This window comes from Musca domestica, unplaced genomic scaffold, assembly GCF_030504385.1.
Source record: "Musca domestica strain aabys unplaced genomic scaffold, Musca_domestica.polishedcontigs.V.1.1 8, whole genome shotgun sequence".
Taxonomy (NCBI): Eukaryota; Metazoa; Arthropoda; class Insecta; order Diptera; family Muscidae; genus Musca; species Musca domestica.
The window spans coordinates 3,601,670-3,742,289 of record NW_026712409.1 but is presented as its reverse complement, the minus strand read 5'-3'; the positions used below and the strand labels follow the sequence as shown (position 1 = coordinate 3,742,289).

At 35.4% G+C, this 140,620-nt stretch overlaps 7 protein-coding genes across 22 annotated transcripts; 5 read left to right on the top strand and 2 right to left on the bottom strand.

Annotated features, from left to right (window-relative positions):
• Positions 1-22,314: 22,314 nt before the first annotated feature.
• Positions 22,315-52,561, top strand: LOC101892180 (aldehyde dehydrogenase, dimeric NADP-preferring). 8 transcript variants are annotated; one of them, XM_059131160.1, is made up of 11 exons: positions 22,315-22,426; positions 24,004-24,078; positions 32,722-32,759; positions 33,022-33,080; positions 45,491-45,893; positions 45,958-46,352; positions 46,415-46,612; positions 48,059-48,174; positions 51,318-51,453; positions 51,522-51,672; positions 51,745-52,098. In XM_059131160.1, exons 1-11 carry the CDS (start codon positions 22,348-22,350, stop codon positions 51,763-51,765), a joined length of 1,671 nt encoding a protein of 556 aa, XP_058987143.1. In that variant the 5' UTR covers positions 22,315-22,347; the 3' UTR covers positions 51,766-52,098. The 8 variants fall into 8 exon arrangements, with proteins under 8 accessions (XP_058987143.1, XP_058987142.1, XP_058987145.1 ...); XM_059131159.1 differs by lacking the exon at positions 48,059-48,174 and adding an exon at positions 48,504-48,619 and having other exon boundaries at positions 22,316-22,426; XM_059131162.1 differs by lacking the exons at positions 48,059-48,174; positions 51,745-52,098 and adding exons at positions 48,901-49,016; positions 52,283-52,561 and having other exon boundaries at positions 22,317-22,426.
• Positions 52,562-55,052: 2,491 nt separating this feature from the next.
• LOC101892456 (NSFL1 cofactor p47) lies at positions 55,053-56,791 on the top strand. Its single transcript, XM_005187332.4, has 6 exons — positions 55,053-55,227; positions 55,314-55,480; positions 55,546-55,968; positions 56,028-56,159; positions 56,222-56,431; positions 56,495-56,791. Exons 1-6 carry the CDS (start codon positions 55,126-55,128, stop codon positions 56,625-56,627), a joined length of 1,167 nt encoding a protein of 388 aa, XP_005187389.1. The 5' UTR covers positions 55,053-55,125; the 3' UTR covers positions 56,628-56,791.
• Positions 56,792-56,832: 41 nt separating this feature from the next.
• Positions 56,833-60,030, bottom strand: LOC101892631 (uncharacterized). 2 transcript variants are annotated; one of them, XM_011295805.3, is made up of 2 exons: positions 59,944-60,030; positions 56,833-58,368 (listed from the first exon to the last, which is right to left on the bottom strand). In XM_011295805.3, the coding sequence occupies exon 2, from the start codon at positions 58,357-58,359 to the stop codon at positions 57,076-57,078; it is 1,284 nt and encodes a 427-aa protein (XP_011294107.1). In that variant the 5' UTR covers positions 58,360-58,368; positions 59,944-60,030; the 3' UTR covers positions 56,833-57,075. The 2 variants fall into 2 exon arrangements, with proteins under 2 accessions (XP_011294107.1, XP_011294108.1); XM_011295806.3 differs by lacking the exon at positions 59,944-60,030 and adding an exon at positions 59,428-59,446.
• A 4,594-nt stretch (positions 60,031-64,624) lies between these two features.
• LOC101892806 (beta-alanine transporter) lies at positions 64,625-66,916 on the top strand. 2 transcript variants are annotated; one of them, XM_005187335.4, is made up of 4 exons: positions 64,625-64,933; positions 65,044-65,333; positions 65,452-65,710; positions 65,771-66,916. In XM_005187335.4, the coding sequence occupies exons 1-4, from the start codon at positions 64,924-64,926 to the stop codon at positions 66,853-66,855; spliced, it is 1,644 nt and encodes a 547-aa protein (XP_005187392.1). In that variant the 5' UTR covers positions 64,625-64,923; the 3' UTR covers positions 66,856-66,916. The 2 variants fall into 2 exon arrangements, with proteins under 2 accessions (XP_005187392.1, XP_005187391.1); XM_005187334.4 differs by having other exon boundaries at positions 64,626-64,933; positions 65,027-65,333.
• Positions 66,917-68,205: 1,289 nt separating this feature from the next.
• LOC101893093 (protein lifeguard 1) lies at positions 68,206-77,741 on the bottom strand. 6 transcript variants are annotated; one of them, XM_020038142.2, is made up of 6 exons: positions 77,567-77,741; positions 76,386-76,527; positions 75,230-75,271; positions 71,956-72,266; positions 71,640-71,888; positions 68,206-69,523 (listed from the first exon to the last, which is right to left on the bottom strand). In XM_020038142.2, the coding sequence occupies exons 2-6, from the start codon at positions 76,414-76,416 to the stop codon at positions 69,164-69,166; spliced, it is 993 nt and encodes a 330-aa protein (XP_019893701.1). In that variant the 5' UTR covers positions 76,417-76,527; positions 77,567-77,741; the 3' UTR covers positions 68,206-69,163. The 6 variants fall into 6 exon arrangements, with proteins under 6 accessions (XP_019893701.1, XP_019893703.1, XP_005187394.1 ...); XM_020038144.2 differs by having other exon boundaries at positions 76,386-76,529; positions 77,570-77,741; XM_005187337.4 differs by lacking the exon at positions 75,230-75,271.
• Positions 77,742-79,124: 1,383 nt separating this feature from the next.
• LOC101893490 (aspartate--tRNA ligase, cytoplasmic) lies at positions 79,125-82,535 on the top strand. 2 transcript variants are annotated; one of them, XM_005187339.4, is made up of 6 exons: positions 79,125-79,264; positions 80,030-80,167; positions 80,231-80,553; positions 80,626-81,032; positions 81,107-81,724; positions 81,959-82,535. In XM_005187339.4, exons 1-6 carry the CDS (start codon positions 79,163-79,165, stop codon positions 82,120-82,122), a joined length of 1,752 nt encoding a protein of 583 aa, XP_005187396.2. In that variant the 5' UTR covers positions 79,125-79,162; the 3' UTR covers positions 82,123-82,535. The 2 variants fall into 2 exon arrangements, with proteins under 2 accessions (XP_005187396.2, XP_005187397.1); XM_005187340.4 differs by having other exon boundaries at positions 79,192-79,321.
• Positions 82,536-87,422: 4,887 nt separating this feature from the next.
• LOC101893769 (protein vestigial) lies at positions 87,423-133,952 on the top strand. The gene is made up of 8 exons (XM_005187341.4): positions 87,423-88,136; positions 91,397-92,576; positions 109,201-109,681; positions 114,333-114,590; positions 130,321-130,412; positions 130,479-130,666; positions 131,214-131,287; positions 133,047-133,952. Exons 2-8 carry the CDS (start codon positions 92,481-92,483, stop codon positions 133,094-133,096), a joined length of 1,239 nt encoding a protein of 412 aa, XP_005187398.1. The 5' UTR covers positions 87,423-88,136; positions 91,397-92,480; the 3' UTR covers positions 133,097-133,952.
• The last annotated feature ends 6,668 nt before the right edge of the window (positions 133,953-140,620 follow it).

Here is a 140,620-nt window from a genome sequence, read left to right as displayed (position 1 = left end):
CAATTTAACTAAAATCATCCAAAAGATTTTGTGACAAAACTCCGCAAAACATATAAAATATGTGGTGAATTTTTATGGCCAAATTCGGTATTTTCATGATTTGCCGGAATTATTTCAAATTTCATATTTAAAGTTCGTATCGGTACTACAGCCTATGACAAAAATTTTTGTATGCAGGTGCAAATCTTTTTATAGCCCCCATATAACGGCACCTCCCGATTTTCGGTATTTTGATGATATCATCAACATTATTCACCAGAATCGTTTCAAAATTCGTATTAGAAGATCTAAATGGGTACTACAGTCTATGACAAAAATTTGTGTATGCAAGTCCACGTCTTCATATAGGCCCCATATAACGGTACCTCCCGATTTTCGGTATTTTGATGATTTCAGCAACATTATTCACCGGAATCATTTCAAATTTCGTATTGGAAGATCTTAATGGATACTACAGCCTATGACTGGAGATTGTCTGTGCAGGTCCACGTTTTCGTATAGCCCCCATATAACGGTACCTCCCGATATTCAGTATTTTGATGATTTTAGATACATTATTCAAAGATCGGCCCGGCCAAACTCATAGCTATTTTACCTTTTCTTTTTAAAATCGGATATTTTCTGAAAGAAATTATAAATCAACCGGAAACTTAACATTTGAAAAAAAACTGATGGCACAAAAATTCAATCAGATATATGTACGGGCATGCACGTACCATATTCTTCAATCGAATTAAATTCTTTATTTTTTGTCCTCAGCCATATGACTACATCATTTGATAGGTCAAAACGTTTTATACCCCCTGGCTCATAAAACGCGAAATGAACATCCGATTACTTCAAACTCGACATATCCCAAATATCTGTGAACACAAGTTCTGTTGTGAAGATGGGGTATATCGGTCCGTTCCCTCTGGTACTTTCCCCACAAAGGGTCATTATTTTTGAATAGTTTTAACTTTAAAAAATGTATCCGTTTACTTTCAAATTTGGCACATTTCAATATTTCTACCCACATAAGTTCTGGTGTGAAGATTATAGATATAGACCCACCCCTTCTGGTACCACCCCCCACAAAGGATCTCAATTTTCAATACTTATATATCATCGAAACAAGTTAGCGATTCTTTTTAAACTTGGCATGTCTAATTAGAATAATCATAACTTAAGTCAAAATATAATGGCTGGGGGTATACATCTGTCAAAGTCGTCTTATACTTTGTGGCATATTTTTATGGATTTCACGGTTTCAAGAAACATTTTTTTTATATATTTATCGGCTTGTTACATAGTATTTTTAATTTATTTATACTTTTATCATGCTCAGGTATAAAGTAAATATACTAAAATTATTTTTTTATTATTTTAATGTACTCACAAAGAGAATAAATTTATTTTGTTAATACATAACAATGATATATAATTCCACTTAATTTTTGAAAATATTTTCTTTCCTTATGTTTGTGTTTTTGCCATATATATTTTATTTTTTAAATATAATAAACATTATTACAATTTAGTTCTTAATTTTGTTTGCCAAAGGCTATAAATCAAAAAGAAATTTTTAAAAAATTATTTTTTTTATTATTAATATTAAATTTGAAAAGGTAATAATAATATTATTGCTATTTTTGTTGTAAGTTTTATTTAGAAAAAGAAGAAAAAAAATCGTGAGAAAACACAAGAAGAGCTTGTTTTAAACTAATTGCCATAAAATGCTCATTCCCCACCACCACCAACACCCCCCTTAAAACAAAGAAACAAAAATCCCTTCTAAACAAAATGAAAAAAGAAAAATTGCGCATAAAAACTTAACTTGATTACTTTTCTGTAGATATAAGTTGAAAACACAAGATTATACACACAATACATATATACATATAAACTAAATTTAAAAAGTCGATGAAAATATAGAAGAGAGAATGAAACACAACCCAAATCTAATCAATGGATCTTAAAAGAAATTTTTTTAACTAAAATACCTTAATGAAATTCTTCATACATTATATGTATATCAAAATACAATTTTGAATAAAAAAAAATAACAAAAAAAAAAAACGACAAAGAACATGCAAACACTGCTTAGTTATTTAAGTTTAATTAAATACCCCCTACCCCTCTCGTATTATACATATACAAAAAAAATATTTTAAATTTATTTTCCTTTACAATTATATTAAATATAATAAAAAAACAAACTCTCCATTAAAAAAACATTCATATTATAGTTAAATTCTAGCAAAAACATAAAAAAACTTAAAGTGAATACCAACAGCAACAACAAACAAATAATTAATCATAAACATTTTTGAGTACAAAACTTTAAAGTACAAATTAACAATTTAAGTTGAAAAACAAGCAAAGCAAAAACAAAAACTATTTCAAAAATCCCACAACAACAACAAGAAATTACATAACATACAAAGAAACATTCTCATATATAAAAAAACACTCCGACAAACCAATTTACAATTATCCATTTCATTTTTTTGGGCTTTTTTGTTGTTATAATAACATCTTAAAATGTAAGTCTAATTAAATTGAGATTTTTTCCAAAAAAAAAAAAAAAAAAAAAAAAAAAAATAAATAAATAAAATGAAATTAAAATAATATAATCTTAGTAAAATTCTAAACTACTTAAAGACTATGTTGAAAAAGAAATAAAAACAAAACAAAAACTTATATACATTATAATTATATACATTAATAAAAAGAATTAAAAAAGAGAAACAAATAAAAATACTATGACAACAACAGACCCTTAATCAGGTGTTAAAAATCTTATTAGAGGTTCTTATTGAAAATAAAGTAAACTCAAAAAACTTAAGCTTAATTGAATTATATTGTAAGACAACTTAAAGAAACAAACTCCCCTACCCCCCAAAAACAACAACAACATTTATATGATATTTATGCAAACTATAAATCCCTTTGGAATGACATACTACTTTGTGCTAAACCCCCCCAACCCAACTATGTAATACATAACAATTTTTATATACATACGTACATGCATACATAACTAGTACATTCATTTGATCATCCATCTATTCATACATTTGCAAGTCATCTTGTTTATTTTTTACATAAATATATATTATACATACCAACAAAGAAAATAAGCAACCAATCATCAAGAAACTAGAAAATGCATTAATTCATTCATTAAAAAAAAAGAATACAAGACACAAACTAAATGTCTACAGTAAGGTTTAAACAAACAAAAAATTAATAATTAATTAATAGAATTAACATTAACATAGTTGAAAAATTAATTATTAATCATCATCATACATGCATGCATGCATACATACATACTTATTGCAAAAACAGGCCTGCCACACATACATACATGCATTTTCTTTCATTTTCCATTTCCAATGCATTTCAATATTTCCCTATTGATTACTTAGTATGTATGTGTATTTTTTGTATAACACCCATAGAAGAAGAATAAAGATAGTCGCATCAACACAGCTGCTGGGACAATGAACTGTCAAACCGATTTTGAAAAATGAAAATTTTAAATGAATGGCAAAAGAATACTTACGTCTTTTAAGAAAAAAATATAAAAATCTATTTATTTTTGACAAAATATTTTAAAAATTTTGACATATCAATGTCGCCAAGCTTTGATGTATCTACCTGTATTCTTCTACCATGATAACACCATTTGTATCTACATTTAGCCTCTTCTCACACTGCAATGAGTGACAGACAGAAATTCCATGGTAAAACACCCACAAAAATGTGCTAGAGAATCTGTAACATCATCTTATTACACACATCTATATACATACATACCTATATATATTTATATTTTATAAAACTAACAATGAAAATCATCATTCATAATAATATTAATAAAATAAAACAAAAAAAAAATCATAATTTTATAAATGTTTAATAAATAAATTATACACATATAGTATAAAGAAAATTGATGTTTTATTTTAAACCAGTAAAGACAGTCCTACAGTCAGGCGGGGCCGACTTTATGATTGACTATACCACTTTGCTAATTTAGTAGAGCTCCACATAACAATTAAAAGTTTTCATGGGGGAATTCAATCATACACGCTATGATTATAATTATAATTTATTTTGATATATTTCCCTAAATATCGTTGTTACGGAGTGCATATTATGGCTGTGGGTAACAAATACAACAAATCGGATGAACAATATATATGGGAGCTATAGCTATATCTGAACCAATCTTCACCAAATTTGGCATACTAGCTGCGGTCGTATGTGCCAAATTCCATCCTATTTTGGCAAATATTAGTCATTTGGTGCACAATAAAATGTAAATCGGACGAAGTTATATATGGCAGCTATATCCAAATCTGAACCGATCTCGATACAATTTAGCAAAGGTATTTCTGAGCTGCATTTGATATATTTCCCCAAATATTGTTCTTACAGAGAGAGAGAGCATATTTTGGCTGCGGAGGACAAAAATAACAAATCGGATGAACAATATATATGGGAGCTATAGCCATATCTGAACCGATTTCGATAAAATTTAGCATACTTATTTTCAGGCCTAATTTGGTTGTATGTGCCATACTATTCGGGCTGATATTACACGTTTGGTGCACAATAAAAAGCAAATCGGACGAAGATATATATGGGAGCTATATCTAAATTTTTACCGATTATCTCCAATTTCAATAGGGTTCGTTCTTGAGCCAAACAAATTATTTGTGCAAAATTTCATCTTAATCATATAATAAATGCGACCTACATTTTGTTCAAAAGAATACATCGACAGACGGACTGACATGCATAAATCTACTCAGAAAGTGATTCTATGGATATCCTCCAAAGTAACTATGGGTCTACCTCGCTTCCTTCTCCATGTTACAAACAAATGCACAAAGACATAATACCCTTACCACCTAGTGGTGTAGGGTATGAAAAGGTTTGGTGGAATGCCAAAGCTATAATGGCAGGGAATCTATCGAGGTAATAATTATTAAGGACTGAGACTGAAAACTTCGGCAAGTGTACGAAAATTATTAAATTTCTAATAGAAGAGTGAAAGAGACTTATATTTTTTTCCAGAACCTGTAAAAACCTACTATTTTTGCAATATTTTCTTCGATGTCATAAAGGGAAAATCGATTATCGTAGTAAAAAGTTTTACCTTCTTGCAGTTCTGGAACAGAGTATTAATGAATATTTGAAATCTAGTAAATCACATTTTTATACCCTCAACCACATGCCTGCAAGGGTATAATGCTTCTACGAAATAACGGTTTTAGACTCTAGGTCTCGTTATACCCTCAGCCATATGGCTAGAGAGGGTATATAACATTTGATTATGGCTAGTTATACCCTCAGCCATATGGCTAGAGGGGGAATATATGATTTGATACGGCCAAAACGTGCCTCATAGAAATAACGGTTTTAGACCCTTTGGACCTCTATTTGGACCAAATCCTTTTCAGGACCTTTGAAGTCAATCTAGCGATATCCATTCGCCAGTCCGCCCAGTCTAGCTGGTGCACACAACAACTCTCCAAGGGAGTATCCGATTTGATCTAAACTTGGTACATAGTAATATTATTATCAAACTTACATCGAGTTGGGAGATGGGCAATATCGGTCAACACCTTCTGATACCTCCCCCACAAAATGTCAAAATTTTCAAAGAAAACAATTTACAGCACAGAAAGAGAAAGCATACTTCGATTTTGCTCCAATTTTGCGAATCCTAATATTTGCATCAGTGCTAGGTCAGTGTGAAAATGGACAATATCGATCCACTCCATCCAGTACCTCCCCCCCAAAGGGTCAACATTTTGAATATTTTTAACTCTTATAAAATGTGATTTAAGAGTCCGATTGTCTTTAAATTACACACACCACAATAATTTTATTATTATATCCGATTCCATTCGGATTTGGCACATCTCAATATTTCTATAAAAACAAGATATGTTATAAAGATAGTATATATCGGACCATTCCTTCTGGTACCTCCCCCACAAAGGGTCAAAACTTTGATTAACCACAACGATCATGAAATCGAAAATAAGCATACGACTCTCTTCAAATTACACACATCCCATTATTTTTACTAAAACATGCTCTGCTGCAAAGATGGGACATATCGGTCCACTCCTTTTGGAACTTCCCCCAAAGAAATCGAAATAAGCATCCAATTCTCTTCAAATTTCACACATACAAACATTTTTGCTAATACAATATCTGTTGTAAAGATTATATACATCTGCCAATCAATTCTGCTACCTTGCTTGCTATATCTAAATGTTTCTCTTAACCAGAAATCTGAAAATAATATGTTATTTATCGAAATTTATGATTCCTCATAAAAGTGGATATAAATGTTCGATTTCCTTTAAATTTTGCCCATACCAATATATTTATCTGTATTAGATGAAGTATGAAAATGGAATACTTCGGTTCGCTATATCTCTTACCTCACGCATATTTCCACAGTTTCCAAAAATTTGCACACATATCATATAAATGTCAAACTTAAATCGGGTTCGGAAAAGGGTAATATCGGCCCGCTTCCTCTGGTGCCTCCCCTTCAATAAAAACATTTTATTTCATAGAAAGAGAATTGATCATCCGTCTTGGTTTAAATTTTACAAATCCCAAAGATTGCATCAGTGCTAACTCTGGTACGAAAATGGACAATATCAGCCCACTCCCTCATACTGGGCTGATTGAAAATAATCACAACCCATCTACTATAACAAAGCCGTGCATCGCTTTAATACAACTCTTTATTTAGCTTCTTGAGGGTTGTGTCTAATGTTTTGTGTGTTTCTAATGTAAATAAAATAAAATGAATGCAGCGCAGCGCAGCGTACACTTGATAGCGAGTCGTCATTTGTGTGTCAATAGTGACCGGCCCTGGCGGCCAGTGACAAGACTTAAAAAGAAAAACGCTTATTGCAATTGCAATGCAAATGATGAGCATTAATATAAAATACTTTTGAGAAGGAATGCCATTAACTGAATGCTTTTAAAAAGTAGTGCTATTTTAAATAATTTATGGTCATATAATTAAAGAAAAACATGTAAATGTGGCGATAAGTTCAGTAGGTCTGAGCGGTATTAATTATATTGTTGTGAGGTGTTCTGAAGTGCTTACAAATGGATAGTATTGTAAAAAAATAAAAAATATTAAATTTTATTTTCTATACCCTTTACCAAAGAATTGATGGTATCATTGGCTTGTCTTTACGTTTTTAACTCATCGAAATAATCATTTTTAATCCAACATAGTAAAATTCGAGATAGGATTTGGCAGGAACCATGATACAAAAACACATTGGCAATAATTTTCTTAAGAGCATCTCCTTGGGTAAGCTTAAATTAGAAATCGGTTCAAATAAATATTAAAAACTATTCAACTATTATAGTGACTCCAAGAGCATCCACATTTCAGATTTCTCTTAAATTATCTTTTGTGCTCTAAATCTACAACCCTATATTTAAACTAACATACAAACATGTTGGGTATTATTCGCTCTCTTATACCAATAAGATGTTGTAGCAGCTACATGGTAAAGAGAACACACATCATATCGAGTGATAATTTATTTAAATTAATTCAGTGGCAGTATTTGATCTCCATCCATGTATATGGATGTACATACATACATTCATATACATATGTGTTAAACGTTGTATGGGTGTATATATATATTTGCAATTAATAAAATTGTTTACATTTACTTAAAGAATGCAAGTATTATTAACACAATAATCAAGTATGAGGGGTAGGTTGGTAGCTGCCTGGCTGTGGCACAATGTAAATATTTGTTTATTTCAATTTTTTTTATGTCGGCACAGTGCTTTGGAACGGTAACGGAAAATAGTCTGGCTTAAGTACATTACTGTCCTTTGAAAAAAAAGCAATATTTACTAAGGGGCGTGTAAAGATTGAGTTGCTAATAACAGGTCTGCCTGAGAGTGATTCAAGAGAGAGAGAGGGAGACAATTCTGACAGTTTTTTACTAATTTTGTGTAAATTAATTAGATGGCCAAAATTACAAGAAAATCTAACATTTATATCCAATTTTATGCAAAATCATAAATTTCGTATTCATCTCAGGTTTCTGGTTGAGAGAAATATTTAAATACGACAAGTTGTAAAGATTCGCTGACCTATGTCGCAATTTATGACAGATATAACTATTGAAAATTGTTACCCTTTATGGGTGAGGTACCAGAAGGGATTGGCATATATGTATCATCTTCACAACAGATCTGGTGTTAGCAAAAATGTTTGTGTGTGTGAAATTTGAAGAGAGTTGAATGCTCATTTCGCTTTCTTTGAGCGTTTTGTTTTTCAAAATCTTGATCCCTATGGGGGGTAGGTAGCAAAAGAAGTGGTCCGATCTCTACAATCTTTATAAGAGATCTTGTGTTGATGGAAATATTGAGATGTACCAAGTCTTGAATGGAATCGGGTCCTAATTTCGCTTTTTATGAGCTTCATGGATATTCAAAATTTTGAGCCTTTGTGGGGGGATGTACCAGAAGGAGTTGACCGATATATCCCATCTTTACAACAGATCTTTTGTTAGTGGAAATAATGGCATGTGTGAAATGTAAAGAGGGCATGATGCTTTCTTCGGATTTTATGATGGTTTTGGTTATACAAATTTGTTACCCTTGGTGGGGAAGGTACCAGAAGAAAAGTTTCGATCTCCACCGTCTTTATAACAGATCTTGTGTTGAAGGAAATATTGGGATGTGCCAAAAGAAGAATGGAACTGGATGTTAATTTATCGTTTTATGAGCTTCATGGATGTTCAAAATGTTGATCCCTTTGACCCACTACCAGAAGGTGTGGTCCGATATATTCCATCTTCACACCAAGGCCTTGGGTTACTAAAAATATTGTAATGTGTGTAATTTGAAGACAATCGAACTCATACATCACATTTTATAAGAGTTATAATTATTCAAAATTATGACCAATTGTGGGGGAAGTACCTAATGGAGTGGATCGATATTGTCCATTTCCGTACCTGACCTAGCACTGATGCAAATATTAGGATTTGCGAAGTTGGAGCGAAATCGGATTATCCTTTCTCTTTCTATGCAGTAAATTATTTCCTTTGAAAATTTTGACATTTTGTAGGGGAGGTACTAGGGAGGAACTCGATCCAAGTTTGACAAAAATATTACGACGTACCAAGTTCAGATGAAATCGGATACTCCGAGAGTTATTGTGTGCACCACCCAGCCATACAGACGGATGGACGGCCAACGCTAGATCGACTCCAAATCTCCTGAAACGGATTTAGTCCAAAGAGACCTAGACGCGTCGCAGTGACCGAAAAATGGCTCGTGAACTGAACATATTGCAATATTCCATTCAGCAAATATTGAAAAATGAGCTCGGGGTAAAGCCATTGAAATTCCAAAAAGTGCAAGAACTTACACCGCAACAGAAAGAACCTAGACTCAAAAGAGCTAAAGAGTTGCCGGAAGTGGTGAACTGCCGAATTTGGTTTTCTCCGTCTCCGATGAGAAAACATTCTTTGTCCAGCAGTTTGTAAACAATGATCGTGTTTACTTGTCAAAGAGGTCAGCTGAAAATGTCCACCTTCGGCTGGCCACCAGAACTCAAGCACCGGCCACGGTAATGGTGTGGTCCGCCATAACGTCCGATGGTCGCTCTCCGCTCTTATTAATCGACCGTGGCATCAGAATAAATGCCGAATATTATCGCGAACATTTTCTGGAGGGTGTATTAAAGCCTTGGACACGCAAAAATTTTGGCCGCATACCTTGGACATTCCAACAGGACTCAGCACGCGCCACCAAAGAATGGTTGAAAAATGAGGTTCCTCGCTTCATTTCCAGCGCACAATGACTACCAAAATCTCCAGATATCAATCCGTTGGACTATTATGTCTGGAGTATTTTGGAAAGCAAGGTTGGGACTAGAAAATACCAAAGCAAGCGCTTCGCCGGAAATGGGCCAAAATACCGCAGAGCAACATTTGATGGTTTCATTGGCCTTTTGAAGGCCATATTTCGTGCCAAAGGTGATCAATTCGAACAAATATAAACTTATTCTAACATTTGATGCTATTTCCGAAATTTTTTTCCTTTTGTCAATAAAATTTAAAAAACAGATGTAAAAATTATGCAATTTGATTTTGTTGCAGTTTTTTATTATCTCACCCTGTATGCCCTCTGCAGCCACATGGCTAAGGGTATAAAAATATTGGCGAATGTGTAATTAATTTCCCCACAAATGTGCAATAATTTCGTGTGTAATATGCAGTGGTGGTAACACTGGATTGGACCGATGCTGATTGTTTACTTTTAACGGCTTTCTTACGAGAAAGAAAAATAAGTGACTGGACAATTCCTGCAGGAAAATAAGAAGGCAGATCTAAAAATAATAAAAAAAGGTTTTGTTTAGCGTCTGTCTCGAAATGTTGTGAGTCCGGTTTTTATAACAAAACTATAACTCTTTTTCAAATTTTATTTTTTTTTTGTGGGGGAGATACCGGAAGAGTAGTGACCCATTTCGCATTTATTCATTTTGATTTTTATTCAAGTTTTTTTTTTTTCACTGTGAGAATAAATTATGTTATTATGTTCGCCACACTGTGCGTCGTGTCCATTGTTTAGTGTGCCCGCACGCATTATGCATATAGTGTTGCTGTTAATGAAATGATACTAATCGAAACGAAGCCAAGTGGGAGAGAAGCTCACAATGTCTGCTCACTGAGCGGCTACTAGCCAGCAGCGTCTTCGACGAATATATCGGTCTGGAACATTGGCTGGCTAAAAAGTTAAAACATTTGTGTTTTCTGTTTGCCTTTGTTATAAACATCGGACGCTCACAACATTCCGAGACAGACGCTAAACGAAAACCTTTTCCATTATTATTGTTATTAGTTCAAATCGGGCTATCGCCTGGAAAGCAGCAATATCAACAGTCGCAGCAGCAGCAGCAGTAACAATAGCCGGGCAACAATATCCAACGGACTACCATAATTAGCAACAGAAACCAGTTCTCAGTTAAATATTCAAACAAAATATTCAAACATTGATTGATAACAATGCTAGCTATTAGAAGAAGCTAGTCGTAATATTAGAACCCAAACAAATCATTGAAGATAAACAAATTCACTTTACGACAATCGCCGAGTAAAAAGTGTAAAAATAGTTCAACTTCAGCTCTTTAATCGCAATCAGAAAAATCTTATCGGAAAATAAAATTTATAAGGTATGAAGGAAATGACCAAAATGCCAACTATTTCAAGTGTTTTCAAATTCCCACAAATTTGCAAGTTGTTGGCTACCATGCCAACGATTAAAGCCGGATGGTGATAATCAATAAAGTGAAGCAAAAACAAAAAAAAGATGTTATAAAAGAAGAATCGCCAAACATTAGTGAAATTTCAACAAAGTTTCAGCGGCCAAAAGCTATTATTAAACGGATTATATAATAATAAAAAAAAACGAATTATCCAGACCATTCAAAAAAAAAAGATTGAAAAAAAAATCAAGTGCGTGAAAGAGGCCATTACCACATTTAAGGTGGTATCTTATGCGGAATGACAAGCATACGGACGACGAATACAGATTATGGTGTAGTATTCAAAACGAAATCATACGTGACGTAGTTGTGGCCCACTGCCGAATGAAACATTGAAAAGAAAAGTGAATTCCAAATCACATTTATTTTTTTTTAAACAACTAAATAGCAATCAAACTGTCACACACAACTAGTTGTTGTTGTTGGTTGCTGGTGGTGATGGTGGAAGAAAAAAAAAATAAATAAAAACATAAACAAACCGTTTGGACACACTTTGTACAGTGGCCCACAGCTGTTGAGAGAGTGTTTACATTTTTGTAATGTGTGGCATATTTGAGTGTAGGAGTAAAAGTGGCGCTTTTTAAAAATTACTCTCCCTTGAAGTTTGATTTGCCATTTTGAATAAAGGAACAATTAGAGTGTAATAAATGATACAAAAAAAAAATAAAGAAACGAGAAAATCCAGAAAAAAAATCAATATTCTAATTCGAATGTAAAAGACATTTCTTAAAAATTCTGTTTACCCACTGTCCCGATTGTTCTTTGATCTAATTTTCGCCAGACTAAAATGTGTATTTATATAAAATGTGTTGTATTGTTCTATTTAATTTTCAAAATGCATATTAATTTATTATTTAGTATAGCTATGTGAACAATGCATTGAATGACACGATGTTCTGTTCTTGTGTTTTGTTTTCTTCTTCAAAAGGTGAATTAATACGTTTTACTTTAATTAGCTGAAATTCAGCTAAACTTTTATATCAGCCATATGGCTAGAGAGGGTATATATCATTTGATACGGTCAAAACGTGCCTCATCGAAATAAGGGTTTTAGACCCCAGGTCTCTTTGGATCAAATTAGTTTCAGGACATTTCTAGTCGATCTAGAGATGTCCGTCCGTCCTTCCGTCTGTCTGTCTGTCTGTCCGGCTGGTTGGCGCCCAGGATAACTCTCGAAGGGAGAATTCGATTTGATCCTAACTTGGTACATTGTAATATTACTGTCGAACTTAGATCGAGTTCGGAGATGGGCAATATCGGTCCACTACTTCTGGTACCTCCCCCACAAAAGGTCGAAATTTTCAAAAAATTTATTTTTTGCACAGAAAGAGAAAGAATGCTTCGATTGTGCACCAACTTTGCGAATCCTAATACTTGCGTTAGTGCTACGTTAGGTGCGAAAATGAACAATATCGGTCCACTCCATCAAGTACCTCCCCCACAAAGGGTAACAATTTTGAATAATTTTAACTCATATAAAATGTGATGTAAGAATTCGATTGTCTTCAAATTTCACACATCCCAATATATTTATCAACCCAAGGTCTGGTGCTAAGATGGAATATATCGGTCTGATCCTTCTGGTACCTCTCCCACAAAGAGTCAAAATTGTGAATAATCTTGAAGATCATAAAACACGAAATTAAAATGCGATTTCATTTAGACTTGGTACATCTCAATATTTCCATGAAAGAAAGATCTGTTATAATGATGGTAGATATCGGACAATTCCCTTTTGTACCTCCCCCACAAAGACGCAAAGTTTTGAATAACAAAAACGATCATTTAATCCATAATAAGCATCCGGTTCTCTTCAAATTACACACATCCCAATATATTTATCAACCCAAGGTCTAGTGCTAAGATGGAATATATCGGTCCATTCCTTTTGGTACCTCCCCCACAAAGGAACAAAATTGTGAATATTCTTGAAGCTCCTTAAACACAAAATGAACATACGATTCCATTCAGACTTGACACATCTCAATATTTCCATCAACACAAGATCTGTTATAAAGATGGTGGGGATCGGACCAATTCTTCTTGTACCTCTCCCACAAAGGGTCAAAGTTTTGAATAACCAAAACGGTTATAAAATCCGAAATAAGCATCCGATTCTATTCATTTTCCACACATCACATTATTTTAATTAACATAATATCAGCTGTGAAGATGGAATATATCGGTACACTCCTTCTGGTACCTCCCCCACAAAGGGTCAACATTTTGAATATTCATGAAGCTCATAAAACACGAATTTAACATCAGATTCCATTCAGACTTGGTACATCTCAATATTTCCATCAACACAAGATCTGTTATAAAGATGGTAGAGATCGGACCATTCCTTCTGGTACCTTCCCCACAAAGGGTCAAAGCTTTGAATAACCAAAACGGTTATAAAATCCGAAATAAGCATCCGGTTCTTTTCAAATTACACACAAGACAATACTTTTATAACCTCAAGGTCTGGTACCTCCCCAACACAGGGTTCAAGATTTTGAAAAATAAAACGCTCAAAGAAAGCGAAATAAGCATCCAACTCTCTGCAAATTTCTCTATATATCTATATACGGCTATATCTGAATACGGTGAGATAAAATAAATCCAAAAAAGTCAAACGCCATAATTCTTACCAAATTTTAAATTACAAATTATCAAATTTTAGAATGAGTTTTGATTTGTTCGAATTGGTCACCTTTGGCACAAATTATGTCCCAACGGCCGTCACACGCTGTTCGAATGTTGCTCTGCAGTATTTTGGCCCAGGTATTTTTCCCGACGAAGCACTTGCTTGGGGTGATCGACACTTTAGTATTTTTTTGTGCCAACCTTGCTTTCCAAAACCTAATTTTGTAACCATTCTTGGGTGACGCGTGCTAATCACTGTTGGAATGCCCAAGGTCTGCGGCCAAAATGTTTCCGTGCCCAAGGCTTTAATACACCCTCCACAATATTTTAGCCATAATATTTGGCATTTATTCTAATGCCACGGTCAATTAATACGAGCAGAGAGCGACCATCGGCTGTTATGGCGGCCCACACCATCACCATGCCTTTCGCTTGATTTCTGGTGGCCAATTGAAGATGCACATTTTCAGCTGACCTCTTTGGCAAGTAAACACGATCATTTTGTTTGTTTACAAACTGCTGGACAATGAATGTTTTCTCATCGGAGAAAACCAAATTCAGCAGTTCACCACTTTCTTTCTGTTGCGGTGTAAGTTCTTGCACTTTTTGGAATTTCAATGGCTTTACCCCGAGCTCCATTCATTTTTCAATGCTTGCCGAATGGAATAGTCAGCTCACGAGCCATTTTTCGGCCACTGAGATGCGGGTTTCGATCAAGTCGCTTCTTTACTTTTCAAACCATTTCTGCTGATTTTGCTGTTTTCTTCCGTCCACTTCCTTGACGTCGGGCTACTCTGCCACTATGGTACGAGACACAAAAGATTTATTCACATTTAAATGCTGGAGTGATCTAACGATAGCCCCTTGCTGGTGGTTTTCCAGCCAAATATAAAGAAATCACACTATCACGCTTGAATTCCATCACGAATGACATTTTTTCTGGAAAATTCTCACCAAAATGCTTTGGTACGCTTGTAAACAATAGAGTGAGCTGTCACTGGAATAATTTTGACAGCTGTCGGACTAATGATTTTCAAAAGACACCAGTCTGAAGTTGGTTGCAGTGTTTTCATCTCACCCTGTATTTTTCTTAATCAGAAATCTGATATGAATATGTAATTTATCGGAATTTATGATTTCGCTTAAAATAAAAAATATACCAATATTTTTATCTGCATTAGATGAAGTATGAAAATGCAGTACTTCAATCCGCAATAAGTGTTACACCTCACGCATATTTCACATGTTACAAAAATTTCCACATATCTAATATATGCTCTGTTCCAGAACCTGCAAGATATGTCATAAATGGAAAATCGGTTATCAAAGTAAAAACTTTTACATTCTTGCAGTTCTGAAACAGGCAAATAAAGTAAAGGAAGTAGTCGATATAATCCAAATCTGGCACGTTTTAATATTTATATCGGTATTAGGTCAGATACGAGTTGGTTAGGGTCAACAGTTTGAATAATCATAACTCTAGACTGTGGGTATACATCTGTCTGCTTTATTTTTATCTTCTCTTTAATTTATCGATGTGTGCATTTGCTCTTGTTTACGGAGGCTCTCAAGAGTATATAACGTGTGTTTACAATTTGAATACAACACAACATTAATTGTTTTGAGCCACTGTCCACCAACATGCATTACAACACAATGACAGACAACAACGATCGATGGTTGATGTTAATGCGACGGCGACTACGGCGACACACACACACACACACACACGAGGAAATATGTATGTCACTAGAACAATGTCCATATGCATAGATGTGTGTGTGCGTGTCTATAATAGGGGGATCAATGTCCATTCTTAATTTCCAATGACAAAGGTCCAATGATCAGCAACTTAAAGGTTGAAATTAGAAAAAAAAACGCCCTTTGGCTAACATAGAACTGGAATTAGGGTACGGAATGATGGAGTTTTTCTAAATAGAAGTGGATTTGGAATCCTTCAACGACTTTATAAATTAAATTAAAAAATGATAATCTTAATACGTGAATCTACAGATTTGACTTATAAAATTTCGAATAAATTCTAATTAAAAAATTCGCAAAAATTAAGTTGTTTTGCCAAGCCCCGCAGCCTGACCGACAGAAAGTAAACAATCAAGATATCAGCTGCTAAAGCCGGTTCAGAAAACCGAGAACTGGCACAAAATTAAAAAATAACAATCTTTAAATGTTATATTAAAACAAATCATTAGAATAACAGGAATAAACAGAACAAATTCGAGTTCGATATTAAACAAACAACAAACACAACAACCAAAGTAGAATATTTTCAAGGTCACGAGCAAAGTAAAATTAAAGATTATAATTTATGGGTTTTGAATAAATTATCTTCGAAACGCGTCGTTATTTTTATTTGTATGTGTGTGTGCACACATCTTCATATGTGTATTCAACGATGTAATAATTGCGAAGATTCTTATCGTTTTTGAATATTTCCCATAATGCTAACAATTATAATGCGATTAGCCTTGTGACCTACAAAAATTTTCGGATTTATTTATAGAAAAGAGAAGAGCAAAAGCTACCTCATCTCCGCCCTTTCTCATAATCCAAAAAAGGGGAATAAAATATGTTAATTGACTTAGGGGTTTTACACATGGTCCTCATACCAATAATGAGCAATGCGTATTGGAGCCTAAAGGCGGGAAAAATGAAAAATATGGAAACGGTAAATACAGGGTGAGATAAAAAAACTGCAACCAACTTTAGACCGCTGTTATTCCAAAGCCACTCGTCCGACATCTGTTAAAATTATTCCTCTTTATATTGTTTACAAGCGTACAAGAGCATTTTGATCAGAATATTCCAGAAAAAAGTTATTCGTGATGGATTTCAAGCGTGATAGTGTGATTTCTTTTTTTTTAAATTTTCTAGGAAACCACAACCAAGTGGCTATCGTTAGAGCACTCCAGCATTTAAATGCGAATAAATCTTTTGTGTCTCGTACCATCGCTCGTACCGCACCGTGATACTGGCAGCGTAAGCCGACTTCAAGGAAGTGTACGGAAGAAAACAGCAACATCAGCAGAAATGGTTCGAAAAGTAAAGAAGCGACTTGGTCGAAACCCGCGTCGCAGTGGCCGAAAAATGGCACGTGAGCTGAACATATTGCAATATTCCATTCGGAAAATATTGAAAAATGAGATCGATGTAAAGCCATTGAAATTGCAAAAAGTGCAAGAACTTACACCGCAACAGAAAAAAAAAATAGACTCAAAAGAGCCAAAGAGTTGCTTCGCTTGGCCGAAAGTGGTGAACTACCGAATTTGGTTTTCACCGATGAGAAAACATTCGTTGTCCAGCAGTTTGTGAACAAACAAAATAATCGTATTTACTTGCCAAAGAGGTCAGCTGAAAATGTGCACCTCCGGTTGGGCACCAGAACTAAAGCGCCGGCCATAACATCCGATGTTCGCTCTCCGCTCGTATTAATCGACCGTGGCATCAGAATAAACGCCGAATATTATCGGGAAAATATTCTGGAGGGTGTATTAAAGCAGACCTTGAACATTCCAACAGGACTCAGCACCATCGCACTCAGCACGCGTCATCCCAAGAATGATTACAAAATGAGGTTTCTCGCTTCATTTCCAGCGCCCAATGACCACGAAAATCTCCGGATACCAAACCGTTGGACTATTGTCTCTAGAGTATTTTGGAAAGCAAGATTGGCACTAAAAAAGCAAGCTCTTCGCCGGGAATGGGCCAAAATAACGCAGAGCAACATTCGGGCAGTGTGCAACGGTTTCATTCGCCGTTTGAAGGCCATAATTCGTGCCAAAGGTGACCAATTCGAACAAATTTTAACTTATTCTAAAATTTGATGCCATTTCCGACATTGGTTTCATTCAATAAAATTTAAAAAAAAAATTATGGCGTTTGATTTTATTGCAGTTTTTTTATCTCACCCTGTAAGAGTGGGAGTCAAAATGCTCGAGACGTACTTTTACTTTCGTCCCTCTCTCGCATAAAAAACCCAATCTTTTTTGGCCGGCAAACTTAAAAACGTGTGAATTTTGATTTAAACTAGCAATGCATAAAGGGTGTCTCTAAACAAGGGCGCGGGAAGCGGAACTAATTTGTGAATAAAGGACAAAACGATTTAAAGCAAGTTATTTTTTTCTCGTCACAATTACCTTCCGCTATGGGAACCAACCAAGTGCAGTCCAGGTGATGAATGCAACCTGAATAAGTTCAAGGCAACATTTTTCAAGTTTGTTGCAACGTCCTTTGGGGAAACTTAGCCCGTGAAATATAACAGTTTATAATTGCTTTTAATTGTTTACAAACGATAAATACCTCAACAGTTTGCGTGCTTTTTAATGCAACGTGGAAAATTCAGGGTAATCCCTTCAATAAATTTCAATAACAAATGAATATAATATTTCTCGATCCACTCCTTCTAAAGGGTTGATTTTTAAGATATTATCTTTTTGACAACACTGGTTTAAACAGCTCACGCGGGTTTCGTGTTTCCTTTCACTGTCTAACATCTTCGGCTTGGTCTAAATTTTAACCATGAAACGGCTTACAAACGAACAAAGCTTGAAAATCATTGAATTTTATCATCGAAATTCGTGATCTCTTGAGGGAAAGAAAGCTCATCGCATACTTCTTTTAATATACCCTCAGTCACATGGCTAGAGAGGGTGTATAAATAATTGAATACAGCCAAAACGTGCTTCATCGAAATAACGGTTTTAGACCTTAGGTTCAAATCCGTTTCAGATAATTTGGAGTCGATCTAGCGATTACCGTCCGTCCATATGTCTGTCTGGCTGGTGCGAACAATAACATTCGAAGGGAGTATTCGATTTGATCCAACTTTGGTACATCGTAATATTATTGTCAAACATAGATCGAGTTCAGAGATGGGCAATATCCCACCCACTCCTTCTAATACCTCCCCCACAAAATGTCAACATTTTTAAAGAAAATAATTTACTGCAGAGAAAAAGAAAGGATAATCCAAATTTGCTCCAACTTTGCAAATCCTAATACTTACGTCAGTGCTACGACAGGTGAATGGACAATATCAAGTACCTCCCCCACAAAGGATCAACATTTTGAATAATTACAACTCTTATAAAATGCGAAGTAATAGTCCGATTGGCTTCAAATTTCACACATCCCAATAATTTTATTAACCCAAGGTCTGGTGTTAAGATGGAATATATCGGTCCACACCTTCTGGTACCTCCCCCACAATGGGTCAACATTTTGAATATTTATGAAGCTCATAAAACACGAAATTAACGTCCGATTTCATTCAGACTTGGCAAATCTCAATATTTCCATCAACACAAGACCTACTATAAAGATGGTAGAGATCGGACCATTCCTTCTGGTACCTCTCCCCAAAGGGATCAAAATTTTGAAGAATTAAAATGATCATCAAAACCGAAAAAAAAACATCCGGTTCTCTTTAAATTACACACATCACAATATTTTTATTAAACCAAGGTCCTATGTGAAGATGGAATATATCGGTTCACTCTATCAAGTACCTCCCCCACAAGGAGTCGAAGTTTTGAATATTCATGAAGCTCGTAAAACACGAAATTAACATGCGATTCCATTCAGACTTGGCAAATCTCAATATTTCCATCAACACAAGATCTGTTAAAAACATGGTGGAGATCGGAACATTCCTTCTGCTACCTCCCACACAAAGGGTCAAAGTTTTGAATAATCAAAACGATCATAAAATCCGAAATAAGCATCAGATTATCTTCAAATTACACACATCATAATATTTTTATTAACCCAGGGTTTGGTGTGAAGATGGGATATATCGGTCCACTCCTTCCGGTATCTCCCCCACAAAGGGTCATTTTTTGAATATTCACGAAGTTCATAAAACGCGAAATTAACATTCGATTCCATTCAGACTTGGCTCATCTCAATATTTCCATCAACACAGGATCTGTTATAAAAACGGTAGAGATCGGACCATTACTTCTGGTACCTGCCCCACAAAGGGTCAAAATTTTAAATTATCAAAACGATCATAAAATCCGAAATAAGCATCCGGTTCTCTTAAAATTATACACGTCACAATATTTTTATTAACCCAAGGTCGGTTGTGAAGATGGAATATATCAGTCAACCCCTTCTGCTACCTCCCCCACAAAGGTTAAACATTTTTGAATATTCATGAAGCTCATAAAATACGAAATTAACATCCGATTCCATTCAGACTTCGGACATCTCAATATTTCAATCAACACAAGGTCTGTTATAAAGATGGTAGAAATTGCACCATTTCTTCTGGTACCTCCCCCACATAGGGTTCAGGATTTTGAAAAATAAAACGCCCAAAGAAAGCGAAATAAGCATCCATCTCTCTTCAAATTTCACGCATCTAAATATTTTTGCTTTACGCAAGATCTGGTGTGAAGATGGATTATATCGGTCAACCCCTTCTGCTACCTCACCCACAAAGGGTCACAATTTCCAATACTTATATCTGTCATAACTTGCGAAACAAGTCGACGATTCCTTAGAACTTACCATATTTAAATGTTTCTCTTAACCAGAAATCTGAATACGAAATTTATCGATATCTATAATTTCGCATAAAATTGGATCTAAAAGTTCGATTCCTTCAAAGCAATATTTTTATCTGTATTAGATGAAATATGAAAATGGAATACTTCGGTCCGCTATATCGGTTTTCTTACGCATATTTTAACAGTTTCCACAAATTGGCACATATCTATTATAAAGTATGGGAAGTAGCCGATATAGTCCTAATATGGCACGTTGTAATATTTTTATCAGTCTTAGGTCAGTTACGAATTGGGCAATATTATCCAACTGCCTCGAAACCACCCCCATAAAGGGTCAACAGTTTAAATAATCATAACTTAAAGCTGGGGGTATACATCTGTCGGCAAAACCGACTGATATTATTTTACTTGTGCCACTCGATTTCACTCTTAGAGCAAACTCTCACTTCATTTTAAGGGATTCTGCTTCCACTCTAATTTTTTAAAATTTAGTGACTCGGGAGCCCTCACACACAAAACAGAAGTATGAAGAGTCAACTCCCAAAACTTAGAGCAATCCCGTTTGCGAGGCACTTTTACTCCCAAATGAAAATAAACAAGTCTGTGCTCTGACCACAATACACTTTTTTATTTTGTCTGCTTCAGGTATTGAACTCCCAGTTTTCTGATATTTACTTACAGCCCATGACAGAAAATTATCTGTGCAGGTCCACGTCTTCGTATAGCCCCCATATAACGGTACCTCCCGATATTTGGTATTTTAATGATTTTAGCGACATTATTTACCGGAAATCTTTCAAATTTGGTATTTGAGATTCGTAATGGATACTACTGCATATGACAGAAAATTATCTGTGCAGGTCCACATCTTCGCCCCCATATAACGGTACCTCTCAAAATTCGGTATTTTGATGATTTTAGCGTCATTATTTACCGGAATTGTTTAAAATTACGTACGATTTTAGCTACATTATTCACCGTTTATTTCAAGTTCCGAATTTGAATATGGTAATGGCTTATGACAAACAAGGCCTATGTAGGTCCACGTAGTATAGACCCCAATATAACAGCTATATTCGGTATTTTCAAAATTTTAATAGATTTTTTTAAGGATTTTATTTTTTGAAAATTTCCAAATTTGTACCAAATGGTGGGGGCTATTCAAAGTTCGGCCCGGCCGAACTTACTGCTTTTTAACTTGTTTTATATTTCCCTGTAATGGCTTATTCGGCCCATGTGGCGATCAAATGTTTGCTGGGCAGATGATATCTATCATTTCCCTTTTAAATACAGCAATAAAATTTGAATCCTCTAGACCACCCACATCGACAATTAAAACATATTTTTAAACACCTGTTGGCTATAGATAGCCACGTCTCTTTTTCCAATTTAACTATATGTTTTGTACTAACACTTTCCATTGTTGATAGTCATGGTTTCCTTCGTGCAGCCACTACTACTAGACAGACAGACAGAACGACCACCACCTTACCTTGGCCAGGCTAATTACATGCACCTGTTGTATAAACACATTTAATATTCCATTTACAAAAGGTTTATGAAATGACTTGATTCATACCTGGCTATATGTTTTTATAATTTTCTTGCATCGGTCAGTCGAAGGGAGGGCAACTTGCATTCAGTTCAACTCGAGCTTTACAGCAAGGCACACTCACATCTCACAACACATCCAGGCAGAGAGAGGGATAATTTTTTATATAAATTCGTCTTTATTTTGTTAGTTTGTTTTGAAGGTTAATGGCGTGTTAAAATACTAGTAACTACTTGTGTGTTTGTCTGTCTCTTTGTTTTTAATTGCAGTTAAAAAAATTGAATTAAGCCTGGACTATGGATCACAGAACTGAAGCGAACGGCACTGTGGCAGCGGATCACACCGTGGTTGAAATACCCACAACAAATGTTGATGGTGAGTTAAAATAAAAAATATACACATACATAGTTAAAAAAAAAAAAAAAACTAAATATGTAATTAAATTATCGTAACAATAATAATAATTGGAGTGTATCAATCGTCTGGGTTAACATTGAAGTCGGGAGTTTATATCATCAAAATATCCACCCCTCATTTGTTGAGCGAATGTTGTTGAATGGTGAAGGTAATTTTCCAAACATGTCATGGAAGGCTTTCGACTTTTTTGGAAAATGAAGTTTTCAGTTTTCAATTCATTTTTATACCCTCTGCCATAGTATGGCGCAGTTTGCATTCCGTTTGTAACACCTCGAAATATATATTTTAGACCCCACAAAGTATATATATATATATATATATATATATATATATATATATATATATATATATATATATATATATATATATATATATATATATATATATATATATATATATATATATATATATATATATATATATATATATTCCTAATCAGCATAAAATTCTATGTCGATTTAGCGATGTCCGTCCCTCCGTTCGTCCGTCTGTTGAAATCACTCTAGCTTCCGAACGAATTGAAGTAGATTGATAAAATTTTACTCAAATATATGTTATGTCTGCAGGACTTTTGATATTGAAAATGGGCCATGTAGGTCCACGTTTTGGTATAGCCCCCATATAATTTTACCTCCCGATATTCGGTATTTTGACGATTTTAGCGACATTATTCACCGGAATGGTTTCAAATTTGGTATTTGAAGTTCGTAATGGATGCTACAGCCTATGACAGGAGATTGTCTGTGCAGGTCCACGTCTTCGTATAGCCCCCATATAACGGTACCTCCCGATATTCGGTATTTTGATGATTTAAGCGACATTATTCAGCGGAATTGTTTCAAATTTAGTATTTGAAGTTCGTAATGGATGCTACAGCCTAAGACAGAAAATTGTCTTCGTATAGCCCCCATATAACGGTACCTCCGATATTCGGTATTTTAATGATTTTAGCTACATTATTACCGACGTTTTTTAAGTTTTGCATTTGAATATTGTAATGGCCTATGCAGGTCCATGTCGCCGTATAGACCCTAATATAACAGCTACTTTCGGTATTTTTAAGATTTTAACAGAATTTTTAACGGATTTTTTTTGAGAGTTGCCAAATTTGTTCCAAATGGTGGAGGGTATTCAAAGTTCGGCTCGGCCGAAATTACAGCTTTTTTACTTGTTATGTATACATATAGTTTTAACCCGATAAAATATTGGATGTCTAAATGTCATAAAATCGGTCGAAATGGTATTAGAAGTACGAATTTCAGAAAGAAAATAAACTTAAGGTGAGATTACATAAGCCGCTTGCCATGATGGCTAGGCATATTAATTACAAATTATAAAAAGAAATGAAGGCAGAATTTGACTGCGGCTCTGGCATCCCTTTATGATATGTCACAAAATATGTATGTCATGCGAAGACTTCAAGCTGCTTGTGTACCCACACCTTTAGAATTTCTGTACAATTTTTATACACCCCTGCAAATATTTCAATAAAAACTTCACTTTGAACTGATTGGAAAATTATTTGTTATTTTCAGAAAACAACGTACGGATCAGCAATAATAATGCATTCCAAAACGAACCCAGAGAAAAAATGGAAATTATTGATTTGGGTAAGACAATTATTTTTAGTTTTATATGGCTCTAAAATGTAAGATTTTTTATACACTATAGCATTAGATGGAGGATATAATAGCTTTCCGGGGACCTAGATAATAGCTTCCGGGGACCTAGATCAGCTCCAGGAACTCCATCATATGTATTGAAAATTGTCACCCTTTATGGGGGAGGTACCAGGAGCCGTGAACCGATACCTGTCAACTTCACACCAGATCTTGCGTTAGTAAAAATATTGGGATATGTGGAATTTAAAGAAAATCGTGTGCTTATTTCATACTCTAGTATTAAAAATTTTTAACTGTTGTGGGGGAGGTACCAGAATTAGTGATGTATCCCATGTCCACAAAAGATCTTTCGTTAACAGAAATATTGCGATGTGCCGATTTAAAAAAAATCGGACCTAGATCAGCTCCAGGAACTCCATCATATGTATTGAAAATTGTCACCCTTTATGGGGGAGGTACCAGGAGCCGTGAACCGATACCTGTCAACTTCACACCAGATCTTGCGTTAGTAAAAATATTGGGATATGTGGAATTTAAAGAAAATCGTGTGCTTATTTCATACTCTAGTATTAAAAATTTTTAACTGTTGTGGGGGAGGTACCAGAATTAGTGATGTATCCCATGTCCACAAAAGATCTTTCGTTAACAGAAATATTGCGATGTGCCGATTTAAAAAAAATCGGATGCTTATTTCGCGTTTTATGAGCTTCATGCTTATTCAAAAATTTGACCCTTTGCGGGGGAGGTACCAGAAGTAGTGATCCGTTATATCGATTCTTTATACCAGATATTGTGTTAGTGGCAATATTAAGATGTACGAAATTTGAAGACCATCGGACACATACTGGGTGAGGTAAAAAAACTTCAACAAAGTCAAACGCTAATTTTTTTTTTTCAATTTTATTAAATAAAAGCAAAAATATCGGAAATAGCATTAAATTTTAGAATAAGTTTAGATTTGATTTCGAATTGGTCACCTTGGCACGAATTATGGCCTTCAAACGGCCAATGAAACCGTCACACGCTGCCCGAATGTTGCTCTGTGGGATTTTGGCCCATTTCCGGCAAAGCGCTTGCTTGATCGACACTTTGGTATTTTTTAGTGCCAACCTTGCTTTCCAAAATACTCCAGACACAATAGTCCAACGGATTGGTATCCGGAGATTTTGGTGGCAATTGTGCGCTGGAAATGAAGCGAGGAACCTCATTTTGTAACCATTCTTGGGTGGCGCGTGCTGAGTGCGATGGTGATGAGTTCTGTTGGAATATCCAAGGTCTGCGGCCGAAATGTTTGCGTGCCCAAGGCTTTAATACACCGTCCAGAATATTTTCGCCAAAAATATTCGGCATTTATTATGATGCCACGGTCGATTAATACGAGCGGAGAGCGTCCATTGGCTGTTATGACGGCCCACACCATCACCATGGCGATGCTTGAGTTCTGGTGGTCAACCGAAGGTGCACATTTTCAGCTGACCTCTTTGGCAAGTAACCACGATCATTTTGTTTGTTTACAAATTGCTGGACAACGAATGTTTTCTCATCGGAGAAAACCAAATTCGGCAGTTCACCACTTTTGGCCAAGTGAAGCAACTCTTTAGCTCTGTTGAGTCTATTTTCTTTCTGTTGCGGTGTAGGTTCTTGCACTTTTTGGAATTTCAATGCCTTTACCCCGAGCTCATTTTTCAATATTTGCCGAATGGAATATTGCGATATGTTCAGCACACAAGCCATTTTTCGGCCACTGCAACGCGGTTTTCGATCAAGTCGCTTCTTTACTTTTCGAACCATTTCTGCTGATATTGCTGTTTTCTTCGGTCCAATTTCTTGACATCGGGCTACGCTACCATACCATTATCACGGTAACGAGCGATGGTACGAGACACTAAAGATTTTTTCACATTTGAATGCTGAAGTGCTCTAACGATGGTTTTCCAGCCAAATATAAAAAAATCACACTATCACGCTTGAATTGAATTTCATCACGAATAACTTTTTTGTCGGGAAAATTCTCACCAAAATGCTTTTGTAGGCTTGTAAACAATATAATGAACTGTCACTGGAATCATTTTAACAGCGGTCGGACGAGTGGCTTAGCTATGACAGCAGTCTGAAGTTGATTGCAGTTTTTTCATCTCACCCCGCAATTTGTACCTATTTTACTATATATCCGATTTCTTAGCTATCAGCATCACTTTAATGGTCAGAAGTGACTTTTTAATTTTTTTTGACATGGCTGGGAAAATATTCGCGGTTTAGTGGACATTTTCATATTTTCTTACATAAAAGTTAGGGTCTATTTACCCGCTAAATATTGACCGATGACCCAAATTGCTGGGCTTCTGTCCAGTCCTAAACTGTAATTCCATGTAAATTTTCGCATCGATTGGTACATAATTGTGGCCTATAGAGCAACTGCAAAATCAGGAAAATTGGTTTTCAACCCCTAAATATTTTGCAATTATTTCCAAAAACAATAGGGTTCTATTCTGACCCTTAACCCACCTTCATTTTCAATTTCGTGAGAATCGGGCCATAATTGCGACCTGTAGCTTGATTGCAAAATAACATGGACAGATGGACGGACATACACAGCTAGATCGACACAGCTCGGCGAGATAGAAGAAGATCCATATTTAGTTTCCTATGTCGGAAACCAATCAGACCTATAATACCCCCCACACATAGTTTTGTAGATTATAAATACATGACTTTCCTTGAAGTAATTCCACTGAAAAATTCGGCTTGTTGTGACATCTAGTCACTAGTTTCAATTTCCCTATATGACCCCGCATGAATTACTGACTCTCTAGTCCCAATGTCTCCATGTGTTCCCGTAAGAACAACTGTCTTACTTCCGACTTCCGAATGAAAGCTCATACCAAAAGTCCATTGGGAAATAAAATTGCTCGTCTACACTTTGTTAGCAGGACTGGCAGTCAAAGTCAAAAAAAGACACCTGTTATTCGCTACTGACATTTCCTACAGGGTACTTATATCTTCAAAATCTGATTTGAAACCACTGCTTGGTTATATTTCAAGTCTAATGTTTTTATTTACAATCGCAAAAAAATCCGGATTTTCTTAATCAGTTCTAAAGGTTAGAGCAAATATTTATACATTATTATATTTGCGGTATTGATTTCGGTGCATTGCGAGTTTTTTTATGAAATCCTAATTTTTCTGGAATATTTTTTTTAGAAACTGGATCTATTTTCTTCGCAACAACCTTTGGTATTTATTTCGATTTTAATGAAATACAAATAACATTTAATTAGCCCAAATTTATTTCTGCTTTAATTTCACTTTGAATGTGAATGTGTGGCCTGGCGGACTGTTGTTGTTATCGTAAGAATTTGCTGGTGGTGCTATAGCTTAGCTGCTTTCGTTTCATAGGTGTTACTTTGTCAAAAAATAAATTTTGTCAAAAGAAAACAACAACATCAACAACATTGAACTCTGCCTCCCAAGGGTCTTAGGCGAAGTAAGTCTGTAGTTTTGAGTGCTTGATTTGCTTTTTCAGATAACCCGGGTATTTTTAAACAGGGCGAACACAATAACAACAATAAAGATACAACTGCATGTACTTAAAATGATGTACAACTTCGGTAAATACACGAACATATGTATAATAGGGATGTCGATATGGAATCGAAAAATGGGGGGATGTTGGATAAAGTGAAATTAATTAGGGTATAGAAAGGGTATATATCATGTGATACGGCTAAAACGTTCCTCATCGAAATGACCCTTTAAAGTCAATCTAGCGATGACCGACCATCCGTCCGGCTATCTGTCTAGCTGGCTGGTGCGCATGATAACTCTCGAAGGGAGTATCCAAACTTGGTACATTATAATATTATTGTCAAGCTTAGATCGAGTTCGGAGATGGGCAATATCGATACCCTTTTTTGGTACCTCCCACACAAAATGTCAAAAATTTCAAAGAAACTAATTTACTGCACAAAAAGGGAAAGGATGATCCGATTTTGATCCACATTTGCGAATCCTAATATTTGCATCAGTGCTAAGTCAAGTGCGAAAATGGACAATATCGGTGTACTCCATCAAGTACCTCCCCCACGAAGGGTCAAAATTTTTTAATAATTACAACTCTTATAAAATGTGATGTAAGTGTCAGATTGTCTTCAAATTACAAACATTACAATTTTTTTATTAACCCAAGGTCTGGTGTGATGATGGAACATATCTGTTCACTCCTTCTGGCACCTCTCCCACAAAGGGTGTAAATTTTGAATATTTATGCAGCTTATAAAAGACGAAATTTAAATTCGATTCCAATCAAACTTGACACATCTCAATATTTCCACAAACACAAGATCTGTTATAAAGATGGTAGAGATCGGACTAGTCCTCCTGGTACCTCCCCCACAAAGGATCAACATTTTAAATAAACAAAATGATCATAAAATCCGAAATAAGCATCCGGTTCTCTTCAAATCACAATTCACATCGCAATATTTTTTTTAACACAATGTCTGGTGTGAAAATGGGATATATCGGTCCACTCCTTCTGGTACCTCCCCATATATGGTGTAAATTTTGAATATTTATGCAGCTCATAAAACACGAAAATAACATCCGATTCCATTCAGACTTGGCACTTCTCAATTTTTCCATTAACACAAGATCTGTTATAAAGATGGTAGAGGTCGGAGCATTCCTCCTGGTATCTACCCCACAAAGGATCAAAGTATAACCAAAACGATCATAAAATCCGAAATCAGCATCCGGCCCTCAATATATTTCACACAAACCATTATTTCTCCTAGCACAAGATCTGGTGTGAAATTGAGATATATCGGTCCACTCCTGCTGGTACCTTCCCCACAAAGGATCAAAATTTTGAATAAACAAAACGATCATAAAATCCGAAATTAGCATCCGGTCCTCTTCATATTTCACACAAAACCACTATTTCTACTAGCACAAGATTTGGTGTAAAATTTAGATATCTCGGTCCTCTCCTTCTGGTACCGCCCCCACAAAGGGTCAAAACTTTGAGTGTCCATGAAGCTCATAAAACGTGAAATTGACATCCGATTCCATTCAGACTTGGTACAACTCAATTTTTCCATTAACACAAGATCTATTATAAAGATAGTATAGATCGGACCATTTCTTCTGGTACCTCCCCCACATAGGATTCAAGATTTTTTAAAAACAAAAATCTCTTCTAGGATAAGTATCCAAGTCTCTCCAAATTTCATATATCCAAATACCAATATTTTTAACTGTATTAGTTGAAGTATGAAAATGGAATATATCGGTCCGCTATATCTGCTACCTCACGCATATTTCCACATTTTCTAAACATTTGCACATACCTCAGATAAAGTATAGGAAGAGTCGATATAGTTCAAATCTGGCATGTTGTAATATTTTTATAAGTTTTAGGTCAGATACGAATTGGTTAATATTGGCCAACTGTTTCGGAACCTCCCCCACAAAGTATTTATTTTACTTGGGGTGTTTTCTATCAAGTCCACTTTATTAGGTTCTTAACATTTAAAATAATCTCCCCCGATTGTTGGTCTTGCTTTCTCCCACAATTCCCCATTCGACATCCCTATCTCACATTTCGAATTTCTAGATGATAACAATACACTCACACAGCTCCATATTATTTCGTGTGCCGCGATTACTTATTTCCAGCCAACAATGTTCGCCGAATAGAACAGAGTTTCAATGAAATCCATTTCGAACATTAACATTTAGTTCAAGTTGAAACGTTCTAGAGAGCAAAGCAGGTTAGTTGTCGAGTGCTCCTCCTCCGGTGTTAACTACAGAAATTTATAGAAATTCTCCAAATTTATCGCTCGATGTGCATAGACACATAAAAAAGTGCACTTGAAGATACATTCAAACAAATTTAATTGTAATTGATATTAGTGAAAGTGTTTTGCCAGAAAAAAAAATTAAATAAATAAGAAAGTAAATAGAATATAAAAACTAGATCATTGCAAAACGATTGCTGGTAAATTGATAAGATACATATGTAGCGGCCAGAAAAAAAAGTAGCACAATACAGGCACAACCTTGTTATATATTGGAAGTGACGTCATAGTACATCATTATCATGTATTGCTTTATTTTTTGTGGAAATTTGAAGAAGTTGAAGTAGTCATTCGGACAAGCAATTATTTGGAGAAATGTATTGGGGAGGGAAGAGCGTTGAAGAGTTTCCTAGCTATATTTGGATTTATTATGGCAATAAAATTGTTTGCCTATTTTCAAAAATAATGGCAGCAAAGTTAATTGTCAGAGATTTACAGGGAAACTTATTTTTAGTAGAAATTTCAATAGCTTTTTCTAGAAATTTTACTATTACAAATATATAGGAAGCCTGTATCTCACAGTTCTCTTCTGCTATGACATTTTTTGTCTATTCATAAACCGATTAGATTTCTTGTTTTCGATTCGGTTTAAGGGTCTCTATATGGTTTGATTGATCCTCTTTATGAAACTGCATAATTCATTAATGCACTGTTTACACACCGCTCACTATTGACTTTCTACTCCTTTCAGCAGGAAAATATAGTCAATTTGTTTCGAATGTTACTAAAACATGAAAAAAAAAAATTATAAAAAATGTCCCGTCTTTATGTTTTATTTAAGATATTAAGCTCATGTCTAATACGGGGTGCGATAAAAAAAACCTGCAACAAAGTCAACCGCCATAATTTTCCTTGAATTCCTTCACGAATATCTTTTTTTTTTTTTGGAAAATTCCCACCAAAATGCGTTTGTACGCTTGTAAACAATATAATGAGCTGTCACTGGAATAAATTTAACAGCTGTCGGACGAGTGGCTTAGAAATGACAGCAGTCTGAAGTTGGTTGCAGTGTTTTTAATCTCACCCTGTTCATAGATAAAATAACCAGATCAACCTGAATTGTATATTTTTAAAATGCATGGAAAAGTTTTTAATGTCATCTGTAATAAAAACGCTTACAATTGGAAACTTTTCTACTAAAATATCCATACAAAAAAACAGGTATATACACAAACATACCATTACAATTGTTGATAAACTTTTCTACTAAAATATCCATACAAAAAAAAAAACAGGTATATACACAAACATACCATTTATCAACAATTGTTTAAGTTCTATTTTATTCTAATAACCAAACGTTGAACCCATTATCAAAGTTCATAAAAGTGAGATTATAAAATACAATTCATGCAGCGATATCAGAATATAAGGGTGTATTGAATGTTTTCACAAGTTTTTTTGTCGAATGAAGTTATTATCAATTCGGTAGCAAACTGTTTAACCATGGTTGATTAGGATGTCGATCAGGAACAGCAAATGACCACATGCAAGAGTTTATTTTTGAGAGTTCAATTTTGATAAGATTATCAATTTCTTATTACGAAAATTTAATCCATTTGTTACCGAGAGAATAAAAAAGAATTTTTAATGATAAACATGTTTATACTTGTTCTTCTCTGAAATGTAAATAAAACTATGATGATGAGTAATCTAATCTTAATTAACAAATATAAAAATATACATTATGTTATTAATTTGCCGGCAACGCCATCTGTCGTTTAACACAACAACGAATTATTTGCAGCAATGCTTTTTTTCTGATTTTGCATAACGGTTAGCACATTTTAACCACCCCACACAGTAACTAACTATTGTGAATGCCCCACCACACAGATGCCATACAATTTATACAACTGAGCAATGGATGATTTTGACATTTGCTGTTTTTCTCACTGACAAACGTCTCTCTCTCGTCTCTCGTTAAAACAGCTGATTTAACAACAACAACATCATCATCATCTTTATTGTGAAGAAAAAACTCAAAAACTCAATATTTTTTAATTCGACTTCCTCCTAATCTTGCCATAGTTGTCCAGTCATTCAGTCATTCGCTTTTAACCGTTCGCTCGTAAAGTTCGTAAGAGCGGAAACGTAACTCGCTCGCCAAAAACGCTCATACATACATACACACTAACGTCTTTTACCGACTATATAAATTTTTGTTTGGGGGCTTTATTTTGTTGATTTCAATCTGCGGTCGTCTCATTCATTAATGGTAATTTAACAAAGCAGTGTTCCGTGTTTAGTTCTGCCTCAAAGCGAGTAGCGTAGAAGAGCCGAGCCGAGTAGTGAGTGTTGTATATATCATTATATCATTGAAAAATAAAAGTGAATATTAACAACAACCAACGGAGTTTTTTTGTTGGTGGTGGACCGAACATCATAATCGGCAACGGCACAACTTGTTTTGGGAATTCATGTGGATATTTTCAATTTTTAGTGTTTTATATTTTTGGGATTGGAATGTACATAGCTAGCTACCTACAGCTACATATGTTGTTAAACACACAGTGATTTATTAATGCAAAAGAACAAGAACAAAATATTCTGATTGGAAAACGTACGTACGTTTTCATTTGTTGTTGAGTAACTAGTGCGCTTTTTTTACGGTGTCAACGAACAATCGATTAATTTGGGAATTCAAAACGTCCGTAGTTGACGACCTTAAGAATTACAACAAACAATAACAACGGAGAATACAACCGACAAACAAACAAACAAGTTGCCCCCCATTAACCTCTAACCTTTTTGTATTTGTGAAATATTTCAGATACTCAACCAGCGGACAATATGACAAATTACGACGATGTAAGTAACTATTTCTAACATAACCGACAAATACAGCAGCTCGCCTCATTTGTAGCTTATTTCTGGATTTCATGTATCCACCAAATAGGCTAAAGTCGTTACAACCACACACCATTTATTGCAATGTTTTCCTTTACTTTCCATCGTTTCATAACTCTACTTAACTCCAATGTATTTTTCCTCTTTTTTTGTCTTTTTATATGACTTACTCCCGTTGAAAACAACAATACAACAACAACAACATCAATACGACACACATCAGATATTGCAAAGATGCCGTACAGCTTTTGCCAATGGAAAAACACGAGATCTTAGCTTCAGGTAAGTGAACTATAAACCAGACTTTACAACCGGTGGTGGTGGTCGTGGTGTTGGTTACACCGGCAGACAAAACTTCAGCGACCACAACAAACCCACTTTTTGTTGAGCTACACTCTTGTTGTCCAATTTGGGAAGTATCATTTGTGTATATGTATGGGTATGCAGTTAGTATTCCAAGTAGCTGCAATGTACAGATTTGTTTTTTTGTTTTTTTTCTTTTCAACAATACATGCCATAAGAGAGCGAGCACTGGTCAGGCACGAAAACACACAAATAAACAGACAGACAGACATATTGTAGATACCGACCGATATTTAATAAATTCTGTCACGTTATAATTTTGTCTTAAAACGTCTCGAGTAGATGATTGCAAACATCACGACTGAACGAACGAACAATTGGCGGGGGAATTGACGGTCGTTTGAATCTATAAAAGAAGAAATACAATACAAACCTACATCAATGACAGCGAATTAATGAGAAGAAATTGGAGACTGTGTAATAGACACGAAAAAAGCTAAATAATGCACATAGTAGTTTTGGTAGTTTTTTGTTTGCTTCCGGGGTTTTTAGGTTTAGCTTTAGATCATATGTTTCGAACATATGATACTTGTAAACACTGCCCTTGTCGGGGAAGGCAATTTAGAGCTAGCTTTTAAAGCCGCACATGTGTATTGGAAGGGAAACTTGTATGAAATGAAAGCAATTTTAGATGAATCAGGGATCTTCATTAGGTGTGTCCGTTTACCCTAAAATGTGTAACAATTGTTGAAAATTGGTACTGGAATGCGTCTGTTAAAACAGAAGAGCGATGTGCGTCTGTTTAAACAAAAGAGCAATTTTGACAGTTCTTCCACTGAGAGTTTGCAAATTCTTTCTGGACAAATTTCTTCTTGCAATCACTTGCAACTCTTCTTCTCCTCCTTCTGGTGATTTATATTTGGAGAAGTAATTTAAAAACATCTTTTTAATGATTAATCTCCGTTTCTGACGAACAAATTATTTTGTTCTGACAATCCAGTTTTTGCTGGGATTCCATCTGTTTAATTTTTTTGGGGTTTTCTTGAAAAAGAGAATAAAACTACATTACTCTCTCAGAAAGAAGTTGCTGAACAATTCCTGCAGGAGAAGTAACTAGACACATCTACTATCTGGATATTATTATCTGGTATAATTTGAATCGAATAACCGAAAAATCAAACAAAATGCCGGTAAATGTGAGCGACTAAAGAGAGCAACATTGACAGTTAAGTTACTGAGAGTTTGCCAAATCTTACTAGAAACATTTACTCAGTAAGAGTTTTCCAGCATCAGTTGATTGAAAATGACAGCTGCTTTGTAATAATTACTAGTTTGGACTGCAAATTGCTGCTTGAACCGTTTTCTATAAAATCATGAGATGAAAAGTTTTCTCATTTTATTCCCTCCACCTTGAAAAGAAGGGTATATTAACTTTGTCATTCCGTTTGTAACATCCCTAAATATTCGTCGTAGACCCCATAAAGTATATATATTCATAATCAGCATAAAATTCTAAAATTCCGTCTGTATGTAGAAATCACAATACCGCCTACATTATTTGACGTAGAGCTTCAAATTTTGGCACAACAATTTGTATTTTGTCTAGGATAGTTTGTACTGAAAATGACATATGTAGCCCCCATATAACGATGTTCGGTATTTTATGAATTTTCCCACATTTCGTCACGAATTTGTTTAAAAATTGGTGTTTGTAGTTCCTTATAGGTCTAGCTCCGTTGGCGAAACATTGTATGTATAGGTCCACGTTTTTGTATAGCCCCCATATAACGTTACCTCCCGATATTCGGTATTTTAATGACTTTTGCCACATTTTCCCACGGATTTGTCTAATAATTTGTATTTGTAGGTCATAATGGGTTCTAGCCCCTGTGACAAAACATTGTATGAATAGATCCAAGTTTTCCTATAGCCCACATATAACGGTACCTCCCGATATTCGGTATTTTAATGATTTTTGCCACATTTTCCCACGGATTTGTCTAAAAATTGTTATTTGTAGTTCATAACTGGTTCTAGCTGGTTTAAGAAGATTTGGTAGATGACAATCCTTGAAGTTTTCAAATTGTCTGTAAAGGTTCCCGTTTAGGGGTTGGACCCCTTGTAACGGCCTCACCCACTTTATGGTTTTTTGAAAAGTTTAACAGCATGGAACACTTTTGAAGTCATATACTTTTATATAAAAAGATTTTCTTCGCCCAATGGTGGAGTTTGGCCCGGTATTTCTTTTTATATAAATTTTTTATTTCACATTTTTTCTGACAATAAATTAAGCCCCAGGTGATTAAAAACCATCTAATCCAAAATTGAGAGGCTACAATTAAATTGTTCTTTTACGGAGAAGCCAGTCGATGACTTAAGCCAGTAAAATGGCTCATTATGTGCCTGCACCTTTACTTTACTGGACTTTGAAGTTATTTCACGACATCGAGTAACAATAGCTGGGTCTGGGTACTATACAAGCATGATTTCTTTAATAAAAATTTTGCTCAAATGATAGAAAGGCAAAGAAATAGACAGATGACTTTCATTCATTTCAAATTATTTGGGTTGAAATATCTAATTCAAGGTGTCTAACATCCTTTGCTCTTTTTACTGAACTTTTTTAAAGAAAACATACTTTTTAATTACAATCGTTGTCATATATCGAACAAGCCAGACTTATTATTAAATATACAAGCGGTTACAAATGAAGTTGTCAAACACACGTTATACCAATACAAACGCAGCTATTAGTATGTCTCATTTGTTCTTATCTTACATTCTGAGTCTGCTTCCTTAATTATATTTTCTATGAATTCTTAGTATTATATACACTTATTTAAACATCATTTTCCCCAAAGATTTAATTGAGTCAAAATTTAAAATTTACTAAACCAGATTTTCTACCCCATTCTGCTTCTGTGTGTCTAGATGTATGAAAACATCGAATAAATTAAAAATGTGTAAAAACGTGATATCCAAAAAGAAATTAAATTTCGATAATCTAAAAGAAAACAAATAACCTTGATCTTGAAATACATGTAGAGTGAGATTTCGTACATCGTTCTTTATAAACTTTTGTAATTGTACATGCCCATGGTATATAAGCTGTTATTTTATATATCTCTCTCTGTAGCACACAACACACACTCTGTGTATCATACAAGGTATTTAATTAATACAAGGTGAATATAACACAATCGGAATGACAGCAAATAAACGAAGAAGAAATTATTGAATTAAAGCGGTATTCGTATTTAAACACGCGTTTTATTTCTGTTTTATCAACAAAAAAAAACCTGAGTGACCTTTGCGGCATTTTTTCGCATATGCCCACAACCAATTAATGTTTTATTCAAACAGTAGCTGGCCATCTATCTGGGCAAAACAAATGAAAATCACCAAATATTTCTTGCAAACTGTGATTTTTCTTTAAACAGTTATTTTAAGAATTTTATCAGAATATATTGACTTTCAGTTTTATTTTGGAAATTAGGAACCGATACGAAAGTGAATTGAATTGGAATGACACACATTTGCTCTGTTCCAAAACCTACAAGAATCTACTAGATTTGCAAGTTTTTTCAATATCATGAAGGAAAAACCGGTTATCGTATAAAAAATTTCAAATGTTTAGATTTCTGGAACTCAGAAATTGATTGTTTTGATTTTTTTTTAATTTTTAGAACACACATGGAATGGCTGTTATTCTTTGGAATTCCCTTTCGTAACGTCATATCGAAACAAACCTTAAAATATCCCCTTTATAAAATAGAATGTACCTTCTCGATATTACTTTGTTTAATTGCCTTGAATTATTAAAATTTCCATAACATTCCACACTACACAGTTTAAATAAATATAAAATAATTAATGTGAGACTGTCTTACCCAATCGGAGAAAAGGAAAAAAACTTAATATTCGACTAATTTAACTAGTCCCATTACACTTCCATTAAGCTGCTCGCACAATTTTATGACGGAACATGCTAGTTTCGTAATAGAAAAACAAAACTTGTTGATCAACTGCATTGCAAGTACACTCGCTCAGCTCACTTACCTCCCCAACTATCTGGCGGATGGCGATGGCGAGGTGAGATAGTGCAATTATGGCATCTACGTGATTAACAATTATATTACAGTATTTAAATAAAACAATCGCCACTAAAACAACAAACCAACTAACCAATTATCCAACCAAACCGGCTGACCCTTACAACATGATGTTGCAAATAATTTTTTATTTTTTTTTTTATTATTATTGTTGTAGAGCAGTAGGCTAATGGATGCAATAGAAGCTCAAGGTCTTGTTGGGGCATAGTTTTACACTACATTAATGACATTCATAGGGGTTTTAAATTCATTTTCATATAGAAAGAGAAAATATGAAAAGTTCGTATAGTTTTTTTTGTTCTATTGTGGAATTGTTTTGCCTAAATAATTTTTATAAAAGGCAAGTTGAAGGTTTTTTATGATTATTTGATATTAGGAATGTACGATAACCAAATAGCACAAAACAGTAAATGAGAGCGAGTAAAGAAGAGATCAATTTTAACAGTTGAGTTACTGAGAGTTTGCGAAAATGTACTGGGAAATTTACTAAGAAAAACAGCTGCATTATGGCCGATATAAGCAATAAAGAAAGTCTTAAAGTCGGGTGGGGCCGAATTTATGATACCCTACACCCCTTTACATATTTAGTAAGGCTTCACATAACAAATAAACGTTTTTTTATGGAGAATTTGTGAGACTTAATTTATACCAACTATGCTTATAGTTATAATTTAAAGTCAAAAGCAACTAATATATGAGAGGAATAACCTCCTCAGAATTGATTTCTACTGAATTTGTCGAGGCATATATGGGAGCTATATCTATCTCGATAAAATTTGGCAAAGGTATTTCAGAGCTGTACCTCATATTTTTCTCCGAAAATCGATCCCTAGATCCCTTTGGACTAATATTATACGTTCGGTGCACAATAAAAGGCAAATTGGACGAAGATATATATGCCAGCTATATCCAAATCTGAACCAATCTCAATAAAATTTGTCAAAGGTATTTTTGAGCTGTATTTGATATAGTTCCCCGAAAATCGTTACTATCGAGTACATATTACCGCTGTGCAGGAAAAATTCAACAAATCGCGTGAACAATATATATAGGAGCTATAGCTATATCTGGATCGATTTCGACAAAATTTTACACACTTGTTTCCAGACCCAATTTGGTCGTAAGTGCCAAATTCTATCATCTTTATCATCTTTGGACTACTATTATACGTTTGGTGCACCACAAAAAAGCAAATCGGACGAAGATATATATGGGAGCTATATCCAAACCGATCTCGATAAAATTTAGCGAATGTATTTCTGAGCTGTATTTGATATATTTCCCCAAATATCGTTGTTACAGAGTGCATATTACGGCTGCGGAGGACAAAAATTAGGAAATCGGATGAAAACCATATATGGGAGCTATAGCTATATTTGAATCGATTTCGATAAAATTTCGCATATTTATTTTCAGGCCTAATTTAGTCGTATGTGTACAATTTTCATACTATTTGGACTGATATTACAGATTTGGGGCACAATAAAATCGGACGAAGATATATATGGGAGCTACACCTAAATTTTGACCGATTATCTCCAATTTCAATAGAGTTCGTCCTTGGGTCAAACAAACGATTTGAGCAAAATTTCATCTGGATCGGGCAATAAATTCAACCTGATCTTTGCTTACAAAAATGCATGGACAGACGAACGGATGGACGGACATGCATAAATCGACTCAGAATGTTATTATATGCAGATCATCAAATGAACTATGCTTCTATCTCGCCTGTTACAAACAAATGCATAAAGACATAATACCCTGACCACCTAGTGGTGTAGGGCCACCTTGTGGTGTAGAATAGCAATTTTGATTCCATCCTCATAAAAAAAAAAACTGCAACAAAACCAAAATCCATAATTTTTACATTTTTTTTTAAATGTAATTGAATGGAAGCAAAAAAATTTTAGAATCAGTTTAGATTCGTTCGAATTGGTTACCTTTGGCACGAATTATGGTCTTCAAACCGCCAATGAAACCGTCACACGCTGCCCGAATGTTGCTCTGCGGTATTTTGGCCCATTCGCGGCGAAGCGATTGCTTGAGGCGATAGACACTTTGGTATTTTTTAGTTCCAAACTTTCTTTTCAAATACACCAGACACAATAGTCCAACGGATTGGTATCCGGAGATTTTGGTGGCCATTGTGCGCTGGAAATGAAGCGAGGAACCTCATTTTGTAACAATTCTTGGGTGGCGCGTGCTGAGTGCGATAGTGCTGAGTCCTGTTGGAATGTCCAAGGTCTGCGGCCAAAATGTTTGCGTGCCCAAGGCTTTAATATAACCTCCAGAATATTTTCGCGATAACATTTGGCATTTATTCTGATGCCGCGGTCGATTAATACAAGCGGAGAGGGACCATCGGCTATTATGGCGGCCCACACCATGACCATGGCCGGCGCTTGAGATCTGGTGGCCAACCGAAGGTGCACATTTTCAGCTGACCTCTGGCAACATGATCATTTTGTTTGTTTACAAACTGCTCATCGGAGTAAACCAAATTCGGCAGTTGACCACTTTCAGCCAAGCGAAACAATTCTTAAGCTCCTTTGAGTCTATTTTCTTTCTGTTGCGGTGTATGATCTTGCACGTTTTGGAATTTCAGTGGCTTTGCCCCGAGCTCATTTTTCAATATTTGTCGAATGGAATATTGTGATATGTTCAGCTCATTTTTCGGCAACTGCGACGCGGGTACTTTTCGAACCATTTCTGCTGATGTTGTTGTTTTCTTCCGTCCACTTCCTTGACGTCGGGCTACGTTCGCTTGAATTCCATGACGAATAACTTTTTTTCTGGAGAATTCGCACCAAAATGCTTGTAAACAATATAATGAGCTGTCACTGGAATAATTCTAACAGCTGTCGGACGAATTTCTTAGAAATGACAGCAGTCTGAAGTTGGTTGCAGTTTTTTCATCTCACCCTGTACATACAAGTCTGAGCTGGGAATCGTTTTTCTACGCAGTGAAATTTGACAGGATGAATTACAGAAATACAGAGGTAGATATGCTTTTTTATGTGGCGTTTCCACTGCACTTGATTCGCTCTCTATTCGTTGTTTGACCCTTAACTATGAAAAAACTACATTATTCTTCACACAAAATTTCCTGAGCGAACACTCATATTTGTACGTTGTTCAAATCAAATCACTCTCAGAACAACGAAAAAATATGTCCCATCCCTAACAAAAGAGAGCATTTATCGAAAAAATAAATTATGACATTTAAAAATTAAAAATAGAAAAATTTAATGAAATTTTAAACATTTTTGGGAAGACTGAAAATTATGAATGAAAACTACAATGTTGAATGGCGTATGTACATTCAAACGAAAGTACATTTTGTTTTCTCTCTCTTTTGAGGTACGCATTTTATCCACGAGTTGAAATTTCCACAGAAAACTGCAAACAAAAGAGGCAATATTTTCAAAAACTTTGTATCGGCAGAAAAAATGTTTGACAAGTGTCTCTCCAGCAAAATTTAAAAATAGAAAAATACAAAAATATGTTCAAAATGTCAACATTTACACAAAAAGTTGAAAACGTGAATGAAAATTATAAAATTAATCATATAATAAATCTTTGGGAGAAAAACTATCATTTCTTCTATTCATATTAGTGAGAATTTCATGTATTTTCGTATTTTCCCATTAAAATCAACAAACAAAATTTTTGAAAAAAGGAATTATTTTACTGTGAATTACGAATCGTGCCGTATGAACGGGTTAATTCGTGTACATAATTCTGAGAGCGAACAACGTTGTTCGGTTTCCAATGGAAACATGCTATTAAGGACTTTAACTTCTTAATTTTTCCATGTCGATGACTTAAACGATTCGGAAAAGGCTTATATCTACCCCGAGTTATTTTCTTTTAAATTTTACAAAAAAAAAGGCACCAAGTTTTCTTAAATATTTTCTTCAATGTCCGTTTTAAACATCGCAATATACGTTATGTGCTATAGAAGTAAAATCAAACGTAATTTCCTTATTTTCATCTGACATTTTTTAATCGAATGCCTTAAAGTTTTTCCCCCACACAACCTCTTACATATCATTAGCGTGCAAAAGGTTTTATAAGCATATGGGAAAAAATTATAACAATTAAATACATTATATACAATTAAGAATATAATTAATCTAAAATTTAATGGAGAAGCAAAAACTTTGATAGATGATTCCGAAATGCAGTCATCCACATCGATCAATTATTGGCAAAATTAAAGTTATTTTTATTTTTTTTAATTTTGATGTCTTATAACAAATTGTTCCGCCATACAAACAAACACCCCATGAAAATGAATGCAGTTCTGCTGTCTGTTTCTTGGATCGATTTTTTTTTTCTATTACGAAGTTTGGAAGTTTTGCATCTTCCATCCACCACACAATTAATCATTTCGTGTGGTTTAGTTGAAATACGCAAAACGATTTAAACAAAACGTATGCTTGCATGTGGCAAATTTCTGCCCAAAATACTGAAGATCATTAATAACAATAAATAATAAATTTTCGATTTTATTGTTTTTTGTTTCGAATGCTAGGGTTAGGTAGGTAGGTAGATTACCATCGAATGTTTATGTTTCGCAAAAGGAGTCATTTAAGTTGGCTTAATCTATTTTATCTTTTCGTGGTCTTTTTCCAACCAATAAATAAAACGCATTCGTTCTTCGTCATCGTTGTTCTGTGTTCTAAAACGGAAGTAAGTAAGTCCGTCCCAATCAAGGTTCGCTAGTAAATTTCAAGTCAAAATTATTGCAAGTTTTATGGAAATAGATGAAACAGAAAAATAGAGAATCAAATTTTAGAAAATTTTAATAAAGTTGATCGTTTTTTTTTTCTTTCTTCTTCTTTGGCTTGCCATGAGGGTCTGCATATCGCATAAACGCATTCTGACCAAGCACTTGTTGGTGGCCGCCCAGCCAACAAAAGAATTTTATTCAAGATATTATATCACTTGCCGTTTTAATGAATGCAAATTGAATAACATTTTGTATTTTTGAGAATTCCTCAAGTTCTTTTCCAATTCAAGTGGAGAGAGAGAGGGAGAGCGAGAGATTGAGAAACGTATGATCATGATTGGCAAAATCCATTAATCCAAACAAATCGAATTCAATTCGTGTTTGCATGCAAAAAGTATTTATCTGTAGATACATTTGTAATACTCACTCACATGTTAATTGATTAAGCGTTTCGTTGGGTGTTGCGATCCAAGCTGGCCGTGCTGTTCTGTTCTGTGCTAAGCTATGCTTGACCTTGCTCTCGCCCATGTGGACAGACAAACGGCTGTATGATGGCACGCAGATAAGTTGGCATGCTAGCCCATCATCATCATCATCGTCATCATCACCATCAGCAACTTGATAATCTCCAGCATTGGCCATTAGATATACCGTTTTGTTTTCTTTTCCTTTTCGTAGACGAAATATTATTTTAATTTAGTTGTTGATTTTTCTGTTGTCATATCTTCATTTCCATGTTTTGCTTTGTATTTTGCATGTCCAACGACACGAACAACAACAACAACGCCAGCTATTAAAATAACAAAATCAGACAGCAACAGAGCATCACCATCATCATTTTCATCCATTCGTTTATGTTTGCACCTATTACCAACAAACCTACTCCCCCCCTCCCCATCTGCTGAGACTTTGAGCAGCCAACACTTTTGTTTTGAATATCTGACGAATTCGGAAGTAATTTGCCAAAACCAAAACCATGTTTAAAGTGCAGACTATTGGAATTAATTTATGTATTTTCTCACGTTTGTTTTGGAAATACCAAATATGCAAAAGAAAAAAGCGACAAATTTTGAAGAAAGCAAAAAAAAAAAAAACTAAGCCATGAGTGAATCATTCGTGCGTTGAAGTGCATTTGATTTTCCTTTTGATAAAGGATACGATTTGTGATAAAAAACGCTTTTTTAATAATCTTTAAATCCCAATCCAGAGATTCAGCAGGTCTATCTTGGAATAACGAAATATCTGAGTTATTGTAGACTTGGACTAACTTTGAAAATATGTGTAATTTTCAAAAAAAGAAAGCCTCTTTTTGAATAAACATATATTGTCTGGGTACTTTTCCGGTAATATTTACTAGCAAACAAGGCCTATTAAATAAGGTCACATTGCCGGTGAATTTAGGCCTTAGTCTTCTTTTTTTTCAGATGTTTTTCTGCGTTGAATCCATTAAAAGGGAAGGAAATATTAAAATATTTTTCAGAAATTCTATATTTCAGTGTTTTACTGGTATATTTTGGTTATAAACGATATATTTTTATATATTTGTAATCAAAAAGAAAAACCTCTTTCGAGAGAGAAATTTACTTTATCAATTTTACTTTATCAACATTTTGTAAAAGGTGCATGTACAATATATGGAAGCTATACAAAGACGTGGTAGTAGGCTGTAGCATCCATTACGAACTTCAAATACCAAATTTGAAACATTTCCGGTGAAAAATGTCGCATAAATCACCAAAATACCGAAAATAGAGAGGTACCATTATATGGGGGCTATACGAAGACGTGAACCTGCATATAAAATTTTCTGTCATAGGCTGTAATATCCAATGCGAACTTCAAATACCAAATTGGAAACAATTCCGGTAAATAATGTCGCTAAAATAATCAAAATACCGAATATCGGGTGGTGCCGTTACATGAGGGCTATACGAAAACGTGGACCTGCATAAACAATTTTCTGTTTTATGCTGTAGTATCCATTACAAACATCAAATACCAAATTTGAAACAGTTCCGGTGAATAATGTCGCTAAAATTATCAAAATACCGAATATCGGGAGATACCTTTGTATGGGGGCTATAGACGTGGACCTGCACAGACAATTTTCTGTCATAGGCTGTAGTATCCATTCCGAGCTTCAAATACAAAATTTGAAACATTTCCGGTGAAAAATGTAGTTTAAACCACCAAAATACAGACAATAGGAAGGAACAATTATATGGGGGCTATACGAAGACGTGGACCTGCACAGACAATTTTCTGTCATAGGCTGTAATATCCAATAACGAACTTCAAATACCAAATTCGAAACATTTCCGGTGAAAAATTTCGCTTAAACCACCAAAATACCGAATATCGGGAGGTACCGTTACATGGGGGCTATACGAATACGTGGACCTGCACAGACAATTTTCTGTCTTAGACTATAATATCCATAACCAACTTCAAATACCAAATTCGAAACATTTCCGGTGAAAAATGTCGCTTAAACCACCAAAATACCGAAAATAGGGAGGTACCATTATATGGGGGCTATATGAAGGCCTGGACCTACATTGTCCATTTTCAATACCAAAAATGCTGCAGACATAATATGCATTTGAGTAAATTTTTATCAATCTACTTCATTCCGTTCGGAAACTAGAGTGATTTCCACAGACGGACGGACATCGCTAAACGGACGGACATGCTGATCAAGAATTCATATATACTCTGTGGGGTCTAAAATATATATTTTGGGGTGTTACAAACGAAATGACAAACTCAATATACCGTCTATACAATGGTGGGGGGTATAAAAAAGGTAGTTTTTGCACTATTCCAATTTAGCTTTTTTTCGAATTTAAAGTCACAATTATGTCTTTGTCCGCAAACTTAGTTATCATATGGACTTACTTTTCGACCTTATATAGATCGATCTCATACATAGTGTTCAGACCTTCCCATATGGAAATTGAATATAACAGAAAGTAAAGTAAAATCAAATTTAATGTTGGCCAGCTAATACCTTCCTTAAAATGCATTACGAACTCCAAAAAATGGCATCAGAAGGTTAGAATGTCACTTTTATCTTTTTTTTTTTTTTTTTTGAAATTAATACCCCTGTTTAATCCCAAAATCAGAAAGAAATCTCTATTACGGACATAGAAATACAAAAAAAATGTCTTCAAATTGTATGTAGACTAGGGGTAAGATTAGTTTGCCGTGTGGCAAACTACCAGTTCCATACTCAATTTTCCTTTTTCTTCCACCTTTAATTTAAATTCCGCATGATAAGTACGGTTCAAAGTCTGTAGCCTGCCTGCCTGCCATCACTGACAATGACAATTAATTTAGGTACTTATTATATACCGAGTCATCATGACTATCAGTATTTTGCATTAATAAAACATAAATTGGTAAATTATTGCAAATCATGAAACATTGCAGTTTCGAATCGAGTTTTTAAATTGGATCTAATGTTGCTATGATATTTAGAAGAAATATGTATTCAATAAATTTGATATTTCATTAATCCCTTTTCTCAATTTCAACAGAAAGAAGCAATTGGAGAATCTGTTGCGCATGTACGAAGAACATGAAAATGACATGATTAATGCTTTGGATGCCGATCTGAGACGTCCCAAACAGGAAAGTTTAGTTGTGGAAACAGAATTTCTGAAAAATGATGTCAAAAACATTCTGTACAACATTGATGATTGGGTCAAGCCCGAGCTGCCACCCAAGTCGATGGTTAATCTCATGGACGATGTACAGATCTACAAGGATCCATATGGTGTAGTTTTGGTTATTGGTGCCTGGAATTATCCCCTGCAGCTGTTGTTGGTGCCCGTTGCCTCAGCCATTGCTGCCGGTAATTGTGTTGTGATAAAGCCCAGTGAAGTTGCTGCCAATTGTGCCAAATTCATTCAAGAAACATTGCCAAAGTATTTGGATAATGTAAGTCTCCTCTGCCTGCTTTAGTTGCAACCACAACTTTACTTTTACTTTTTTCTATTTCAAGGAATGTTATCCCATTGTCTGTGGAGGACCCCAGGAAACAACAGAACTGCTTAAACAAAGATTCGATTACATTTTCTATACCGGTTCCACGCGTGTTGGACAAATCATCCACGCTGCCGCCAACAAATACTTGACACCCTGCACCTTGGAATTGGGTGGCAAGAGTCCCTGCTATATTGACAAATCGGTTGAGCTAAAGACAGCCGTAAAACGTATTCTCTGGGGCAAATTGATTAACTGTGGTCAGACTTGCATTGCTCCCGATTACGTGTTGTGTTCCAAAGAAATTGAAGTAGAATTCATCAAGGAGGCCAAAGAAATCCTTAAGGAATGGTATGGTGATAATATCAAAGATAGTCCTGATCTCAGTCGTATTATAAACAAAACCAATTTTGAGTAAGTTGCAGAAGAGAAAAATAATGCTGGGATACAGTATTAATTGCAAATTTTCTTTCCAGCCGTTTGCTTGGTCTCATGAAACATGGCAAAATTGCCGTTGGCGGTAGCTATAACGCCAATGAACTGTATATTGAACCCACAATTATTGTAGATGTTAAAGCAGAAGATCCTGTGATGCAATCCGAAATTTTCGGTCCAATCTTGCCCATATATAATGTTGAAAGTGCCTACGATGCAATCAAATTCATTAACTCCAGGTAGGTCAACATGGTTCCACAACCAAATGGGTAAATCCATCAAATTCATGAAATGCATTTTCAAATAATTCCATGTCATTTTCAGCTATTGTGTGATAATAGGAAGTATAGATAGAGGTTTTTCCAAAGAGTTTTTATTGCAGAGTATTCAAAACAAGAGGATAGAGGATCAATTGGGATTTATTTCACAAAAAAAAAATAATCTTATCTATTTTTGGGAAATTGGAACTAGAGTCGTTTTTACGACAAGGTTATCAAATTCTGGGCTTTATAGAAAAGGCATAAGGTTGTATAAATCAGAAGAAATTTTATTACCTATCTCCAAGTAAACGACAAGGTGAGACCTTTGCAAAACTTAGGAAGAAAAAACATTGGATATGAATGTCATTATTGGCTTAAGGTAAAAAAGTAAGAAATAGTTTAGTTTATATGAATGTTATTCCATGATGGGACACAAATTTGTTTCATATAGGCAAACAGATTTAAATCTCGTCTCTTAGAAGATGATTTTTGTGATTTTATTCGACTTAGATTTATTTTTTTATTAAATTTGGGTAATTATATGGAGGATTTAGTTCAAAAAATCTATAACAGTTTAAGCGTTTTGAATACTCTTATTTGATATTCGAAAATTGATAAAAAAAAAGAAATAGAATTCACTTAATTTCATCAATTTCAATGGTTAATCATTCACATTTTCCAGTTTTTCATTTTGAACCATCAATATTGGCGTCTAATCGTTTACTAAATGTGGAAAGTCAAGAAATCATTATTCAATGTCCACGTTGTTTTTGTTGCACTTTAGACGGCTTTTGCACCTTTTTTTACAATTTACATTAAGTTTGAAGCAGGTGAAAAGTAACAAAACATTTCAAGACAACAACTTTTTATATGGAAAATTAAAAACAATTTGGCTTAAGATTCTCCGAGAAAAATTTCTTGAATAAAAAATCAAAAACCTTATTTCATATAAAAGTTGTTATGCGCCAATGGTTTTCATGAATACTTTTTTTCTTGGATAATAACAAAATACCAGGAGTCTTCATTCTGCTCGTCTAGGCGATGCAAAAAATATACTTCAGTAACAACATTTCTTGAACATTGAAGAGAAATCACAAATAATTCATAAAACAGCTATGAGAACGAAAAAGTATAAACAAAGCTCACGTATTCTCCCTCGATTATCATTAGCCATTGATTTCACAGGCCGAGAGAGTCTCTTACAACTACTAATACATATATTTTGAGCAAGGCTGTCATAAAATAATGTTGTCAATTTGTCATCGTCACACTCATATTATTTTGTCTTCTTGTCTCATTTGTCAAACATGTCGATTGTCTCCAACCAAAAATAAAAATTTAAAAAAAAAACAAACACCTCTCTCTCATCGTTTGGTTTTGTGTCATGTCCACCAACTACACAATGTAACACATCAAAACAATTAGAGAAAGCCCACTGGCGATGTATGTCTTCACAACGGAACCAGAAATACAAAATTTATTCATACACAGTACACGAGCAGGAGGCATGTTACTTAACGACACAATCATGCATTATGCCGGTAAGAAACTAGAATAAAACCAAAGACCTCCAACAAAACGAAGGAATCAGTTTGCACCCAGCAAGAACCTGTAGAATAGAGTTGTCTCTAGGATAGATTTGGTGTTGGTTACAATTTCGATAGGTAGTTGATTTATGTTTATTTTTTGTGGTGAAGGTATTCTCTATTTCTGTATGCTAATTGTAATGGTGGCGGCCTTGAATCACATCCTCCCCTATATATCTGTTACACACCTATTGTTCACCTATTGTAATCTATATTTGTATAAATTCCCATTTAAATGCCTGCATTACTTTATGTTCTATATATGATTTTTAACACTCAACCAGGGAAAAGCCCTTAGCGATTTATGTGTTCTCCGAATCGGACACAGTTGTACAGCTGTTTAAAGATAAGACAACTAGTGGTGGATTTTGCAGTAACGATGTTATAATGCACTGTTCAGGTATATGAAACGAGTAACCCTAAGAATGAATGTTCTATGCATGGTTTTATTTAAACAATTATTAATAGTGAAATAGAATAAGAGTTTCCTAACAAAACGTGCAAAAGCTGTTAACACCTTTGCTCTAACATTTTCATGCGACTCATCCAACAATCAATTGTTTTCATAAGGGGTTTGAGGTTATAAATTTTTTAATGACTCTTTTTAATTTCATTTTTCTTTTGCAAAACTAACAACCAACCTACTTTACATATACTATATACCATACAAAACATATATAGAGAAAAACCTTTGGCTTTATACGTTCTGAGCAATTCAAAGAAAACCATTGAATTGTTTAAAACCAATACCAGCAGTGGTGGTTTTTGCAGTAACGACATTTTGAGTCATTTCTCAGGTATGCACATATTTCATTTTGAAAAATCAATTTAATTTCAGTAGAGCTTACACACTCAAATGTATATGTATATTTTTTAAATTAAGCAGCGTACGTATCATGCTATTGTGAATCAATTTTTGAAGATAGAAATCAAGACCTACATAAGGTCGGGCAATAAACTTAGTAGCCTCCACACTACTGTGATTTGTCTCTATCTAAGTTTAAAATCACTATCTTGTCATTTGAGAAATGGGCTTTCTGGACGACCGTATATAGTCCATGATATAAAATAAAAAGAAATTGGTTGTTCCAGGATTAAAAATTGATGCTGCGACATGAGTCAGTTAACGTTTTCAAGAGATTCTAGCATCGTTTATTATACGCATGGTAAAATTAAGAAGGTAAAGTCACTTTAAATAAGAAAAAAAGTAAAAGAAACATTAAGTGCGGCTGGACCGAACTTTTAATATCCTCCACCTTGGGGTAAAGGAAACATTAGAACCCATTATAACCCACAAATACCAATTTTAAGACAAATCCTCGAAAAAATGTGACAAAATCCTCAAAATACTGAATATCGGGAGGTACCGTTATGTGGGGGCTATACCAAAACGTGGACCTATACATACAATGTTTCGCCACCGAAGCTAGAACCCATTATGACCAACAAAGACCAATTTTTGAACAAATCCGTCCAAAAAATGTGGCAAAAATCATCAAAATATCGAATATCGGCGTGTACCGTTATATGGGGACTGTACAAAAACATGGAACTATAGATACAATGTTTCGCAACACGAGCTAGAACCCATTATGACATACTAATACCAATTTTTAGACAAATTCGTGAAAAAATGTGGCGAAAATCATTAAAATACCGAATATTGGGAGGTATAGATATATGGGAACTAAACCAAAACATGGACCGATATATCTCATTTTCAATACCAACCATCCTAGACACAATGCAAATTGTTCTGCTAAACTTTTGACGATCTACGCCAAATAATGTGAGCTGTATTGTGATTTCAATAAACGGACAGACCAACAGACGGACGGACTTCGTTAAATCGACTTAGAATTTTATTTTGTGGGGTCTACGACAAATATTTAGGGATGTTAAAAACGGAATGACAAAGTTAATATACCCTCTTTTCCAACGTGGAGGTTATAAAAATTGCCAATATATGATTGCATGACTTTACCTTCTTGATTTTACCATGGCAATACGTATATGCCTAGTTTTGTCAAATTGTTTTCTTTGTAATCAAAGCCTGATTATTGGTCAATTGAAATACAATTACAAAGAAACCACTTTACATCATAGCTACTCCATTTGTATATATGAACATTATTATATTGACTATAACTTAAATATATAATTAAAAATATTCTAAATTTACTTCATAGCATCTTAGCTACTCTCATAAAAATTAATATACCTTTGTATTTGAAATAAATATTATATTAACATTAATAGTCTGAATACATCCTTACCCCCTTTCAAGCTTTTTAAAACAACAGCTAATCTAGCTTTTACTAATTTCTTCCCAATTATATTTTATTTTAGTTATGAAAATTAAACCAATAATACTTAATTTTCTTTTATTTTAACTATTTTAAATATAATACTTAATTTTTCTTTTATTTTAACTAGTGCTGTTTGTCTAAATGCCAATGATGCTAGAAACCGACCGTTTTGTGTTGGACACACCGTTATCATTGAGACATATTAGCTACATCTTTCAATGATAGCAGTGCTCATAAAAATGGTCGTTCTTCTAATTTCATTAGCTTTCTACAGTCAACTTTATTGTAATTACGAAATCTTAGAATGAACGGAATGTTGAACTCTTGATCTATAATATATTTGTATTCTATATTACCCCTTTGCTTTGGGAAACTATTTAAAGAAATTTAAAACAATTTTTATTAGCTATTGCAAAACTGGTTATCCGTTCCGTTCCTTCAAATTCTTGTGTTAAATCTATTTGAATTTAGAACAGAGCTAAATTAAGAATCAATTCAGCAAGTAATTAATACTGTTTTCCCCCTAAATATCCTCATCATTATTTGTTTTAAAACATACGATAATAACAAATTAATCCTTTCAAAAAAGTATTGAACTTCAATTTACAATACTTTTTGGACTTTTTGGGAAAACGAAATCTGTTTTATGCAACGAAGTGTTTTTTTTTACTTCTTTTAAAAATGTCTTATAAAAAATATACTGTTCTTGGTTTAGCTCTGTTACAATATGTTATTAACTTTGCTGCTTTAGCATAATAAAACAATGTATTTTTAATTATGTTTCTTTAGTTGACACATTGCCCTTCGGTGGTGTTGGATTCAGTGGTATGGGCAGCTATCATGGTCAATATACTTTTGATACCTTTGTCCACAAGAAATCGTGTCTGGGCAAGAACCTGAAGGCTTTGGGTGAAAAGTTGTCATCGTAAGTATTCTATAATGAGGCATTGTTATCAAAAATCTTTTAACTTTTCTCCTTTTTTGTTTCGCTAGTGGACGTTATCCCCCCTATTCGGAACGCAAGGCCAGCATATTGAACTTCTTGTTGCGCAAACGCCGCCCCTTGCCCAATTTGTATTTGTCACATATTTTGGTCTTTGGTCTGGGCGTTGGCTTGACATTCCTTGTTAACCACTACATGCAGGTAAATAGACTGCGTCTCAATAGCAATCATGCAAATCTCATGACAAATCATTCACTTTGGAAAACATTAAAGGGCAAACTGTTATCGCGCTAAGAAATGCATCAAATATCAGCACCTAAACTAAACAGCGTATCACTACTACTACTACTCCTCCTTACCACCAACACCACCACCACCACAACCAACCACTCTCTACTATGAACTTCAACAGTTTATCAGTGTGTAGGAAGCGGTGTTTTCGAACCAAAAAATATCATCAAGTTCATAAAAATTAATATGCCTGGTGGCAGGCAAGTAACTATTTTCCTTTCTATTATCTGGCATTATTAGATGGCTGGCTCATGGCATGTTGGGCTACACATACTATATACACCACACACGCATATGTTTCGATGAAATAGTTTAAGTAAAACCTGAGTAAAAATACCTACTACATTATCTTTAAATCTCCATATTACTCTACACATCACTAAATTTTTCGATTTGTTTGTAAACGTCAAATGCTTAGTATTTTGTTGTTGCTCCGCAGTAGCTAGCTGCACATTATACCATGATGATGCCGCCTAATTCTAATTCTTCTGACTTTTCAATTTATTTTTATTTCTTACAGCAAAGTGATAACAATTAATTCGTTCATTTCTTCTCCTTTTGTTGCAAAAATTCTTAACGGTTAATGGAACTAACTGGTTACAAACAGAAAACAAAGAACTATTAACTGAAATTGTAAATTATTTTTTCTTATTATTACCTACCTATTATTATATTTTTGTTACATTATTATTATACTGAGGTTTTGTTTTTATTACTGTGTATTTTTTTGTATTTAGGAAATAGTATTTTTGTACTAATTAAAAAAAAGAGATGTTGAAGAAAACAAAAATGTCAATAAGATTAGTTTTATTTTTGGAAAACTTTTCAGCTTTCAATCAGAAGGGAAATGATGTGCAGAACGTTGAGAGTTATATAAAAAATTGTATGTTTAAAATAATATACTATAGCGCAAAAAATAAAGATTTGGTATTTATCAAAAATAAAAGTTTATACCTATTTGCTATGAAACGTGTTGTTTTTCTCTAGCCATTTGTTTTATATTTATCTTTATACCCTTAACAACTTTGTACTTTTTAAGTCTGACTTAAATACATAAGGGTCTATTTATATATTTCAAAAGAAAATTTCATGTGTGATTCTTTCCTATTTCTTGAAAAAAAAATTTGTTTAACACACAGGGTGAGATGAAAAAAACTGCTGCAATTTCAAAGCCCAGAGTCTGACAGCTGTTAAAATTATTCCAGTATAAAAGCATTTTGGTGAGAATTTTCCAGAAAAAAAGTTATTTGTGATGGAATTCTTGCATGATAGTGTGATTTCTTTATATTTGGCAGGAAAACCACTACCAAGTGGCTATCGTTAGAGCACTCCAGCATTTAAATGTGAATAAATCTTTTGTGTCTCGTACCATCGCTCGTTGCCGTGATACTGATAGAGTAGCCCGACGTCAAGGAAGTGGACGGAAGAAAACGGCAACTTTTGCAGAAATGGTTCCAAAAGTAAAGAAGCGACCTGATCGAAACCCGCGTCGCAGTGGCCGGAAAACGGTTCGTGGGCTGGACATATCGCAATATTCCATTCGGCAAATATTAAAAAAATGAGCTCGGGGTAAAGCCATTGAGATTCCAAAAAGTGCAAGAACTTACACCGCAACAGAAAGAAAATAGAAATAAAAAAAATTATGAAGAAAATAGGTTTCGTTTCAAATTTTCATAGAACAAGAATCAAGCCCCAAAACTCAAGCGCCGGCCATGTTAATAGTGTGGGCCGACATAATCGATCGTGGCATCAGAATAAATGCCGAATATTATCGCGAAAATATTCTGAAGCGTGTATAAAAGCCTTGGGTACGCAAACATTTTTGCCGCAGACCTTGGACAAACATTTTGGCCCCAGACCAGGACTGAGCACCATCGCAATCAGCACGCGCCAGCCAAGAATGATTACAAAATCGCTTCGTTTCCAGCGCACAATGGCCACCAAAATCTCCGGATACCAATCCGTTAGTCTATTGTGTCTGTAGTATTTTGGGAAAGCAAGGTTGGCACTAAAAAATTCCAAAATGTCGATCACCTCAAGCAAGCGCTTTACCACAGAGCAACATTCGGGCAGCGTGTGACGGTTTCATTGGCCGTTTGAGGGACATAATTCGTGCCAAAGGTGACTAATTCAAACAAATCTAAACTTATTCTAAAAGTTGATGCTATTTCCGACATTGCCTACTTTCATTCAATAAAATTAAAAAAAGAAAATGAAATTATGGAGTTTGACTTTGTTGCAGTTTTTTATATCACCCTGTATAATAAGTGTACTTCTTTAACTTTCATTTTCTTTCCACATACATAAACGATCCCTAAGTAACATATGTTGTATATGTTAGGACGTAATCTGTTTCGGAACATTTGAAGTAGATCAATTTTGAATATGGGATTATTTCGGACGATTCTTCCTGGTACTTCTCTTCAAGCGGTTAACACTTTTAAAAATCATATATTTCAAGTACAACAGTACACGATTTAAGGTATTTGGACCAGCTTTTCGAAGAAATATACCTTAAGACAGAGAACTCTTGACTTAACTCTAGTTTCAATTTTTTTAGATTTTTTCCTTTTACTCTGATTCTATTCTGGGAAACTTTATATATATATATTTTTTTTTTTTTGGGAACGGACCCGGGAAACCGATTAGCTCTTGAAAAAACTTGGAAAAAATCTAAGAATACTCGCATCGCATTCTACTTTGTTCTTGCATATTCGGCTTCTTATTGGACTATATTTTTCCTACTATCAACAACCACGGAATGTTTAATAAATAATTAACACAAAATAGGTTCCTATTTGCAAAGTCAATTGGCATATAAAAACGTTCAGAAAGATAACAAATTCTGACAACAATCTTGAATAACTTAGAACAACTTACTGCGAACTTCCTTTGTTGCAATTCTCCAGAAAGCGGGTACAAACTTGCTCCTGCTTGTTACATATATAATTTTCCCCAGGACCACTAATTAACACAATAGAGCCATTCGAAGTGAAGACCAATCCATCTAATCAGAGTGGATGAGACTCGCTTGTTCCCACTTCTTTTTTAAACGATTTTCAATTTCTTCTGCTGTGTCTCGAATTCTCGAATTCTAACCGCTTGTCTCCAAAAAGCGCGCGACGCCGCTCAGAAATCATAACGGCTTGGTAGTCTTTTCCAAATGAATTTCTTGTTGTTGTTGCTTGCTCCATCATTCGTATTGTTTGGATCGCTTTTCAATTTGATAGCAGTTCAATTGGTGAATCGTTCAATTGAACTTTGCAAGATTGCAATTTTTGGAATTTTTGGACCGATACAAAGGAAAATTTTGCAAATTAACAAATTAATCAATATAAATCGGCTCTAAGAAACAAAAAAGTAATGGCAGATCACGACGAATTAATTGCACAATTTATTGAAATCAGTGGTGGCGATGAAAATGTAGCCAGATTCTATTTATCCAGCAGTAATTGGTCATTGGAGGTTTGTGCTTGCAAATCTGTTTGTCATTCTTTTGTTTAAATGGACAATGGTTGTGTTTTATTTGTTTTTTGCGCGACACCGAACAGGATGCATTGTCCAACTTTTTGGGTAACCAAGGTGATGGGGACGGCGATAATAATTCAGACAGTGCTGGGGGTCAAACCGACGAAGCTCCAGCCACCGGTATGTCCGAATCGAAGTCTGGCTCCTCATCAGGCGGTGGTTCATTCGGAAGGCAAAGTGCCAAACCAAGGTACTTAATTTTTGTGATTCCATAGAAGGTCAACATGTCTTCATGCTAGCATTGTTTTCCCAAAGATTTGCTACTTTAGGCGATATGTCGAAACGTTCGGGAGGCAATCAAGACGACGAAGAAGGTCAGGCGTTTTATGCCGGAGGATCGGATCGCTCAGGTCAACAGGTGTTGGGACCACCAAAACGTAAAAATTTCCGAGAACAATTAACAGATATGTTCCGCATGGCTCAAGAGAGCAGTGCAAACATGGAGAATTCGCCGGCACCAAGTACTTCGTCAGGTGTGAGCTGGGGACAAGGTATACGCCTTGGCATGACCGATAATGATCACTCGGTTGTGACCCCGGCTAACAAAGATGGTGAGGCAAAAACAAAACCAGTGGTGGTACTGAAGTTATGGAGCCAGGGATTTTCTATTGATGATGGAGAGCTACGTTTATATGATGATCCTCAGAATAAGGAATTCTTAGAAACTGTCATGAGAGGGTTGGTATTCAGTATGGTGACATGTCTGAGGTGCATATCTAATATAACTTGCAATTTAGTGAAATACCAAATGAACTACTGGAAATGGGTTGGATGGTAAATGTTGATGTAGAAGATCACAGGCATGAGGATTACAAAAAGAAGCCCACCACTGTTAAAACATTCAAGGGTGCTGGACACTCGTTGGGAAGGTATGTATTTAAGAACTCGTTAACTATGCCTTGAATATATCTTACGTTCGGCACCTTTCCAGTCCCACTCCCAATGTAACTGCAGAAGATACTACTGCTTCTACATCGACTTCAGATGTAAAGTCAAATGATGACGCAGCCAAAGAAAAACTTAAATTGGATAGTTCAGCACCGGTTACAACCATTCAAGTAAGATTAGCTGATGGAACACGTTTAGCTGGCCAGTTCAATTTAACGCATACAGTGGCTGACATTCAAGAGTATATACAAACGTAAGTTTTATTTGAATAATATTCAAATATCAAATGAAAAAATGTCTATCTTTAATACAACAGAGCGCGTCCACAGTATGGCAATCGCAATTTTATATTGGTTTCTTCATTCCCCACACGCGAACTAACCGACCTAGCTGCAACTATTGACTCAGCTGGTTTGAAAAATGCATCCCTAATGCAGAGGCTAAAGTGAGAAGATGACTGATGGTAAGGTCACAATACGGAATCTATCCTTCTGTTATCAATACGAATTATGTTTATAAGGAATTTCATGGATAAATCAATTCCATTACACACAAGTTTTTGATATGAAATCTAGAATACACAATAAACGAATACTAATATGCTTAATTTAAATTCCTTCCATCGTGAAAATGAATTCTTGAATCGGCACAATATAAATTCGATTTTTTTATTCAAATAGTCTAGTTAAATGTATAAATATCGTTTTGAGCTTGCAAAGCACATACATACTTCTAAGAAAAGGGATAAATGGGAATAGTTAGAATTGTATAACGATAAAATCATCTTGAAGATGTTGGAAAAAACATAAAACAATTCAAGAAAATTAAACGAGAATTTTTTCTAAATCATACGGAAGACAACTAATTCGATTATTATTAATTAGAAACTAAATCATCCTAAATTAATAGCTTAATTTCTTCCTTCAGTCTCTCCAGATGTTGCATGAAATCTTCCCGCAGCAAGTTTCGCCAATCGTGCAGCCCATCCTTGCCCACGTGCAGGCAATTCATATATCGATGAACAAAAGCTTTAGACACGGTTAAATCTTGCCGTCTAGGCTCCTCCACACTCACGGCATTTGTATTGTCCTGCGGTCTGTACAACGACAAGCTATGTGTCTTCACCTCAGGATCATACAATGTATTTTCTATTAAATATTTATGTCTTTGGTCCTTGCAAATAGCAAATGGCTTCAAATCAAAGTGTGTGACTCCGCTGTCGACGTCCCGTATAGAACGTAACACAGAGTTTTCATCGTCCAAGTGTGTGTTGGGGTAGAAAAACTCGTTGGCATTCAATAAAATTGAATGACTGGCTCGATTAATGTTCCTTAATATACAGTCCATTTCTATAATGTTGTGTATTCGTTCGCTGGAGTTTCCAGAGGAAAAGGGAAAATTAAATGGCAGGAGATGTACCCGTACATTGAAACGTTTTAATATTGGCCGCAATGTGTACGGTATGTCATCGCCACCATAGACAATGAAGTCCTCCACTCCCAGAATGTAGTGATGAATAAAGAACTCAAGCAATTCCTGAGGTTGCTTTTCTACAGATGTCATGTTGTAGAACTCCTCCTTGTTGTAGAAATCTAAACATACTGTCATATGGTGAACGGCCAGCTTCTGCATTCCTTTGTCTGCAACTTTGACCAATCTCAATTTCATTGCATAACCATTCTTGTTGCTGGCACTGGGCTCATTGAACACGACCGATGTGGGTGTGCCAAAGTCGCGGGTCACCTTACAGTAGAAATAGTATCGGGTGAATTCCGAATTATCATCTTCCCCGTTTTTGTCTACACGTTGAAACCGAAACTTGCCCTGTATGTTGGTGGGTCCGCCAAAATTCAGCGAACATTTGAAATTTAGTACGGCACCCTTACGGCCTACCACAATTGCCACAGCATCTCCACCGGAAACCAATTCGTTTCGCCTCCAATACGCAGAATAACCATGGAAATGTGTGCCAAATGCTTGCCAGACGGCCAGTGGGTACTCAAAGTCTCGTATATAGGTGGCATTGCTTTCAACTTTTTTCAAAATATCCGAACGGTGGCCAAAGAAATTTATCACCTCCAATACATCCTTCAGATGATTATTTTCGGTTTTGTACATCAAAAGGACACCGACACTTATACAGGAGATTATTAGCAGCAGAAGTTGCTGGTACTTTCGCATTTTGCCAATCTACAAAAGATAATAGAAAACTTGGTATGGAGTTTTATTTGTTTCTTATGGGTATTAATAAAAATACAAATATTTAATATCTGATTTCCTTTGCAATTTTTTGGAATATGTGGGATATAGGCCTTCAAAGTTCTGTAAGTAACACCATTTATCTTACGAAGTTGAATAGGTCAACATGGGCACTATGGGAAGTATTTTCATTCATTTCACCTTGAATTTGTCGAGTACTTGGTTTTTAAATCAGTTCAATGTTAGGTTAAATAGTTTACACCGATATTTGATTTGAAAAAAATCACTGCTACTCATGGATTTTGAAGGTTCATGTTTAGGGAAGTGGGTTTTTGCATGAAATGATACTCTCGCCCTTAAGTGCCTTAAGTGGTACCTATAGTATGGTAACCGATAAATAAAAATGTTTTTTCGATTGATAAGATCCATGTAGTTAATAAAAACATTAATCAAAATGGAGGTAGAAACGACATACTGAACATAAAGCCTAGAATGTTAGGGAAGATGGTTCAGACACAGATATGATTGCTAGCTTAACATGCCATCCGATCATCCGATATCATGGATATTTGATATAAATCAATAATCCTGCACTAATGTTTTTTCCAACTGTAGATTCGCACCCAAAAAATATTTGGGAACAACTCTAGTTTAGTAAAAACTCTTCGATTTTTTCGAAATTTTTTCCAGAGGTAGGTATTTTTACCCTGATTCCGGGAAACTATTTTTTCTTGGGGGACGTACCCGGGACCCCATATTTTTGACCCGAAAGTCCGGGATCAAGACCCCGCCTGGACCCGGATCCACTTACCCGATATAGACAATATGGGTATCGTTTGCTTATGGAAATACCTATCCAACAAGTGGTCACATGAAGGGTAAGTTGTCATGGTTCGGATATTATAGACAAATTATCGATTTTTTGGACCCGGATTTTTTATGAAACCCCCAAAAAGTCAAAAGAGGGCCCATTATGGGGGTCAACAAATTTGTTTCCAAATTATAGCTGACACTCTTACCTTTCCAAAATGCTACAATTGGTGCTAATACCTTTTTCGGGTCCAGAGATATGGGAGAAAATCACTGCTGCTTACGGATTTCAATGTTGAAGTGGGCTTTTGCATGAAATATGTTTATTTCTAAAACTCTGGCCTGTAAGTGGTCTAGTTATGAGACAGATACACTACAAGATACACTTGTTTTGAAATTGAGGCGGCTCAGTCTCTTTTAGTAACAAAATAAAAACGTTTTTCAGTTGATAAGATCCATCCATTCCATGTGCAGCAATGCCCTATATAGCCAGGAATTGTTTAAATCAGTCCCATTAAGCCCATGAAGCACGGAGTCAGAATGCGCTTTGTTATGAATCGAATTTCATTCTCAGCTGATATTTTTGGGAGGGTTTTAAAGGTTTTTAAAGTCCGTTAAATGGGTCAGTCGTCAAGCTCTTCACAAAATAAACATTCCCTTGCGTTTTTCCAAAGCTTCCAAAATATATTTATTTATATAAACAATATATATTTATATAAACAATATTTTTCTAATTTTCACTCTTTTTTCACGTACCGAAGCCCGCAGCAAACGATTCACTCAGTGTTGCCGTATCGTTCTCTCTGTACTCAGTGTTGCCGTATCGTTCGGCCGTTTTGTTTTGATTCCATCTTTATCTTTATTTCCATGATTTTCATGCATGCAATTGGGGGTTTAAAGATCGAAATCGGTCTGTACCAATTATGGTACAAATGTTACCAAAAACCTTACAAAGTTATCAAATGGTACTAAAAAATGATTTAAAAATAAATTAAATTAATCAATTAAAAGAAATAAGAAATAGAGGCAAGTTATGCGTGATAAATATAAAAGACACGATTGCATGCAATTAGAGGTTTATAGGTCGAAATCGGTCTGTACCAATTATGGTACAAACGTACCAAAAACCTTACAAAGGAATCAAATGGCACTAAAAAATGATTTAAATCAAGGCTAGGCAAAGAGTATCCCTTGGGATATCTGTGTGCTCACCACTACAATTGTAAAAAATAAATTGTTTTGAATTGTTCGAGCAGTCGATGAGAAAGGTGCTGGCGGACATTTTTATAAATACACCGTAAGAAATATCGGAACACATAAATATATCTTACTACATATTTGAAACAAATATTTCCGAAATTGTAAAACTTACAACTGTTAAGATTATCTTTTTCGATTGAATTCTATTTGACAGAATTTGTATACGAATTCACATGTTAGGAATATAAATTCATTTCATATTGATCGACAAATTTATTGATTTCTATGAAATGATATATACGTTCTTGGTCAATATTGGGATATTCCCAAAAATAACAGGTTGTGATGTTTGTCATTCTGCTAGTGATTCATAGAAATAATCTTTTAGGACCCAACACAGGATATGAGTTTTTGATCAAAGTAAGATTCTACGACTATTTGCATATGTCTGTACGTCAGCGGTAATCGGTATTACTTTTTAAAGGGTCAACTTTGATGGTTATTAAACACAAATAACATCAAAATTATGTTAACTTATATATTTTTGAAGGACATTTATATTATTTTTTATACCCTCCGCCGTAATATGTAGGGTGTATTAAGTTTGTCATTCCGTTTGTAACACGTCGAAGTATATATAATAATGATCAGCATAAAATTCTATTTCGATTTAGCGATGTTCGTCTGTCTGTCCGTCTGTGGAAATCGCTCTAGCTTCCGAACGAAATGAAGTAGATTAATAAAATTTTGCTCAAATGTATATTATATCTGCAGGACTTTTGGTATTGAAAATGGGTCATGTAGGTCCACGTTTTGGTTTAGCCTCCATATAACGGTACCTCCCGATAATCGGTATTTTGATGATTTTAGTTACATTATTCACCCTTTCTTTTATTCAAGTTTCGCATTTGAATATTGTAATGGTTTATGACAAAAGTTACCTATGCAGGACCACGTCGTCGTTTTGACTCTAATATAACGGCAACATTCGGTATTTTTAAGATTTTAACAGAAATTTTAACGGATTTTATTTTTTCCAAAATTGACAAATTCGCTCCAGATGGTGGAGGGTATTCAAAGTTCTGCCAGGCCGAACTTACAGCTCTTTTACTTGTTTTATATTAAAATTAATAATAATTAAAACAATTGTGCAAATATATCTCCGAATTGTCTAATCAAAATTTTAATTTTTACCAACAGTTGTTTTTAAAACAGAAAAATTTAAATAAAAAGAAAACAAATTATTTTTCACTCTGTAAAGAGAGGCAAAAAACACTTGCAATATTTTGTTATTTCAAAACACATACAATCACAAAAAAATTTTGAGGTTTTGAGGCTCTCTGTCTAGCCCTGATTTAAATATAAAATTGTCTCAAAATCAAAAAGGGAAACGTACAATGTCTTGGTTAATTCAATAGGAAAATGTTGCGAAGGACATCAATTGAGGTCAAATCCTTAAAAATGCCAAACAGATGTACAGTTGTAAGGAGCTTTGCCTAAGTTTGGTCCTTTAGAAGGATAGCTTCTAAAATCGCGCAACACAAAAACGCGACAATCAAAAATTCAAAAAATACGACAACACATGATTCTATCCATGGCACAATAAGGAGGCAGAACAGCTTCATAAAACTGCAGAAATACAACCCTGAGGCTATGCCCTGAATATGATCCTAAATGTTCAATCTTTCAATTTCATGGTAAATATCGTTACTATTATTAATGCGCGCCCCGCAATTTAAGTTTCTTCCAATCATTGATTTTGAAAGTATTTTGTTTTTATTTTTCAAAACAACAAATACATACACAAAATTGGCAGAAATCGGGCACACTTAGAAAAAAATTGTAATCCCTGACCAATGATGATCCAATTTCTTGAAATTTTAATCCCCTTTTTATACCCTCAGGGTATATATCATTTGATAGGCCTAAACGTGCCTCATCGAAATAAGAGTTATAGACCCTAGGTCTCTTTCGACCAAATTTGTTTCAGGACATTTGGAGTCGATCTAGCGATGTCCGTTCGTCTTTCTGTCTGGCTAGTGCGCACGATAACTCTAGAAGGGAGTATCCGATTTGATCCAAACTTGCTACATGGTTATATTATTATTAAACTTAGAACGAGTTCGGAGATGAGCAATATCGATCCACTCCATCCAGTACCTCCCTCACAAAGGATAAATATTTTGAATAATTATAACTCTTATAAACTTTGATGTAAGTGTCCGATTGTCTTCAAATTACACACACCAAAATATTTTCATTAACTGTTGTGAAGATGGAATATATCGGTTCACTCCTTCTGGTACCTCCTCCACCAAGGGTCAAAATTTTGAATATTATGAAGCTTATAAAACAAGAAATCAACATCCGATTCCATTCAGACTTGACACATCTCAATATTGCCATAAACACAAGATCTGGTACAAAGATGGTGGATATTGGACCATTTTTTCTGGTACCTCCCCCACAAAAAGGTCGAAGTTTTAAATATCCAAAACCATCATAAAATCCGTTCTAAAAAATGGTTCTCTTCAAATTACACACATCACAATATTTTTATTAACCCAAGGTCTTGTGTCAAAATGGGATATATTGGTCCCCTCCTTCTGATACCTTCTCCACAAAGGGTCAAGCTTTTCAATATCCATGAAGCTCATAAAACTCGAAAGTAACATCCGATTCCGATCAGACTTGATACATCTCAATATTTTAATCAAAGCAAGAGCTGTTATATAGATAGTTGAGATCGCACCGTTTCTTCTGGTAACTTCCCCACATAGGGTTCAAGATTTTAAAACACAAAACGCTCAAAAAAGCGAAATAAGCATTCAACTTTTTTCAAATTTCATACATTCAAATATTTTTGCTAATGCAAGATCTGTTATGAAGATGATATACATCTGCGAGCCCCTTCTGGTGTCTTACCCACAAAGGTTCACAATTAAAATACTTTTATCTGTCATAGCTCATTGCCATTCTACATTACAAAACAATGGGTTATTTCTCGAGTCCGAGGAAGAAATATATTTAGTGACCAAAAAAAAACTTTTTAATTTCGGGACATGAACTTATAAAATTAATAGGGCGAATATCCATTATTCATTTTGATGGGGCCTGTAATGCTCAACAAGTTTGGCAGAGATAAAAGTCGAGAATTTGTTATATTTGTTATAAATCTCATATAATCGCTTTTAAATATATATTCAAAGTTCTAGACATATGCCGGTTTCGCAATAATTATTGCACTTTCGCAAAAAATATCTTATGTCCATTATTTAAGTAATTAATTAATTATGTAAATAAAAATTAATGTAATAAATCATAAATATCTAAGGCAAAAAATAACTAATTGTGTAAAACAAGTTCATGGAAGTTTTAAATCACCTATAGTTCAATAAACCTTGGTCAAGATATAAACGTGCAAATCAAATCTAATTTTGGGCAATAAAAAATCTCACTCTGAGACTTCACTAAAATTTTAAACTGAAGTATTCCAAGGTACATGTGTGTAATTACAACATCATCTTGAGTTCAATAACTCATTACCGGGCCATATCGTGACAGACAAATCTATTTTTAATCGGTAATATCTGAAATCCTTCTCTGTGTATTTATTAGCTTATGGCTTGCATTTTTTATTACACTTAGTCTTTGAAAAAAAACCGACTTGAACCAGAGCATCTTTTTTCTTTCCATTGGCAGACTATTTATTTACAAAAAACCACATCCCAGTCATTCGAAATTTATCACTTCGGTGAGTTGCAATAAAGGATATTGAGTAAAATTCTACTTCGTCTTCGCTACTTTTTTAAATATGATCTTCATAATTTGATATTTTTCTTCCTTTCACCTCTCTTGGCCTTTTCTCATTTAAAAAATCAGCAACAAATAGTGAAATCCTTTTTTTTCTGTCAGCTTTAAAGATTTTCCCACTGCACTTCTACATTCAACAAAAATCCAAATTGAAATGATGCTCGCTGGTGTCTAGAGCTGATGTGCGGCATCTTGTTGTGAGCGTTATGAACAATGGTCATTACCATTAGAATAGCCGTTGCATGTGTTTTGTTTTGTGTCCCATTGTGATGTCGACAGAAGCAAAGACCTTCAGAATCAGTGGTAGGCAATTAATTAAACACTTGAACCCCATAATGTAATAAGAACAATTTACGATTTTTGTCAACAAATCAAGTCCAAGTCAATAACGCTAGATGCCTGTGCTGGGTGTGTGTGTGAGTGTTTGTCTGTAACATGGACCAGTTTCCTTTGTTTTCAATTAACGAAGACTTTACAAATTCAAATTTGCAAAAAAAAAATTGAATTTGTGTCTCACCAGTAACCAAATCAACTCAAATCATCACAAATTGAATTTAGTTGGTTTGTTGCTGTGTTGGGCGTTGGGTTAAGGTTTGGAGCTGGCGAAATCAGGAAAAAAAATGGATTTCGATAACGTACTTAGCGAGGTTGGATCCTTTGGGTTGTATCAGAAAATTATTATATGTGCAGTTCTCTTGCCGGCGGCCCTGCCATGTGCCTTCCATGCTTATAGGTAGGTGCGAAAGGATTACTTTAATATGTTCTGTAGCTGCAGTATCGTTTGTGTGTGAGCACTCTTCAGAAAGTTGAAATAAAACCAACGTAGTCAATTATTTATTGCAGCAACTCCCAAACATTGGTGTCGCACACCCGAGCTGGAACCTTGGGTCCAGGATTACACGGAATTAGTGGTGAATTTAAGTGTACCCATTAAAAATGATGCCTATTCCGAGTGCCATATGTATGCAAGAAATTATTCGGACATTGTACGTTATCTGGAATACCGCACACCGTTGGAATTGCAACGCGACAAGGTGTGGCACATCGGAAATCCAAAGGGTTCTAATATGACCACATGCCAATATGGTTGGCATTATGACCGATCTCAGTATCCTGCAACAGTTGTAACAGAGGTAATGATGAAATTCGGTTATGAAATTCAAATTTAAAGCCAATGTCCTTTTCAAGGACATTGAATAAAATAAAACAATATCCTTTTTCCTTTACCATTCCGATTTTGTTCTCTTTTAGTGGAATCTAGTGTGTGATCGAAGTTATTTGGTGACTTTGGCGCTGGTCGTCTTTGGCATTGGAGGCCTGGTGGGCAATTATGTATTTGGTTACTTACAAGACATGTGGGGCCGACGTCCTTCATTCTATGCCTATTTGCTTCTGGAAATTGTGGCGTGTGCTGCCAGTGCAATTGCTTGGAATTTTGAAGTGTGGCTGGGCTTAAGATTTGTGGTTGGTCTGACTGTACCCGCCATACTGGCAAGCCCTTATGTGTTGGGTAAGTATTTGAAGAGGCATATATCCTTCCCATTACTTTAAGTTTTATTTTCTCTTTTAGCAATTGAAATGGTTGGTCCGGAAAAACGTGTTTTTTGCACAATTGTCTCCAATATTGCGTACTCTTGTGGACTGGTGCTCCTGGCCGGGGTGGTGTATGTTGTACGTGATTGGAGATATTTATCTTTGGCTGTTTCACTGCCTCTGCTTTTGCTGTTTTCGTGTTTTTTCGTTCTACCAGAGTCGCCTCGTTGGCTGATGGCGGTCAATCAGCCTCGAAAAGCGGCAAAGGTGTTGAAAGTGATGGCCCGTGTCAATGGTGTAACGGTGGTACCAAATTTTGTCAACTTGGTTGAGGAACGATTTCACAGAGCTCGTGGTCCCAATGATTCGGCAACCTCTCATGGAATTTTGGATTTATTTCGAACGAAGAATATGTTTCGCAAGACAATGATTATCACCTTGATCTGGTTTGCCAACACCAGTGTTTATGTGGGTTTAAGTTATTATGCACCCGCCCTGGGAGGTGATGAGATATGGAACTTCTTTTTGGCCGGCGTAGTTGAGCTGCCAACGTACATATTGCTGTGGCCGGGTCTGAACTACTGTGGCCGACGTTCAATTTTGTGCATATCCATGCTGTTGGGAGGCATAGCCTGTGTCACCACCTCCGTGTATAGTGAGGATGCAAACATCATGCTAATATTGTACTGCATCGGTAAGATGGGTATCTCTTCGGCATTTGTGGTGCTGCCGCTGCTGGCATCTGAAATCTATCCAACGGTGGTCAGAGGATTGGGCATGAGTTTTAGTTCTGTCATTGCAATGATTGGTCCCATCGTGATACCCATTATTAACCATATGGGTCAAGAGATGCTGGTCTTGCCGCTGATCATTATGGGTGGCCTACTAATTGGCGGTGGCGTGTTTAGCCTTTTCTTGCCCGAAACGCGTGGCAAAAGTCTACCGCAAACTATTGAGGAGAGTGAATCGATACCCTTAAGTTTTCTGCCACGATGTTGTGGCGGGAATGTGCCCAAAAGTAATCTCGACAAAAGTACAAACAACCGACGGGATTGTAATAATAGTCATGGCCATATGGTCTGTAGTATATGTAAATCTGAAATTAGAAGTCGTAGGGTGTAGTGTTAGTGGTTGGAATATGAATGTATATGTAGGGAAGAGAATAAAATTTTGTTTAATTTTTCGCTGTGTTTTTCATATATGGGTGGGGGACAACAGGGTGAGATAAAAAACTTTTAATTTTTACATTTTTTTTAAATTTTATTTTTAGAAAAAGTTTAGATTTTTTCGAATTGGTCACCTTTGGCACGAAATAACGGCCAATGAAACCGTCACACAATGCCGAATATTAACACAAAAATATTCTGGAGGGTGTATTAAAGCCTTGGGCACGCAAACATTTTGGCCTCAGATCTTGGTCTCAGGTCTCAGCACTATCGCACTTAGCACGCGCCACCCAATAATGGTTACAAAATGAGATTCCTCACTTCATTTCCAGCGCACAATGGCCACCAAAATCTCCTGATACCAATCCGTTAGACTATTGTGTCTGTAGTATTTTGGAAAGCAAGATTGGCACTAAGAAATACCAAAGTGTCGATGACCTCAAGCTCAAGCTAGCGTTTCGCCGGGATTGGGCCAAAATACCGCAGGACAACATTCGGGCAGAGTGTGACGGTTGTATTGGCCGTTTAAAGGCCATAATTCGTGTCAAAGGTGACCAATTCGAACAAATCAAAACTTATTCTAAAATTTGATGCTATTTCCGACATTTTTTGCTTTCATTCAATAAAATTTAAAATAAAATGTAAAAGTTATGGTGATTGACTTTGTTGCAGTTTTTTCATCTCAACCTGTTTGTTGGATTTGTGTTTTAATTTGAACTCAAGGCTCCAACAATATTTTGTTATATGAAAATTTTTCTGGGGGAATTTTTTCAGAACCTGCAAAATGCTTTGTTCCAGAAACTGCAAGAATCGGTTAGCTTTGCATTTTTTTTTTTAGCGTCATAAAGGGAAAATCGGTTATCGTAGGAATTTTTTTTTACTTTTTGCAATCCTGGAAAAAATAATATTTTCATAGAACAACAATCCAGCTACTTATTTTCTAAGTTTTACTTTAATCTTATTTTTGTATTAAGAAAATCAAATGAAAAACTTACCCATGACCATGAAAGATTCATACATGAATGGCATAACCATGCAGTTATCTTCTTAATGCCATGAATTCCATTTTGAAGCACTTCTTTTTCTTTTGATTATTAAGGCAATTCATAATGATGTTTTTTTTTTATTTCACAGATTTATTGTCAACATTTAGAATTGTTAATATAATGGTTATTAACTCTGTCGTACAGAGTATTTTCAATTTTGCCCACATTTAGTAAATAAGGCTGTAATAACATGGTTTATTTTCAAAGAGAGAGAGATAATGCCAGCAATATTTTGTATTTCTGTGGAATAAAACATTAACTTGCAATTCAAATATTCTTCATTTATTTATCTCTAATATGTCCTTAGAAATACTCATGCATTTTTCTTCTCTTACAACAGATACTTTTGTCTTTGGGGAAATTTTCAATAATTTATTTGGTTAAAATGAATTTTTGGTTAACTTTTCTTTTTCAATTTACATAATTTTGTTATTCAAAATAGAATTGAAACAAAATCTGTGTTTCCAAGAGAAGAACATTTCAGTTCTTTGAAGAAAAAAAGGTTTATACACACTTAAATCAAACATATGTTATATGCATTAGAAGCAATATTATATATTTTTTAATAATTTAATAAGTTTAAGAACTACAAAAAAGGAATTTCGTTTTTTTTTGGTATTAAATGGATTATGGAAAAAAGAAAACAAAATAACAAAAAAAGACACAACAACAAATTATGAGGAAAGTTACACATATAAATAACATTAAAAAAATACTTAAAATTACATTTACATATGTACTTGACAAAAACAAAATTCAGTAAACCACTTATGATTAAATAGTTAAACGTTTCGTAATAATAATACATCAGTTTAATTACATATCTTATGTTGAATAAATAGAACAAAACCCAATATTTGGGGAGAACATTTCATCTCCTCTTAGTTTTAGTTAATATAGTAGTTTTATTTAATAATAAATATGTATGTTTGAATGTGTATGACTGGCTATTGGGGGGGAAAGGTTAAGGAATAAAGAAAGCCTGTGTTAAATATCCAACACATGGCAAGGGGAAAAATATCAAAGTTAGTACAATCATACACAAATAATACGTTTAAATTCAGTATGGGAGGGGGAGGAGGGGATTGGATTCGGTTTTTTTTTTTGTATATTAAACATTAAGCAATGATCCGTGTGTTTTTTATTCATTTTTGTTAATGTGGTTTAAGGTTATGTTGTTTGGTTTTGTTTGTACCAGCATGGCTCTACAATTCAGTCCTAATCCCTTGAGGCCCCAATTATGGCCAAAATATACATAAAGATGTTGATAATGTCCAAGTACAGATTCAAAGCAGCAAATATATATTCCTCGGGACTAATGGAGTACTTGTGATCGCCGCCCATCATCAATTGAGTGTCATAAACCAAGTAGACGGAGAATAGCAGAGCGCCGATGGATGAATAGACAAGTGTCATTATTTTGCCTGGAAGGAATATGGCCACAATGCCGAAAATGACAAATACGACCATGCACACCAACAGAACACCGCCACACATGGTAAAGTCGTATTTTGTCTGGAATGCAAACAGGGTCAGAGCCAAGCAGACAGCTGCGGTTATGCCAACGGCCATTAGAACCTGAAAAGAAAAACGGAAATTGATTATGCAAAGAAAAATAATTGGCGGAGATGATCAATTGGAATATACTGATAGATATTTTAGCTAGACATTTCCTCTCAACGATGCAGTTTCATCAGTGGAGTAAGTGCTTTTTTAGGGCATTATCCACATGCAGCCATGTTCTAAAGAGCATCAAAAGATTGTCGTTGAAATTAGTTGCAAATAAAGTTCAAAGAGCATTTTTAATCATTTATATTGCCTTTAAAATAAAATCCTTAAAATGGCTTGGAAATGTCCCCTTGTTTGCGCAAATACAAATGCAATAATATTATCAGATTTGAAACAGGTTTTTAAAAAAATTGCACGCCAATTTGTTAAAAGCATGCAGTGAAGTCATTGATTCAAGTTATGGGTCTTCCAAATTTTCTAAGAGGGTTTAAATAGTTTATTTTAACGGATTATAAAAAAAATACTAGTGCTACGCAGTGAAAGCGCAAACCTGCCAGAATGCTGTCCTGAGAACTGGGACAGGGTGCCTCCTCATGACACCAGTGGACCATCTACATGACTTGACGATAGTCCTTCCCTTGCGTCAGCATGCTTTCGTTGCCTGGGTGTTATCGTGAGAGTCATCCCCACTACCATATGGTGGATACAACGCCCCCACCCAGACGTGTCAGGAAGGACATATACGATCTAGAGAGGGTGGTCCAACGCTATAAGAGAGAACCTCTAGATCAAGAAGCCTATCAGGCATGTCTGAGTGGCACTCATACCGATGCCGTCGCAGATGCTATCAGCAATTACAAAATGAATGCCGTCCTCGGAGTATCCGATTTGATCCCAACTTGGTACATCGAGTTCGGAGATGGGCAATATCGGTCAACTCCCTTCTGGTACCTCTCCTAAAAAATGTGCACATTTTCGAAGATAATATTTTACTGCACAGAAAAAGAAAGGATGGTCCGATTCTTGCTCCAACTTTGCAAATCCTAATATTTGCATCAGTGCTAGGTCAGGTGTGACATAGGACAATATCGGCCCACTCCATCCAGTACCTCCCAAACAAAGGGTCAACATTTTGAATAAATATAACTATTATAAAATGTGATGGAAGTGTCCGATTGTATTCAAATTATACATTTCACAATATTTTCATTAACCCAAGATCTGGTGTGAACGTGGGATTTATCCATCCACTCCTTCAAGTACCTCCCCACAAAGCGTAAACATTTTCAGTGTCCATGAAGCTCATAAAACACGAGTTAACATCCGATATTCAGACTTGGTACATCTCAATATTTCCAATAACACAATATCTGTTAGAAGAATGGTAAAGATCGCACCATTTCTTCTGGTACCTCCCACACAAAGGGTCAAAGCTTTGAATAACCAAAAAAATCATAAAATCCGAAATAAGCATCCGGTTCTCTTCAAATTAAATACATCACAATATTTTTATTAACCCAAGGTTTGCTATGAAGATGGGGTTTATCGTCCCACTCCTTCAAGTACCGTCCTCACAAAACGTAAAAATTTTGAGTAACCATGAGGCTTATAAAACGCGAAATTAACATCGGATTCCATTCAGGCTTGGCACATCCCAATATTTCCATCAACACAAGACCTGTTATAAAGATGATAGAGATCGGACCATATCTTCTGGGTACCTCCCCCACATAGGGTTCAAGATTTTGAAAACCAAACGCTCAAAGAAAGCTCAATACGCATCCAACTCTCATCAAATTTCATACAACCAAATATGATTTCGCATAAAATTTGATACAAATGTTCAATTTCCTTCAAATTTTGCACATATCAATATTTTTATCTGCATTAGATGAAGTATGAAAATGGAATACTTCGAGCTCGCCAAAAATTGGATATAAATTTTCGATTTCCTTCAAATTTTGCACGTACCTATATTTTAATCTGTTACCTCACGCATATTTCCACTTTTTCCAAAAATTTGCACATATCTCATATAAAGTATAGGTAGTAGTCGATATAGTCCAAATCTGACACGTTGTAATATTTTTATCAGTCTTAAGTCAGATACGAATTGGTCAACTGCTTCGGTACCTCCCCCGTAAAGAGTCAACACTTTGAGTAATCAAATAAATAAAGTACTTACCTCTGTGGGAGCATATCTGCTTGCTGAAACGCCCAATAAGAACGACTCCGCCAGAGTAAACAAACCCAAAAATATGAAATTCATGGGTGTCTTGCGACGTACACCTTCACAGCAAGCCATGCAGATCATTGTAACAAGCAGAACGGCCAATGCAACCCAAAATAGGGCAGGGTTTCTCATAGCAAAATCCTTGGTGGCCTTATTGAAGGCAAACAAAGCAACGAAACCGAATGTCACCAACAATTGTCCCTGAAATTATGTGGAAAGGGTTAATTTGGAATGATCTATGAAAGAGTTTGCTCCACTCCACACTTACCATTAAGATCATGTAAACTTTGCGTATGAAACCTTTGCGCACACTTTGGTCATCGAAGGAAAAGTTCTTGGGGCCCTCAGGATCCTCATAACCACCGCCAAAATCATTTTGGGGTGGTGGCACAAAACCTGGTTGAGGTGGAACAAAACCAGGACCACCATAACCTCCTGGAGGTGGATAACCACCGGCTGGGGGATAGCCTCCGGGTGGAGGATAGCCGCCTGGTGGTGGATAACCACCTTGGGGATAGCCTCCTGGTGGTGGATAACCACCTTGGGGATAACCGCCACCATAATATTGTTGATTCGGATCTATAAAAGTTAAAAACAAAAAAATTAGAATTGTAATTGTAAGAAAATATGCAAATCTGATCATTAACATGCGTCGTCTTGTATACAACAAATGTGTAGTGTAAACCACACCATCAACCAAAAGATAGTGATGATGATGATCATGCATACTACTTTTCTACATGCTGTCTTTGTAACTTGCCTCCTCCTCCTTCACGCTGATCTACAGATTGATACATTCTCGTTATATATTTAAAATATTGGGAAAAACAAACGAAAAATTCCGACTTTTTCTAATGGAACAATAATGTTGAGTTAATCATCACTTGAAAAATAATCGTTTGTTTTCGACTGAAAAAGAATTTTTCATGGAATCCAGAAAGAACTTCGTGGTCGTGTTGTTATCGTATTAAAGATAACAAAAAATATCAGAAATCATATACAATACACTCATACAAGACTACGCAACTCTACAGTCTTGCCGAGAAATATGGGGAAGGTGATTTACCATACAAATATATACAAAAATGCTTATGTGTGAGTATATGTACATTTGTAGATAATTTTAAGTAGTAATGCTGCCACCATCTTACTTTAAAGCTTTCACTGACAAACAATCGACACCTGGTTCGCTTCCGAAATGTTCGTATAAACACTCTGACACACATAATGAAAAGTGTGTTGTTTATCAGAATTTTAGATATGATTAATAAAAAGTGTCATTAATTGAATCGTGGTCTCATATATTCAATTCAAATTTCTGACGTATCCCCAATACTTTGGCATGATATCGATTGCTCATTAACATTGTTTCTTATTTTTTTATATAAAAATAGTTAAGGGAAATTGAGTCCTGACCTATGGTACCTTAATTGATAAATTTGTAGACTATTTTACAGTTAGTATCTGATGTTCCAGAATTTTTTATTTGTAAGGAGTCAATGACTTATCGTATATACCACATTCTAATGGTATACTGCGTTTAATTAAAATTACAGGGTGAGATGAAAAAACTGCAACCAACTTCAGTTGCTGTGATTTCTAAGCCACTCGTCCGACAGCTGTTAAAATTATTCCAGTGACAGCTCATTATATTGTTTACAAGCGTACAAAAGAAAAGGACTGTGATGAAAATTTTCCAAAAAAAAAAGATATTCGTGATGAAATTCAAGCGTGATAGTGTGATTTCTTTATATTTGGCTGGAAAACCACACGTGGCTATCGTTAAAGCACTCCAGCATTTAAATGTGAATAAATCTTTTGTTTCTCCTTCCATCGTTTGTTACCGTGATACTGGTAGCGTAGCGCCCCGATGTCAAGGAAATGGACGGAAGGAAAAAGCAACATCAGCAGAAATGGTTCGAAAAGTAAAGAAGCGACTTGATCGTAGCCCACCCGCGTCGGCCAAAAAAAGCCCGTGAGCTGAACATATCGCAATATGCCATTCGGTAAATATTAAAAATTGAGCTCAGGGTAAAGCCATTGAAATTCCAAAAAGTGCCAGAACTTACACCGCAACAGAAAGAAAATAGGCTCAAAAGAGCTAAAGAGTTGATTCGCTTGGCCGAAATTGGTGATGTTGAACTGCCGAATTTGGTTTTCTCCGATGAGAAAACATTCGTTGTCCAGCAGTTTGTAAACAAACAAAATGATCGTGCTTACATGCCAAAGAGGTCAGCTGAAAATGTGCACCTTCGGTTGGCCAACAGAACTCAAGCGCCGGCCATGGTGATGGTGTAAGCCGCCATAACAGCTGATGGTCGCTCTACGCTCGTATAAATCGACCGTGGCTTGAGAATAAATGCCGACTATTATGGCGAAAATACTTTGGAGGGTGTATTAAAGCCTTGGGCACGCAAACCTTAAACATTACAACAGGACTCAGCAACATGGTACAAGACCATGATACTGGTAGCGTAGCCCGACGTCAAGGAAGTGGACGGAAGAAAACATAGCAACATCAGCAGAAATGGTTCGAAAAGTAAAGAAGTTATTTGATCGAAACCCGCGTCGCATTGGCTGAATAATGGCTCGTGAGCTGAACATATCGCAATATTCAATTCGGCAAATATTGAAAAATGAGCTCGGCTTGAAGCCATTGAAATTCCTTGCTAAAGAGGTCTTCGGTTGGCCACCAGAAATCAAGCGCCGGCCATGGTGATGGTGTGGGCCGTCGTAACAGCCGATGGTCGCTCTCCGCTCGTATTAATCGACTGTGGCATCAGAATAAATGCCGAATGTATTAAAGCCTTGGCCACGCAAACATTTTGGCCGCAGACCTTGGACATTCCAACAGGACTCAGCATCATCGCACTCAGCACGCGCCACCCAAGAATGGTTACAAAATGAGGTTCCTCGCTTCATTTCCAGCACACAATGGCCGCCAAAATCTTCGATACCAATCCGTTGGTATATTGTGTCTGGAGAATTTTGGAAATCAAGGTTGGCACTAAAAAATACCAAAGCAAGCGCTTCGCCGGGAATGGACCAAAATACCGCAGAGCAACATTTGGCCGTTCAAAGGCCATAATTCGTGCCAAAGGTGACCAATTCAACAAATCTAAACTTATTCTAAAAATTTGATGGTATTTCCGAATTTATTGCTTTCATTCAATAAAATTAAAAAAAAAATGTAAAATTATGGCGTTTGCCTTTCTTGCAGTTTTTTATCTCACCCTGTATGTTCTTCTATTTACGAAAGAAAAGGGCTGTATCGGCGCTCTCAATTTGCAAAGGTGAAATTGTGCATTGATCTTGTAATATATCATCTGAAAACAATTATACATGTTATTTATGCAGATTTAGATGAAAAGGTTTAAAAATAAAATTACCGAATAGCCATTAAATATTCATTTGGTTTTCGGTTGTGATTTCATTTAAATCCAGCTTTTTGGAATAAATAAATTACTAAAGGCTAGCAAATACACTAGCAGTTTCGAAAAAAAATAGCAACAACGAAGATTGCTAAATTAACTCAGGTTTACCTGTATTTGACGTCGTTTGTGTGCCTTCAAATTGTATCAACTCTTAGAAGAAACACAATTATGTTGTTAATTTAATTAGGAAAATAATAAAAGTGTACATGTTTGTCGTTATGTGTACGCATCGATGATATACTGGCTTACTCAGCGCTAATTTATTGTATCGTGACTTCAATGTGGTATAAATGATGTTTATCTTAACAGCGTATGAAAGGCTGATAGTTTTGCTAAGCTTGTGAAGAATTCTAAGGGAGGTGAGCTGTTTTATAGATCTGACTTAATTAGCTCATTGGTCTGGTAAATAAAGGGTTTATGATATACGTCTTTGACTTGGAGTTTAATTTTGACACATTTTGGCTCAAATTCAACTTTTGTTTTTTTTTTTTACAAATTTTTATTTACGGATCTTTTAGATGATATATAGGTTGCTAGGTGGGGGACCAATATTTTGAGGTGTTACATAATTTTTGATCCAATCAAACTTATAATACCCCAACACATAGTGTAGTAGGGTATAAATGCAGAATGATGTACTGCAATTGAATTATGAAATATTTTTTTATACCAATATAAAAACCTGTCAATGTTAATTTAAAAGAGAACCTTTTTGGAATATTGAGGATTGGCCTTTTTGCAAAATATGAGAGCAATCAACACTAGTATAACTTAACAAAATATATCCATATTTAACTATGGCACAAAAGTAAAATTTTACGTGTTTTTCTTAAACACAAGCTGTGGTGGGATACATAAACAAATGTTCGCATATGTGTGGGAGTAGTATTTGGTATTGACTTTTGGGGTACTGAACAACAATGGTTTGTGTAAATATTTGCAATGACTGTCTAACAAACATGCTGAAACTTAAACCAGCGTAAAATGAGAGATAACAAGTTGTATAACACTCAACATCAGTTCGAAACTGATAATCAAATGGTCTATGTCTAATCAACAAGCCGTTGTGGAATTACTCATATATTTTCGGCCTTATCATCCACTTCACACTGGTCGTTAGTTTCTATTCCAAAATGCAGATTAGTAGGTTAGTATCTAGACGTTTAGTAATTCATATGGAAAATAAGGTTAGGGAGTTATTAGCAGAACTAAAGTTGTGTTATCGAATTCAACCAAAAGGAGTGATAAAGATATAAATAGACACCTTGATAATAGGGACCGCCTTGCCAAGACATTTCTTATTTGCTTTTGAATTTAGAAAAATTCACAGATGGAAAAATTCACAGACTTCAATAAAGAATTTCTTCTTCTACTTCTATGGTGTGTTTGCTTTTTGAACAATTAGACTGAAAATTAGAAAACACACAACATTAATGCTTGTTGTCTATCGAACTTACCAGCCATATTAGTGTCTTTTTATTTGAGCTCTTTTCAGTTAAATGTGAACCAAATTTGTAGACGATATACCTGAAAAAGAGAAACAAACAATTATAATATTTTAATATTTAAATGAAACCAATTAAGTAAAAACGTAATAGAATAATTGAGAGCATGTTAATTTAGTACACCCAAAGAATTATTGAAAATTTGTGTAATTTTACTATGTCGTTGTAATATGGTAATATTTACAAAATCTATTGTTTTCTCATTACAGCGTTCTGAAGTGCACAATATTTGATACACATTCGACCATTGATCCGAAATGTCTTATTTTTTTATTTTTTACTTCCTTTCTCAAATAAAAAATTATTCACCACGTCCATTTAATCATACACACGTAGCGCACACAATCCGTATTATTACTATGACGGGTATTGGGTCATATATTGTTTTCATGTCAGTCCTCTACAATCTGTTGTCGATAAGATAAACAAACAAATTAACAAATTAAAAGTGTGTGGTTGTTGTGTATGCTTGACGAGTTTTTCAATTGAATAGAAAACGTAAAGAAAAATGTATTTTCCCTTACAAATTAGGACGTGAATCCCACACTATGGCTATGTACTTCCGGACTTTCTCCGTTGCCGTCAAGGCAACGTATTTTCGAAACTTGAGGGTCATGTGTTTTGATTTAATAAGAGGTCAATTGATGCCGTCATTCCTTTCAATTCCAGTCAAGTAATTCCCAAGACGAAGGAGCCATCGACATTTCACCATTTTCGCAGAATTTTATTCAAAACAACAGCACAAACAACAAACAGAGCACTTTACAATTGACACCGTAGGAATGGTGACTCATTTCACAGCCGTGCACTCAGAGTAAATATAATTTTTGCATTGAATTTATTGCATCAATCTATTCTAACTCTTTAGATGGACTTTCCCGTCATTTGGATGACATTCAAGTAATTATTTTTCACAACACCAAAGATTTTGCGCAATTACCTTTTTTTCACAAAATTAACACTCAATGTTGCCTTTTGTTTTGGTAACTAACTAGAGCTTGAATATATTTTTTTCTCACTTCTCCGTCTTGAACTCGAGTTTTGAATTTCTATTTTTTTCTAGAGTAGTCGTATGTAAGTCGACTTTCAGCTGAGCTGTATTGTTCACGAATAAACTGTTCAATTGAACAACACAATGAAGAGAGCGCATGAACTAGGGTCTAGTTCATTTTAGATTAATGAATAATGTTAATGCTACATTTACACATGATAAAATTGTTTACAAATTATACAGCTGGCGTCTTGTTGTGCACTCAGAGTAAATATAATTTTTACATTGCATTTTATTGCATCAATCTATTCTAACTCTTTGGATGAATTTTTTCCCGTCATTTGGATGACATTCAAGTAATTATTTTTCACAACACCAAAGATTTTGCGCAATTACCTTTTTTTAACAAAATTAATACTCAATGTTGCCTTTTATTTTGGTAATCAACTAGAGCTTGAATATTTTTTTTCTCACTTCTCCGTCTTGAACTCGAGTTTTGAATTTCTATTTTTTTCAGAGATTGCTAAAAGGACAGAGCTGGATAGCTTATTTGAAACCATTTTACATTCTTAATTCTACCAAGCATTGACACACAAGGATTGAGGATTAACCCACTGGGTTTAATAGATCTGTTTCAGAACCTGCAAGAATCTATTAATCTTGGAATGTTTTCCATATCATAGAGGGGGAAATCGGTTATCGTGGTAAATATTTTAGATTCTTGCCGTTCTGGAACAGAACAGATTTAGTTGAGGTATGTGGAATGGAGTAACTTAAACGTACTATTAGATACATCCGTAGGAGGATACATGGTAGAAGAATATGCATCAACGCTTGGGAACATATGTCAAAAGTTTGGAAATGATTTTTTTTCAAAAATAAGTATGTTTTTATATGCTTTGTTATACCACACCAATCGGAGATTATATTTATTTTTCAACAATTTTTACGAATTTGGATAACATTTCATTAAAAATTTTCAATTTCAAATTTAGTTTGACAGTTCATTGTCCCAACAGCTGTTTCGACGAGTCTACCTGATTTCTTCTACCAAGGGAGTATATAAGTGCCGCTCAGCTGATTTTTGTTTATACAATTAAAAGGTAAATCAGCTGGTAGGATTACAATTTTTTCTAAGTGTGCCCGATTTCTGCCAGTATTTATTGTTTTAAAAAATAAAAACCAAATATTTTCAAAACCAAGGAAGACACGTACATTGCGACAAGCGCATTAAAGCTATTAACCAGTTTAACCATTAAAATCAAAGATTGAACGGTTTGGATCATATATTTGAGAGACAATACAGGCTTTTCATTCATTTGTTGCGCTATTTAACTTATCTAAAAAATGACGAAAAATATGAAAAGAAATTAAAGCAACTTGTTGTATACAACCAAGGAACCTTTCATAAAGAAGACGTGTTTATTTGCACAAACATTTAATGGAATAAAGTGCTTCGCAAAATATCTCTTATGATTTGTTCAAATCACTTCACCACAAGTTGAAAAGATTTTTGTACAGTGCATCGAATTGTAGGTCACTTGCATGAGACTAAACTCGACTCATACATCCCTAATCAAATGGTTCTGCTTCTTCTTCTTCTTTTGGCCACGACTTCTCGGCAGTGAATTATTCATCTGTTTGACGGTGCGTAAAGTTATTGTTTTTTGTTTAAGAACAATACAGTTTTAAGATAATAATAAGGTAAAATGTCGCACAAAAGCCTAGCTAATAGCTGAGAGTAAAATCGCTGGTGGTTTCGAGTGAAAACTAATGAAGAACTCAATAACAATTTCTGGGCACTCTCAACATGTGACTCAACAACCGGAATTTTGTGGATCTTGATATTACGTGAAATATTTGCAATTGTTGCACTAATTATTACTTCCATATGCTTCATCGATTCTGTTAAATGTTTCATTCAGTTTTATTACAATAAATCCTGAAAACAGTGTCCATGATGCAATAGCTATATTTTCTATGTAAGAGACACAAAGGAACTCTCTCTCTCTCTCTCGTTGCCTCTCTTCTTATCGGTAGGCTCTCTCAATGTTGTGATTGCAAGAGGTGCAATTAGATCGGCTTTTGTTGGTGTACTTGATTTTGTGTGGTTTATATCAGGGGTGCTCAAGAAGAAATATCTGTTTTCAGTCAAATTTCTCTTTGCTTATTTAAATCAAGAACAAAACAGTGTTAAGTCATTATTTATACAAATATTTTTTATCCATTTGCTTTATAAACTATTTTGGCAAACATTCGTGTTTAAAAACAATTAAATAGAACAGTAAAATATAAAGAAAAACAGAATTTTAATTTTCTCTTAAATTATCTCTTTTTTCTCTTCATGTTCTAGAACACGGTTTTGAGCACCCCTGTTTATATTCTAACATTTTTATTTTCTTTATTTGACAGATAAAGGCACGTCTTATCACAATGGTGACCGAAAACGAAAACGCCACGAAAGCACCGAATTCCTCTGGAAACGAAGGAGAAACAACTTCGAAGAAAGCTGCCAAAAAACAGGCCAAAGAAGCCTTAAAGGCCGCCAAGGTAAGTTTGTAATTTGATGGCATTACAACGCAAGAGGATACTGACAAACAAACGTTTTCATAGAAAGCTGAATATAAGGCGGCTGCTGGAAAATCTGATAATGGCAACAATGCGGCTGATAGTGCAGAGGATATTTCAGCCGGTTGTTATGGCACGTACGGTATCATCAATTCCAAGGAAAAACACGAGGAAAGGAACTTCGTAACAGTCGTCGATTTGAAAGATCATGTGGGCAAAGCTCCTGTCTGGGTTAGAGGACGTGTGCACACATCCAGAGCAAAGGGCAAACAATGTTTCCTGATCTTGCGCCAGAACAGCAGCACTGTACAATGTATTTTGGCTGTGGGCGACAAAATATCCAAACAAATGGTTAAATTTGCTGGCAAGTAAGTTTGTTATGAAAGTGTTTTAAAACGTCCACCCTCCCACTGATGTGTGTTTGTATTTTTTCCAAACAGTTTGAACAAGGAAAGTATCATCGACATTGAAGCTGTGGCCGTAGGTGTACCTACCAAAATTGAGTCTTGTACGGAACAAAGCCTTGAATTGTCAATACAGCAATTGTTTGTGGTATCCCAAGCCAAACCCCAATTGCCATTGCAAATTGAGGATGCATCTCGTCCCGACAACCCTGATGACACTGAAGGCCTCAATATTCGTGTCAACCAGGATACCCGTTTGGACAATCGTGTTTTGGATTTAAGAACTCCGGCCAATCAAGCCATTTTCCGCTTGGAAGCTGGTGTTTGCCGCCTATTCCGTGATATACTCACCGCCAAGGGTTTCACAGAGATCCATACACCCAAAATTATATCGGCCGCCAGTGAAGGTGGTGCCAATGTATTTACTGTGAGCTATTTCAAAGGTAATCATCGTTATTGTCTTTTCATGTTTGAATATTTCTAGTCTAAAGTTGCATTTTTGGCATTTAACTTTTAGATTCCGCTTATTTGGCCCAGTCTCCTCAGCTGTATAAGCAAATGGCTATTGCTGCTGATTTCGATAAAGTTTTCACTGTGGGCGCTGTATTCCGTGCCGAGGATTCTAACACGCACAGGCATTTAACGGAATTCGTTGGTCTTGATTTGGAAATGTCATTTAAATATCATTACCATGAAGTGCTCCATACAATTGGTAACACCTTCACCGACATATTCAAAGGATTGCGCGATCAATACAGCAAAGAGATTGAAGCAGTTCGACAACAGTACCGTGTGGAGCCATTCAAATTTTTGGAACCTCCACTTATTCTGCAATTCTCCGAAGGTGTAGCAATGCTGCGTGAAGCCGGTGTTGAAACTGGTGATGAAGAAGATCTCTCCACGCCCAATGAAAAGTTACTGGGTCGTTTGGTCAAAGCAAAATATGACACTGATTTCTATATTTTGGACAAATTCCCCTTGGCTATTCGACCATTCTATACCATGCCCGATCCCAACAATCCAATTTATTCCAACTCCTATGATATGTTTATGAGAGGCGAAGAAATATTGTCTGGAGCACAGCGTATTCATGACCCGGACTTTTTGACAGAAAGAGCTAAACATCACGGAATAGGTAAGAGAACTAAAAGTGTGGATACATACGCAGCTTGAAGTCTTCGCATGGCATATTTTGTGAAGAATGGAATGTGAAGAAATGAATGTCAGAGCCGCACTCGAATTCTGCCGTCATTTCCCCCTTATAATTTGCCATAAATATGCCTAGCCATTATGGCAAGCTGCTTATGTACCCATCTTAATTTAGATAATAGATATGAGTAGGAGTTTATCGTTATGAATTTAATTTCAGATATCAGTAAAATTGCTGCCTACATTGAATCGTTCCGGTTTGGTTGTCCACCACACGCTGGCGGTGGTATTGGTATGGAACGTGTCGTCATGTTGTATCTGGGTCTCGACAACATTCGCAAAACGTCAATGTTCCCACGTGATCCCAAGAGATTGACTCCTTAAACTGTTATCATCAGGAAAAAAGATAAAAAGCTTAAAGCTTTGAATAGCAGCCTTCCCTTTGTTCTTAGGTTTTTCTGGTTAGCTGACATTTTATTTCCATTTTAATTTTTTTTATTTTATAAACAATAATTATTTTATTTAGTTTTAACCAACAAAAATGCATTAGTTTTTTTTTCTTCTTTCTAAAACGATTTACTTAATTTTATCCACGATATATATTGTATATTTACAATATTATTGTTGTCTAACAACAAATTTTGCGATGAAAATATCTACACGAAGAAACGAACAATTTTCGAACTACTTTAAAAGGCTGATTTATTCGGCAGTAGTGCACAGAAAGATGTACTATCATGTCAGAAATTCAAATTATTTTAACAAATAAAATTATTTAATTTTTGTATCCAAATTAACATGGCGTCGTTATCATTTTGTGTGTTATACATAGAGCTTATCGGCAAAGTTTTTATTTCAAACCAGTTCCAACTGGTTTTATAATTGAGAATAAACGATAATGTTTATAGACATTTTGGCTAAGATATCGCACACCGCTGAAATACGTGACCAATTTGTTATTAATTTGGAACTTTATACTTTTAAATTGTTAAAAAGGAAATATTTTAAATTTACTTATGACTTTTGGCGCTTCCTGGGAGGGAACATGATTCATACCCATTGATGGAATATTTGAGGAATTAATATTTTTAAGTCCTTTACTATCTTTAACCATTGATTTGACAATCATGAAATCTACGGCCAAATTACACTGTGACATAAATGGGTATAAAAGTTTCGGGAGTGAAAAAGTACAGAAGTCCCTGGTGAGTATAGTAAAGCGTGAGTAATTTTTTGTTTGTGACGCTCAGGAACATCAAGAAATTTCCTTTTTTATGTTTCCATCATAAAGCAATATTTCCATATTTTGAAATTTTTTATTAACGAAACTAGACTGAGAAATGTTAATTTTCAAGTTATTAGTTTTTTAATCGATAAAAGTTACAGCAGATGGCGCAATTACAAGGTGTTCCTTCAAAATTTAGTTATGGATTTCAATCACAATAATGCATTTTGACATTACGTTTGGTAGTCGGCTGGCTTGGAAAGGGCCCTTTAAACTCGGGCCATGTTACAGAACTATTTGACAAGAAACTTAGTAGCATGGCGCAATAACAAGGGGTTTCTGCGAATTTTAAAAAGCAGATTAAAAGGAAAAAAATTATTTACAATTTCTGGCTTTCTGTTAAACTTTTGTTCTGTGATTTCAATCACAATAATGCAGCTGGCTTGAAAGGCTGACCCATGGTAGAAGAAAACAGATATTCGCATCGACACAGCAGCTGGTGCAATGAACTGTCAAACCAATTTTGAAATTGCAAATTTTAAATGAAAAAATATTCATATTTGTAAAAATTGTCGAAAAATCATACCATAACAACGCTTGGCGTCGATTAAGAAAACATATACTTTTGAAAAAAAAAAACATTTAAAAAATAATTAAATATCAATACCCCGAAGCGTTGATGCATCTATTTGAATTCTTCTACCATGGGCTTAGTATATTTTTCACTATTGTGATTTGACTTTTAAATCAAAAATTTGTCTTTTGATAGCAAACTTTTGTTTTGTGACTTAAATTAAATTAAATTTTGTAGCCAGCTGGCGTTGATGGGGGACCTTATAATTGGACCATGATCAAATTTATAAAGGCCATGCTAAGACCCTGTTCCCAGCAAGAACTTGAAAACTCTCAGTAAATGAGCTGTCAAAATTGCAATCTTCACTTGCTCTCATTTACTGAAATAAGTATAAGGCCCCATTTCAGCTGACTACTAAATGTTGTGCCATAAAAATGTAAACAAATGTTGACATTACATTTAGTTTTTAAAATTTGCAGAAAAACCTTGTTATTGCACCAATTGGCCACAAAACAGTTATTTTTCAATCAGCTGATGTTACAGGATAATTTTTACAGAGTAAATTTACCCAGTAAGATTTTGTAAACTCTCAGTAACTCAACTGTTGCTCTTTTCACTCGCTCTTAACAACTGGATTTTTGGGTTAACGAGCAACATTTTGAAATATATTTCTATAAAACATTGGGTTATCTCACACACCTATGGTCTGTTCCAGAACTGCAAAAAAGTAACAGTTTTTAATGCGATAACCGATTTTCCTTTTATGATATCGATAGCAAAACTAGTAGAATCTTGCAGGTTCTGGAACAGAGCACCACCGTGTAAATATTTCCAGTGAGAATTTACAAACTCTCAGTTACTCTCAGTTGCCGAAATTGTTCGAAAAGTAAAGTAGCGATTTGATCGAAACCTTGATCGAAATTCTATTCGGCAAATATTGAAAAATGAGCTCGGGGTACCGCATGAAATTCCAAAAAGTGCAAGAACTTATACCGCATCAAAAAGAAAATAGACTCAAAAGAGCTAAAGAGTTGCTTCGCTTGGCGGAAAGTGGTGAACTGCCGAATTTGGATTTCTCCGATGAGAAAACATTCGTTGTCCAGCAAATAAAATGATCGTGTTTACTTGCCAAAGAGGTCAGCGGAAAATGTGCACCTTCGGTTGGCCACCAGAACTCAAGCGCCGTTCAAGGCGATGGTATGGGCCGCCATAACAGCCGATGGTCGCTCTTCGCTCGTATTAATCGATCGATTAAAATGCCGAATATTATCGAGAAAATATTCTGGAGGTTGTATTAAAGCCTTGGTTGGGCTCGCAAACATTTTGGCCGCAGACCATGGACATTCCAACAGGACTCAGCACCATCGCACTCAGCACGCGCCACCCAAGAATGGTTACAAAATGAGGTTCCTCACTTCATTTCCAGTGCACGATGGCCACCAAAATATCCGGATACCAATCCCTTGGACTATTGTGTCTGGAGTATTTTGGAAAGCAAGTTTGGCACTTTTCCAATTGCTTCGCCGGAAATGGACCAAAATACCGCAGAGCAACATTCGGGCAACGTGTGACGGTTTCATTGGCCGTTTGAAGGCCATTATTCGTGCCAAAGGTGAGGTAAAAATTATGGCGTTTGAATTTGTTACAGTTTTTTCATCTCAACCTGTAACTGAATTTGTAAAATTTGAACCATGTCTGTTTGCTTTTTATATCCTCTTATTTAATACCCAGCTATTTTTGCACCTTCATCGCGAGCGATACAATGCATACTCTAAAGAAAAAAAAAAAATAAATTAACTATGTAAAAATTAACAAATTTTGAAAGAAGAACTTTTTAGACAAGAATTGCTCTGTTCCAGAAACTGCAAGAATCTACTATGTTTGCAATTTTTTTAATATCATAAAGGGAAAATCGGTTATCGTAGTAAAAACTTTTACATTTTTGCAGTTCGGGAACATAGGTACAAATATTGTTGAAAATAATTATAATTTTGGCAAATTTTTTATGATGCCAACTTCTGGAACAGAAAAAATTAAGGATTCTTAAATACTTTAAATTATTATTATTAGTTAACAAATAAAATGATTTTAAAGAGTTTGTCCACTTTTAGCCATATTTTAAAATCTCGAAAAATCTCAAAGAGATTTGATATCTTTAAAAAATTTGTAATTTTTATTAATTTAAAAGTAGTAATAACAACGACGAACCTAATTTTTTTTTAAATAAATATATTATTTTTCCTTACAAAAAATCGGTATGACGACAATAAAAATTTAATGTACCTAATACTGGTACACATACCCTATGTTTCGACAGGAGTATTCAGAAATGCCTTCCGTGATTATTTCGGGGTGTGGCAACAGCCAAAAAATAATTAAATTTTGCTAGCAAACATTTCGAAAATACCTAACAATTTTCCAGTTCCGAGTGTGGGGTTGGTTCCGCGGAGTCGGAAACTCAAACCATTTAAGGAACCGGAACCACAACAAATTGCAATATAAACACATTTTTAGTTTATAATTTTGAAAGTGGAGGTTTGCTTGTTTGTTTGCCACCGAATACAACATTTTTTTTATATGGGTGAGAACAAAGTTTTTTGTTTACAATTCCAAACTTAAAATCCTGAAAAAAACGATTGTAAGGCACAAAATATTACTGGCCCTTATGTATATGTCCTGACCGCATATGAAGTCCAAAATTTATTTTGGCCCTCTTGTCTGTTGTCGCCTACTTATTCAATAGAAACATATTAATATTTTTTGGCTTATTCGTGGTGCAATAAACTATGTCAGTGAATATCTTATTCTCGGCTAAAAAACGAATTGAATTAGGTGCATTCTTAAAACTTAAACCCAAATAAACCAAAAATCATTTTTTTTTAAATTGTTTACCAAAAACACGTCTAAACAAAGCTCCATGTAACTTATGTAACTCGTATGGCTAGAAAAGACACCACACATCCTTCCATAGAATATCTATGATTTACTTCGTCAAGGTCCATTTTAATTAAACTATCACAATAAATCATATCAAAGAACGAGGCAAACCTGAAGATTCCAAATGCCATCCATGAGAGTTCCCACAAGAGAATGTTATTTCAAATGTAATCCATTAGTTAATGAGCAGTCGGCTTATAGACACTTTAAATACCAGATATGACCGCAAACAGACTAGGAAAAAAAACCAACTACAACAACGACATGCAGACATACCCAACACCCAACATTGTTTCTCAGCTTATTTGCATGGAAAACAATAGGGAAATTCATCATTAAAATAAAACGAAAATAGGTACAAGATATCGAAAAAGAAGGAACAAAAAAACTCCCCGAATACACACATATGTAGGCATGCACATGTAGCGACCATAAATGCATGTCTCCACTAAAAACCCAACCAGAGAAAGAAACCCCCTTCTCATTTTCAACAAAAAAGAAAAAAACAGGAACAACTACAAGAATAACAACAATGCTGAGAGGATACAACTAGCACCATTTTATTTTACTCAACAAAAAGAGCTACATGAACAAACAGTACATTCAAAAGAGAGAGAGAGAGAGAAAAAAAAAACAAAATCTAATAAAATGAGTTATGACATATGTGAGACAAAAAGAGAAAGAGAGTGTGATCCATACTCAATGAGGGGTGGAGCTGAGAAAAAACAAACAAAACTTACACTCATACCAACAAATGCATATCAAGCAACCAATGGAAATGAACTTCAAATGAAGTATATGTTGTTGTTTCACTCCCACCCATGGTGAGTAGAGCCTAACAAGGAATCCATAAGGTCTTCCTTTTAGATTCTTATGGAGAGTAGTTGTTTCACGATTTGGTTGGGGGGAAAATCATGGCTGTGGCGTAAATACTTCTCAGGCATATTATTAGACAGTTGCTTGTTTAAATACGGCGAATGCGCACGTCTCTTTAGAACGGACGGATTCTGTTGGACTTAATTACAGTGTTGCATTTTGTGATGAACAACAAAAACAATAGCAAAGAAAACTTTCTACAACAGGAATGGGTATTTCAATTTCAATTGTGAATACAACGGTGCGATGTTATAAACGGTACAACCAAAAATTAAAGAAATTCTAAGCAGTCAATCAAGTGAACAAAATATTTATTTTGGAAAAAATAAAATAGATAACAACAAACACAAGTCCACGTTTTTAGAGTGTACGTAAATCCACACACACACACACAACCACAGATGTGTGACGTATATATACATACATACCTACTTCGTATATGAATGAATGAATGTCTTTGCGGCCCAGACATTTTCGCATTCTTTAATTTCCGCAACATTTAAATGTGAAAACCAAAAAAAAAAAGTGAAAGAAACAAATGTGGTGTCCAAATTGTGAATGCTTGAAAAAAATCTAAAAAATTCACGTGAGAATTTTAATTACATGTTTAGTGAATATTTAAAGAAATTCTGAAATTCTTTTTACTTTTCTCAATGAAAAAGTGATTCATTATCAGCTTAAAGTATTTGCTTTCAACGCGACACCAACAACGACGACATTCTTTTGAAAGCGACATTCAATTCAGGCATAATTTGTGGGATTAGCTGTTTTATTTATGGTATAACGGTATGTTTTTTTCCTATTTTTTATAAAAGTGTTTTGAGATATTTTTATTTTAAAAATTTTTGAAGAGTTGAGTGAGATAGATTAAATAATAACAACTATGTTTAAATGGAAAGTTTGATTACCGTGGAATGGGTCTTTGACCTAATGTCAAGCAGGACCACTTCGAATAAAAATATAAATATTTTTTTTTCAAATTTAAATATTTGCAACGTTTTTCCTGTTTTCGGACAATTTTAATATTTTGTTTTGTTTTTCCAAACACAAAACTCCTAAAATTCGGATGCATTTTTTGTTTTCATTTTCATTTCAAAAATATTGAAAGAAGAATATTGGTGTGTTCCAGAACTGCAAGATAATAATCGAATAATCGGTCATCGATTTTCCCTTTATGATATTTAAGAAAATTGCAAAACTGGAAGATTCTTGCAGGTTTTGGAACAGATCACGGATATCGACATATTCCTGTTTCAATTTTTGTTGTTTGAAATTGTCAAACAAGAAAGAATAAATGTTACAAAAGTGCTTTACCATAAATTCTTTAGACAGTTTTAAACACTGCTGCTCGAATTTTTTCCCGAGTTTGTTTCAAACATATTTACTTCCAAAACTAAATTAGAAGATATCTGATTTAATTCGCTGCAGAGAATTGATATTTTTGATATTTTCTTGCCTCAATATAGTTATGGAACACCTTATTTATTTCATTTACTGTTTCTCATATTTCGCAGGTTAAGGTCATATGATTTGCTATCACCTCTCATTAAAAAATAATATTTTCGTACAAAGGTTATGATTTTTCCACACTGCAGCTATATAAATATCAAATACGTTTTAATGACAAAAGCACACATTTGAATTATCCATTACGTGGATCACATGCGTCAAATTAAAAACGTAGGTACTTGTATAAAACGCGCATTGTTTATGAGGCTTTTAACCATGTTTATAGCTTCAAAGATTTGCATAATCAGACATATGATTGAGTGATTGACCGTCGGCTGGGAAGTTGAATTTTCCTTGCCTTTCCTCTATCGAAATTATAGACTTTAGCGAATGTTGACTTTTCAATGTACAACATGTTAATAATAAATCAGTTAATGTATCCAAAGCAAGATAAATTACGAAGGACCAGCAACGTACGGGTCCTCACTGAAATTACAATTTTTGGACAATTTTTGTATATTTTATATGAAATAGATAATTTTTTTTTCGAAATGATAACTGGTCCTGCGGTAGACTGTCAGATTCAGACATGTCTTGGAACTCCTTTGATCTTATCGGATTGTTAAATGCACCCTTTCCCTTTTTATAGAATCGCCTTTGGCGTAGGCTGAAGATCGGATTTGTGGTAGATTTTCGGGTCTATACCATTGTGTGACATACCCCCTATGAACCACATTTCCGACGGTCCCTTTATACTTGATAAAAATAGCTTGTTAAAATTCTAAGGAGACTTTCTAATTATATTCACTTCCTCCTCTTAACAGGACAATATTCAACTTAATATTGGTGTAATATTTTTCCTTGAAAATACATTTCTTCTACCTTCTATTTTCAAAAATCAAACAAGGAATTATTGTTATTATTTCAAGTAATTTTTTGTGTATTTACAAAACTTTTCTGCTTTCGATATAAAATAATGTTTGGGCAACTAGCTATTAGCCTAATGTAAATTAGGACGTTTATCGAGTTCACAATGTTATTCAAAATTCAAGTTATTTCCAGTTGGAATAATTGGAATAATTTAAAATTTACTAACGGCAATATGAGTCAAGGATATTTGGGATACCCCCAAATTTCTGTTTTTTTACGTCAAATTTCAAATCATAAAGGTAGGTTCGGAAAATGAATATATAAATTAGATCAATAAATGCTCTGTTTCAGAACCTGCAACAATTTTGCTGGTTTACATAGGGAACTTTTAGGATTTTGTCTTCTTCAATCTTTCATCATTCTGAGTGCATTTTTTCAATTATAACAACGTCAACTTATTCAGATTTCAAATTTTGTATAGTTGTTGAAATAATAAAGTTTGAATAATCTTTTATTAAATTTGTAGAGTTTTTTTATTAAATAGTGCTTTTCTGCCAGTAGAGGGCACCGTTTGTAAATGTCCACAATTATCATTAATTAACATATATACACCTAAGCCTGTTTTTACACGGTAGATTGGTTCCAGAAGAAGCCGTGTAAAAAAAACCGTGTAAAAAAGACATTGATCTTATACAAAAATGGGTGATTTGTTCCTAATCTCTAAAACCTATTAAAATTAGTGAAAAACAAGAATTTTTATTTTTTCTTTACCAAACCAGTAAAAATTGTTTGTACGCGCTAAAGGGGAATTCACTTAAATCTTTAAGCTAATAAATATAAATACTTTTTTGTGACATGAACATACTTCGCAAAAATTAAATTTGACAAAAAAATTTAAGTACATAAAATTTCAAATCGTGCTAAGTGGAATAAAATCGTGTAAATAAATTAAAAATATTCAATTTTCAAACCGTGTTATATCAAAACCGTGTACAAAAAGACCGTGTAATTATATATATATATATATATATTCCAGTACAATTCTCAAATTATATAAAAACTCTTGAATATTAATAATCGGATGAAAATGTTGGAGTTTCTTCTGTAGGAATCCTTTATGTTTAACAATAACGGTCGATTTGGCCATTGTGCGCTGGAAATGAAGCGAGGAACCTCATTTTTTAAACTTCTTGGGTGGTGCGGGCTGAGTGCGATGGTGCTGAGTCCTGTTGGAATGTTCAAGGTCTGCGGCTAGAATGTTTGCGTGCACACTATCACGCTTGAATTCTATCACGAATAACTTTTCTTCTGGAAAACTATCACCAAAATGCTTTTGTACGCTTGTAAAATAATGAGCTGTCACTGGAATAATTTTTACAGCTGTCGGACGAGTGGCTTACAAATGACAGCAGTCTGAAATTGGTTGCAGTTTTTTCATCTCATCCTGTATGTCGGATCCCTGACATTGTAGCGGTTCATGTTTTATTTAGGTCATAGCTTTTAGGAAGTAATAAAGTTTAATGTGTCCAACTCGATCACCCATTCTTTTATCAATATGCTATTATTATTATTATTATTATTATTATTATTATTATTATTATTATTATTATTATTATTATTATTATTATTATTATTGTTATTATTATATCAAATATTAAATTAAAAAAAAAACAATATTTAAATTTTCTTCAAATTGTTACATATTTGTTCTTGTTTTTTCTTTTTAGATTTCAAACAAACGCTCTGAGACAAATGCAGAAAATGTGCACAAATAATAGAAAGAGATAAACATAAAATACAAAAAACAACAACCTCTAATTACAATAACGGTGCGGCGGTTTAAGCGGTGTTTCGTGATTCGTCTACCAACAGTGAATATTGTTCCATTGCAGAGCGTTCACTCGCCCAACTAACTCATCCCCGACATCAGGGGATTTTACGAGCAACTGACAACAACAATTACAATTGTTTAAAATAAAAATGAAATACCTGCAAATGTTTCAGTGATAGTAACCCCCCCGGTCGACAGTCAGACAGACAGACAGGCAGTGCATCAATTACTGTGAAATTATAAAAAGAAAAAAAAAAGAAAAGACCAACAAACCAAGTACATGGATGTGTAGATATGTAATACGCGTGTGTGTGTGTTTGCTAATGATTATAGTTAATTGAAATTGAAAATTAAAAAAGGAAACGCAAAGCGAAAAAAATACAAGAAATTCAAGTGAAAAAGTAGCAACAACAACAATAATAACAACTACAACAACAGTAATCATATGTAAATGTAACAAGCAGACAATGGATGATTTTATTTCTTAGAATCTAACAGCAAAGAAATTAAAGAAAAAAAGAGAAAAAAACACCACATCCACAACAATTACCAGTGTAAAACAATAACAAACAAGCTCTGGCATTGCCGCTGAACAAACGAAAATACAATTAAATCTGTAATTACATGAGAGCCGCAGATAGTCGAGGAAATTAAAATTACAATTACATAGAGAAAGCTCTGTCTTTTTTTCTTCATTTTTTGCAAACGAGAAGCACCAGCTGCCAAACGACGAACTTGTTTCAACATCTGGCCGGCCAACGGCAACGCCGAAGCAGCAGAAGAAAACAATCTAAAACAGAAAAGACAAAAAAAAAAAACGTTAGCTATTATCGGCAAAGTGATTCAATATACCTCTGGTCAGAGGAAGCTGTGGCAGTCTTGTTCTTGGCTGTGTGTTTTTTTGCTTTGCCATTTTCATTTGTAAACGTGTTTTCTGATTTGCAATATCAGAATTTTAAGCCACGTTTAGAGAGCCTACCATGGCAGTATCCTGCCCTGAAGTAATGTACGGTGCTTATTATCCATATTTATATGGCCGTGCTGGACCAAGTCGCTCATTTTATCAATATGAAAGGGTAAGTTTGGAAAACTATTTTTGAAGATTTTTTTTTAAAAAATCTATTGGAAAATATTTTAATTTACAATTTTGAGGGAGCAAAAAGGCATTCATACCATTACTCAAAATAAAATTACCTTTTCTTGGCTAAAACAATTTTTTTTGGAAACAATTTTTCGTATGTTTACCATGACCCGTCACCCCAAAGTGATCCAGTTTAAGACTTTATTGGCACATTTCCTGGGAAAAATTCATATTTTGTCAGTGGGTTCCACGGTAGAATTTAGAAGGAAAAGTCATGCAATCATATTTTTACAATTTTTTTTTCAAAACTATTCATTGTACCTAGGTTTAAAGCAATAAAGTAGTCATGGCGGATGCGCCAATCCCAATTTGTGAATTTTTAGACCATATTTAAAAAGATCGACAAGATCATATTTCGTCCGTTGAGTCCCGAGAAATATTTTTTCTGTAGTAAATCCTTTTGGGGCTTTACTCCTCCCCAGCTTCGGAGAAAGTTATTCAATTGCAACCATAAACATCATCAGTCGAGGATTAAACCAAAACAAGCCAGAACAGAACTAGAAGTCCAATCACCGTAGAGTGAAACATGTAGTTACACAAGGTGGGGTGATATCTCCGGAACTGTTTAACCTCTACCTTTCCGGAATTCCAGACGGCATAAAGATCTTAATGCATGCGGGTGATTGTAAGATCTTGGCGTCGGGCCCCGGTCTAGATATGTATATAGGTTGAACACCTATCTCTCGACGCTTGCCGACCACTTCCACGCGAGGAATATGTAAATATCCGCCACTAAATCAACTTCCGGCCCATGTTGATTCAGTGGGGAATTGTGGCGGATGCATTTAAAATATGGAAAATTTGTAGATGTCATTATACGGAAACCATATCTAGACTTGGAACGATATGGTCTTATTCCAAAACCAGGTATCGTAGACGTAACACAAACCTGTTTTTGCCAAATTTCAAAGATCCTCAGGAAATATCGGAGCCTCCATCTCGATTTTAGAAGACAGGATTTTATATGTATCAGGAATTTCGAGTCACCCAACATCGTATGATGATGGATACAAAAATATAATACTTTTTTGAAACGAACAATATAAGAATTTGTTACGTCCTAAACAGCCTATAAAAGCCCGAAGCGGTCTGTCAATGTTTTGCTGGTCAAAAATTACGCAAATATATTTTCAAAAATGAAGTCAAAGCCTTCAGAGAAGTTCAAGTCTGGAAATATTAATAGAGGCTTCACACCCATCATAGCGTATACGTTGTGGCAACAATTATACGTACTGGCTTACTTCGAATGTGGGCTCAAAATATTACCAATATTACAACTTCTCCGGACTGAAGTTTTTCAATAATATTTGTGTTCCAGAGCCCACATTATAGTACTATATTGTATTGTATTGGTCCGGAAAATAACATTTTTTAAAATGCTTAAAAAATACTGAATATTTTTTATTTAAAAGTACAATCCTTTCGGCTAAAAATGGACAATAATTTCATTCAAATGCCTGACTTGGCTGGCCATGAAGTAGTCTATACGGTCGGTCCAATTGTCGATTGTTTGCAGCTGAATGTCATCAAAGGCTTCACCTTTTAAGGACCATTTGCCTCTGGCTCAATACTTTTGTCAAATGTTATTCCGCCGGAAATCTAAATGACAAATACCACATAATTTGCCTAAAAAAAAGAGCACCACTGTACAGGGTGAGAAAAAAAAACATTTTTTTTAATTGTATTGAATAAAATCAAAAAATGTGGGAAATAGCATCAAATTTTAGAATAAGTTAAGATTATTCGAATTGGTCACCTTTAGCACGAATTATGGCCTTCAAACGGCCAATGAAACCGTCACACGCTGCCCGAATGTTGTCAATTAATACGAACGGATAGCGACCATGGGCTGTTATGGCGGCCCACACCATCACCATGGCCGGCGCTTGAGTTCTGGTGGCCAACCGAAGGTGCACATTTTCAGCTGACCTCTTTGGCAAGTAAACACCATCATTTTGTTTGCTGGACAAAGAACAAATTGCTGGACAACGAATATTTTCTCATCGGAGAAAACCAAATTCGGCAGTTTACCACTTTCGGGCAAGCGAGGTAATTCTTTAGCTCTTTTGAGTCTATTTTCTTTCTGTTGCGGTGTAAGTTCTTGCACTTTTTGGAATATCAATGACTTTAGCCCGAGCTCATTTTTCAGTATTTGCCGAATGAAATATTGCGATATGTTCAGTTCACGAGGCATTTTCGGCCACTGCAACGCGGGTTTCGATCAAGTCGCTTCTTTACTTTTCGAACCATTTCTGCTGATGTTGCTGTTTTCTTCCGTCCACTTCCTTGACGTCGGCCTACGTTACCAGCATCACGGTAACGAGCGATGGTACGAGATACAAAAGATTAAAATGCTGGAGTGCTCTATGCTGGAGTATTCTAACGATAGCCACTTGTGGTTTTCCAAAAAAATGTCTCTTGAATGCTTTAGTAAGCTTGTAAACAATATAATGAGCTATCACTGGAATAATTCTAACAGCTGTCGGACGAGTGGCTTAGGAATGACAGCAGTCTAAATTTGGTTGCAGTTTTTCTATCTCACCCTATATATTTGGGCAGTTTTTGTATTGGATATTTTTGAGAGAAGTTATGGTGGCAGCCTCTTTCTGTTAAAAAAAATGTTTTTAAGAATACCTTAAATTGTGGGTTATTCACAACTTTGATGTATATTAAGTAATTTTTGTAGAGAGATATTCCACCGGACCTACGGAGCATCGGTGTGCGGCCCCTCATAAATGGTTACCAAGAATTCAGTCCTGAGGCATTATCCACTGGGGGGGGGGGTGTCGAAATATAGAGAACACGTACAAATATTTTACAGGGTGAATTTAGCCGTGTAAAAATATGGCCTTTAACTTCTGATTGACTAATATGGTGCAGAAAGAGAATTTAAAATGTCTTCTAGTTTTGCCTTTAAAATAATACGAGAATATAAGAAATTGTATTTAAAGTATATTGTACTTATTTATCTTTAAATAATTAAAGGTATCAAGGGCGTATGAGTGCTAACACAACGTATACGCAAGATAACTCTACTTTATGTACGGCAGATTGAGATAAAGCTTTCAAGCGTAGGCATATCATCCACAGTCATCAGTTCTTGATGAAGTATGTAAAACTTGTTGCCAAATTCCAGAGAAAACAATTCGGTGAATAGCTCTCTCTCTCTATCTCTCTTTTAACCATTTCAAAAGCAAATTGGTCAAGTAAAAGCCATAGTAAAATCAGCCAGAAATGCCTTTCAAATGCATTATATCAAAAAATTAAATGTATCATTTTTATTCGCCTATAAATGATAACCCCTTCCTATTCATATCATAGGACCTTAAAACAATATATTTACACATATTTACATTCGTATATCCTCAGCCATATACTTGCATTATATCTCCATACAAAATGTCCTCAACAACTCTCACTTTGTTCATCTCCAAAAAGTCAACCCAATTTCAACACCTTGATGTTATTTCTCAAAAATTAGTTTTCTTCACAAAATTCGACTTTGTGGCAAACATTTTCCCACGATAACCATATTTGTATGTCAAACCGTTCTCTGTGATCGTTCTTTTTTTTATAGGTTATCTCTGCGGATAAAATATCCAGAGTGTTTAGTTTAGTCAGCAAACAAAAACAATTCTGTACGATTAAACGTTTTGTTGTTCTTGTTTCAATTTTGTCTTTCTCTTCCTCGCGGTCTTTTATTTATTCTCCACACACACACACACGCGCGCAGAGGAGAGGATGGAAAAAAGTGTCGCTTTAGCACAAAGGGATTCCGGTGTCCAAAAGGCCCCAATTATACAAGGCCACGGCATTAACTAAGAATTGACATTTCTTGGCAAAGTCCAAAATTGAAAAAATGCTCAAGAGTGGTTACCTTTTGCATAAGCATGTTGCATACAAGTCCATGTAGGATGATGATAACAGCAGCAGTGGCAGCAGCAGCAGCATCCGAAAGTAGCAAAGGGTACTCCGCACCACGATGGTTGTGGTGGAAGAAATTTTAAAATTGCTATTCCTTGTTGCGGGGCTTGTTTGTCCTGCCCTGCAAATAAGAAAAGCCCAATATCAAAGAGGAGAACCATCAAAAAAAAAAAAAAAGAACCAACAAAATGTAGTCGTTGTTGTTGTTGTTTGTTTGGTATCATGTTTTGGTAATTTATTGTCTTTGCCGCCATTAGTCCGAACGGAGATCGGTGTTGCTGGTCCTCGCTTTGGTTTTTAACCACCATCGCAGCCGCCGACACATCCGACTGACGGACCATTCAAATTCGCATTATGTGTGACTCAGAGCTGAGAATGAAGTTTCCCAAAGAAACGAAAACAGAAAAAAACAGAAATTTCAAATCAAAAAGAAGCGAAATTAAATTTAAGAAAAGAAGCACCAAAATTCAGTGAACATTTTGTAGCTTTGACATAGGCTCGCCAGCGTTTGTTAGAAGAAGTTTCTGCCTGCGCTGAAAACTTTGTGTAAAAACATTTTTTTTGAATAGATTTTGTCATTTGAATAAGGGCGTAGCTGCAAAGGTTTTTAGGGTGGGATTTTGAATGGTTTAAGGGTCTAGAAACTTTCAGGGAGGATATATTTTCAATTAGCTTTGTAATTATTAATTCGGAAACAAGTGGGAGTAGGCATGGAAGGTAAGCGGAAAAGAAAAGTAAGTTTTATGGAGAAGGAAGTTGAATGAGATAAATCTCCCGTTTTCTTCGGCCCTCTCTCTCTCTCTCTCTTGTTAAAACTTACTATGACACATACTTTAGAACTATGTCTCATACAGGGTGGGATAAAATAAAAACCGCAGCAAAGTCAAACGCCATAATTTTTACTTTTTTTTTAAATTTTATTTGGATGAAAGCAAAAAATGTGGGAAATACCATCAAATTTTAGAATAAATTTAAATTTGTTCGATTTAGTCACCTTTGGCACGAATTATGGCCTTCAAAAGGCCAATGAAATCATCACACGCTGACCGATGTTGCTCTGCGGTATTTTGGCCCATTCCCGGCGAAGCGCTTGCTTGAGGTGATCGGCATTTTGGTATTTGTTAGTGTCAACTTTACTTTCCAAAATACTCTAGACACAATAGTCCAACGAATTGGTATCCGGAGATTTTGGTGGTCATTGAACCTCATTTTGTAACCATTCTTGGGTGGCGCGTGCTGATTGCGATGGTGCTGAGTCCTGTTGGAATTTTCAAGGTCTGCGGCCAAAATGTTTGCGAGCCCAAAGCTTTAATACACTCTCCACAATATTTTCGAGATAATATTCGCATTTATTCCGATGCCACGGTCGATTAATAGGAGCGGAGAGTGACCATCGGCTGTTATGGCGGCCCACACCATCACCATGGCCGGCGCTTGAGTTCTGGTGGCCAACCGAAGGTGCACATTTTCAGCTGACCTCATTGACAAGTAAACACGACCATTTTGTTTGTTTACAAACTGCTGAACAACGAGTGTTTTCTCATCGGAGAAAACCAAATTCGGCAGTTCACCACTTTCGGCCAAGCGAAGCAACTGGTTGGCTATTTTGAGCCTATTTTCTTTCTGTTGCGGTGTAAGTTCTTGCACTTTTTGCAATTTCAATGGCTTTACCCCGAGCACCATTCATTTTTCAATATTTTCCGAATGGAATATTGGGATATGTTCAGCTCACGAGCCATTTTTCGGCCACTGCGACGCGTGTTTCGATCAAGTCCCTTCTTTACTTTTCGAATCATTTCTGCTGAGAACCATTCTGTTCTGTATAATGAGCTGTCACTGGAATAATTTAGACCTTATTTTATAGACTTTCACATCCTGATAATACATTTCATCAGAAATTACTGGCCGACCAATGTCTTTTAGTCTTGCAGGTTATTAAGGGCTTATATTTACTTCTGATTGCCATGAAATCACGGTGGATCTGACTGGAATCCATATATTTAACAGAAAATATAGAAAGGTGTATGAACGGGACTATTGGCAAAATTATTGGCAACTTGGGAGAATATTATTTGCCTTTCTGTACCGAGGTAGGAATTTGTAAGGTAAAATTTCATTTCCAGGAACCGAAGTTTCCGGAAGGAGTTTTTCTTTATTTCATTTTTTTAAATTTTATCCATTTTCGTCCGCACAAATGTTGCATAGACTTACCAGGCACTGTAGGCGAAAAGTGTTAATACATTATTACCTTGTCCTGTCATCAGAAGGGATTTCTATCAATTAGATTCCCAATACACTGGACGGCTACTAAGCCAATGGACCATCAAGATCTTAAATTCACGTTTTTGTCGCTTCACCCAACAATAATTTGGAGATTTCTGTATACTATTTTTGTTTATATTCCACGTTGAGGTGATGTTCTAATAGTGATTTTCCAAAGTAATAACCTCTCTACTCTAGAATAATTTTAGTGTTCCGATTATCTTGTTGCTTGCAATTACTGGTCTGCCCTTCTGAAATTATAGTTAGCAGCAGAAAAAGGTTTTCTTATTTTAAAGAAAAGGATATACCTATTATTTTTAAGATTTTTTTGTGGAGAAAATTAATTTTTTCCAACTTATTTTACTTTCGATGATCTTTGAATCCTTAATTGTTAATATAAGGTCCTAATTTTTATTTTTTTATATTAGACTAATTCAGTTCATTACAAACTAACCTCAATTTTTCCAACTACACATCCATTAAAACTCACAACTGAAAATATTTCAAAATTCCTTAGCTCAATTATGTTCTAATAATGAAATACGAAAATATTTCACACCAAACAAAATCTGGCATTTTTGAGATTCCTGCAAAAATTAACAACTTTTTCCCATGATTGAAAAGAGTGGAGACTCTTGTTTTTTTTTGCGGAGAACAGAAGTTACACACTTTCACATATTTGCAACGACTTTAAGAAAGAAAAAAAAACTAAATCGCATTTTGCCAAAGACAAATAGCTTTGGGGTCCATCGGCAATCGAGGGAGGTGAGGGAGAGGACCACAAAACATAAACGATTTGCTGCGATCTTTTACTGATCTGTCAGTTGTTTTAAGCACATAATCAATGTTTGGTCTTATCATCGAACACGATCGGCAAGAAAAACTTAAAGCCCAATTGCTAAACGCATTGGATGAGAAACAATAACAGAAGACAGGGGATCGAGGGGGCAGAGAAGGGGTGCACAAAAAAAGTGCAGTAGCACAGATGCCGACAACAAATAGCAGCAGTGTGCTATCATCCTCCCGCGCTACCACTACCAAATTCGCAATTCTTCGTCTACATTGCACAACAAACAATCAAAGAATGTATGTGGCCGAGCTAGGGCAGCAGCAGAGAGAGGGGAGAGGGAGGAGTATAATACGAGTGGGAGCATGATCTGGGAATACCAATTGTTGTATTTATTTTTTTCAATTCTACCAGCCATCCTTGTGGTGTGCGATGCCGCCAAACGAGCCACATTCATTGTCAGACGCTGTGTTTTTGGTTTGTTTAGCTTTTGTTGTTGTCTTCGCTGCTGATATCCCAAAAAAGTAGAAGCGTTTAAACAACAAAAGGAATTCTTGGTGTCTCTTTTTATTTTGGCCAATCGATCGTATTGATATTCGTTGTTGTTGTTGTTGCTGTTGTTTTCTTGTGTGTTTCCTTCAGGCTGTTTATCTGTTCGACGAGACCATACGTCGATGTGATCGCCTGAAGTAACTCCGTGTGCCGTGCCTTGCTTTTGAAAATGGCCAAAAGTATTTTGCCAAGTTATTAGGTGAATTGATATTTCGATAATGTTCTACCAGTCACAAACAAAATCACACGGCATAAATCAAGCGATTTTTTTATGGCTGAGGGCTGTTTTTGTTGTTGTTGGTCCCGTTCGACCACAAGTTACAGTTGTCCCGTGTGTCGTTGATGGGTATCTTTGTTTGAAAGTCTGCCCGAATAAACTTCACACATTGTTTGGTGCGGCAAATTTCTTCGGTCCCATTACGAAGTGAGGACAGCTCCAAGAACGGCGATGATGGACAGATAAAGTCACAAATGTCTGGACGGGCAGAAGCGGGGGTTTTGAGAGAAAACAAAAGGGGTTGTGAAATTGATAGATTATTGGTCGAGTTCTCAGCAGTTCAAAAAAAAAAAAAAAAAAACGTAAAAATAGTTGAAACCGTTGTAAGATCTTACACCATGGATATTTGATCTGGGAACGGAAATAAAGTTTAGGCATCCGAAAAATATTTCAGAATTTTGCACTGCTTCCATACTTATTTAAATGATAAGGGGAGAAATATGAAATTCGCTCTTAGAGATTTATTTGTCAAAAAAAGGAAAAAAAAAACAAGTGAAGAAGCAATAAGTTCGTCCGGGCCGAATGAATACCTTCCACCAAATAATTTAGAAATTTTCAAAAAGTAAAATAAATAAATAAAAATCGAATCGGTTAAAAATTCTGTTAAAATATTAAAAATACCTAAAAAGAGTTGCCATTATTTTGGGGTCTATACGAAGACGTGGACTTGCAGTTTTCTGTCACAGGCTGTAGTAACCATTACGAATTGCAAATACGAAATGTTAACAATGCCGGAGGATAATGTAGCTAAAATCATCAAAATACCGAAAATAGGGAGTTACCGATATTTAGGGGCTATACGAAGACATGCTTGAAAAATTTTCTGTTTCTGGCTTAAGTTTTCATTACAAACTTGAAATACGTAATTTGAAACAATTCCGGTATGTAATGTCGTTAAAATATGGACGCTATAGGAAGACCTGGACCTGCATAGCCAATTGCCTGTCACAGGCTGTAGTACCCATTACGAACTATCATAACGAAATTTGAAACAATTCCGGTGAACAATGTCGCCAAAAACATCAAAATACCTAATATAGGGAGGTACAGTTCTATTAGGGACTATACCTATTTTCAATACCAAAAGTCCTGCAGCGCAAACACACATTTGAGTAAGTATAAACCTGCTTCAATTCCTTCGGAAGCTAGAGTGATTTCCATAGACGGACCCATGGACGGAGAGACAGACAGACAGCACCCGATCTTAGAGTGGTACAAGAAGAATGTAGACCGTCATGAGGGCAAATATCAGAAGGAGTAAACCAATATTGCTAGTTTTTACCTCTGATTTGAGACCGAAGTAGATATCGAATTGTTTCTTCGCTTTATACGAAATTTAAAATTTTTTTGTTGAACATTTTCACAATTAATTTTGGATGTACAAGATCTGGTATCAGATTTTTATTTTTTGAAGATATTGAATACAGGGTCAGATAAAAAACTGTAACCAAGTCAAACGCCATAATTTCTACATTTTTTTTAAATGTTTTGAGTGAAAGCAAAAAATGTCGGAAATAGCATCAAATTTTAGAATAAGTTTCGATTTGTTCGAATTGCTCACCTTTGGCATGAGTTATGGCCTTCAAATGGCCAATGAAACTTTCACACGCTGGCCGAATGTTGCTCTGCCCTATTTTGGCCCATTCCCGGGAAAGCGCTTGCTTGAGGTGATCGACACTTTGGTATTTTTTAGTGCCAATCTTGCTTTCCAAAATACTCCAGACACAATAGTCCAACGGATTGGTATCTGGAGATTTTTGTGACCATTGTGCGCTGGAAATGAAGCAAGGAACCTCATTTTTTAACCATTCTTGGGTGGCGCGTGCTGAGTACGATGGTGCTGTGTCTGTTGGAATGTCCAAGGTCTGCGGCCAACATTTTTGCGTGCCCATGGCTTTAATAAACCCCCAAGAATATTTTCGCCATAATATTCGGCATTTATACAGATGCCACGGTCGATTAATACGAGAGGAGAGCGACCATCGGTTGTTATGGCGGCCAACACCATTACCGTGGCCGGCGCTTGAGTTGTGGTGGCCAACCGAAGGTGCACATTTTCAGCTGAGCTCTTTGGCAAGTAAACGCGATCATTTTGTTTGTTTACAAACTGCTGGACAACGAATGTTTTCCCATCGGAGAAAACCAAAATTTGGCAGTTCACCACTTTCGGCCAAGCGAAGCATCTCTTTTGCTCTTTTGAGTCTATTATTTTTCAGTTGCGGTGTAAGTTCTTGCACTTTTTGGAATTTTATTGGCTGTACCCCGAGCTTATTTTTCAATATTTGCCGAATGGAATATTGCGATATGTTCAGCTCACGAGCCATTTTTCGGCCACTGCGACGCGGGTTTCGATCAAGTCGCTTCTTTACTTTTCGATCCATTTCTGCTGATGTTTCTGTTTTCTGCCGTCCACTTCCTTGACGTCGGGCTATGATACGCAGTATCACGTTATCGAGCGATGGTACGAGACACTGGAATGATTTTAACAGCTGTCGCACGAGTGGTTTAGAAATGACAGCAGTCTGAAGTTGCTTGCAGTTTTTTCATCTCACCCTGCATATAACAGTGGCACATCTGACCTTTAGACTTGTGCAGTCTGTATTTGGTGATATAGCAAAATAAAGACATGCATTTAAACTTTAAACCAAGAGCTGAAAATATGCAGAAGACCTGGGAATTAGATTCGCAATGGTTAGCCAGTTAAAGCTGAAAGAAGTTTATAAAATTCAAAAAAAAAAAAATAATAAAAATAATAATAATAATAATAATAATAATAATAATAATAATAATAATAATAATAATAATAATAATAATAATAATAATAATAATAAAATAATAATAATAATAATATAATAATAATAATAATATAATAATAATAATAATAATAATAATAATAATAATAATAATAATAATAATAATAATAATAATAATAATAATAATAATAATAATAATAATAATAATAATAATAATAATAATAATAACAATAATAATAATAATAATAATAATAATAATAATAATAATAATAATAATAATAATAATAATAATAATAATAATAATAATAATAATAATAATAATAATAATAATAATAATAATAATATAATAATAATAATACTAATAATAATAATAATAATAATAATAATAATAATAATAATAATAATAATAATAATAATAATAATAATAATAATAATAATAATAATAATAATAATAATAATAATAATAATAATAATAATAATAATAATAATAATAATAATAATAATAATAATAATAATAATAATAATAATAATAATAATAATAATAATAATAATATATAATAATAATAATAATAATAATAATAATAATAATAATAATAATACTAATATAATAATTATAATAATATATAATAATAATAATAATAATAATAATAATAATAATAATAATAATAATAATAATAATAATATAATAATAATAATAATAATAATAATAATAATAATAATAATAATAATAATAATAATATAATAATAATAATAATATAATAATAATAATAATAATAATAATATAATAATAATAATAATAATAATAATAATAATAATAATAATTTCTATCCTTAAGCCGGTTTGGAAAGTTTACTTGTGGCAAGTATCTGTTTTTAGGAGTGAGGGTTAAGGAGAAGGAAATGGCAAAAAGAATTGCTTTTACTGAAAATTTTCTGACCATTCCCTTTTTGTTTTTAATTTTTATAAAAAAAATATAAATGACAATTATAGGAAAACCAACGGTGAAAAAACAAAGTTTTTCAAATCAAAATGACTTGTACAAATGGAAGAGGCAATTTCGAAAGTGAAGAATAAAAATAAAAATTTATTTATTTTTTATCAAATTTAAAAAAAAAAAATATATAATTTATAGGAAATGAAAATCATGAGTTTACACCTTCAGTTAAAATCAAGTAACGTTTTTCGCATCCTACAAAAGAATTCGATATAAATTGTATAACGCAATGATTTTTAATGTGTAGCTTTCCTTAAGAGAAATTCTGCTCAGGAGGTGTTCCTTGGAATAAATCTTGATGATTGTAATTAAGAATTCGATCTTTGTAATAGGCTCTACATTCGCCGTTTCAAATGAAGATGTAAAAAACTTTGCAGAAACTAATACATATGTCTAACCATCTTAAGTACCTCCTTAACACAAGAATACTTACAACAAGGAATTGAAGAAAAAAACTTAAGCTCTTCATTACCAGGGCGTTAAGCAGCCTCTTAAGGTATCTTAATTTTAGACAATGACTTGGCACATTTACACTAAAAACCGCGTCTATTTTCGTTGTTCTTTCACTTCCTTCCCCCTTCCCCTTGAGACAACAAATTTGAAACAAACTCCAAGTGCGACTACTCTAAAGACTTTTCACATTTAGACATTTTAATTAGCCGTTGCTGTCGAAGTGGAAAAACAATTTGTGGCACAACTCTTTATGAAAACCGAAAATAATAATAAAAATAATAACAATAATAAAAGTCATTACCGCTAAAGAGGGGGGAGGGCAACGGAGGCATTCAATATTCCCCAATGTAAACAAAAATATTAACAAAAGGCGCACCCGCGCTTCGCTTTAATGTAGCGCTTGAGTGGTTGCCATTGTCGTAACATAAATCAATGAATGAGGTGACACAGGGAGCACAGAATGGAAGTCTGAGTGTGTCTGTCACTAAGTGTGTGGAAACTATAAATCTCGTATTAGCTGATCATTATGGGGTTAACCCATTATTGTTTTCCACTTAAGCAGGGCTGTATTTACATTTGGCAAGGGGATGGAGGAAGAAATGTTATTCCACTAAAAGGTGTTAAATGAAGTTGAAAATAATTTCCAGAAATAAAGAATTAAATGATGCCCAATGACTGTGCCATGCACGAATTGGAATTTGGGGAAATGTTTTTGTGTCATTGCCTAAAAGTGAAGTGAAACGAAACTCTATGCCAGGGGAGCGTAATAAATTCCCTAAAACATATGCATTTGACACTAACAATGAGGCGACAAGGCGGAGACAATGTCGTGATAAACATGACCTCAACCCCTTAAAGTAAGACCCCACATTTGAGGCTAATGTTAATATATTTGTTGAAAATATATGTGTCCACACATGTGAGAGGATTGGGAGGGTCTATTCTTGTTAAGTATACAAACTATAATATTATAATTAGAAATATTATTATAAGAAAGATATGTATGGACATCATAAAAATACTTATTTTCTGTTATATATTTCAGGAGGACTAAATTTATTTATATTTACTTGATCTCTCACATATACAATTGAGATCTATAGCCTCCATCTTAAGAAAACTTTCTAGGTGCTAATAATAGAATGAAGTTATATTTTGACTTGAACGTAATTGTAGCAAGTCAAAATTTATTTATTTTTCATAAAATTCTACTATAGGTCCCAGAAATCACCAAAAGTCTAAATCTTACCTAAACGCCACAAAAGCCCTTTTGGAAAAATTTATCAAAAAAAAAAAAAAAAATAAATAAATAAATAAAATAAAATTATTTTGTTGTTTTTAGGCAATTAAATAATTTCCTGGGCGTGAGATAAAACAAGTAAAAAAGATATAAGTTCGGCCGGGCCGAACTTTGAATACCTTCCGCAACTTGGAACGAATTTGGCAATTTTCAAAATTCTGTTAAAATCTTAAAAATACCGAATGTAGCCTTTATATTAGGGTCTATACAACGACGTGGACCTGCACCATAAAAATCATCAAAATACCGAATATAGAGAGGTACTATTATATGGGGCTATACCAAAACGTGGACCTGCACAGACAATTTTCTGTCATAGGCTGTAGTATCCATTACCAATTTCAAAAACCAAATTTGAAGTAATACCGGTGAACAATGTTGCTAAAATCATCAAAATGCCGAATAAAGGGAGGTAACGTTATATGGGGGCTATATGATGATGTGGACATACACAGACAATTTCCTGTCTTAGGCTGTAGTACCCATTAAAACTTCAAATACCAAATTAAAAACAAATTCGGTGAATAATGTCGCTAAAATCATCAAAATACCGAATATCGGGGGTACCGTTATATGGGGAATCTGCACAGACAATTTTCAGTCATAGGCTGTAGTATCTGTTTCGAGCTTTAAATACCAAATTTGAAACAATTCCGATGAATATTGTCGCAAAAATCATCAATATACCGAATATCGGGAGGTACCGTTATATGGGTGCTATAGCAAAACGTGGACCTACATGGCCCATTTCCAATACCAAAAGTAGCGCAGAACTAATATACTTTTGATTACAATTTTATCAATCTACTTCAATTCGTTCGGAAGCTAAAGTGATTTCCACAGACGGATAGACGGACTGACATCGCTAAATCGACATAGATTTTATGCTGATCAAGAATACATATACTTTGTGGGGTCTAAAATGTATATTTCGAGGTGTTACAAACGGAATGACCAACTCAATATACCCTCCATACTATGGTATAAAAAAATGTCGGAAATAGCATCATATTTTTGAATAAGTTTGGATTCGATCGAATTGGTCACCTTTGCCACGAATTATGGCCTTCAAACGGCCAATGAACCGTCACTCGCTGCCCGAATGTTGCTCTGCGGTATTTTGGCTCATTCCCGGCGAAGCGCTTGATTCAGGAGATCGGCACTTTTGTATTTTTTAGTGCCAACCTTGCTTTCCAAAATACTCCAGACACAATAGTCGAATGGATTGGTATCCGGAGATTTTGGTAGTCATTGTGCACTGGAAATGAAGCGAGGAACCTCATTTTGTATCCATTCTTGGGATGCGCGTACTAAGTGCTATGGTGCTGAGTCCTGTTGGAATGTCCAAGTTATGCGGCCAAAATGTTTGCGTGCCCAAGGCTTTAATACATCCTCCGGAATATTTACGCGATAATATTTGGCATTTATTCTAATGCCACGGTGGATTAATACGAGCGAGACGATCATCGGCTGTTATGGCCCTGCCACACCATCACCATGGCGCTTGAGTTTTGTTGGCCAACTGAAGGTGCACATTTTCAGCTGACCTCTTTGGCAAGTAAACACGATCATTTTGTTTGTTTACAAACTGTTGGATAACGAATGTTTTCTCATCCGAGAAAACCAAATTCGGCAGTTCACCACTTTTGGCCAAGCGAAGCAACTCTTTAGCTCTTTTGAGTCTATTTTCTTTCTGTTGCGGTGTAAGTTCTTGCATTTGTTTTAATTTCAATGGCTTTACCACGAGCTAATTTTTCAATATTTGCCGAATCGAATATTGCGATATGTTCAGCTCACGAACCATTTTTCGCCATTGCGACGCGGGTTTCGATCAAGCCGCTTCTTTACTTTTCGAACCATTTCTACAGATGTTGCTGTTTTCTTCCGTCCACTTACTTGACGTCGGGAACCTCATCACGGTAACGAGCGATGGTACGAAACACAAAATATTTATTCACATTTAAATGCTGGAGTGCTCTTACGATAGCCACTTGTGGTTTTCCAAAAATAACCTATCACGCTTGAATTTCATCACGAATAAAATTTTTTCTGGAAAATTCTCAGCAAAATGCTTTTGTATGCCTGTAAACAATATAATGAGCTGTCACTGGAATAATTTTAACAGGACGAGTGGCTTAGAAATGACAGCAGTCTGAAGTTGGTTGCAGTTTTTTCATCTCACCCTGTAAACTCTTTACCTCCTTGAGACACATTTTGGCAGTATGAAATTATATATACCCTCTCTAGCCATATGGCTGAGGGTATGCAAATAAAACTCTGTTTTAAGTTAACTTGTCCTGTTAACGCCACGTAAAAGCGTGCGATCGGCATACAACTTGATTCCATTCAAACTGAAATCAATGAATTACTCTTTGCAAAACAACAAATTTCCTTGTGTAGCAGCCCTGGCATCCGGCTGTTTATTCATCATTTTATGAATAGTTTTGACACACATCCATACACAGTTACACGAATACACACACACATTTCTCTCTAACATCCATATAGCTTTGATTAATTTGTAAATACCAAATATGTAGCTAAATAATTTGTTATTGTACTAAAAATATAATAATAATAACAAATTGTTTATTAAACCGATGTCTGGCTGTTTTTGTTGCAAAACTATTTTTTATTGTCACTTTCCACTGACAACAACAAAATAGTTTCGCCCAAGATGTGGAGTTTGCATTCATGCGTGTGTGTGGAAATGGTGATGGCGATGATGGAAATGATTTTCACCGGTCGCTATTTATGTGTATGAGTGTTTATTATAACTTAGATATGAACATATTATAAATATCTACGACATTCTTAGACTAGTTTAGGATGACACTCACTTACACACACACACATGTGTGTATCTACATACACATGTAGCTAGGCACTGATATGAGTATTGGAATGTAACCTTATACACGTTTTATGTTTATTTTTAAATTGAATTGCAACGGCTTTGTCATATTTTTTTCTGTCCGGCCTGCCTCGAGGAGTGGAGAGGGCAAGCGGGCGGGTGACTAAAAGAAACCAATAAATATTATGGCTTGACATGTTTTATAGATATGTATGTCTGTTTTTCCATTTTCATAAATTAGCTTAAATGTGTCACTTGCAATTAACTTGGCCAAGGCGACATTGGTTAACAGGCAATGCCAAGCGTTAAAGCTAATGAACTTTGGCTAAGTAATTTTCTTTTTTTGTTGCTGCTGTTGTTGTCAATTTGTTAAAATGTGTTTTTGTCTTTTTTCCATTTGCAGTTTAACCAAGATTTGTATTCCTCGTCGGGCGTGCAGTTGGCCTCCTCCAGTGCCTCGGGCAGTTCACATTCACCCTGCAGTCCCATTTTGCCACCTTCGGTGAGTGCCAATGCAGCGGCGGCAGCTGTTGCCGCTGCCCACAACACAGCGGCTGCTGTGGTGGCCGCAGCGGCCCAAACCGCCAATCATGCCTCCTCATCCTCTAGTTTAAGTGCAAATTTACCCCTGAGTGCGGGCAGCAGTGGTAGTGCTGGAGCGGGTGGCGGCGGTGGTGGTGGTAGCAGTAGTCATGGCGGTAGTCTTGTGGGCAATGTTGGCGGAGGTTTGGGTTCAAATCTGTCCGGCTCAGTGGTACATGGCGGAGCGACGGGCGGTGCCGGTCTCATGGGTCCCAGTAGCCTAGGAAATACGTTACACAGCAGCAGCCGAACACATACCAAAGAAGAAGATCTGGGTTCAGTGGCACGCAACGAAGCTGAAGGTAGGTAAAATATCGGAACATTTTGGGAAAGAACCTGTATTTTAAGCAAGAGAATTAAGGAAGTTATTATTTTTTGTTGTTGTTGTTGTAAAAATGGTTAAACTCAATCCTATTATTGTGATTTTTATAAAAACGGCGTTTATTTGTCTGTGGAGAAAAAAGGTAATGTTTACCGGCTGGTATGGTTTCAGAAGGAGCTAAAAGTTCACCTCCTTGGTTTTTTAAAGTCGGTCCAATTTTTTAGGTTGCACGAATAAAAAATTTGTCCTCATTTATACTAGGCTGGGGGCAATTTTTATCGTTCTCTATTGACCTTGCCTCTCATTGCCTTTTCTGTAATTATGCCCTCAGTCATATGGCTGGAGGGTATATATCATTTGAAACGGCCGAAACGTGCCTCATCGAAATAACGGTTTTAGACCCTAGGTCTCCTTGGACCAAATTCGTTTCAGGACATTTGGAGTCGATCTAGCGATGTACGTCCGTCCGATTGTATGGCTGGCTCATGATAACTCTCAAAGGGAGTATCCGATTTGGTCCAAACTTGGTACAGTGTAATATTATTGTCAAACTTAGATTGACTTAGAGGAGATGGGCAATATCGGTCCACTCCTTCTGGTACCTCCCTCACAAAGGGTCAACATTTTGAATAATTACAACCCTTATAAAATGTGATGTAAGAGTCCGATTGTCTTCAAATTTCACACATCCCAATATTTATATTAACCCAAGGTATGGTGTTAAGATGGAATATATCGTTCCACTCCCTCTGGTACCTCCCCCACAAAAGGTAGATATTTTCAAAAAATATATATATATTTGAACTCATATAGAGAGAAAGGATTATCCGATTTTACTTCAATTTTGCAAAATTCTAATGTTTGCATCAGTGCTAGGTCAGGTGTGAAAATGGAAAACATCGGTCAACTGCATCAAGTACCTACCCCACAAAGGGTCAAAATTTTGAATAATTATAACTCTTATAAAATGTGACATAAGTGTCGGATTGTCTTCAATTTAAACACGTCCCATTATTTCTTCTAACCCAAGGTCTGGTGTGAAGATGGAATATATCGGTGCACTCCATCGGGTACCTCCCCCACAAAGGGTCAAAATTTTGAATATTCATGAAGCTCATAAAACACGGAATTAGCATCCGATTCCATTCCAGACTTGGCATATCTCAATATTTCCATCAACACAAGATCTGTTATTAAGTTGGTAGAAATCGGACCATTGCTCCTGGTACCTCCCCCACAAAGGGTCAAAATTGTGAATAACCAAGACGTAAAATCATAAAATCCGAAATAAACATCTGGTTCTCTTCATATAGCACACGTCCTATTATTTCTACTAATTCAAGGTCTGGTGTGAAGTTGGGATATTTCGGTCCACCCCTTCTCGTACCTCCCCCACAAAAGGGTTAACATTTTGAATATCCATGAAACTCAAAAAAAAAAAAAAAATGCGAAATTTTATATCCCATTCCATTCAGACTGGCCACATCTCAATATTTTCATCAACACAAGATCTGTTATAAAGATGGTAGAGATCGGACCATTGCTCCTGGTACCTCCCCCACAAAGGGTCAAAATTTTGAATAACCAAAACGATCATAAAATCCGAAATAAGTATTCGGTTCTCTTTAAATTACTCACATCGAAATATTTTTATTAACCTAAGGTCTGGTGTGAAATTTGGATACATCGGTCCACTCCTTCTGGTTCGTCCCCCACATAGGGTTCAGAATTCTGAAAAACAAAATGCTCAAAAAATGTGAAATAAGCATCCGGTTCTCTTCATATTTCACACATTCCATTATTTCTACTAAACAAGGCCTGCTGTCAAGATGGAATATATAGGTCCATTCCTTCTGGTACCTACCTCACATTATCGCATATCTTATATAAAGTGAAGGAAGTAACCAATGTATACGAAACCTGGTACCTCGCAATATTTATATAATATTTACTTAGGTCCGATACGAAATTGACAACATTGGCCCATTACTTCCGAGCCAACTCCATAGAGGGCCACACATTTGAATAATTATAACTGAGGTCAAAATATATTTAAATTATCGAACATTGGCTGAGGATATACAAGACCGACTGATACTTTTTAACTTGTTTTTTTTTTTTTCTCAAATCCAAAGCCCCTTACTCCCTCATTTGCCAAAATCCCGCCACAATAAATCATAAATGCCACTTGGGGCGAAAAACGTGTGGCTTGAATTTCAAACCCAAATCAAAACAAATAATAAATCGTTCGAAAAAAAGGCAACCAAATGTTTTGGCTCCAATCAGTCAAATATGATTTGATTTTTGTTCGCTTGTAAAAATCAATGTTTCACTCAATTATTCAGAATTATGCGTTTGCGTTTTTTTTTTTGGTCGCTGGTTGACTTCGTTTTTGGACAAAACAGGGATTCATATGGCCAGTTAGTCAGTCAGTCACTTGGTCGTCGTCAATGTTGGCGAGTGGGCAGCATGTGGTGTGGTGGCGCGTATAATGATGCTCCACAAGTTAATAACACAAAGAGCTAGCTGGTGGTGGCCTCCATGTGTGTGTGTGTGCGTGTGGCTCAGACCCGCCAGCAGTGAGCAAACAGTAGGCAGTACTTGTTGAAAAATGCCTGGAATGTCGTTTTATTTAATATGGTGTCGAGTCCATCCAAACGCTTAGCATTTTCTGGTCGGAACAGTAGCCGACCGCGACGCTCCAGCCAGCCAGCCAAGACATTTATAAATGACTAGCATTTTGTCAAGTTGTGATTAAACAAATATGACTGACTCTTAACAAGTTTGGATTGCCCATAGCTGTGAAATCTATGAACCATTGAATGTGGCAAAGTAACCGATACCATGTCGTCATGTTTACCGTTTTCAAAGCATGTCTTGCGGAGGAGAAAGGAAAAAGAGTGTGTTGGAAAGGAATCTTGAGATATATAATTTTTAAAAATTTCTGAATAATTTTGAAAAATATATTTTTAAAAGACCATCAGCAATCGAATCGAACAAAACTTCACAAAAAACGTAAGGTTCAACATAATGAGATTTATTGGAAGTCGTCGGTACTGCAATGATTCTTAGGGGTCACATTCGGCAGCATGTTGAAGTCGCCTGTACTAGCCACAGCTATCTGTGACCAAATGAAAAGTAGGAACAAGGTCTTCTAGGCGCTAGCCAGTAGCACTTGGGTTGTGGACAAGGAGGGCTTGCAGTTATCTTATAATGGGATACCCCTGTCTATGGTCAGCAATGCGACCCAAGTGCTATGTTGTGGGAGACCATCTAGACCTGCCACAATGCTGCTCTGAGACAGGGGGCCACCTCATGACACTAGTGAACCATATACATGCGGGGGTAGAGGTCCTTCCTGTACGTCAGCATAACCATATGCTTCATTTGTAGTTTCTGCTTGGGTGTTATCGTGGGAGTCATCCGAACCATCATATGGTGTATAAAACTCTCCCACACCCATGCGAGTCAGGAAGGACATACATGATCTAGAGAGGGAGGTCCAGCGCTATTATAGGGAGCCTCTAGATTAAGATCGAGTCTATCAGGACGGTCTGACTTGCATTCATAGCGATACAGTCACAGATGCCATCTAAATTTACAAAGTATATGCCAACATCGGGGACCAATTTCCATACATTGCAGCTGAAAAACGTTGGATGCCTAGACAAACTAGGGTGGTTTTGGCAATTACGTTTAGGGTGAAGCAGTTGTTTCAATTCGTATTGGGCGCTGTCAAATCTACCCAACTCACTCCAGAAGATCTATGGTTATAGCAAGCGAAAGTAGCCGAATTTTTAAACTTGGAGTTAGAACCGAACCAGTAGAAATTAAAAAAGAAACATGTGTAGATGTTACAACAACACCTTTTTTTTTGGGGGTCCACCTCCTCTCCTCTCAAGGGGCCCTACTGAAAAAAAACAAACTTTGTGGCTCAAAAAATTGGTTGTGTGGGGCTTAAAACAAATTTGAAAATTCGATTCCATTTGACACCCAAAGTATGCCTGTCAAAGCCACTTGTTCTGCAAAAGTTAAATGCTAAGCAGTTATCCTCTGCCCAGGGATGATCATTTAACTCCTTCGCCTGAAACTCAACAGCACACGTTACTAATTAATTTGCAAATTTTTTAGATAGTTCGCTGGTAGTGGGGACAAAAAAAAAACGCTCACACACACACACAGACACCCAGGGATGTCTGAACAGACATTTCAACATAGCTGCGATAAGTAACCGGCAGCAAAAGCGAAGCGAGTAGGCAGCCAGTGACAGTGGCACTGGTATGTCTGAAAACATTCCAAACAAATTCCTGAGCTGATATTTATTAAATTTGAGACAGGCAGCCATAAAAACAACAACAAAACACGCCATAACGGCCAATAACAACAACAGCAACAACGACAATAAAAACAACATCAAAAAATGAAAAATACGCGAATTATGGTGGCAAATAGCAAACAATTCATAAATTTTTATAAATGAAATGATATTAACAAAAAAAAATTGTTTTTTTTTTTTTTTTGTGAATTTTTATGGAGTCGTAAAAATTTTGTTAAAATAATTTAATTTAAAAAAATATCTATTAATATTTAAAATAATTTATTAATTTTTGCTCTTAATCTGTCTCTCACAGCACGTTTAGTTGGTGGCCATCATCATCACAACGAGTCATCATGTTCCTCTGGTCCCGATTCTCCGCGCCATCATTCAATGCATCCCAGCGCTGGTCCCGGCCCCAAAGACATGGCGCTGGACACATCCAATAGCATAAATGCCGGTCAGGGGAGAGCACAGTATTTATCAGCAACCTGCGTCGTATTTACAAATTATTCCGGTGATACAGCCAGCGTGGTGGATGAACATTTCTCCCGAGCTCTGAACAGTAGTAAAGGTGAGTTTAAAGGAAAGAAAAAATAATAAATTAAAAAAAAAAGAACAAGTTAAAAAGTATCAGTCGGTTTTGACGACAGATGTATACCCTCAGCCAATGTTCGATTATTGGAATATAATTTGACTTCTATAGTTGACCAAAAATTGTGAGATTTTGTGGGTGAGGTACCAGAAGGGTTCGCAGATATATATCATTTTCACGACAGATCTTGTGTGAGCAAGAATGTTTGTATGTGTGAAATTTGAAGAGAGTTGAATGCTCATTTTGCTTTCTTTAAGCGTTTTGGTTTTCAAAATCTTGAACCCTAATTTTGTGAGGTGCCATAAGAAATGGTCCAATCTCTATGATATTTATAACAGATCTTGTATTGATGGAAATATTGAGATGCGTCAAATCTGAATGGGTATTCAAAATTTTGACTCTATGTGGGGGAGGTACCAGAAAAAGTGGACCGATATGTCCCATCTTCACAGCAGATCTTGCGTTAGTAGAAATAATGGGATGTGTGAAATATGAAGAGAGCCGGATGCTTATTTCGCTTTCTTTGAGCGTTTTGTTTTTCAAAGTCTTGAACCCTATGTGGGGGAAGTACCAGTAGGAATAGTCCAATCTCTACCATCTTTATGACAGATCTTGTGTTGATGGAAATATTGAGATGTGCCATGTCTGAATGGGATCGGATGCGAATTTCGCGTTTTATGAGCTCCACGAATTTTCAAAATGTTGACCCTTTGTGGGGAGGTATCAGAAGGAGAGGACCGATACATCCCATCTTCACAACCGATCTTGTGTTAGTAGAAATAATGGGATGTGTATAATATGAAGAGAGCCGGATGCTCATTGCGGATTTTATGATCGTTTTGGTTATTTAAAAATTTGACCCTTTGTGGAGGAGGTAACAGAGGAAATGGTCCGACCTCTACCATCTTCATAACAGATCTTGTATTGATGGAAATATTGAGATGTACGAAGTCTGAATGGAATCGGACGTTAATTTTGCATTTTATGAGCATCATGGATATTCAAAATTTTGAGCCTCTGAGGGGGAGGTACCGGAGGGAGAGGACCCACATATTCCATTTTTTTCACCAGACCTTGAGGTTATAAAAATATTGTGATGTGTGAAGTTTGAAGAGAACCGGATGCTGATTTCGGATTTTATGATCGTTTTGCTTATTCAAAACTTTGACCCTTTGTGGGAGAAGTGCCAGAAGGAATGGTTCGATCTCTAGCATCTTTATAACAAATCTTGTATTGATTGAAATATTGAGATATACAAGGTCTGAATGAAATCGGAGATTTATTTCGATTTTTAAGAGCTTCATGAATATTCAAAATGTTGGCCCTTTGTGGGGGAGGTACCAGAAGGAGTGGACCGATATATTCCATCTTCACACCAGACCTTGGGGTAATAAAAATATTGTGATTTGTGAAATTTTGAGACAATCGGATTCATACGTCGCATTTTGAAAAGGTTATAATTATTGAAAATTTTTACCCTTTGTGAGGGAGGCACTTGATGTAGTGTACCGATATTATGCATTTTTGCACCTGACCTAGCACTAAAGCGAATATCAGGATTTGCAAAGTTGGAGCAAAATCAGATCATCATTTCTCTTTCTGTGCAGAAAATATATTTTTTGAAAATTTCGATCTTTTGTAGAGGAGGTACTAGAAGTAGTGGACCAATGTTGCCCATCTGTGAACTCAATCTAAATTTTACGATTTACCAAGTTTGGCCCAAATCGGGTACTCCCTTCGATAGTTATCATGCGCACCAGCCAGCCATACAGTCCGACGGACGAACATCTTTAGATTGACTCCAAATGTCCTGAAACGGATTTTGTCCAAAGAGACCTAGGGTCAAAAATCGTTATTTCGTTGAGGAACGTTTTGGTCATATAAAAATGATATATATCCTCATATGACTGAGGGTATAATAAGCCATATGGCCGAGGCTATAAAAACTCAAAATTGGATGGACAAAATATGCCTTGAACTGTTGTAACTTTCCGAGGTCAAATAAAATTTAATTATTTAAATTGGAAACTTATATTTTAGAGGATAAAGAAAATCAGAATTATCCTTCAACGATTGTTAATTACCTCTGTCCACTGATTTTATTCCACAAACTATATCTAACTAATATCTATTGAGATATTTCCCTCTCCATCTCTCACACACACACATCTGTACATATGACACAGTACTTTATCATTTGTAAAGATCAAAAGTGTTGCAAGCTGTCATGTAAATGTCACAGACACAGATTTAGATTTTGTCGCTTGATATTCCGCTCTGCGTCTGATGTGACGGAGCCTCCAAAAATAATGAAATACGAAATTACACATATCATTTGCTCATTAACAATTGGGAGTAAACGTTCTCCCCACTTTGCCAGGATACATTTCACTTCATTTCATTTAAAGGGCTCATTTCATGTTGAGGTCCATATCTGGTGCTGTTCGTGTTGTTGTAGTTTTTGTTGGATTTTGATTTCTTAGAAAAAGTGCCAACATGACACCGAACATGGGTAACAGTACCACCACCTAATGCTGCTGTTTGTGGTTGTCAACGTCGTCATTGTCATCAACCTCAGCCTCAGCATCATCATCATTGTGGGGCTGCTGGCTGTTGTCGCCAGTGACAGCCACTGTGACAATGCCGCCACATCTTAATAAACGATTCTCAACAACAAAGGGTCTTTGGATGGATCACTTTGTAGCTGGCTCACTTCATTCTCTTTCACAGACGTTTGATTTTGTTAAAGTACTTTTTTGGTTTTTGGTACCACATCGTCTCCACATGTCACACGGTCGAAAAGTTGGCTAATATTGTCAAAATTTTTGACAAATTATATTTTTATTAAGAAGTTGTGTCCGCTGTCGCGATTTCATTAGGAATCATTTATTATTTCGTTGATGTAGCTAAACAAACCATAAAATAAAAAAACTTGAGACATATTCCTTCATTACCAAATAATGGGTTTATTACATACTTTTTCACATCAACCGATCTACAAATCCTTTTATGTAATTTCGTAAAATTTTATTAAGTTAGGGCGAGAATACGTAAAACACTTTTTTGACTGGTCCTATTCATCGGCGGGCTTTTTTTTAAGAGAGAAACAAAGGAGTTTAAGGTTGACTTAGTTCGATTTTGGCTCATAATTTATACTTGGTCAACCTACGCTCCTTTGACCTTTTCCCAAGAAGTCATCCGATGACTTAAGCCAGTCAAAAAAGCGTTTTATGTATTCTCACATTAAGGTGATTTAAGGTACATTATCCCCTAGCTTTTTCGTAAACGAACAAAGGACTTGGGAAAACAAATTTCCTCTGAGGTGTGAGACTTTGTAAGAAAAAAATTCTGCGACTCTAAAAATTCAAGGAGAATTTTTTCTAAAAAGAATCCTTAAGTCCTCGCCGTTGAATTCTCAATCTCCCAGAATGTGATTTTTCTGTAGAAATATAAAACTGTGTGACAAAATTCAATTTTTTACATAAATACAGGGAAAATCCAGCAGATTATGAAAGTAGAGGCAAAAAAAGAGGACACGTATAGCGTCGTTTTGAAAGTGTATATCGCAAATTCATCTAAATAGAGTAGAAAAGTTTCGCTCTCTTCCACAATTTTGGAAATTTTTGAATTAAGATTCCTTGGATTCCATGCATTTTAGCTATACAGGGTGAGATAAAAAAACCTGCAACAAAGTCAAACGCCATAATTTTTACATTTTTTTTAATTTCATTGAATGAAAAATTTCGAAAATAGCATCAAGTTTTAGAATAAGTTTAGATTTGTTTGAATTGGTCACCATTGGCACGAATTATGGCCTACAAATGGCTAATGAAAATGTCGCACGCTAACCGAATGTTGCTCTGCGGTATTTTGGGCCATTCCCGGCGAAGCCCTGGCTTGAGGTGATCGCCACTTTGGTATTTTTTAGTGCCAACCTTGCTTTCCAAAATACTCCAGACACAATAGTCCAATGGATTGGTATCCGGAGATTTTGGTGGCCATTATGCGCTGAAAATGAAGCGAGGAAACTCATTTTGTAAACATTCTTGGGTGGCGCGTGCTGAGTGCGATTGTGCTGAGTCCTGTTGGAATGTCCAAGGTCTGCGGCCAAAATATTTGCGTGCCCAAGGCTTTAATACACCCTCCAGAATATTTTCGCCATAATATTCGGCATTTATTCTGATGTCACGGTCGATTAATACGAGCACAGAGCGATCATCGGCTGTTATGGCGGCCCACACCATCACTCACCATGGCCGGCGCTTGAGTTCTGGTAGCCATACGAAATTGCATATTTTTAGCTGATCTCTTTGGCAAGTAAACACGATCATTTTGTTTGTTTACAAACTGCTGGACAACGAATGTTTTCTCATCGGAGAAAACCTAATTCGGCAGTTTACTACTTTCTGCCAAGCGAAGCAACTCCTGAGCTCTTTTAATTCCATCACGAAATACTTTTTTTCTGGAAAATTCTCACCAAAATGATTTTGTATGCTTGTAAACAATATAATGAGCTGTCGCTGGAATAATTTTAACAGCTGTCGGACGAGTGGCTTAGAAAAGACAGCAGTCTGAAGTTGGTTGCAGTTTTTTCATCTCACCCTGTATATTACTCTTTCGAAAATAAGGTTTAGTTTTTTAATATTAAGTTTTTCTCTTGGTAAAGATTCTGAAAGCTGACAGCAGAAAAATTACGCTACCTAAAATCTGATTAAAGAGACATTTTTAGCCAACTTTTCGCCATAGAAGAGATATCAAAAAAAAAAAAAACTGGAACTTTGGAGACTTCTTCTTTTGTACATATGGAAAATCTATATCTATTAAGGAAATCTGCATCTATTAAGAAACATTTTCCGTGCAAGGGTCTACGTAGTAATATTTTGAAGCTAAAATTCCCAAGTTCTGAAGGACATATATTTCCCAATTGGGAACAAATTTCAGGAATAACCTTGAAATTCTTGCTCAAATTGAATAGGGAGCAATCCTTGGAGTAGAACAAATTTAGGTATAGACTATTTTCGATGTCACTCGAATACGGGCGAGTATGCAAGATTGTTTTCGAGTGGCAGTAAAATCCTCTCAAAATTGAGGAGATTGTACTCTTGCCGAGTATTTTTTTAGTTTGTGCCATATTATTGTTGCATTAGTAAATACGTGTTTCCCAACCCACAGCTACAAACTAAATAAAATCTAAATGGATAAGCATTGTCGCCAATCTGTACCACGAGAGAATGTGGTTGTGTTGTTGCTTTGCTGTTTTTGAACACGCTCCCCCGAGTCATCAAAATATGTTTACAAACAAATGTTTCTCTCCATTTACTCTTAGAATTAATTGTTACTTTATTTCGAGTATTTCGACTCCCGCTCTAATTTTTCAAACACGAGAAACTTGCAAGCGCTCTCACATAAAGCATAGGATTTGAGAGTAAACTCTTTGTAGAAAATTCGCACTCTACGAGTAAAATCGATCAAGTCTGAGCTCTGAACTCAGCTGTGATTTCATTGTGGAGCAAAATCTTCAGGTTTTAGGGACCCATTTTCGATACAGAAAAATATTTGTATTTTTAAAATCAAATGTTTTTCAAAGCAGTTGTCGATTAGTTTGTAACATAAAAATCGGTAAATCCTTTCACTCCTTTTTCGCAGATACTTGTCCCTTCCCACAATACCCTTCATCGATTTACACATTTACATCGAACTCACCCAACAAACATCTGCCGCTGTAAGGCTCAAACATTTATTTGGAGTTAATACATTTCAAATCATTGTTTTTGTTGTTTAGTGACCATTCACTTCATCATTTTGTGGTTATTTAAAATTCTAACATTTTCGCCATAACACCAAAGCAAAATTTTGAATTTTTCTGGGAGGGGGCATATCAGCGAACATTGCAAACAAATACCTCGGCCCATAATCGTCCAAGTCGTCGTTGTAGAACAGCGGTGCAGTATTTTGCAGCAGTCGTTTTGTTGAAGAGTTTTGTTTCGATTTTTGTTGGTATTTTTTGTTGTTGTTCATGTTGATGTTGTTGTTGTTCTTGCTACAAACAAAAATAATTCAGGCAAAAAATTTGCGAGACTGTTTGTCGGTTAAATGCAAACTAAAATAGAATGGAATGTGTTCGATCGACTCTAAAAACAGAAATCGAAAATCAAACAAAACGAAACGAAAAGAGAAACAAAACGTACAACAACAATAACGACAACAACAACAACGAACTCATGCAATTCAAGGAATTTGCATTTACGAGTATATCAAAGCGGCATCTAATTAAATTGTTGCTCGTTCTTATCGACGGCGAATGGCGAATTGTTGCGATTTCTGTTAACCCAGACCGCAGACGATTACAGAGCGGCGTTGGTAGGTCGCTGGGATTGCCATTGCAACTGCCTCTTGAGTTGTGTGCCGATTTGAGTTGCAATCACAGCCCATATTTCAGCCAATGCGAGCAAAATGCAACGACACGAAGCGAATACCTTCTTTCCTGCTTTGTTCAGGTTCTTCGTTCAGCTGCCGCAGTTTGAGGCTGGTATTTTTAGCCGAATAACAAATGTGATTGCTTTTAAATTGTTTTCATTTTGTGATATTTTTGTAGTTGCCCACTTTTTCCTACGAAAAAACAGAGGTTGGGTAGGGAAGGGAGACTTTGTGAAAAACAAGCCGGGGGAAGGTAGGTATGCAATTTTCTTTTGGCGAATGCTCTGCTTTAAATTTTACCGGGGCACATGTGCACAAAGGACATGTTCGTACACCCGTCACAACAGCACTTGGCTTTTGGTGGGACGAATAGATGGATGGCTGCGATCGATTGTCGTCAGTTGGTTGGTTAGTTGGTCGACATCATCTAGCTGCTGTGCTGCCTCCTGGCTGGCCGGCTAGCTGAGTGCGGTCGCCGGTCGTTGGCTAATTGAGTAATGAATGCATTTAAAAACCGCCATGAATCCAAGTGGCATGTGATGGTATTCGCCATTGGCATATGAACGGAGCAAACTGGCAAGCGTTTAGAATTCCGTCGACATTTTACAACCAAATGCCAATGTAACAACAACAAAACACAACGTCAACCAGACAAGATATGGCGAGCTGAGATGAAACGCCAAAAAACATTCGTCGAGGTTTTGTCAACACCCAAAAGAGCACCCCAGACCATATCGGAACAGACCCGAGCAGACCAGACCAGGCCAGTCAGTCAACCGCCAACACAAACAGCCAACAGCCACCTTAAAACCTGCAAATGTTTAGCTTTTTTTCTTTTCTTTTAATTGGACATTCTTCTTCTTCTTCTCTACCAAGTTCTCTTCTGTTTCTTTGCGTTCCGTTGGCAAATTTAGCAATAAAATGCAAATAAGTCGTGTAAGTGCTCATAAAAAAATCAATTCCTAATTTTCAATTCGTAAACAAAAGTATTTAGGAAATATTTCGGTGTGTGTATGTGTGTGTGAGTAAATACTGTTGCTGTTTTGTCTCTACCTTTAGCTTCCTCATGGTTTTTGTATAATTGTGGGCGTAGGAAAACGTGTAACTTATTTGGGGTATTTTAGTGGCTATTTTATGCTCACGTACTCAATTTGTAGCGAGGATTCTAATGGTTTCTTAATCGAACGCAATTAGTATTAGTATTGAGATTTTGGTTGGTTTTTTGTTGTGAGCAGGAAAAAATGTGAGGTGGGAATAATAAACAGAGAACTATAACAGCCATAAAAGAAAGAACCGGACGCACTCTTTATGCAAGTATGAATATTTAGCATGTTTCCACACTTTTCTACAAAAAGTCTCCAAGTTCCATTTGCTCATATCTAAAGCAAAAATCACAGATCCTGGGGATACTGATAGAAATAATATTGTAGCTATTCCAGCCGAAATTTTCTTGTTCCAAAATAGGAAAAAGGAAAAAAATATAAAATACTCTTCTGTTCAGAACTGATTTGCCTAAAGAAGTACATGTACAGGGTGAGATGAAAAAAACTGCAACCAACTTCAGACTGCTGTCATTTCTAAGTCACTCGTCCGACAGCGGTTAAAATTATTGCAGTGACAGCTCATTATATTGTTTACAAGCGTTCAAAACCATTTTGGTGAGAATTTTCCAGAAAAAAAACGTTATTCGTGATGGAATTCAAGCGTGACAGGGTGATTTCTTTATATTTGGCTGGAAAGCCACTACCAAGTGGCTATCGTTAGAGATCTCCAGCATTAAAATGTGAATAAATCTTTTGTGTCTCGTACCATCGCTCGTTACCGTGATATGGTAGCGTAGCCCGACGTCAAAGAAGTGGACAGAAGGGAACAGCAACATCAGCAGAAATGGTTCGAAAAGTAAAGAAGCGATTTGATCGAATCCCGCGTCGCAGTGGCCAAAAAATGGCTCGTAAGCTGAACATATCGCAATATTCCATTCGGCAAATATTAAAAAAATGAGCTCGGGGTAAAGACATTGAAATTCCAAAAAGTGCAGAACTTACACCGCAACAGAACAAAAATAGACTCAAAATAACTAATGTAGCTTCTTTTGGCCGAAAGTGGTACACTGCCGAATTTGTGTTTCTCCGATGAAAAAACATTCGTTGTCCAGCAGTTAAAAAAAACAAACAAAATGATGGTGTTTACTTGCCAAAGAGGTCAACTGAAAATGTGCCATCAGAACCTTTGGTTGGCCACCAGAACTCAAGTGCCGGCTATGGTGATGGTGTGGGCCGCCATAACAGAAGATGGTCGCTCTCCACTCGTATTAATCGACCGTGGCATCAGAATAAACGCCGAATATTATCGCGAAAATGTTCCGGAGGGTGTATTAAAGCGTTGGACACGCAGACCTTGAACATTCCAACAGGACTCAGCGCCACCCAGGAATGGTTTCAAAGTGAGGTTCCTCGCTTCATTTCCAGCGCACAATGGCCACCAAAATCTCCGGATACCAATCCGTTGGCCTATTGTGCCTGGAGTATTTTGGAAAGCAAGGTAGGCACTAAAAAATACCCAAGTGTCGATTAACTCAAGCAAGTGCTTCGCCGGGAATTAGCCAAAATGCCGCAGGGCAAGGTGTGACGTTTTCATTGGCCGTTTGAAAACCACAATTCGTGCCAAAGATGACCAATTTGAACAAACCTAAACATAAAATTTCATGCTATTTCCGACATTTTTAAGCTATCACTCAATTAATTTTAAAAAAAAATTTAAAAATTATGCAGTTTCCCTTTGTTGCAGTTATTTTATCTCACCCTGTATATTTTATGTGATTTATGACGTATATTTAGAGTTGTTACAAACGGAATGACAAATTGAATATACCATACGTAGTAAGAAATGTATTTCGATATCATTTTGGTGCCCCAACAAAAAAAAAAAAAAAATAATAATAGAGTTTTTCAGGAAAATGTCTAAAAAATTGTTTAGTATATAAGGTGTAGTACATAAGGTGATAGGAACTCTGGAAGGTATAGTAGTTTTAAGAGCTATAGAAAAGTTTTTCATGCGACGGTTGAAGCAGCCTCGCCTCTATAGGCATGTGCCTTAACATGGTCCCACAAAATATAGTCTAAAAGCGTTATATTGCGCGATCTAGACGGTCTGAACATGAAATAAAAAATTAACCGAACTCACCTTTTATATGGTGATATATAGTACATTACCATGTGTCCTCAACTTTTAGTTCTAGTTAAGGGGCAATTTTCAAAAAACTTTAAAACAAGTGACCTTAGATTACAGAATGCCCCCTCCTCCATACCTGATAAACAAAAACATGTTCTAAATAGCAATAAATTAAACTGCTCGTTGACGATGATAAACAATTGCAACGCTTTTCACATTTCGCCACCGTGTCAGCTGCTGTATATATACATAGAGAATAGTACCCATGTCGCATATAATATAACCGGCCTAGCATAAAACAAGCAATCCAACCAGCCAGCTAGCCCAACAAGCAAATATTCAATAAAACGCTCATTTATTATTCACGTACGTCGAAATGCGACGTTTTATCATTGAGAATGACGCTGAAGAATTTTCATTAAGAAAATACAACAAAAGGAAGGCAACACCAACAACAACATCGCAAACACACATTGGACTAGCCATAGCAACTTGGCCAACCAACCACCAAACAAATGAGCCAACAAAGAACCCACCAAACAGCCTACCCAGTAAACAATTTTTTCCGACTGCTCTGATTTTAGATATTTTTCCGAAATTTCTGACGTTTTTTTCAGAAATTTCTGATAGAAGTTGGTCCGATTTTCTAAACGTTTTTTTTTTAGAATTTCTGCACATTTTCCTGTGTTTTTAAGCGAAAAAAACTCGAAAAATGTACAAACGGAGAGAGTAGATTGTCTATTGCTCTGGCATATTCTCTCCCACATGTAAACGGATGGTGGTGGTTTGACACATTCTCTCCCATAGTAGTTGTTGTTGTGATCATTCATTTCAAGATCTCAACAACAACAAAGCGCAAAGCAAAATTGCTATTTGTTATTGTTATTGTGAACTGTTAGATTTTCCGTTGTAAAAATGTGCGTTTTGTTGTTGTTGTGAATCAGCCTCTTTCTCTTTCGTTCCCAAAAAAATATGATGGAAAAAAATTGCAAAAACAACTACATACCGGTTTTCTGTGTGCACTGCTTTTTATTTTTAGTTCTTGTTTAGCAGTTGAAACAGAAACGTGCTACTGTATGTTATGTTCCTAATAAAATAATATTTATAATGTAAATGTATTATAGATGTAATATTTAAACTACATTTTTACGAAACCCGAAATAAATTGTTTGTTTTTTAAATAAATATGTGTTTTTTTTGTTTTTTTCATTTTTAAGTGGTGTGACGATTTTTTCGATATTTCTTCCGAATTCTGAACGATTTCTTTCAGAAAATCTGAATTTTATTCCGAATTTTCTTTCGAATTCTGACCGATTTCTTTCAGAAAATCTGAATATTCCGCCGAATTTCCAGACGAATTCTGCCCGATTTCTTTCAGAAATTCGGAGTTGTCCTCCGAATCTTTTCCGAAAATCTAATTTTTTCTCCTATTTTTTCAAGAATTTTCACCGAATTCGGACCGAATTCGTCCAGAAAATCTAATATTTTTTCAGATTTTTTTCAGAAAATCTTTCCGAATTCGGTGACCACGTCCATACAACTTTCGTACCGAAATCGGAAGGAATTCGGAATCAGAATCGGACATTTTTTCAGAGATTCTGACAGAAATCGGACCGAATTCGGCAAAAATTGTTTACTGGGTATTTTCTTTAAAACACACCACCATTTTACCTTAGCCGAAATGAAACAATGAGCCACACATTCACACACACATGAACTCACAGTTATTTTGGTGTCACGCACACACAGTTAACATGATTTACAAGTCGAACAGTGCAAAATACACAAAACGTGAGCCCTACTAGGCAGAGTCCTTTTCTCAATGAACCCTGTGTCTAGGAGATAGAGTCGTAAGGAAAGTGAGAGAGAGGGAGAGAAAACATTTAAAACTTTTGGTTTTGTTGTTTGGCAACTTGTCGCTGCAATTCGTATTCCACTCTGCATTAGTTCCACCAAACAGTAGCTAGCTGTGCACCTTCGTTGATATCGCGTCGATAGACGTTACACACCAAACACCAGTAGTCAAATCAGTCGCTCCCTGTAATCATGGCCTCTTAGCATCAATTACCACCACAAAACAACATGTTTGAAGATGCCCTCCGACAAGGCGGCAGGATGCAACAGAGTAGCGTTGGTGGTGCCAATGGCTGGTCTTGTCCCGAATCATTGATGTCTTAATAGTTTTTTTGTGGTGTGGCAGTCGTTAAGTTACCTGCTATTCGTTTATTTTTGGTGACAAAAGGTCAGTGTAATTAGAGATAAAAATCAGCCGGAGGAACGCATCCAGAGAAGGCAAATGAGTTTGTCGGCCAAACGAAAAACGAGAGTTGAAATTCATCGTTGGTGGTATTGGTTTTTAATTATCTTATCTCATCTTATCTTACAACTCATTTAACTGTTACACATAATAATTTGACCAAAAAGGTTGACAATTTCAAAGATGAAATGATAATGTGGAATGACATCTTTTATCTCGATAAGGAAAGAGAAAGAAAGAGAGTCAGATGGGTTCGAGTATGAGATGCCATACATTGGATGGTTATTTTAAAGAGGTGACTTCCAAGTTCCGAATTCAAATGAAAATTGAGTTTTAAGTGTAATTAAATCAGGTAATCGTGTGAAGATATATCTTTGGTATTTTTTATTTTATGTTAAAGAAAATTGTCAATATTGACTCACGTTTTGGTCCAGGTCATATTTAAATACATTCGTGATTTCTATTATTTCGAGGGTTTTGGCCATGCTTTCTTCTCGATTTTGCTTGAAATTTGTGGCATTTTTTCATAGGACGTAGACCAGTCTCTCTATATGGAAAATATAGCCAAGATCTTGAAATATCTCAAAATCATGGAGTATTTTTTTTATAAAGGTAATACCAAAACGTGGACTTCATTTTTGACAAATATGGTTTCTACAAAAAAAAAAAAAAAAATCGAAATACCTAAATTTGGCGATATGAAATGGAAAATATGACTGAAACGTTAAAAACTACTTGAAATCGGCTTTAAACCTTTATATAATGGTACTATGCCAAAAAGTGGACCAATATGACCTATTGGTCTAATCCATGATTTATAAAGAAATCCAAAATTCAAATTCTATATTAAATGTTGCAAAATATATGTCAAAAATTTGGGGTCTCTTTGTATATGGCCAGTGCTACATAAAAGCCTTAAAAAATGTTCACATGAGACCCCGAAACTAAACCCAGATTGTTTGTTATTCAGTGTCATTTAAAGACAATTTGCGGCGAATTCGGAATATGTGCTAATATTGTCGAAAATAAAAATTGATGATATATTTTTTGTGCTACGTCTTAAGTATTCAGCTTTCATTTGTTCAGAGACTCACAATAAAATTCGATCTAAAATCTTTCTTCCTTTGACACCTTCCCCAGAAAATGACGTTTTAAGAAAGTTTTAAGCCTAGAATGGAAACATGTTGAAATGGCAGTAAAAACGTCAACACATTATTTTTACATGTAACATAAAAGCTTCGAATGTAATTTTCTTAAAAAACATTATATTTAGATATATGGTTTATCCTGATATTTACAGTGAAATTTTGTGTAGATTATGTCCTCTTTTGAAACTTTTTGCCTAAATGATAGTTTTATGCTATTTTCAAGCATCCACAGATAAATCCATGGAACAAAAGGAAATATTTTCGATTTTTTTTTTGGCAAAATGCAATAAAAAATTTCTTGATATGGTAACCGAAATTGAGATTTCTTTTCTTCAGTGACTTATAGTGAAATTTGATAAGGAATATTTTTGTCTTTGACGTTATCCTTCTAAAATGATGTTTTGTAGGAGATTTTGCATAAATCCATATGAAGCTCTGCTCTAAAATTAGCAGCAAAAAACGTAAACAAACATTTTTCATTTGTAATATATACATTTCGAATGTAATTTTCTTGAAAACTATAAAACCTATATATATGGTTTATTCTACGATTCATGTTAAAATTTTGTGTAGAATATTTCTTCCTTTGACACTTTCAGCCCAAAACGAAATTTTATGTTACTTTCATGCACCAACTCAAAATAAAGAGTCAAAAAAAAAATCCAAGGAAAATGTAGAAAATATTTTCCGTTTTTTTTTTTTGGAAAAATTAAACTATTATTTTCTTGATATGTAATGGAAATAAAGATTTATTGTCTTTTTGACTTAAATTTTATAAAGAATATTTTTGTCCTTGATATTATCTTTCTAAAATGATGTTTTGTGGACGAAATTTGCATAAACGGCTTTAACACTATAATGTGTTTCAATATTTTTGAATTCCTGACCTTTAGGTATGATTAGGAGTTCTGATGTATTTTAAGACCCATAGTAGAACTTCATGCTAAATTGATTTGTAGAATATTTTGAGTTCCTACTATCCCGCTTAAATGCAGTTTTCAACAATATTTGGTAAAAAGGACCAAAAAGAGCACTTTGGTGAATCGCTTGATATTGTGCATTTTCGACCAAAATAATCCTCGTATTGCTATCTGTAATATTGCCATCGACACTATATACTTGAAACTATATACTAAGTGATCCAAACTTTCAAACCTCGAAAATACTTTCATTTTACTCGAAAATCTAATTTTTTGTTGTCTGCCCCCGCTGCGAATGTTTCCAAATGGATACCCCATGGCACTTTCAGACTATGATCTAGACAATTTTAGAGTGTAATTGTAACTATTTGAGGTACTATTTTCAAGGAACTGCTAATTTCAATAATTTTTTTGTTTGATTTTCCTCCATGACCCTGTCTTACTCATTCCCTCCAAAAATCCTTCATTAATCTTAAATACACTTTTATTATTTTTATTTTAAAATAAAAGTAAACTCTCCCAAAAAACTCTAAAATCAAATAACTTTGCAAACCGGCTCTAGGCTCCTCAAATCCTTCTGCTGCTCTGCATTTATCACCATCCGTCATTTCATTTGTTCGCTCATGTCCTCATCATACCAGCACGTATATCCTTTCTTGCTTAAAATGCCTCACTTTAATGACTGTCCCAAATCGAGGCGGTTTATTTTCGGTTTAAAAGCAAAGCAGCATCAAAGACGCATCAGAGTTTCACAAAGCCGAGGCAGAAGAGAGGGGGGCAAGAAAACGTTTTACATTACAGTACTACTACGACCACGACGACAATTGGAGTTTATGGCTGGTGACGCGCATTCATTCAAACTTGAGCTTCTGCAATTGCGAAAAATGACAAAAGGATGGATGGATGGTTGACTGGCTGGCTGGCTGGCTGGCAGCACCCCACCATTAGCAGTTTCGTAAAATGATGAAGCCAAAATACAGCTGTGGTCCAGGCAAGTCATGAAGTTTGGTTCAGAGCAGGCAGATCAACATGCATAAACATCACATGAAAACTGTATTGAAAACAAGTTGCCAGGAATGTTGTCGTCAAAATCTTGAATGCTGGCAACAGCAGCAGGTCGGAGTATCTGTGTGTGCGTGTGTTCGATTCCTTAACAATGTCTGGAATACATTTGTTTTTGGAGATACCGCCACTGTGGTGATGGAAAAAAGGGATTCTTGTACAACAACAACAGCAACAACTGCACTCTGTATGTGCCCTTAAACGCATTCCATTGATGCACCACATTTGACTTTCCATTTTCAATGGAAGTTTGCAAAAAGATTTCCCTCTCTCTCGCATTTCCTTCTCCTTGGCTATATCCTCCTTGAAGATGCAATGACGGAGAAACATTCCGGAGTACTCGTTAGTAAAGGCACACTTTTCACATGTTGGCAAATTTTCATGAATTCGTTATGTTTCGCTTCGCTTTGTTGTGGAACGAGGAGTGGGATGGTGTGTGTTTGTCCCCACCATTTCAGGGGTGGGGAGAGCCTCTCTGTGTTTATTTCGGGTGGCGATTTTAATCAAATGGAAACTTGTTGGCAGTTGATGTTGTGCATTTAGGGCTTTGCAACAAACCAGAACGGCCATAATGAAGATGCTGAGCATTTTTCGCGATGCTACAACTGATTCAAGGCATTAGCTCTTAATCAGGCGTTTATTGTCTCGAAAATGGATGATGACTCACTTATATTTCGGAAACAGCTGAAGCTTACTCAAATGTCTTATTTTGGTGTTTTCTTGTTTTTTTTCAGATACCACAACACCCATGTCTACGCGAAATTTCCCACCTTCATTTTGGAATAGCAATTATGTGCATCCTGTTACAGCTACCACACATCCTCAGGTAAGAATAATTAAAATTAATCTCTAAATGATACAATTTTAATCGTTTGTGTTTTAATTTTTTTAGATGAGCGACCTGTATTCATCGGAGGGTGGCTATGCCACAGATCCCTGGGTACCTCATGCAGCAGCCCACTATGGCACCTATGCCCATGCCGCCCATGCCCATGCAGCCCACGCTCATGCCTATCACCACAATATGGCCCAATACGGCAGTCTGCTGCGCCTGCCCCAACAGTATGGCCATAGTTCAAGGTAAGCATTTCGAAAATAATTGTTGATATTTTATAGGTTATTGCACGCTAGACTTAAGAAGGTAAAAAGCATATCCAGCTCTTCTAATTAGATACAATGGATATATGAAATAAAAAGGTAAAACAGCTTCGTAAAACTACTGAAATACACCCTGAGGCCATGTCCGCTTTCTGTTACCATTTTTTATATTTTTCTTAAATTATTTTTCTTAATTTTAATGCGGATTAAAGGACGAATAAATTTTCGATTCCTTGGCGAAAATGGTTAATATCTTCAAGGCACGTCCCGCAATCACTGACTTTAAAATTTTTTGTTTTCAATTTTTCAAAACAATAAATACATACAAAAAATTGGCAGAATTTTGGCCCACCCTAAATAAAAAAATTTAATCAGCTGGTAGCTGTATCATACCTTTTTATTGTACCATGGAGTTATGTATATTCATTTTGGCCAAACAACTTATTTATTCTACCATGATGTTATTATACATTTTCGAAATTTTGTATTAACGTCTTCGTTGTTTTTTTCTTCGTTTTTATATTTTTAGACTGCATCACGATCAACAGACAGCACATGCCTTGGAAAGTGCTGCCGCTTACTCTAGTTACCCTACAATGGCTGGTAAGTTTTATTTATTCATTATTATCATTTATTTATTTATTTTTTTTACTTTGGAAAATTATCGACAAAAAAGGGAGAAATCGATACTTTATATACAGTTAATATTTCAAAATATTTTGAAATTTCCAAATGCAAATGACTGGATATTTTTTCGGTATTTGAAGAATATATTTCGAATATTAAGGAGATGTGGTCGAAAACAAAAGTCGACCTTTAGATTTTTCGAGTTGTTATTTCAATACATTTATTGAAAAATCGATAATCGTTACATATTATCCGCTTTGTATGAATAGGAAATTTCGACAAAATCTCAGATTTTCATTTTCGAACACAATATTGAAGAACTTACAGTTTGGCTGATAAAAATCAGAAAATCAAGAGAAATTGGTTGAGATTTAAGATTTACATAGGGATTGGTATTCGTGGGTGTTACAATACGATAAACTACAAAAAGTACTAAATGTGGTACTCTATACAGGGTGAGATAAAAAAAAACTGCAACAAAGTCAAACGCCATAATTTTTACATGTTTTTTTTTCAAATTTTATTGAATAAAAGCAAGAAATGCCGGAAATTGCATCAAAATTTAGAATAAGATTAGATTTGTTCGTAATGGTCACCTTTGGCACGCATTATGGCCTTCAAACAGCCTATGAAACCGTTACACGCTGCCCGAACGTTGCTCTGCGGAATTTTGGCCCATTCCCGGCAAAGCGCTTGCTTGAGGTGATCGACACCTTAGTATTTTTTAAGTGCCAACCTTGCATTCCAAAATACTCCAAACACAATAGTTCAACGGGTTGGTATCCGGAGATTTTGGTGGCCATTGTGCGCTGGAAATAAAGCGAGGAACCTCATTTTGTAACCCATTCTTGGGTGGCGTGTGCTGAGTGCGATGGTGCCAAAATGTTTGCGTGCCCAAGGCTTTAATACACCCTTCAGAATATTTTCTCGATAATATTCGGCATTTATTCTGATGCCACGGTCGATTAATACGACCGGAGCTCAATCATCACCATGGCCGGTGCTTGAGTTCTGGTGGCCAACCGAAGGTGCACTTGAAAAAAATCGGTAAAGAATGTAGCTAAAATCATTAATATAAGGAGGTACTATTATATGGGGGATATACCAAAATGTGGACCTGCACAGATAATTTTCTGTCACAGACTGTAGTTCCCATTACGAACATTAAACACCAAATTTGAATAATGTAGCTAAAATCATCAAAATACCGAATATCGGAAAGGACCGTTATATGGGGGCTATACGACGACGTGGACCTGCACAGACAATCTGTCATGTACTGTAGTATCCAGTAACTTTAAATACCAAATTTGAAACATTTCAGCTAAATAACGTCGCTTAAATCGCCAAAATACCGAAAATAAGGAGGTACCATTATATGGTACCAAACGTGGACCTACATGGCCCATTTCCAATGCCAAAAGTCTTGCAGACATAATATACATTTGAGTAAAACGGATATCGCTAAATCGCTATAGAATTTTATGCTGATCAAGAATATATATATATATACTTTGGTCTAAAATGTTTATTTCGAGGTGTTACAAATGGAATGACAAACTTAATATACCCTCCATACTATGGTGAGGGCATAAAAAATCCCGAAAATCTAAATAATTGGTTTTTCTTTATAAAAATCTAAGTTTGGTTTATATTCCTAAGTTTTTTTTTCAACATTTGTTTGCCAAGATTTTACACCTTCTTTAATTGTTTTCTACTCTTATTCTAATTCCAGGTCTTGAAGCCCAAGTTCAAGAGTCCTCAAAGGACCTTTATTGGTTCTAAAAAGAAATATAAACAAAATTAGTTAAATAATTCTTCACAGCCGAGGAAGATGGAACTGATGACCAATAAACCACACAACCAACCAACCAGCTACGACGACCAATGTCTTTGGACAAAACCAGGCAAACGAATGTAGTTAAAAAAGGAAAACGACAAATAAAACAAAAAAAACGAAAAACAAAAGAAAGTTCTCAGCAACAAGTATTTGAAATTGTTTGTACTTAAGTCTTTACTGAATTCATACTCCACAATAAAAACAAAAATGTAATTAAAATAGAAAAACACAAAGCGGAACAGTTTAAAGGAAGAAACAAACCACACCAGACGAATGTGCAACAACAATTTTATGTTTAATTTAATTTATATAGATTTTGTTAATAGCGAAAGATGAAAGAGGAGAAGAGAAGAGTAGAGTAGAATCTCGAATTGGACTTGTAATTGCATATACATACATACATACACACGTACTTATTTAGCTATGTAGTCATACAGAATTTATTATTATTATTAATTAATTAATTAAGAAAACAAAATATATAATTAAAAATAAATCTATAAATATCTTAGTCTAGTTATGATTATGACGACTTTTATGAAATGTAATCTGTGTAATGTAATGAACGAATGAATGGAAGAATGGAAGATGATTTTGACGAAGAGGTTGACGATAATGAATGCAACAACAACAACTAAGTTAGACAAACAAACAAACAAACCAAGCAACAACAAGACAAAACACAAACTAGTTTTAAAACAAATAAAAAAATTGAAAATAAATTACAAAACTTAAACAACAAAACAAAAATAAATAAATAAATATAAAACAAATTTAAAATCCAATATTAAAAAAATGAAACTATTTGGCGTTTTATTCCATATTTTTTAAAACAAAGATCCACAAATGTCATATCGTCATCACTCGGAGAAGGGTTGTGTGGCTCTGGGAGGTAGACATACATCCCCTCCCCCTCTTATTCTTATCGCACAACAATCTCTGTGAAGTTACAGAACTTTAATTCCCATTTGATTGTTGATTTCTTTGTGGCGCATCATTAGCGCAGGCGCCTGATGCTCCACAACTGATTATTTATTATCTCTGTTTCAGTTGGGTTCTGCGTCTTCTGCTTTTTCTCCTTAGCTTTGCTTTGGCTGCTGCCGTTTCCCATTGCCGTTATTGATGTCGAAGCCGTTGTAGAACACTCCACATTAGTTTGTTCCTCACTGCCTGGGCCGCGAGGATGCATAATTAATGACAACTGTAAACAAGATTGTCAGATATAATGTCTCGTAATCATACCGGGTGATTACCGGGCGACAACAGTAGTCATTGTTGTGACAGCACGAGGTGGGGTCTGATAATGCTGGAACAATTTTTTGGGGAGAAAGGAGGCGCCGTTTTGTGGCAAAGGTATCAGAAGAAGTAACCTAGTCTTAATATTCACCTGACGATGTACTAAAGTTTGTCTAAATAAGAGAACCTCTCTAGGATCTGCAACAAATAGGGTAAAGGTATCATAAGAACCCATTATGACCCACAAATATCAATTTTTAGACTAATCCGTGAAAAAAATGTGGCAAAAATCATCAAAATACCGAATATCGGAGGTACCGTTATATGGAAGCTATACCAAAACGTGGACCTATACGAATATTTAGGGATGTTACAAACGGAATGACAATGTTAATATACCCTCCTTTCCAAGGTGGAGGGTATAAAAACGATTTTAAAAATGTATACCATTCGTGGTGGAGGTACCAACATGAGTGAGTCCCAACAATCATTTTTGAAGTTGACTTTATTTTGGTTAAATTATCGCGATATGGTACTCTAAACCCAAATAGAGACCAGGCTTCGCTTAGCAGGATTTGTATACCCTTCACCACACATATATATCTTTATCCGATATCAGGTTTATTGTGCACCAAATGGCTAATATCAGGCCAAATGGACTGAATCTTGGCAATTAATTGAAATTTGGAGAAAATCGGTTCAGATATAGCTATAGTTCCCATATATAAGTTTAATCCGATTTGTTTTTAAAAGCGTAATATGCCCTCCACAACAATAATCTTTGGTATCAGATATAGCTCGGAAATAAGTGTTTAAAATTTTGTCAGGATCCGTTCAGATTTGGATATCACTCCCATATATATCTTTATACGATTTCAGGTTTTTTGTGCACCAAATCTCTAATATCAGCCCAAATGGATTGAATTTTGGCACATCAGACGGCATTCAGCCTAGAAGCAAGTACTTCAATTTTTGGCGAAAATCGGTTCAGATATAGCTATAGCTCCCATATATATGTTTCATCCGATTTGGTGTTAAATTCCCTTACATGCGAAATACGCATTCCACAACAATGATATATGATATTCGGAGTATATTGCTGCTCGAAAATATCTGTGCCAAATTTTATAGAGATGAGTTCAGGTTTTTATATAGCTTCGATATACATCTTCATCATACGCAGGTATTGTATTTAGAAATTCGTATTAAAACGATACGAAAGTATCCTTAAAATTTAATACCTTGTATTGGACAAACGGAATGAGCAAGAATTCTGAAACTTGAAATGAGAATCATTGATTGAGTGCAGGATAAATGTACCAATTTTTTGGAAATTTGAACTATTAGGTAACGAAAAGTTCTAAAATGGTACTAAATTTCTAAAATGGTACCATTTGCTATTATGTGAATGAATAGAGCTAACGACTTGAAATTTGGTATGAGAATCAAGGTTGGAAAGTGAGTTTGATATATAAAGGTGGTTTTGGAAAATGTGTACTAAATGTGCGAACTGTACCAAATGGTACTAAATTTGGAACAGTTTGGTTTAGGGTGAATAGATGAAGAGTGAATTTTTAAATTTTGTTGGTGATAGGTTTGTAATAAAAAAAAAGATTTTGGAAAAGTGTTCTACAAGTGCATGAAAAGTACTAAATAGTACCATATTTGGTACAATTTGGTATTTGACTGAACAGATAGAGCTTGAAATCTAAAATTTGGTATTGGGTTGTAGCCTGGACATATGGAGGTGGTTTCAGAAAAGTGTACTATAATTGTACGAAACGTACTAAATAGCACGATATTTCGTATTGGGTGAAGAACTAGAGCTAAAATCCTGAAATTTGATATAGACGTCACTGGTCGTTAAATATGTTGGTGGTTTTGTACGTACTATAATTGTACGGAACGTACTAAATGGTACTATATTTGGTGCTGCATGAAGGAATAGTGCTGTAATCCTCAAACTTGATATATATGTCACTTTTGGTGTCTGTGCTTAAAATATGGAGGTCGTTTCGGAAATGTGTACTATAATTGTGCGAAACGTACTAAATAGTACTCAATTTGGTATTTGCTGAAATCCTGAAAATTAATGTACACGCTGCTGGTGTCAGCGGTTTAAATATGGAGGTAGTTATGGAAATGTGTACTATATTTGTACGGAACGTACTAAATGGTGCAGTATTTGGTATTGGGATAAGAAATAGAGCAGAAATCCTGAATTTTGCTATGGATGTCACTGTTGGTGTCTGTTTTTATAAAGTACTAAAAATTTTAAGGTGGATATTTACTTCCTACTCACTCGTATTTATAGCTCCTCACCTATGCATGGGTTTTTCGAGAATTTCAATCGGGAATATTCAAAAAATTTTCAACGAAATGGCAACCACGCCAATTCGTCAATGAGCATACATACTCATACAAACAAACCCATGCAGGTAAACAACAAAGGGGACAGTTACTATAAATACGAGTGAGTGTAAATGATATTGACGTCAAAATGACAATTATAAAGCTTAGAATGATACATACAAAATGTAGGAATAAACATGGAAATGGTGACGGACATTAACAGATGGAATGTAGAGAGTTCTATGCAGAAGTCGTTGTTGTTTGCTGATTTAAATAAAGTAACTGCTCCATAAAAATTACCTTACAATCCCATTTTTTAATTAACAGAAATATTTAATTTCTATAGTCCGGAAGAAAATATGCGATTTTTCCACAATTCCCTTACCAACCATCGTCATTTCGTCGATTGACCAACAACATAAGTTGTCATTAGTTCTTAATTTTTCCTGTACTTTGATTTTCAATCCGGCTAACATTTATCTTCATAAGTTGCTTGGGCGCTATCCGCGGCGCTGGTGGTGGTTTCTGCCATGTTGGACACCTTCATTTTTTATCTCACGCAAGAGACACAGATGGAGGCACATTTTACGCTCGAAACACAGAAACATTGATGATCATCGTTTAAGGAGAAAACAGAGGAAAAAACACCAATAATAACAACAGCAAAAACAAAACTAAGCCAAGATGACCAGCAGCTGAATGCCGATCGAACCAAATGTAGACTCACGGATCGTTTTTCATAAACTGTGTTGAGCTTTTCACGCAAACTCATGAATTAAACAAACGCCAGGTAGTGCAACAAAAGCTGGAGGGAAGGCAGGCAGGCTGGCACGGATGTGGATGTGGCTGCAGAGACGACTCCTGCTGGCGAATGGAGTTCAAATGAATGTGAATGGATTCGCAAATATATTAGTTAAGAATTAATTTTTATTTATTGACTATTGCTGGAATTCATTCAAGGAATTTCAGAAAGGGTTTTGCACACACTCGAAAATAAAATGGTAGGAATGAAAACAGGATGGCAGACCGTACCCCCACCCCTACATATGGACAATTACATTGTGTAAAATATTTATTGGTTTGCAAGAAGCAAAGAACGGAAGGAAGGAAAGAAGGAGGCAAACGGAAAACCAGGCCATCACATTAAAATGCATCAAAGTCAAATGTCAAGTATTATGATGCAACCATCCGAAACCAGGTAACCCCTGGTTACATTACCCCTTATTCTCATACATTTCCATTTCATTGTTGTGACACACATCAGCCATGTCATCTTTGCTGAACTTCTTTTCATCACTCTGGCCATTGACGATGATGACGATGATGATCGCTTAGCAAGTGAATACCAAGACTTTTGAATTTATTACACGTCCTGTCATTTGTATGTAAGTGTGTTTGTCTGTTGCAAAAACCATGTGTGACCGACCCGGGTAATTCCTGTCCGACTCAAACAAATCCATGGCAACTGTTTGCGACGGGGATATTCAGAATTGCTTAGTAGTTTTTCAATTTATTTACCAACAATGAGAATTCAATATTTTTTTCGGACAATTCATCGTTGGCCAGGAGCAGTGCCATCCATAACAATTGATGGATGGATGAATGGCTGAACATATTGGAAGAGTGAATAAAAACCCATGCATAGCTTTTTGTTGTATGCTCATGTTTTTCTTTCGCTGTGTCGCTTTCAGTCCTGCCAAAGTTAGAGTGTGCTAGGCAACAGTGGAACCTTATGTGAAGAAATACATAGAATTTGACATTGATACATATATATGTTACTGAAAATCCAGGGTTGAACAGCCACAAAGGCATCTCGAAACCATTTTTGGGTATTACCCAGAGAGATTGAAGGTCTAAGGAAACCAATCCGAAATTAAGTTTTATATAAATAATACTATGTACGGATGAGTCAACCCAATGGTTCACTCACACAATATACGCCGATTTGAAAAAGGCAAACAAAAACACGAGATCAAATGTTTCAATTTATGTTTATTCCAGAGCTCATATTTGGTCGTTTTTACTCGCTAGAAAAACTTGCTCACGAGCGGGAGTGCTCGAAGAGCAGTATCGCCGAAAATGGTCAATTATGACCAAATTTTATTTTTTTATATTCTGTTTACCGCACATTGATATTTTTTGACCCTTTGGGAAGGTGTACTAGAAGGAGAATATTTCGCATAACACTGAAGCAAATATTAGCCAGGCTTGGAAAAAAATCGGATAAATCCTTTACTTTCTATGAATTCAACTATTTATACCCTACACCACATAGTGGTAAGGGTATTATGTCTTTGTGCATTTGTTTGTAACATGGAGAAGGAAGCGAGATAGACCGATAGTTACTTTTGAGGATCTCCATACAATCACTTTCTGAGTTGATTTATGCATGTCAGTCCGTCCGTCTGTCCATGTATTCTTGTGAACAAAATGCAGGTCGCATTTATTATCCGATTGAGATGAAATTTTGCAAACAACATTTGTTTGGCCCAAGGACGAACCCTATTGAAATTGGAGATAATCGGATAAAATTTAGATATAGCTCACATATATATCTTCGTCCGATTTGTCTTTTATTGTGCACCAAACGTGTAATATCAGCCCGAATAGTATGGAATTTTGCACATACAACCAAATTAGGCCTGAAAATAAGTATGCCAAAATTGAAATCGGTTCAGATAAAGCTATAGCTCCCATATATATTGTTCATCCGATTTGTTATTTTTGTCCTCCGCAGCCATAATATGCACTCGGTAACAACAATATTTGGGGAAATATACCAAATACAGCTCAGAAATACCTTTGCTAAATTTTATCGAGATCGGTTCAGATTTGGATATAGCTCCCATATATAACATCGTCCGATTTACATTTTATTGTGCACCAAAAGTCTAATATTTGTCCTAATGGGATGGAATTTGGCACTTACGACCGAATTGAGTCTAGAAGCTAGTATGAAGATCGGCTCAGATATAACTATAGCTCCCTTATATACTGTTCATCCGATTTGTTATATTTGTTACCCACAGTCGTAATATGCACTCCGCTCAGAAATATCTTTGCCAAATTTTATCGATATCGGTTCAGATTTGGATATAGCTCCCATATATATCTTTATCTGATTTCAAATTAATTTTGCACCAAATGGGCAATACAAGTCCTTTGAACTTTAAATTATAATTATAATCATAGCGTGTATGATTGAATCCTCCCATAAAACCTTTTAATTGTTATGTGGAGCTCTACTAAATTAGCAAAGTGGTGTAGGGTATCATGAAGTCGGCCCCGCCCGACTTTTAGACTTTCTTTACTGGTTTGTTTTCGTTCAATAAAATTAAAAAAAATGTAAAAATTATGACGTTTTACTTTGTTGCAGTTTTTTTATCTCACCCTGTATTTGCAAGGTATAAACAAGATAAGATCATTCTATGAGGTAAAGGACCAACATTTTGAATAATTATAAAATAAGAAATAAGCACCCGGTTCTCTTCAAATTACACACATCACAATATTTTTATTAACCCAAGATCAGGTGTGAAGATGGAATATATCGAAACCCTCCTTCCGGTACCTCCCACACAATAGGGTCAACATTTTGAATATTCATGAAGATCATAAAACCCGAAATAAACATCCGATTCCATTCAGACTTGGCACAACCGAAAAATAGAGCACGCTCCAATTTTTTCCTACTCCCAGGAATGCATCCGCTCGACTCCTCAAATTAACGTCTTGACGTTATCCCAACTTGATCAGTTGTGGGGAGGACTTTTCATACAAATCATCAAGACACATACACTGCAACATTTCTTAAGGACATTTAAAAGGAAAATTGTCATTTTAAAATGCCATTCGTTTTAGCTGATTATTACTGTGCTTCT

Excerpts from the sequence above, each read along its gene's own strand:
- LOC101892180 (XM_059131160.1), top strand. The coding sequence starts at position 22,348 with ATGGATCACAGAACTGAAGCGAACGGCACTGTGGCAGCGGATCACACC. Across the intron at positions 22,427-24,003 it reads ACCCACAACAAATGTTGATG|AAAACAACGTACGGATCAGC; the intron begins GTGAGTTAAAAT and ends TGTTATTTTCAG. Across the intron at positions 46,613-48,058 it reads ATCAAATTCATTAACTCCAG|AGAAAGCCCACTGGCGATGT; the intron begins GTAGGTCAACAT and ends CAAAACAATTAG.
- LOC101892456 (XM_005187332.4), top strand. The coding sequence starts at position 55,126 with ATGGCAGATCACGACGAATTAATTGCACAATTTATTGAAATCAGTGGT. Across the intron at positions 55,481-55,545 it reads AGGCAAAGTGCCAAACCAAG|ATTTGCTACTTTAGGCGATA; the intron begins GTACTTAATTTT and ends GTTTTCCCAAAG. Across the intron at positions 56,432-56,494 it reads ATTCAAGAGTATATACAAAC|AGCGCGTCCACAGTATGGCA; the intron begins GTAAGTTTTATT and ends TTAATACAACAG.
- LOC101892631 (XM_011295805.3), bottom strand. The coding sequence starts at position 58,359 with ATGCGAAAGTACCAGCAACTTCTGCTGCTAATAATCTCCTGTATAAGT.
- LOC101892806 (XM_005187334.4), top strand. The coding sequence starts at position 64,821 with ATGGATTTCGATAACGTACTTAGCGAGGTTGGATCCTTTGGGTTGTAT. Across the intron at positions 65,334-65,451 it reads CTGCAACAGTTGTAACAGAG|TGGAATCTAGTGTGTGATCG; the intron begins GTAATGATGAAA and ends GTTCTCTTTTAG. Across the intron at positions 65,711-65,770 it reads GGCAAGCCCTTATGTGTTGG|CAATTGAAATGGTTGGTCCG; the intron begins GTAAGTATTTGA and ends TTTCTCTTTTAG.
- LOC101893093 (XM_020038142.2), bottom strand. The coding sequence starts at position 76,416 with ATGTCTTGGCAAGGCGGTCCCTATTATCAAG. Across the intron at positions 75,272-76,385 it reads AGGCGGTCCCTATTATCAAG|AGTTGATACAATTTGAAGGC; the intron begins GTGTCTATTTAT and ends GTTTCTTCTAAG. Across the intron at positions 72,267-75,229 it reads ACAAACGACGTCAAATACAG|ATCCGAATCAACAATATTAT; the intron begins GTAAACCTGAGT and ends TAACTTTTATAG.
- LOC101893490 (XM_005187339.4), top strand. The coding sequence starts at position 79,163 with ATGAGACTAAACTCGACTCATACATCCCTAATCAAATGGTTCTGCTTC. Across the intron at positions 79,265-80,029 it reads AATTATTCATCTGTTTGACG|ATAAAGGCACGTCTTATCAC; the intron begins GTGCGTAAAGTT and ends TTTATTTGACAG. Across the intron at positions 81,725-81,958 it reads AGCTAAACATCACGGAATAG|ATATCAGTAAAATTGCTGCC; the intron begins GTAAGAGAACTA and ends ATTTAATTTCAG.
- LOC101893769 (XM_005187341.4), top strand. The coding sequence starts at position 92,481 with ATGGCAGTATCCTGCCCTGAAGTAATGTACGGTGCTTATTATCCATAT. Across the intron at positions 92,577-109,200 it reads CATTTTATCAATATGAAAGG|TTTAACCAAGATTTGTATTC; the intron begins GTAAGTTTGGAA and ends TTCCATTTGCAG. Across the intron at positions 130,667-131,213 it reads CAGTATGGCCATAGTTCAAG|ACTGCATCACGATCAACAGA; the intron begins GTAAGCATTTCG and ends TTATATTTTTAG.